At 38.9% G+C, this 144,179-nt stretch overlaps 4 protein-coding genes and 2 pseudogenes across 11 annotated transcripts in view; 2 read left to right on the top strand and 4 right to left on the bottom strand.

Annotated features, from left to right (window-relative positions):
- LOC144630322 (uncharacterized) overlaps positions 1–7,206 on the top strand; it is a 66,449-nt gene extending 59,243 nt beyond the window's left edge. For both annotated transcript variants that reach the window (XM_078488670.1, XM_078488669.1), the window contains 2 exons: positions 982–1,020; positions 6,464–7,206. In XM_078488670.1, coding sequence (XP_078344796.1) covers positions 982–1,020; positions 6,464–6,591 — 167 coding nt within the window. In that variant the 3' untranslated portion in view covers positions 6,592–7,206. The remainder of the gene's footprint in view (positions 1–981; positions 1,021–6,463) is intronic.
- A 7,038-nt stretch (positions 7,207–14,244) lies between these two features.
- Positions 14,245–18,430, bottom strand: LOC144629982 (uncharacterized). The gene is made up of 2 exons (XM_078488244.1): positions 17,224–18,430; positions 14,245–15,666 (listed from the first exon to the last, which is right to left on the bottom strand). Exons 1-2 carry the CDS (start codon positions 18,180–18,182, stop codon positions 15,252–15,254), a joined length of 1,374 nt encoding a protein of 457 aa, XP_078344370.1. The 5' UTR covers positions 18,183–18,430; the 3' UTR covers positions 14,245–15,251.
- A 24,305-nt stretch (positions 18,431–42,735) lies between these two features.
- LOC144630312 (uncharacterized) lies at positions 42,736–103,979 on the top strand. Of its 6 annotated transcripts, XR_013566502.1 has the most exons (23): positions 42,736–43,016; positions 49,257–49,327; positions 52,306–52,868; positions 62,318–62,415; positions 66,983–67,052; positions 67,761–67,807; positions 68,757–68,814; positions 69,097–69,189; positions 76,070–76,126; positions 76,623–76,703; positions 77,180–77,209; positions 77,821–77,859; positions 89,863–89,976; positions 90,419–90,514; positions 91,769–91,855; positions 92,129–92,180; positions 93,705–93,779; positions 94,850–95,206; positions 96,881–96,912; positions 98,391–98,465; positions 99,348–99,500; positions 99,911–101,743; positions 102,603–103,979. XR_013566502.1 is itself a non-coding variant. In XM_078488654.1 (22 exons), the coding sequence occupies exons 2-22, from the start codon at positions 49,282–49,284 to the stop codon at positions 101,654–101,656; spliced, it is 3,969 nt and encodes a 1,322-aa protein (XP_078344780.1). In that variant the 5' UTR covers positions 42,736–43,016; positions 49,257–49,281; the 3' UTR covers positions 101,657–101,835. The 6 variants fall into 6 exon arrangements, 5 of the variants coding, with proteins under 5 accessions (XP_078344780.1, XP_078344782.1, XP_078344781.1 ...); XM_078488654.1 differs by lacking the exon at positions 102,603–103,979 and having other exon boundaries at positions 99,911–101,835; XM_078488656.1 differs by lacking the exon at positions 102,603–103,979 and having other exon boundaries at positions 52,293–52,868; positions 99,911–101,835.
- A 3,221-nt stretch (positions 103,980–107,200) lies between these two features.
- LOC144630497 (pyroglutamylated RF-amide peptide receptor-like) lies at positions 107,201–114,410 on the bottom strand (annotated as a pseudogene). Its single transcript, XR_013566562.1, has 5 exons — positions 114,290–114,410; positions 113,416–113,543; positions 111,415–111,685; positions 109,744–109,995; positions 107,201–108,127 (listed from the first exon to the last, which is right to left on the bottom strand). The product of XR_013566562.1 is annotated as a pyroglutamylated RF-amide peptide receptor-like (transcript).
- Positions 108,155–109,668, bottom strand: LOC144630838 (uncharacterized; annotated as a pseudogene).
- A 12,292-nt stretch (positions 114,411–126,702) lies between the features above and the next one.
- On the bottom strand, positions 126,703–141,345 carry LOC144630386 (creatine kinase, testis isozyme-like). The gene is made up of 4 exons (XM_078488750.1): positions 141,098–141,345; positions 130,483–130,801; positions 129,474–129,735; positions 126,703–127,248 (listed from the first exon to the last, which is right to left on the bottom strand). The coding sequence occupies exons 1-4, from the start codon at positions 141,279–141,281 to the stop codon at positions 126,883–126,885; spliced, it is 1,131 nt and encodes a 376-aa protein (XP_078344876.1). The 5' UTR covers positions 141,282–141,345; the 3' UTR covers positions 126,703–126,882.
- Positions 141,346–144,179: the final 2,834 nt, after the last annotated feature.

The following is a 144,179-nucleotide window of genomic DNA, read 5'->3' as shown; positions in this document are numbered from 1 at the left end:
TCCTACCCGTAATAAACTGAGGTAAAGATGTAAGTAATTATCCATGATAAGACCAACAACAATTTCTTATCAGAGTCTGAGACAAAGTTCACAAGGTATAGGCAAAATCTCACGTGTAGCCATTTTGTAAATTCGTCTTAAGCGACTCAGTGGAATTCAGCGGAGCTTCGAAATTTGTTTTCGATGTTTGGTGTTGTTAGAAAAGATTTCTTTTGATAAGATATTTGAAGCAGTAACAAAAAAGTTTGCAATAAGGTGGAAATAATTCTGGTACAACAATTTCTTATCAGAGTCTGAGAAAATGATATTTAAAGTATGGGGAAAAGCTCACATCTTTTAAGCGTTTCATGGGAATTCAGTGGAACTTCGAAATTTGTTTTCGATGTTTGGTGTTGTTAGAAAAGATTTCTTTCGATAAGATATTTGAAGCAGTAACACAAAAGCTTGCAATCAGGTGTAAATAGTTTTGGTACATAATTTTTTCCAATAACTACTCGAAGTCCTGGCGGATTTCCTCTGTATACGCTAAAACGCACCAAGCAGCGGGCACCAGGCCACGAAAAGGTACAACGATCACCTCCGTCACTTATATTTTTATAGGTCACCCAGGGGGCTCAATTACTTTCTGTTTACCTCAATTTAGAATAAAACGCCATCCCATATCACGTTATATTTTTACACGTTTCATAATAGAACGAAGTATTTTATCTACAGACTAGACGAAAAGCTGCACCAAAGAGTCTAAACGCATGGTTGTACTTATTGAAATATGTTGTTCTTATCACTACAGAAGGAATAATCTTGAGTGCTTGCCAATTTCTAAGAACCGTTGACAGTTAAAGATAATTCCACATTTATGCCTAGACTTCCATTGGAGACGGAAAACACGCAATCACGAATTCCTCGCGAATGACTAAACATCGTGCCTTGTTCTTGTGTCGTTCACATGCACACGGTATTAACTTATGCTCTCTATTTCAGGCAAGCATTCTAACACGAAATGGCTCAATCTTGAACACGGTGAGTAGAATATTGCTAACTGTGGTTTCAGTGTTCGGTGAAAAATAAAGCCTTGCTCATAATGAGGACAAAAATATTTAGCCATTTGGAGCGAGGTCTGTCGAGGTCACCACAAACAGTGCATTAATCTCACACGTGTCTCACACGTGTAAAAGTGAGTTAATCTCACACGTGTCGCGCGTGTTTAGTGTTTATATTACGACTTGTTTTGTTGAGAGCAAAGCATTTGCATAAATACATTACTGATAAAGGAAATGAAATGTCGCTAATAGTATTACTGCAGATAAGCCGATGACTGCCGGTGCTAATCGGTTTAACTTTGTTTATCCAGGTTGCCGTTATAAGCTTTTAAACGGATGTGGTGTAGTTAACAGTTTGATAGGCATGAAACAAAGAAATCTTTAATCCTTTTATTTCAAGACTGATCATTATATAATTTCTCGTTACTTTTTTGCAACAACACGTTTGCAGTATTTAAAATACATTAATGACAATAACGTAACTTAAAATACACATCAGTCCTTACAATAGCTTACTTAAAACCCCCGGGGGGGGGGGGTACTCCCATAAATTTCGGATAGGGGTGTGCCGCCCAGGTTCTTAAACCCTGACCCTATTTAAGGATAAAGAAAGCGAAAATTGATACCCTTTTTAAGGCCCAAAACTGAAAAATGATACCCTATTCAAGGGAAGAAGAAACGTTCCATGACGACGCAAATAACGGCTAACCGCGCACAGCAAAACACAAATCTTTATATTTCCTTGTTAGCACTAGTAAAATTACTAATTTTAAAAACACGAAGCAACTTTTTAAAGACATGTTTCGGCATGACTTATGCCATCTTCAGTTTATTGAGAATTTAAAATCTAGGGCTATATATATACCCAAGCTACAAATACAAAAATAGAAATGTATACAAAGTAAAATTACAATAACAAAAGATAACGGTAAAGCCGTTACAAAGTGGCAGGTACTGTCTGGTACTGTCTAGAACAGTAATTACTCACAGTGTGAGCTTTAGACCGTTACTAATAGAACAAAAGATTAAAATAAAAAGGTGTTGACATGCTGCACTTGAGTGTTTAAATCTGGTTTTAAACTATTAATGTAAAAGGCCTCTTTTAATTTAAGAAAATAAACGGTTTGAGCAGAATCCAAAATTTTAAAGCAATCAGATGTGTATAAATTTTTGCAATTAGATGAACTGTTAAGGTGTTTAAAAACATGTGAATTTTTGTCAGTTAAAGTATGCTCTTTGATCCTTGTTGAAAAATGACGGGAAGTCTCGCCAATATAACGGGAGTTACATCCCGCACAAGTAAATTGATAAACAACAGAGGATCTAATAGCATCAGGAATGGGATCTTTAAAACTGAAAAAATTCTTTATTTTAAAAGAGGAAAAAACTAACTTGATGTTTAAGTCGCTGCAAAAACGCCTAGATAACTGTTTAATTTTTTTTAATTTTTACAAATCTTTATAAAATCAAAATCGCTTTACTAACACTTGAACGGATGCCTTTTTACGTTTAGCTGGGCGTGTTTTTAGCTGATAGAATTAAGGTACCCTATCTAAGGATCACACCGGGAACACATTGCCAAAAGGAGCAAAAAAGATACCCTATTTAAGGACTGAGAACCTCAAAAACCATACCCTATCGGGCGGCACATACCTATATAGCCCATATATGGGAGTACCCCCCCGGGCTTAAAACACACTCGTTACAATACTTACAGTAAATTACTTACTATTTACAATACGCTACTTCAATCAATCAATCAATCAATCAATCAATCAATCAATCAATCAATCAATCAATCAATCTTTATTTAACGTGGTCAGCACGCTTAGCTGAAAAGCTAGTTTGCAGGTGTGCCACGAAATAAAAATACAAAATAGAAAAATAAATTAAAAACTTCTTGGAAGTGTATAAAAATAAATTAAGCTATAGAAGACCATCTACAGTAGATATAACAATAGGCCTTATTCGTATTCCCCGACGGCCCTGGGACGAGAGCCTTCTAAACATGAATGCGAGGCTAATGCGGGGTACTTTGCTCGAAATTGCAAAGAAACATATGGAAAATTGCGACTGGGTTGCCGAAAAACCAAACTCACTAAATTACAAAGCAATTTACAAATTCGTTTTGGAGCGAACTACACACAATGTTTGAGTAAAAGGCAAGATTTTCATTTGGCTCAGGTGATGCTGTTAATCGTTTCACGCTCATTTAAGGTCATTGCCCTGTATTGCATTGCGCATCCTTACTGCGCATAATTTTACGCGTAATAAGCGCGCGCAAGCGCGCGCACATAAACAAAATGGCGGCTTTTTCTATGTGGCTTAGCCCGCGAGAGAAGTAAATTGTCGCTTTCTCGTAAACGAGTCTGGTGACCTATCAATTTTTTCTCAAATTTTGGGTGTAGTGATCAAATTCTTTCTGTAAAATGAAAACAGATCAATTCTTGTGTTTGAAAAATAAATTATCACTAAAAACGTGTACTTTGCTAGTTCTCGCAGAGGAATTTTAAAGGAATTATATGGAATATACAAGGTCTTCCTGCTACTAAACGAATCTGGTGACCCCCCTTTTTTATTTCAAAATTTAAGTTCCCTTAACGTAATAAACCAGTAGGCGAAGTTTGGTTAAAAAATTGTGTTCAGTTCTATTTCAGGGCAATGACCTTAATGGATTGCAGTGAAAAAAGTTATCACAGCGCTAGCTTTTGTTTACGTTTGTTACTGAGATATGTGTGCGTGATCAAATTTAATTTAGCAAGTTCCCTCTTCTGAACCCCTTACTTAAATAGCAATATAAATATCCTCAAGAAAGTTTAATCCCTCGCTTAAGTCGGATATACACTGAAAATAAACATAACAGATTAGCTGGAAACATAACCTGGTGTTGAAGTTTACTTCGCAAGTATTGCTGACTCGAAACCGTTCCTGACGATTTAGTGTAAATTTGTTAGCCTTCTGGGTCAGTTCTACCAGATCTTCTAATTATTTCTGATTGACACTGGTATCCCTCTAGTCCGCAGATCATCGTCTAGCTCTAGATCCTCAAAGCATTTATAATTTTTAAGGTTTTTCGGCAATCCATTCGCAATTTCCATGTTTCTTTGCAATTTTGAGTAAAGTACCCCGCATGAGCCTCGCATTCATGTTCAGAAGGCTCTCGTCCCAGGGCCGTCGGGGAATACGAATAAGCCCTATTTTGCAAGACACTTGAAGTACTCACACAGAGACATAGAAATTAAATACAAAACAACATGAATTGTTAAGTAAAAGCAAGAAGACCAACTAGATATAACAAGGTTATTCTCTAATGAATTAACAGCTACCAACTTTTCCCATTTTTTAAAAAAGATGGTAAAAATGATACCCAGGCGTGCGAAGAGAGAGTCCAGGATAACTTGCATGCGCATGCTCAGAACGAACCTATCAGAAGCGAGGAGTGTGGCGTCACTAGCTTGGGACGCGCGCGCTAGGCTAAAACTGGCTCGCTCAAATGACGAATTCAACTACACGACCGAGCGCGCGAATAAATGCAAGAAAAAACTGTGCTCAATTGCATCCAAAACCAATTAATAAACAGCTACAAAATACTAGGAATACAGTAAACACCCGCATATAAGAACAAAGGCATGGATTAAGAACACCAGGCTGAAATTTGGCCAATAAAGCCCATTTTTATAAGAACAAGATCAGCCTGAAAAATTCAGCATGTTCTTATAAAATGGAAAAGGTGTCATAATTACATAAAAAACAAATGATTTTATTCATCATTACCTATAATGAAGGACAGCCAGTCATCTCATCTATAGGCTCAATGATACAGTATTGACTGTGATAATTAAAATCAAAGAATATATATTAATTTATGCTAATTTTACATCTAGGGGAATTTTTGGGCAGTATTACTAATATAAAAATTTAAGAAAATTTTAAGAACACTTTGAGGCTGATTTGTCACTAAGCACCCATTAAATAAGAACCCGATCAGCCTGACCTCCGAAATCATGTGTTCTTATATGCGGGTGTTTACTGTAGTTGACGGATAGCGATTTTTGTTTTGGCCGTTAGCTTTTAGCAGACACTGACTGCAAAGCTAGGCTTTTTAAAGTTATTCCGGTGATCCTGCTATAGTACACGGTCGCGTAGTTGAACTCGTCATCTGTGCGCGCGCGTTTTCAAAAGGACTGCCAAATAAGGTTTTTCCCCAATTTTGGGGGAAAAACTGGCACATGCGCATGCAAGTTATCCTGGACTCTCTCTTCGCACGCCTGGGTTCAGCCCCAAAAGGCGCGCGGAAGAGGGAGTTCAGGGACTGGACTAATTTAGCGAGCGAACGCATTTTGATCGGGCGCGCGCCATCTTGGAGTTCGTACTCTGCAGAGGATTGGTGAGAGGAGAAAACGCGTCCCAGGGAGTAGGAGTGAGGCTCAATGTACACCTCCTTCCGCCCTTATCCAATATGGCGGCGAATCTTCTCGATCGCTAGCTCTCGCGCTCCCACGAAAAAAACCTGCACTGCTAGGCTATGTAATACCAAATTCTCCGAACCTACCCCAAACAACATGTATGGCCATTAGAAAGGAGAATCTCGTTTCTCATCATATCACGGATAAGCATAATGTGTCTACCGTAGCAATCACTTGTATGAGTTGTGGTCTGGAGTCCCGGGTCTGGAGTTTTCTTGCTGTTAGCCAGTTGTTTTTATTAATCTTTTTAAGACAATGGAAAGAGGAGGGCTTAGAGTTAAGCCGTCTCGATAACGAGAAATTCGCAGACAGACATATCAAATAACAGGCCATCTCTGTTGATGGATTTGTATCATGTTTAGCGGATTCCATAGATATATTCACCATCCGTTTGTATATTGATATGGCGGGATTTATAGTGCTCTGTCTATTCTTGGACCTTACGTCCTAGCTTAGATCATTCTGTACTGAGATAAAATCTTGTCGTTTAATCCGGCGTAGAACCTAGCAAGAACCGTGCGCCCAATACACCGATATAAGTTTGCATAGCTGGCAGTCTGCCAAACAGCAAAGAAGAAGCTGTTTTCTGATAGATAGAAAAAGATCAAGGGAAACGCACCGAAAATTCTGTCTGTACGCGGCAATCAAATCAATAACCTTCAAACAAACTTGCGAATCAGTCTCACAGAAAAACGCACCTTTCATCTCCTCAGTAGGCAATTTTTAGACTCTTTAGTTTCAGATGATCTGGAAGGTTCGTAATGAAAGTTTTCTTTCACTCAACCAACCGATCAGTGTTTCATTTATTTTAACAATCCCCAGTTATAAGATTTCTTTTTTGTCAAAAGTAGTCATTTGGTACAGTAGCTTATAATGCGCTGGTAAAGAAACAGTATGCGTTTCATGTGCACTAGGCCAGTTAAACCTATTTACTTTTGAAGCTTAATTTCTTTTTAGATGGAATGCCTGTGGGCCGTTTGCAAGTAATGCTGTCCTACTCAGACACTCCTGATGCCCCTGTAGCACCAACAACGCTCAAGAAACGCTCCATTCTGAAGAGATTCTCCTCAAATTCAAATCTCTAGTTCAACACCTAATGCTTACAATGGAGGAATTGTGTTTCCACACTGGGAGACGAAAGACCAGAGTAGAAAGAACTCGCGCCACTTGTCGTCTAATCAGAAGTAAAACCAAAACCAGTCGTGAATCACACATGTTTTCCCGCGCTTCGCGCCGGCTACACGTATCTGCTTCGAGTTTTGATTGGTTCTACGGATTGTCAGTCTCTTGTAGTTGGCAAGGGTGGTTTACTTTGGATTTGGTTTTGCGACACTTAATTGAAAACCGCTCAAATGACTTAAACGGGCGACACCTATCGATCTATAAAGTGGCGTGCTTGAAAGCTAATAACTGGCTGCACATTGAAGGAGCTCAATCCTGCTTTGGCTTTCATACTTAAAAAGGGAATCCTGTAGTATATGTTTTTTTTATAGATTATACGTTACTGAGGGTTTTATTCAATATATTAAGGGACCATTTCTGCATTTTGTGTTGTAGTTTTGAACATGATACCAGGCCGAGGACAGAACTTTTTCAAAAAGGTGTGAGCGCGAATTATTTAATAGAAAACTATTTTAAATGTATATAACGCTGCAATTTTTACTGTATGTAAAATAAAATAAATTGAATTCTGAACTAAGTATCTCAGTATGTTGCCGTAAAGTTCCGAAAGTAGCGACCTTATTTTTTGGAAAATATTGACGCTGCGACATCAACCGCAGCTCAACTCGTAAAATGAAAATAGCAGAGATGTACGTAAGAAACCGAGCTGATTTAAAATTAAGTTGAGATGATTCTTTTATAGGGGGATAATATACCCTGCTCTCAGGTAGTATTTAACCCCCAATGGGAATCCCCTATAAAAATGACGGGGGTGCCGTCGTACCTTTCAGGGGATAAAATTTGTGGATTAGTACCGCTTAGTGTACTAATTCACTATGGGAGGCGCGGTGGCCTAATGGTTAGCGCGCTGGACTTCGGATCGAGTTAACTCTCATAGTGCCTGTCTTTACCCAGGTGTATAAATGGCCCGGATAAATGGGTACCGGCGAAATTATGCTGGAGGGTAACCCTACGATGGACTAGCATCCCATCTAGGGGGGAGTAGAAATACTCCTTGTCGCTTCATGCTAAAGAAACCGGAATAAACCACAAGGCTCGGACGCAGACTTAACCTAAACGCTTAGGGTGCTAAAACCTAAAATGACCACCGCTAGAGTTATATCGATCTGAAAAATGACGGTAACGGTAACACATTTGTAGACTGTTCACAGTCCCCTATTTTTCCGTGAAGTCGTAGAAATGGATCGTTCAGTCCGACGGGCCGCCATCTTGGTTTACGAACGCGAGCAAAAAATGGGGAGAGTGCAAAAAACCCGTGGGTGGGGGGGGGGGGGAGTGTGGCGGGGCGGAAAAAATATGGTTTCCATATGATCGTAGACGATCGCAAAATCACAGAAATTTCCTGAACCGTGTGATCGCAAAGATCGAAGAGCGAACTGTTTCCATATGATCGCAAAAGATCGCAGACGATCGCAGAAGTGTTGAATGATGGGATCGATTATCGATATTATGGGAACCGATAAATTTCGATCGCAATTGATCGCAGTCGATCGCAATTGTGTTTCCATATGATCGCAACGATCGCAGACGATCGCACACGATCGCAGACGATCGCAGGGAATAGAACTTGGTTCTATTTTCTGCGATCGTCTGCGATCGATCGCAGACGATCGCAAACGATCGCAAAAGTGTGTTTCCATATGATCGCAGATCGCAGAACCTACAATTCTGCGATCGTCTGCGATCCTTTGCGATCGTCTGCGATCATATGGAAATAGTAAGGCCTTTGTGTTAAGCGAAACCCCTAAACGTTAATTGAATATCTTTTTAGTAAATAATTACAGTTTTTAGGGAAATAAACTGAAGAAGACACTCAATTTCCTCTTTTAATACAGTTTTATTTATCTAATAGCCGTTGACGTTACATGTCTTCAAACAAAGATTGCAAAAACAGACTGTATGTCCTTGTCATCCAACAGCAAATGTTTATGCAAAAACATTGCAGAGAAAGCCACCGTAGATGTGAAGGTGTTGTTATTTTAGACCGCTTGCTAGTCTTGTCTGTTTTTTGAATGCCTTTACTTCTGTTTTTCAATACATCCTTTGATTTTCCTGGCGTAGATAACTGGAAGTTGATGTCAATGCCTTGTTGTTGAATAGACGGAGGTATGGTACACGCTTTAAGTTCTTGGCTGTTCTCAGTGTTTTGATAGATGATTACTTTAACTTTAGGTTGTAGTTTTGCTTCTTGTAGCCAATTTCTTTTTTGATTGAGGTCTAGCTGATGAACATTAGTAAGATGGTTAGATAATTTCACGAGATATTTTGCTCCACATCCCGGAACCGGACGGTCACGGCAAACTCTTCTAACCATGTTAATGGTATGAAATATTGACGCAAATGACAGAGGTTTGTTAATATCATTGTCTAATATAGACGCTACTGAAGGACAAAAAGGTTAAAATAAGGACAAAAAGGACAAAATAAGGACAAAAGGAGACACGAGGGACATTCAATCTCTATGTTTTCGCTGCAAACGCGCGTGGAGGGAGCGCGCGCGTACAAATGATCCCATCCCTTCTCTTCGTAAAAATCACTGATTAAAACGCCACATGTTTAAATTTCCGTGGTTCGGATATTTATACTTTAAACTGTAGTCTAAGAACGAAGACATTTTTTAGAATAAATAACCTAATAAAAACATAAACGTTTTTCTTTCTCAAAGTTTTTTTTTTAAGTTAAAATTTCACCTTTAGACCAAAAACAGGGAATTAGGCCTTACTAACATGCTTTTCCCAAGGGTTTTTATCGGAGCGAAAAATTCACACTCAAAATTTACAACAACTCATTAACATTTCTTTAAAGTGAACTTTCTTACGTCAAAAGGTTCTAAAAGTTTTCCACCTCAAAATTTCGTATTAAGTTAAGATCATAATTTCGAAAAAATCATTTAATTAGTTAAGTGACCAACTGCAAACAATTAACGCCAACAAAATCGGCCTAACAATTATAACAAACAGCAAAAATAGATTTACAATTGCGCTTACAATGACAGGGTCATTTTGATTTCATTTTGATTTTAACAATATATGTTTAGTCAATACTGAGTAGACCTTATTTTCTCTTTATTTAGTTGGGTGCGAACACCTTTACTTTACAAGATGACAGTAGAAGTAAAAAGGATATTTATTTTGCAAAAATAAATGGTTTTATATAGCTTGTTTCGTAAGTATTTACCAGCTTCCGGTGAAATTCCCTTCCAACTATCACTTCCGGTAACATTTTCGCGGGCTTTTAGGTTATGAAGACGCAGTTACATCGCCTTTACGCTTATGGCGTCTACGAGTGAAGAAAAGTTTCTTGGTCGCTTAGCCTGTCGAAGTAACGACTAACAAGGATGCTCAATTTACAAGTTAAGTATCTGATTTTTGGTTGGATTGCTAGCAAGATGGCTTATGATTTTACAGTTTCAGAGGCGACCGTCAGCTTTCATGCTTTACTTTCTACTCATAGGCGTACGGGCAATTTTTTGCCAGGGGGGGCGGTGAGATATTTGCCCAAAAAATTCTCGCAAGTTGCCCAAATTTTTTTGAAACAGTCGAGAGGAAACGAGGGTCATACGATGCACTAACATAGGCTTACAAATGAAGTGAAAAATCCTTGCATAAGAATCTACGATATGAGCTTATAAAACACGTTAAAAGAAATAGCTGCCTCTAGCATTTCGACGGCCGTAGATATCAACAATGCGATCCATGTTATTGTTGACTACAGAGTTTGAATATACCAATAAATGCTAATAAGTGTGATTACACGTAATATTTTAGGCCAAGTAAAAAAAAACAAATGTTTCTCGTGCGGATTTTTTATAAAAAAAAAGAGAGCGGGCGGGCGCGTTTTTTTGTTATTTTTTAATTATTTATTATCTTGTCGCCAGCGATACGTGTCTTGTTCGAATATCGATTTTTTTTTCTCCCTCGTCAAATTTTCCAGACCAGAAGCGAAATTACAAAATACATCCTGCAAGGTAATTGCTATCCAATAGGGACCCTGCGTAACAAGGATCTATTTAAAGTTTTGGCCTTAGTTTGAATTAAAAGGCAGACAAATGCCATACCTTACTCCGTACAAAGTACAAGTAAATAGTGTTGGTTTTTGTTCGTTCTAACTTTTCCAAAAACAGATAATAATAAAAAAAGAGGCCGCCCAAAAAATAAAACGGGCGGAACGAGAAACATTTGTTTTTTTAACTTGGCCTTACTGACACTTTGTTGTCACATCAGGTGCTGCAGCGGTAAGTTTTCAATCTGTGCAATGCACTGAATGATCGTTCAGCAGAACACGATGTATCTCTGCATGGATATGAACCACGTAAAGAAACTCTGAAAACAACCCTGCTGAAAACTTAGCAAATATATCATTCTCTCATTTTGCATTTCTAAAACAGTCATATAGCCTATTCCGCGCACATTATGAAAACTCACGCACATTTTCTACTCGGCTTCCAGAATCTCGCTGTCGATTTTGTAAAATTTAGCAACGTGGAGAAACTATCTTTATCAGTTGTTTAACTGTGACAGAGATTTGCAGTACAGTGCCCAACAGTAAAAGAATTTAAAATCTGTGAATTGAACTGGCTTTTAACACGCCGACTTCAGGTTTAATCTTCGAAAAAAATTTTTTCTTAAAAACTGGCTTTGCCCAAATTTCTCTTGCTGCCCAAAAAATCTGTGTTGCCCAAAATTTGGGGGGGGGGGGGCTGCAGCCCCCCCTGCCCCCCCGGCCCGTACGCCTATGTTCCTACTAGTACTTTACAGGAGGACGGAACGGAGCTGTTCCGCGGAGGAGCTGTTCTTCGTGCGCTTCCCGGCTGGCCGAGAAAACGCACGATTTCTAACGAACCAGTCATTAGATTTTTATGAAATTTTACATGGTTATACTTTAGAAAGCAAGAAAACTGCTGATTACAAAACAACACGGCCCGTCAGATGGGTTGAATTGTTTTCTCGGCCGGCTGGGGGGTGCGTGGGGGGCGGCTTTTCTGTGGAGCGGCTTCGTTTTGTCCTCCTGTACATTATAGCGAACAAGCGAAATAGCTCTCTTTCACGTCTACAGTGAATTGCTTGGTGTTTTTGTCGCCTAGGACACGTGTGCCTGCCAAACGGCATTCTTTTGGTCTTTGTAATCCATCTTGCTTGCAGCATACGATATAATAATTTCTTTTTGGCTTCGTTTGTTTGTTGTCCTGCAGCTATAATTTTCACTATTTTATTGAGGTTAAGATTTTTATTGTCTTTTTGCTTTGCCTTGCTCGATTCAATTTTGCCCATTGTCTACATTTCTATATTTATAACTTTCATAATATTCCTACGGGGATTTATTTATCTACGGAGAGCAAATGCAAAACAAATCAGACAGAAAAGAGCTAATAGTGCTTAAATCTCGCAGAAACTCGAGTTAACAAACTCACAGCAGGTCATTTTCGCATTTTACTGATTTAAGAAAACTTTCTTACTGTCGAATGAGAATAACACATTTCCATCTTTATAAAAATTTAAGTTCTCAGATCTACTTTTCAATTTTAGTTGAAGAGTAAACAGCGACAAACAAATCGAATCAAACGCTATTACAAACTACAAAGAATTCGTAGATTTACAATTGCGCATACATCCCAGTTCTTTTTCTATGCTGATTAAACAACTCTTTTCACATGTTTTCATACTTTTAAAAGTGCGTTCCGTTTTCTTCAAGCATTCAGTAAACCATGCATCAACAAATTCCAATACCTCTTGCTCTTGCAAATACCTCTTGCTCTTGCAAATACCTCTTTACCGCTTTGGAACACTTTCCTGGACAAATGTCGGTATAATCCACGCATGGTGAAATGAGTTTTTCATTGACCAACAACCATTCATAGTAGCTACGCTTTTGTTTAAAGGCAAACACAGTTTCTCAAAAGATTCTTTTCAGGACAGCAAACAATTATACGATGAATATATTCATGCTTAAGCCAGATGCGCTTCAATGATTTGGCTTGTTGGCGCATAAGCTTTATAGTTTTTAACGTTATAATTTTACGCCAGCAAAAGCTGCAAACCCGCGTGTCTCCATACTACATATCAGGTATTTAATTTTATTGGTTTCGTTGATTCAAACCTATTAAACAACAGCTTAGTGAAACCGTTACAAGGATTCCAAGCGGACATAATTTTTTACATTATTTAGTTGAGCGTGAACACATTTTACTCTGACTAGAAAATTAAAGTAAAAGACCAAAATCGTGAAATGCAAACGATATCCCGAGTTAAAATTGTAGTCATTAAAGTTAAGCTGATGATCGTTTATTACAGAAACAATGGTGCTGATGGTCGCTAATAACTCGATTATTTTAGTTTGGAAAGAGCAATATTAACGCGCACGAGAAAGGATTACAAAAATCGTTCCTTCATTTTTTTCCGATTTGCTGATCGATAGCAAGAAAAGACTTTTCGCATTTTCACTACACAACTTTGGAAGGAAAATTTTTGCTTTGCTGAATAAAGTATAAAGTAATTTATCGTCTACAGACACATTCAATTGCGAATACACATTGATATTTCTCCCCATAAAATACAACTATACGTTTATTTTATCATGTTATGAAGTCCGCTTATTAAAATCATAATTTTTGCAAAATATTTATATCTACTAATTTTTGACAATAAACCAGAATGGAGGGGAGGCACCATTGCATGATGTTATGTTCTAAAAATATCTTATTACATCATCCTATCTATTTTTAAACTATGATGTCATCCTCCATAATTGGTCACCCATTACGTCATCAACGTCCCAACACCCTTGCGCATACGCCCCTTTACCCGATGACGTCATCCTCCGAAAAGGGAAATTACCTCATCCCCAGGGGGATTATGACGTTATGAGCACCCCATAAACACCCCTTGCACCCCAACGCATACGCCCTGTTTGTGAACCCCCGCCTTATACTACTATAAAATTTATCAACGGCAAAAACACAAGAAGATGATCAGTTCACATGTAATATTCAAACAGACTGAGGTGAAACAAGGTTCACGAGTTCAAAGTTGAGAATAGAAACATCGACACACAATTCCAACATGCTGCTGTCAGAATTAGAAGTCAGAAAGAGATTGAAGCCTTAACAGCAACTCTAACCAGTACAATCAAAGAAATGAAAAAAGAAAGTCAAAATGTTTTTTCCTGTATGTTTTGGTTTGTGGCAAATGAGGTTCGCAAATGTACACCGTACAATGACAGCGCAACCGTGTCAGAAATCCACTCTGTGCATGTTTATTCCTTACTAGGCTTTTGAAAGGTACACGCACTGAATAAGGGATGGTTTGAAGGCTGTTTTAACCTAAGAAAGGGTTTACAGGGAAGAATGGAAAGTCGGTAAGGTAACGGTTCAGAGCACCACCCGGAATACCCCCAAATCATCCCTAAAATACGTCATACATGATACAAGGTTAGCGAGGTAATGATTGAGTATCAATTCAGCAACATCTAACACTGATTTGAAGGCACATCTCATGTGATATCATAATGCATAGTTATTTCCAAGATTGACTGACAGTGTCTAGAAGCAAAATTATCTAGTCAAAATCGAAGTTTTCGGAAACTATGTGTCCTAAATATCGAATACGGGTAGTCAGGAGTTGAATTGAATTCGCTTTCATTACTGATGAAGGCTTAAGTATTAGCCGAAACCTCTAACAAAAAAACGACAAAGAGTCAGTGACAAACCGTTTAACCTATACTATGTGTCCTATTTGGCATCGAATACCCAAATGTTCAAAACGCGCGAAGAAAACCTCGGTAGATTCTGCTTCTAGGAGTACAGTGCTGATTGCTTATCGTTATTAATTATTGCTTCAATAAAATTCGAAGGAATCTGTTTTTGTCCTTTATACAGAGTTGAAAAGAAGCGAGTCAAAAATAAGGATAATAAAAAAACCATTCTGTGTTTTTGGTACTACACTTTCGAGTTGTATAGTGTTAACAGTTTCAACTGTTTCTTCAAACATACGTTTGAGGTTTCTTTCTTCGGAGCGTAGTTGTTTCAGTGGATGGCTTTTACAGGGTTTACTAGCAACCGTGAGTTTTAATCCCTACTTTCGGAGCGGAGAATCGCTACTTTCGAAGATTGTAACTTTTGGAACCTCGCAGGCTTTTAGAGCTCCAATTTGGATTCTAAAATTACTATGATAAATCATAGGTAGTAAATTGATGAAAATGATACTCTAAGCCGGAAAGCTGCGATTTAGGGGCAACGTTTTACAGTTCCGAAAACTGATCTTGTTTATGAAAAGATCTTGAAATTGATCTCCAGTAAATATTGTAAATAATACTGCTGTATTAAGACTATTTAATGTACAGGTTCTGTAAAATATGATCTTAACTACATTCTTGAGACTAATTGAAGTATAGGTATGTGGTAATGATCATAGATTTGTAAAGATCACGAAAATGCCACATTGATCGACAGTTATATTTTGCCGTTTTCAGTCTTTTCAGTCATTTCACGCGCCTCGCTCCTTTTGAAGTTTTGTCAAGATCGCGAGATATCTCGGTGTCAACGACTGTGAATCGTTGAAAGAGATAATCAAGCATATTTAATTGCTAAAACCGATGCAACAGCGATCATGGAGTGATTTTTATAGTTAACTGTTATAAAATTGTCGTCATTAGGTGTCCATATGCACTGAGCCGCCGCGTGAACACCATACCCACGTAATGCGCCAATGTAAACCACGCACGCAATCTTACTCTCGCAGTCCTTCATCCTGTGCACGCAGGTTTTGATGTTTTGGCTCAGCTCCAAGCACCATTGTTGACAAGACCGACTGCAGAATTGTTTATCATGTAGGAATGCTTGTAGTTCCTCCTTGACACACTCTTGGATCATGTAGTTTTCGTTTTTTGGCTCAATCAGGCGGGCGCGGCATAGTTTGTGGGATAATGCATCTAAGCTCTGCGAATTATCCTCCGGTAAAGGCACGTAAAATATGTCCGGGTTGCAGGCGGTGTTGGACACGACTCGCAAAGCATGCCGGAATAAATTTTCAATTGCACTCATTATCGTCTGATCGCCGATCTGTAAACATCTCCTCGCGGTGCAAAGATATTCCAATGCTGAAAGAAATATCGGAGGAAATCCATATCAAATCTTTCGCGAGCCTAGTAGCACCTATAGATGATCATAGATGCGTATTGTTGGATTCATAAAGGCGATATTTTACGGCGGAACAACTCATATTTTGGATTCGAAACATCGCGGTTCGTCGACTATTGGAAATATTATTCGATTCTAGCACGTTTGTGATCGAAGTAAACGGGCTAAAATTGAACTTATCTTTGGCGCTTTGCTTTTCAGAAATGTTGAGTAATGAATGAAGTACGTCGATGTACTGCTGGCCAACGCAGTTCGCTGAGTTGTTTTACTTGGAGGGCCCAACGGCCGTTTTGATATATATGCCGAGTATCGGCCAAACAAAATGATGATATAAACACTTAATATTCGTCTTCTTGAATAGATAGGTGGAATTTCTTGTTCTTCAAGCGAGTTGCGCGAAGGATAAGTGGAACACATGTATATTTATCGTTCTATTAAAGCGGGCTGCGCGAAGGATAAGTGGAGTACATGCATATTTTTCATTGTTTATGTTGCGCGAAGGATAAGTGGAATACGTGTATATTTTTCGTTCTTAATTAAAGCGAGTGCGCGAAGTATATATAAGTGGAATACATGCAAATTTCTCGTTCTTACTAAAGCGTGTTGCGCGAAGCCGATAAGTGTAATACATGTGTATTTCTCATTCATAAAGCATGTTGAGCGAAGGATATCGAGAAGGATAATTATTCGGGGACTGCGGGAGCATTATAGTTCAACTGCCTGTGGCTGGGCAATCGCTCCGACATGCCGAATATCGGCCAAACAAAAGGATGATATAAACACTACAATAACAAAAATGGCAAGTGAACATTAAAATATAAATACACATGAACGGGAGTACCAAATTAAGCCCTTGTCCTGTAAGAACATCGACAGAAATCACACCATCAACTCCCGCAGAATGCCGCGAAATGGAAGAGAACTGAGTGACATATCAAGGAAAAAACCCCAACTTCAAGTCCAAATTTGACCGTTAAAACGGCGGGGCCCGCCCGGGCCCACCGTACTTTTCTTAAAGTTCAACTATCGAACTTAAGTTCTATGCAAAAATAATCTACAGTACTGATCCTTGTTTGTCAAGAAATGAGCAAATGTTCATCGACGTCGAACGCTTGCGCCAAACAACCCTTTACCATATAGCATGATTTCAATCGACTAGTTTTGAGAGAAAAATCGCTTCCCTTAATTCAGAACTTGACAGATGACTGGCCTAGGTATTATTCTTTCAGCTCCAATAAAATAATCCGTAACAACCGTTAAAGTTTTGCCGGAATCGCACGAAAAAGATGAGACCTTCTTAAAATCCCGCGATAAAATTGTCCGCCATTGCTTCCACCAAGGTGACAAATGATTGGTCGAAAAATGTCACGTGAACCGTGTCCAACACCGCCTGTCCGGGTTGTGAAACTTGTGCAATTTAAGCGTCGGGCGCGCCAGTCTAGAAGGTGATGATCCGGAGCTCTCTTTCCGCGCATTCTTAACCTGCGCGGAAGCCTCGCGCGTTCCACGCGTGGGCGCCAACTTGCTTTCTTGGTCATCCGCGGTCACCGTAGGATCATTTTCCGTTGGATTTTCCTCGGTAGCTGCGCCTTGTTTTGGAATTGGTTTGCTTGTTAACGATGCATGTGTATCATTAATACGCAAAGACTGAAGAAAGTTTTCATCTAATTCATCGAAGATTTTCCTTCTAGGTGGATCAGGCGTGCGAGGCATTGGTGTCTCTACTGACCCCACTTCCAACACGTGCGCTGGCAGTGAAATCCTTCTTATTTTTCGCGATTCTTTGACCGGTTTTAAATCCGACTGGCTACCTTGTTGAACTCTCTCTTTCGAAGAATTCTTTTGGAAAATGTTGAATTTATCATCGTAACTGTAATGAGCAAAGTTATTTCCATTTCCAAGTGTTTTCGGTGCTGAGTTAATGCGCAGAATTCTATGTTTACCTGGACCGCTCACTCTTCGTATTCGGGATGAATTGTGCGAAGCTTTTCTGCTTGGTTTAAGAAGCCACTGAGGGAGTGAAATCCGCTTAAATCGTCTCGCTTTATGCTCTGCACTGCTAGCAACAACGGAGGCTTTTTTCTCTTCGTGATTATTTTCCTCGCTCGAGTTCTCCGCGCCATTAGATTGTAAGACAACAGCGGGGTCTCCGCAGCTTTTATAGCGAATATTCTCCACAGTTCCTCTGTCCTCTTTGAAGCCGCACGACGCCACAGTAACGATTTGCGATTTAAATACTTCAACCTCGTAGATTTCGTCCTGGTTGTCCTCGGCAGGAACGGCAGTGCTTTCTTCCCTACAAGCGGCTGACATCTCTGCGCCGAGGGGCGTGTAATGCGTAAGTAAGAAAACGCGACTCATGTCTTAGATTTCGTATTTGCTGAGCTGTTATCACACGCGGACCAAGATCCTCTTATCTGGACGCTTTTATCGCCAATGTTTCACTGTGGGCTGCATTCCTAAACGCGTCCGAAAAACTTGCGACTACATAAACCAATCAACTCAATCACCTACGAGATGAAAGACGTTTCAAGAGGTCGTTTTCAATTTTCATCTGGTGGAGTAAAAATGGCTTTTATAAACAACAAATGTGTGTGGTACCGGTTTTAAGTTTGCTATTTAAAGATCATCAGTAACATTCATAGCGAATATATTTCTCATTTGACACCACAATCACGCTTGACCCAGTGACCTGGGCATTTTTATGGCCTTCGTGATTGTCATATCGATTTTCTACACAAACAAAAGTCTCATAAGTCGATTAGGGAAATAATTGTCGTATTTGATGTTCGTGATTTTGTATTTTGGTTCCGTTTCACGCGCGCCATCTTCATTTTATCAAAAATTAATGTCAGGGCAAATTTTTCTGATTGGTTATAACAGAGCTCCCCCTCTCGATCTTTCACCCTTAATTTTTTTCTCAATCATAAGCTAACTTTAACTAAGACCTGGGAGGACTGCCTTGAATGGCTGGGCAACCAATATACCAGGGCGGGATCCTATTTTCAAGAAACTTATAAGATATTTTTCTTTCCGTCGTGCCTCTCAGCAGCTCTTCATCAGTCCCGGGATCAGTTCACAGCTTTTAGTATGTCTGTGACAAACTACACATTTTAAGAGAGATAGTAATGAGACTTATCAAATGATTTTTGCAACGTCACGGGCAAAAGAATGTCACGAGATGCTCTCCAATATATTGATTGATTGATAAATTGATTGATTGGTTCCTTCATTAGTAATTTTAAAAAGTCTACATAGTGCGACATTTCGAGCTGAGCATAGCCTGCAATGCAGGCGTATTTTAGTGAGCGAGCGCATTTTGATCGGGTGAGCGCCGTCTTGGATTCGAACTCAGGAAAGGCTTGGCGAGAGAGGAAAAACGCGTCCCAGGGAGTAGGAGTGAGGCTGAATGTGGAGTGAGGCTGCGAATCAACTCATACTGATAACTCGCGCGGCCACAGAAAACGCTGCACTGCAGGCTACGCTGAGCAATCTTCAAAGCAAAGAAAATGTTACAGCTGGTATTCAAATTGCAGGCACGGCCTGACGAAATATTGGAAAAAAATTAAAAAAAATGGTCATTTCATTCAAGTTTGTCGTTTGTAATAAGTCTTAATCTTGCTCAGTTCTAACCATGATAATTTCAGTTTTTTGTTCTTATTGTTACTTATTTTCACGGGACTTACTTTTCGCGATTGCAAAACAAAAAAAAAATCTTTTACCAGCCACGTGCGCTGGGCTTATTCTAATCGCCGATAGAACACGATCGCCTGCATGTTGCTCTTGAAAGGAACAATTATTTCCGATTTTTTGTCTAAAAAGTACATAAAATTTTGGGTTTTGGACTGAAATCCTTTAGGAGTTTTTACTAAAACAATCATATACTACTTGCTCTCGTCTTCTATGAGCTGCGCCTCGTTGCCCATTTATTTGAGCGGGCAAGCCCGTTTCGTAAATCTAGATTTTCTACACCGCGCCGATGAGTTCCAATAAGAACGAAACAGCTGTCCGCGGTTGCAATCCGGCCCGCTTTATGGGTTCTAGTCGTGGTGGTGTCTCGCAAAGTGTACTTTTCACGCAGTATGATCAGCCTTGCAGTCTTGCTTGTTATTTCATTTTTATTACTGATCAGATCTCTTAGCAAATCCTACGAATAGCAGCATTATCGTATGCGGTCCCTTGCAGTTTCAGTCTTACTTTTTCGTAAATTACCCTTTTAACGTCGTGGCAATCTCGAGCCCAGAGTTCATCCAGTCGGTCAGCGGTATGGAATTAACTCTGGGAAACTGGAATCAATCAGATCAATTTCAGTTCGATTTCAGGAAGAACCTTGGTCTTCCGTTTTTTATTGCGCATGCTCGTAGTTCCAAGCGGAAGTAAATTTCCCAGAACGGAAGTAAATCGAAAAAGTTGAATTACAGTATTACTGGTGTTTATTGATTCAACAAAAGTAACAATAACGTACTGCAGTTAACAAAAGAGAGAGTTAACAAAAATGCGTCTGGTGTTTTGATTTCCTTTAGTCTCTTTCTTGGACATTCTGCTATGTTTGTTTTAAAATCAATGGTGTTGTTATCCTTCCAGGATTCCGTCCGTCAAGACTGCGTGCGTGTGTCCGTTGTTGTTTTGCCGAGGACAGCTAAGAAATTTACATAATACACAGCGCACAAACAAGCTATTGTTCTGTTCATAAAAAAATTTTGTTTGGCGACTTTCGCATACTTTGTTTGGCGACTTTTGTACGTATATTGGTAAGGCTTCTCGCTGACAGCGCATCTTTTCAGGATAGGTTGCATGTTTTCAAGCAAACAAATTTTTCCTCGTTGAATGGCGGTGATAAAAATAAAGACGTTGAAGGCCACACGCACACAGGTCAACGCTATTCAAAAGGCGTAATTAGCATTTTGGCGACTTAGCACGTGCACACGTGTGTTTTAATTTTTGTACAATTCATTTTCTTCAGCAAAACAACAACGCGTTTGGTTCAAATTCTGCGTCATTAGTAATTATTTTGAATCGTGCACTGTCTGCCATATTCAGTTTTTCAAACGGAACGGAGATTTGAATGAAAACAGTAGTTCTAGCGAGATTTGTAAGTCAACTATAAATTGAGTTTTCAATCGACCTTGTCCTTGGTGACGCCGTCGTTTGTTGTTTAAAAACTCCGTTCAGAATCGACGTTTAAAGGAAGTCCTTCTTTATTCATGGTATCTTTTACGTTCAAAGAGAAGAGAAGAATTAGAAAATACTTCATTTATTTAGAGCCATATATGCATATCACGATTTCTTAGGTGTTTTTACAAAATTAAGCTGATACTTCTGAACATTTTACAATGGAAAACAAAAAAATGTTTTTACAGGGTTTCCGGTTTGGTTTACTTCCGGGAAGATTTTCAGACTTCCGTGTTGATTTCTATTGTTCTGTGAGGGCCAATAGAGAAAGAGAAATACATTTCAGTTTCCCAGAGTGTCTACCGGCGACTCTACCGCTGACCAACCGCTGACGGACCGCGGAGCCGGGAGACACTCTGGGCTCGAGATTGACGTCGTGGTCGATAGTCTCCTGTCGGCCAAAAACGACGGGGATAGCCTGGGCCTGCTGCCAAACCGCTACGGGTCATGACGGGTCACGAATGATCGAAATCGGTTTCATTTTAGTTTTTTCAGTAAACCGTTGCAGGTACTCGGTCGACTTTTTGGCTAACCTACAATCAGGCCCTTTTCTTTGTTGCGGCGGGAGGACAGAGAAAAAAAGACGAAGAGCAAGTACTAATATTCACCATTGTGAAACTGCACTTGTTTTGACAAGTTCAAGGCATTTTTGTAAATAATCAAAGATCTCTTCGAGATATCGACTTTTTTTGCTTGAAGTTAGTGTGAGTTAAAGGTTTATGCTGGGCATTGTTGTTCGAACATATCATGGAAGAATTCAAACGTCTTTCAGTTCAAGCATTTTTTTTATTTTCGCGGAGGAAATGCTGTATTTGTCAGTCGCGACAGCTGGGTGCTTTGCGATTCATATACTTTGGCTTGGTTAAAAAGGCGGAGGGAAGGCTCAGGGAAGGCTCATTTTTCCGTTGAGCGAGAAAAATAACGCCTGATCGCACGTTAGGTTACGCACGACAGAGTTACCTTTTGTCTCGTCACGCAATCTTAACCCCACATTGAGCATGAGAAGTACATTTTTGTTTGAATATTACCAAAAGCCGCTTCTCCTCACGTTATTCTTTACCTTACGGCTACACATGCCATTTCTAACGACTACATTTCCAGTAAAACCGTTGCTGTTTATTTTTCTAATGGCGATGCATTAACTTCAGAACAGAAGAAACGTTTAGCGTTTAGTGCCCGGGGGGGGGGGGGTACTCCCATATATGGGCTATATAGGTATGTGCCGCCCGATAGGGTATGATTTTTGAGGTTCTCGGTCCTTAAATAGGGTATCATTTTTGCTCCTTTTGGCATTTTGTTCCTGGTGTGATCCTTACATAGGGTTTTATCAGCTTTAGTAAATGCCCAGATAAACAAAAAAAGGTGTCTTAAAACTGAACTACCCGTTCAAGTATTAGTAAAGCGATTTTATAAAGATTTGTGTCTTGCCGTGCGCGGTTAGCCACTATTTGGGTCATCACGGAACGCGTCTCCTTCCCTTGAATAGGGTGTCATTTCTCGGTTTGGACCCTTAAATGTAAAATTAATTTTCGCTTTCTTTATCCTTGAATAGGGTAAGGGTTTAAGAACCTTGGGGGCACACCCCTATCCGAAATTTATGGGAGCACCCCCCCCCGGGGGTTTACTGCTTCCACTGGAAGTAATTTCACAACAGGCTACAGAAACACTTGTAAATATCTGACTCGTCCCCAGTCGTCTTTTGAGTCCGTCTTGAGTCGACTGCTGAACACGGAGGGAATCATATCATCCTTCGCGTCTTGCAATTTTCGCATAAGAGACGACTGGGGACGAGTCAGTGTAATGTTGCAATTAGCGAAGCGCACTAATGACGTCACAGAATTTGACCCCCGGTGTGAGTCAGATAAAATTCGGACAAACAAACCGCTCTCTGTAAGAACAATGGTCGGCGGGCACTTCGGAGGCATATTTGGTGATTGTTTCACAAAACCCAGGCACAAAACCATGGCCAGATTGGCTCAGAATTCGAGAGAAAGCCTTACCTGTGCAACGTAGAAAGCTTAAACCGTGGTTTGAAACAAAAGGTTTGTCAAACAGAGTGATTAAACAATAAATGTGTAAAATGTTTTACTTTCAGTTATTGAATGGATTATAAAGGCCCGATTTGCTGCCGGGATTTGCTGAAAGAAAACATTTATTTTTATGAGAAATGCAAAACGTTTATACTGTTCTTAGTGGCACATTTTGCAACACAACAGAGCTAACCTCAGATTTATGCCACCACAAAATTACACAAAGAAACGCTCGTCCGATCGGTCTCCTTGCCTGACCCGAATATTTATAGAGGTCAATTTCGTTACACAATTGTCGCGTATTTAATATAGGCTGATCGAGTTCGGCAGCTGTAGCTGCAGTCTGTAATAGTAATGGGGATAAATTTAAATTATTAAAATCGAACCCTGCCGTCAATTCCATTAGAAAGGCGTTTGAATAGCATAATATTTTCGCCCTCTATCTATCATGTGTCGAAATGAGATCGGATGGCCGGCGATCAGTGCCGTCAAATTCGGGAAGAATTCTGAATTTCTTGCAACCGACGATCTTTCCGGGGCCTAAATGAAGCGAACATACAAGTGCTATCCTTCGCAATTATATAATTCTATAGTAATTCGCTATCCGCCGCTTAAATTTCTCGGCAGCCTGAATAATTTTGCAGTGGGAATCAAGGTGTCATTGCCTGATCTTCGACTAATAAATTCAATTTTGGTCCATTTTTTGGATACCTTCAATCTGTTTTTCACTTACTAAAGCAAAAATGTTTGGAATCTATCATTTTTCGAGCCTTTCGAGAATCTCGTCCTCAAATTGTGCCTTTTTCACCCTTTTTTGTCAAGAATGCGTTCCCTCCATACAAAGCCTCTGCCGAAACTAAAATTGTTGTCCGACTCACGCGAGGGGTATCATGCAGCGAAATCTATTTTTAGTGATAGTGCGCTTCGCTAGATGATGTTGCAATTCTAAATTGTGCAACTCAGCAGAAATAATCAATTGTCACGAAATGAGTTCCCTTTGGTTAACTATTAGCAACGTTTTAGTGTGTGAAAGACTTGTACGAGTACAAATTTGCGTTGTTTATCGTTTTAGGTTAAATTAATATTAGCGCCTAAAGACTAGCCTGCGCCGCAGACGTAACTTAACCCCGGTCAGGATTTAGTTTCGTCGGCGGCGCAGGCTACTAAAGACTTGTACTAGTAAAAATTGCGTTCTTAATCGTTTTAAACTTCGCTGCCTGCCTTCGAGCGCTGAACCGCTTACATTCTTAATTGGTTATGTGACGTAAGATTTGGGCTACTCACGTTTTTGATCCTTATATAACGTTTGTAAATTTGACAAGTCACGTTTTTACTACAAGAACGGAAGTGCTGAAGCACAACTATAGAGTGACACTTTACAAGTCACGCGCTTTGATCACCCACAGCGGAAAGTATTCCCTTGAGAGTTAACAAAAATGCGATCCCTTCCGGTTCAGATTTGAGCCCATGTAAACGCTATTCTACTTTTTTGCTTGTAAACAAGCAAAAAAAGTCGAAAAAAAGATAACGTCATGTCACGCAAACTACACACTTTGCTGCTTTCTACAAATAGCCGTGTGATCTTCCGGTACATTTTTTGAGCCGGACTCCACTTTAAAATTTTTTATTAAGCAAGAACTGTGTCGATTTTCATTCCTGCACAGTTGGCCGTCAAAGTCGCCTGTCACAAAGAGTAGAATGTTTGCACAGCGCATGTTTTGGAAATATTTTAGATTTGGTTAGTAAGACACTTCTCAAAAGCAAAACATTGGCAATGTACAGTATTGATGCGAACTTGAATGGAATGTTTCACAAGATCGGGAAAGCTATCGATTTAAAAAATTGACTTTAACATGAAAACTTTGGATAATTAAATGTTATTTGAATTTTATTTTAACTAAATTTTATCGCGGCTTGCATGCACAATGTCACGGCTTTAAAAGTCTTCAAATAATTCAAATGAAAAGGTTCCTTCCTTCCTTCTGATCTGATTGTTATTTTTCATGTATTAACTATTTGAAAGTGGTTCTCACTGACAAAAACAAAACGGTTTTTCATTCAACTGCTTGAAGTGTTTATGGACGTGAAAATATTGGCTTAATAATTACATTGTGGAAAACACTGGGCCGGGGTTCCGGGGTCCCGGGGTCCGTGAAAAACCCGGTGGGCCGGGTTCTGTGGAAAACGCGAGATTCTGGGGTCTGTGGAAAACGTGGGGTCCCGGGGTGTGGAAAATCAAAAATTAAAAAAAAAATGTTTTTCTGGCTAAATTTTTTAAGAAAAGACATCACCAACTAACTCGGAATCTTCGTGAAACGTGTTTACTTGTATCGAAAAGCCCATTAAGCACGTCGCGAAGGAAAGCCTCAGCCTCTCAAGCGTTGTGAATCATACTTGTCTTTGTGAGCCTTTTGAATACTACAGTCTTACTTCAGGAAAACATCAGCTGCCGTTCGTTCAGTTCTCAAGCTTCAAACGACGGTCTCCCTTTATTTCTTTAAAAGCCACGCCAAAAGAACCCCTTTCAATTTCTTCCTTTTTGTTTATAATATTGTTATAATGTCACCCTACTCATACTCGCTTAACCCTCATCTGTACTCTTCTTGTTTGATCTTGTTTTAATAGTTGGTATTTGACTGCCAAAACCACGGCACGGCACACCCATTTGAAGTCAGCGCCAGCGCTAATCTTCCCGTGAGAAATATGGACGATGATGGCGGGAAGTTTGTCGAAATGTTTTCGGAGTCACGACTAACCTTTGTTGGCTAATTTTTGACAAAAAATTACCTCCCAACAACAAAAGGTTTATTATTGATTTCTGCACTTTTGTTCCTTCACAAAAAAATAATACTTATTCGAAGCACCAGTGTGTGTTGCTTTGGCTAAGCTCTGTTTGCTGGGACAAATCAAAATACCCATTTTGGGATCTTTTGACCACAGGTGTGGCCGTTTATTAACATAACAGTGACTGAAAGATCACATTACAAAAAACATTAAAAATATCAACCAAGCAAAAGTGAGGGGAAAAACCGCCACAGTTCGCACGAGGAACGAGTGAAAGGGCACCCCCACTTGAAGCCGAAGCAACACAAACAAGGAAGGAAAGCATCTGTATAGTAGAGTAGACAGGAAAAAAAATTAATAATTGATAAAGTGTTATAGCACTGCATTGTGTCAGGGACACCCAACGGAATATTTCGTTAAAATATCTGTTCGGAAGACAATTTGAGATCTAGAATTTTCGGAACATTCATTGTAAATTTTTTGCTTGCCTGCCTTTCCTAGGATTTTCGAGCATCTAAAAAGTGGTATAATTGTTCACTTTTAACGGATTTTTTACTCTAAAAAGGTCAACTAGAATTTTCGGGAGCCTTTCTCTGGCTTGAATTTTCGAAAAGGTAAGTTTTGATCCCTATAACTTTCGGATCACTAGACTTTCAGCTAGGAACTCCGAACAGATAAAAAAATTCGAGGGGATAAAAATATGCCTATATCTTCCGTTTAAATCAGTACTAAAATACGTTCAACGGTGCAATGTTTAAGTGGTTTTGAACTATATTCTCGATGGGTGCCCCTGTTGTGTGCTACACAGTCAACTCTAAATTACATACACAACATAATTCAAGAAAAATTATCACCTAAGAGTACCGAATAGACTTCTGTATGATGCACTGCCCCTGCTAGTGCGACATACCGAACATCTTTCAAGTAAAATTAAGATTTGCTACATAGTCAAATTAAATCACCTAAACTGATACCGAATAAACTTGTGTATGCTGCATCGCCCCTGCTTGCGCAACATATACTGAACATCATTCAAGTAATTTTAAGATTAAATAAATAGTTAAAGGAATAAAATAGCACTGCATTGGGTCCTACACAGTCAAAATACACACTTATTAAAAGAATACTGAATAAACTTCTGTATGCTGCACCGCCCCTGCTGAGTACAACATAACAAACATTATTCCAGTTTCCAGTAAGTTTACTGTTGCCTTGTGGCTGTCACATTTAAAAGCTATCCGAATCTCACACATTCAGTTCATTGACAGAGCAAAGGTCTACTCGATAACCTTTGTAGCATGTTAAACTAGATAGCGTGCCTGCTGCCCGTCAGGAAAAACTCTCTTTTGGGGAGAAACTTGATCCCTCCCGAATGCAGAGCCAGACACTTCACAGCCTCACAACTTCAGGACTAAGAAAAAATAATCAAAGATCTCTTCGAGATATCGACTTTTTTTGCATGAGGTTAGTATGAGTAGAAGGTTTATCCTGGGCATTGTTGTTCGAACATATCATGGAAGAATTCAAACGTCTTTCAGTTCAAGTATTTTTTATTTTCGCGGAGTAAATGCTGTATTTGTCAGTCGCGACGACTGGGTGCTTTGCGACTCATATACTTTGGCTTGGTTAAAAAAGGTAAACTTTGACGTTTGCCTTTAACATGTTTAATCGAAATAGTCGTTTCCTTTCGAGTTAGAAAGATTTCTACTCGGCCTAATGCAGAAAAATAACGCCTGATCGCAGGTTAGGTTACGCACGACAGAGTTACCTTTTGTCTCGTCACGCAATCTTAACCCCACACTGAGAAGTAAATTTTCGTTTGGATATTACCAAAAGCCGCTTCTCCTCGCGTTATTCTTTACCTTACAGCTACACATGCCATTTCTAACGACTACATTTCCAGCAAAACAGTTGCTGTTTATTTTTCTAATTGCGATCGATGCATTTACTTCTGAACAGAAGAAACGTTTAACGTTTACTTACTACTTCCACCGGAAGTAATTTCACAACAGGCTACAAAAACACTTATAAATTTCACTTAACACATTTAGTGATGTTGCAATTAGCGAAGCGCACTAATGACGTCACAGAATTTGACCCCCGGTGTGAGTCAAAATTCAAACAAACAAAGAGCAATGTATGGTTGGCGGGCACTTTGGAGGCATATTTAGCGATTGTTTCACAACACCATGGCCAGATTGGCTCGGATTTCGAGAGAAAGCCCTACCTGTGCAACGTAGAAAGCTCAAACCGTGGTTTGAAACAAAAGGTTTGTCAAACAGAGCGATTATTCAATAAATGTGTAAAATGTTTTACTCTCAGTTATTGAATGGATTATAAAGGCCCGATTTGCTGCCGGGATTTGCTGAAAGAAAACATTTATTTTTATGAGAAATGCAAAACGTTTACACTGTTCTTAGTGGCACATTTTCCAACACAACAGAGCTAACCTCAGATTTATGCCACCACAAAATTACACAAAGAAACGCTCGTCCGATCGGTCCCCTTGCCTGACCCGAATATTTTAAGAGGTCAATTTCGTTACACAATTGTCGCGGCAAATACTATTTAATATACACTGATCGAGCTCGGCAGCTGTAGCTGCAGTCTGTAATAGTAATGGGGATAAATAACAGCTTTATTTAAATCAAACCCGCCGTCAATTCCATTAGAAAGGCGTTTGAATAGCATAATATTTTCGCCCTCTATCTATCATGTGTCGAAACAGATCGGATGACCGGCGATCAGTGCCGTCAAATTCGGGAAGAATTCTGAATTTCTTGCAACCGACGATCTTTCCGGTGCCTTAATAAAGCAATCCTTCGCAATTATATAATTCGATAGTAATTCGCTATCCGCCGCTTAAATTTCTCGGCAGCCTGAATAATTTTGCACTGGGAATCAAGGTGTTATTGCCGGATCTTCGACTAATAAATTCAATTTTGGGCCATTTTTTGGATACCTTCAATCTGTTTTCACTTACTAAAGCAAAAATGTTTGGAATCTATCATTTTTCGAGCCTTTCGAGAATCTCTGCCTCACATTGTGTCGGTCCCCTCCATACAAAGCCTTTGCCCAAACTAAAATTGTTGTCCGACTCACGCAGAGGGGGGGGGGGGGGGGGTATCATGTGGCGAAATCTATTTTTAGTAATAGTGCGCTTCGCTAGATGATGTTGCAATTCTAAATTGTGCAACTCAGCAGAAATAATCAATTGTCACGAAATGAGATCCCTTTGGTTAACTATTAGCAACGTTTTAGTGTGTGAAAGACTTGTACGAGTACAAATTTGCGTTGTTAATCGTTTTAGGTTAAATTAATATTAGCGCCTAAAGACTTGTACTAGTAAAAATTGCGTTCTTAATCGTCTTAAACTTCACTGTCTTCGAGCGCTGAACCGCTTACATTCTTAATTGGTTATGTGACGTAAGATTTGGGCTACTCACGTTTTTGATTCTTATATAATGTTTGTAAATTTGACAAGTCACGTTTTTTCTACAAGAACGGAAGTGCTGAAGCACAATTGTGCAACTCAGCAGAAATAATCAATTGTCACGAAATGAGTTCCCTTTGGTTAACTATTGGCAACGTTTTAGTGTGTGAAAGACTTGTACGAGTACAAATTTGCGTTGTTAATCGTTTTAGGTTAAATTAATATTAGCGCCTAAAGACTTGTACTAGTAAAAATTGCGTTTTTAATCGTTCTAAACTTCACTGCCTTTGAGCGTTGAACCGCTTACATTCTTAATTGGTTATGTGACGTAAGATTTGGGCTACTCACGTTTTTGATTCTTATATATAATGTTTGTAAATTTGACAAGTCACGTTTTTTCTAAAAGAACGGAAGTGCTGAAGCACAACTATAGAGTGACACTTACAAGTCACGCGCTTTGACCACCCACAGCGGAAAGTATTCCCTTGAGAGTTAACAAGAATGCGATCCCTTCCGGTTCAGATTTGAGTCCACTAAACGCTATTCTCCTCTTTTTTGCTTGTAAACAAGCAAAAAAAGTCGAAAAAAGGGGGGTGGGGGGTGCACTGAAGACAATAATCGGAACACCCGAGGACTGGAGTGAAGCCAAGATAGGATCAGTATTCTCTAAGTCAAATCATACCAACACATGTTCCCAATTAGGACACTGTCGTGGCGACTGAAACAGTGAATAACATACAGTTTTGCTATTTTTTTTGAACCAATGCAAATAGTACATTCCTAAGGCCTGGCCCTTGAATATTTTATAATGATTGTATTGCATTTGCGGCAGTCTCAGACCTCTTGCACCGGATCATTATCTCTGCCATAGAAGTAATTCCATAACCTGAACACAATCGGCTGTATAAATTAGCCAGTTGGGAAATAGCTGACATTAGCCCAAAATAGACCATAATGGCAATAGAAAGTAAAACAAGTTTGTTAAAGTAAGCCAAAAAAGGTGCACTCAAGCGAAATTATTACAACAGTGTCAATTGATCGGCCATATTGCATTCTGTACTACCCTTTGGATCTCTAAGTTATCCATTCTCAGGCACACCTCTGTCCTCAAGACAACCACTGTACGCGTGACTACAGCAAGTCCTACCAAATTTTCTGTGGCTGTGAAGGCTGCTGGGATAGAAAAGTCTAAATTTTCATACTATAAAAGAAAAATATGTTTCAGCAGGCTAGAATTTATAATTGAACACAATTATGTTCGTGTCATGGAATGTGCTGATGTTGTAACTTTCACTTTCACAAGGCCTTGAGTAGTATCGAACCTACTTCTAGTTACGCAATGTTAAAAAGCTATTTATCTTTTACTAATGGAAACTTCACGAATTCTTTCTTCTTTACTTAGCATGACTAGTGTAAAATGGTTGATTTTTAAGCGAAATGTATTTTTCTTGTTGTGACATTGAAAGGATTTCAGAGATCTAAACAAGAATTATGTAGACAAACATGCCTAGACTTGTAAGATTTACGTCATTCAGGGAAATTCCCACTCTGCTAAAAACAACTCAAGTATTCTTCTCAAATCTGATTGAACAATTTACTTCAATATTCCATTCCGCCGGAACGAGTAATTCAGTGTTTTTAACAGAAATTAACTGCAAATGTGATGAAGGTAATGCTTTTGACTAAAATGGTTAGTTCTAAGGGCTAACTCAACCCCATTAAAGCTGATTTCCAGTCCGTACTGCGCAGACTCGGGGTTTGTTTTCGTTTTTGTTTTGAATTCGTTGAAACGTTACACTTCGGTGACAGCATACATGAAGTTTTTTAGTCCGCCATTACAGTTCGTTTACTTCAAGAATTTCCGATGAGCTGAAACGTCGGTTTGAAATAGCGTCAAGGTTCCTCTACTCGTTATTTGTTGTTCTGCAAGGATATCTGGCGTTAATAATGAAGAGAAAGGTAAGTTTGTCGCGGAATTTTTAGTTTTGCTTGTAAACATTCCTTCGTGTTGGGCTCCGATAAACATTGCAGCCGAGATTGCGCAGTACGGACTGGAATTCATCTTTAACCCCTGAATGTTTTTGTATAACTTTCAAGTGGGCAAAAACAATGTAAATTGGCTCTCCAGAAATACTTTATAATTACATGTAATTGTTGCTGAACTTGAGTGAATAAATAAAATATTTCCGAACAATGCCTTGAAATTAATTAAAGAACTAAGGTTTCCTTTAAGCAAACTGGCAAGGTTTGTACACAACTATTTCAATGCAAGTTTTGTCGTCTATTGTATATGCCTTTTTATCCGCTTTCAACACGTAATTTTTAGTGCAGAATGCACTATTGTGATGGTTTGTTGGAGCTGTCGTCTGCTAAACCCCTAAACCCCTAAAGCCCTAAACCCCTAAAGCGCTATAGTGTAAACTATAATAGTCAATTAATAAATTAATGTCAATTAATTACTTATTCCTGTGGAGGGGGTGGGGGTGGGGAGCAGCTAACCGTACGCCTCAGGTAAAACGCGGAGCATATCTACGTTACTTTCATGAAAGAGAATTCAAAGGTATATATTTGTTTTAGAAGACCCTTTGCTCTCCTTGTGGTACTATTCTTTCTAGAGCAAAGAACTTAGTGCCAAACGCATGCGCAGATTAGTCTACGTTATATTCTCAGGAACATTGAGTGTATCGCGTGTTCTGCGGTAGGTTTGATGCAGGCTCCGTGGAGCCAAGTTTAAACCGCAAACTAATTAAATTAGATTTTGAGACTTTCACAGCGCTTTCGTAATTAAGTAAGCAAAAACTTGCACCTTGATTTTCGGCGCGAAACTCCTAATAACAAGGGATCAAATATCCTAGCTGTACCGCGCTTCAAAAAAGCCTTTCGAAAGAGCTGTTTTTTATTTGATTTGTTCTTTACTTTTTGAAAAACGTCTTTCGAGCATTTAAAACCACAACTTAATTAAATTAAAGTGAAATAGTTGGCTTTATTATTAAAAGCAAAACAACTGCCATCGATGCGGACGTGAAAAACAAAAGTATCATGATACAGCATTTGCAAGGAAAACAGAAGTGTCTTGTTACAAGCAAATAACTATGGTGTCACTGTTGCAAAGATAAGCGTAAGGAACTCCTGGGAAGGAACACAAGTGGTGTTTGGTGGAGACACACTAAAAAGTGTCCGAACATTTGTATACGTAATTGGACTACATGCTGTCCAATTTGGAAATAATTTGATGAAAAAAATTCCGAGGGCAGCCAATTTGGCTGTCAGAGGAATTTTTTGAATCTAATTATTTCCAAATTGGACAAGCATGTAGTCCGGTTACATATTAATTATATAGCTTGTAGTCAGTCAATCCAGCGTAAACAATTAACTTAACTTATGTCCGGAACGGGAAAAGAATTCAACAATAGTAGGCATAACACAGCACATGCAACTCACTCAAAGCATTGTCTTCACAAATAAAACTTAAACAAAACAGTGCAATTTTATTCACCTGAGTTTGCGAAGCTTTGCTACAAAGTGAGTGAAAACACTGCATCAATCAATGAAAGTGGTACACAAAATGTCCGAAGAGACATACTCCTTTCCACCATCTCGTTCGTACTTCATCGCCGTCTTTTCTTTTCGAATTTCAGCAAAAACGACAAAGAATTGCATCTAGCTCATGGCGATGAAAATCTGACAGATTTCTTGCTTCGCTTCGCTGCACTTACGTTCACCCAAGTTTTGTACTATTGCAGGTGTTTTGCTCTTGGTTTTCACTTCTTAGTGTAGCTAGCTCCTCTTCTGACAACGTAGAAAATTTCTCTTTGTTGTTACTATTGTTGAAAAGCTCAAAAAGAATGGAAAACCGTAGCAAACTTGCCTTATAAATTCCGCCATTGTTGACTAACAATGCGACAAGTTTACAAGGGCTGACGCTATGCTTTGTGCTAATTGGCTAATATCCGTCACATGTTGTTTTTTCTTCGATTTGATTGGCTGAGACAAAACTGTCCAATTTTTCTTAAATTGGACAGTTTGTGCATTTTACCTGAAAGTCCTAATTGAAACTATCCAAATTTAATCCCAAATTGGACACTTCTCAGAAATTAAGGAAAAATAGCTGCGCTGACAATATAGGATTTACTGACAGCTATATAATTAAAGTTGAAATATCTGAGAATGCCACTAAATTCGCTTCTTGTTTGTTTATTCTCGTGGAAACAGTTCTAATTGAAACTACACTTCTACGTGAAAAACAGATATCAAGTTACCGTTCACAAATAAACAAAAAAATAGCTCATAACATTTGCTTGGAGCAGAAACAAAACAATTTTAATCGCATTTTCCTTGGTCAGAACTGTAACAACAAAGATTTTGTTTCGTTCACCACAACAGAAATCAGTTCATTCAGTTAAAAAACAAACTAATTTAATTATCAAATTGTCACGAAATGGAACGTTCTTATTCTTTTGCCTCTATCGATCGTCATTCATTCGATTTTAACTCCAAAACATACCGACTAGTCTTTAAAAGGTGACCTTGTATCTCCCAAACTGAAAACTATTTCTTGGATTTATCAATAATATCTGTGTTAGAATTGGTTTTATTACTTAAAGCAAAACAACTTCCATTGATGTCGCCCTGTTTGCAAAAGAAATGTATCAAGTTACATATCGTAACTCAGAGACTCAAAGGACAGTGCAGAATGCAATATGGCCAACAATTGACAGCATGATAATACTTTTCCAGAGTAATTTCGCTTGAGAATAAGTCAAATGAGATCACCTTTCAGTCTGAAACGCTGTTTCATGTGTACTTGTAAGATGTTGAAAGACCAAACGTGACAACTAAATCACGCGACACCTTCATCCGGGAGAAAAATTTCCCTTATTGAAAAGTCACACACGCGGCCGACCAGTTGACACAATTAACAGTCGATTTTTTTAGTAAAGGAAGTTTTCAATCATTTGAACCGTTGTGTTTTACGTAAACTTTCGTTGATTTGAGAGTTTTTAAGCAGCAAACGTGATACTTTTACTTTTCGTGCAAACTTATGTAACACGAGTCTAATTTAAGTCTAATTAAATGAACGCCACGGATTCTACAAGAATCATACCGTGTTGAACCACGTTGGACTTTGATACAAACTTTCTAAACACGTCTCTGTTATTTTAATTTTCGTTAGTTTGAATTCAGTTTGATATTGAAACAGCAAACGTGATATTTGTGCTTTGCGTGCAAAGGTTTGTAACATGATACCTTTGTTTTTCTCTTAGACTGCTGTGATGCCTTAAAGTCTAATTAAATTAACGCCAAGGATTCTACAAGAATTCTACCGCATTGAAAAGCACATCACGTTAGGCTTTGATACAAAATTTCTAAACGCGTCTCTGTTATTTTAATTTTCGTTAGTTTGAATTTCAGTTTGATATTGAAACAGCAAACGAGATAATTTTCCTTTTCCTTGAAAACGAATGTAACATGATACCGTTGTTTTTGTCGTAAACGGATGTAACGTGATGACATGCATGGTAACGTGATTTATTTTCTGCAAAGAGGGCGACGTCGATTATAACACAGATATTAACCAAACCCACCAAACCATCACAATAGTGCATTCTGCACTAAAAAGTGTTGTCGTTAATCATCGTGGTAGAGTACAATAATAATAAACTATTTTTCGTTTGTCTCACGACGTAGTGATGTAGATCGCGATGTTTCGACTGCACACTGCTAGTCTTCATCATCACTGCTAGTCATTTCTCATCGTCTTGCATAGGTCTTCCAGTCTCGCCGATGTAAACTTTGCCGCACTCACAGGGAATTCTGTAAACAACGCCATCTTGTTAAGTCGGATCAACGGCGTCTTTCGGACGTACTAGGTGTGATCTTAATGTAGTTTCCGACTTGAAAACAGCGCGTACGCCTTGTTGTTGTAGGCAGCGTCTAAGTTGTTCGGAAAGTCCTTTGACATAGAGTAGAACCGCAGTAGATTTAAACTCGGTCGTAGGCTCAGCACTGGTGCTCGGCTTTCTGGTCTTGGTGGTCTTCTGCAAGAAAGAAAAAGGATAACCATTAGAAACAAGAACAGATGACAGATGTTTTTTCTCCTTGGATATAATAGATGGTTTTGTAACGAGGCGTTTAGCACGATCGTAAAGACACTTAACAATACCGCGTTTTACTGATTGAGGGTGGTGTGAATCATACGCTAAGTATTGATCAGTGTGGGTTGGTTTACTATATACGCTGGTGGTGAGTCGGCCGTCTGGTTCTCTCGAAACTGTGGTGTCGAGGAAGGCGATTTTGCAGTCATTCTCTGTTTCCATGGTGAAGCGGATGGAAGGCCGCTGGTTGTTAAGATGTTGTAAGTAGCTGTCGACTCTTCCGCGATCCAAAATGGTGAAGGTGTCGTCCACGTAGCGTTTCCATATCGTAGGCTTATAGGATGATGAAGTTATTGCCTACTCCTCAAAGCTCTCTATGTAGAGATTAGCAACAACAGCGGAAAACCAACCAATCACAGCGCAGCAGCGTGCTTTATAAGGTTATACCCGACCAGTCGACCTTATTGCCTGATGAAGACTAGCAGTGTGCAGTCGAAACGTCGCGATCTACGTCGTGAGACAAACGAAAAATACTTTATTTTTAAGTTACATATCTTTTCGACAAAAAAGTGTTGCGCTACATAAGTTAGGAGAAAAACAAAAGTATCATGTTACATTTGTTTACACAGAAGGGGAAAGTATCACGTTTGCTGTTTCAACGTCTAAAAAAAATTTTCTGTTTTTAGCCGGCAAAGATGAAAACTTTTCCCAAGTGCGACCTACCTAACTGAAATGCGACTATACCTTTTAGTCTTGCCTTTGGGGGGCTCTGAAAATGTGATGAAAACATGAAGGGGGGTCTTGAGTTTTTTTCAGATAAATGACGCTACATCTTCATATCCCCCTCCCTTTCCATATTTTAAAAATGAACTTTCCCTTAGGACCGAGTTTGCTGTGCATCGGGAAGAAACGAAGAGAAGCATGTAAATGCCGCGAAGCAAACATAACATGTCACGACCTTTGTGTATAAAAAGCGTGGAGCAAAGCAAAGGGTTCGGATTTGAAGCCACGACTCTGCGAGAGATATAAAAGCGGAAATCACATACGAATAGTCAAGTCTTCAACTTTGCAGAAAGACTGGAAATACAAACATTCATACAGTCGCATACGATTGACAATTGAGGCCGCGTTGTTCCTTCCGTTGGTAAATGCAAGAGGAACTCCGCAAACACACTATTGGTGGCTCCTTGAAACTCAAGAATACTTTTTACTCCGATCCATTATTAAAAAACCGTTAATTTTAAGTCCGTAGTTAAATTTGCCGCACCGAACGCTGTAAACGCGGTCTTCCTCTTGGAAGAACCGCCGTGTCACTCGAAGACGTCTTCTATTTTCCCATTTTATGGGCACCCCGCTCCACACAATCGACAAATAAACATCTACAGGTATTTATCTGACAAATACAACGCTTGATCATTAAGTGTCCAGAAGCAATATTCAACTTTTAAAAAACGACTGATGCGAGTAGATTTTAAACAAGAAGTTAGCAACCTGAATTATCATCATCAAATAAATGGTCGCTGATGCTCGCGGTGCGCAGTGCATCATGGCCAAAACTGGGTCTTAAACTTGGGCAATGAAAATAATTCCAGATTCCAACATTTGTCATCTTTCTTCTATCTGCCCACTCTAGTGCAAATCCTTTAAAGTATAAAAGACCTATCAACGTCTTTGGTTGCGTGTCTGAGTCGCTCTGACCCCGATCTATATATAGAATTTTTGTATTTTTAGTGATCCGGATTATGGATAAATAGAGCTATGGTCCATAGCTTCCTTTCTTGAAAGTGGTAGTCAAATGCTCACGGGCCGGAGGAACTATTGTTCTACGAAAAAAATTTAATCGCAAGTTATGGATTTGTTACTGATGTATGTCACGATCACATAAAGTGAGTTGCGGATATCCGTCATGCGTGACTTGCTCGCTGACGTATTTTCAGTGATAGGAATGATGATCAATAATATAATAAATGCAAATTGCTCTATTGAACATCTGATAGAAATGACAATACTCTATAAAACACTTTTTTAAAGTGAATGTTTTTCTGGTCACTTTTGACTCTTTAGATAAAAATAATAAGTTGCTGTGGCTTTGTTGATGTACTATAAAATGTTTTTTTTTTTCTTAAAAAGTGCTGAAATGTTGTCTCGTTTTGTGAAACGTTTCGGGAATAACTCCTTCATCAGTCGCAAAGTTCAAATTGAAACCGTTGAGCAATTAAATTAATTTAATTTCTTTCGCGCGCGCAACATTTGTATGGCTTCTGTACGCCATATGTCGCGCGCGAAAAGTAACGTTCGATAATTGCTCAACGGTTTCTTTTAACTCTATGGCTATCGTTAGTGATATATGACCTAATGCGTCTAACGCATGGCAAGGGAAAGAGAAAGGGAATCACTTGCAGGAGTCTGATTTTTTTCTTTGAAAAAAAAAATGTCATTTTTAAGATCAAACAACGCAACTTACCTTTCAACTTCCCTTATCCCGAAAGAAATAAATTAAAGTAAGAATAAAAGTAGGTTTTCGCTTGACAGCTCATATAAATGTGAACTTAAGCCCGGGCCGAACGAGGATGAGAGTTAATGAGAGTTCAAACTCTCGCTCTCGTTTGGCATGGAACTCTCGTGCACTCTCATCGACTCTCATGCACTCTCAACAACTTTGAACGTATTCAAACTTTTCCTGAGAGTCGATGAGAGTTTGACGGACTTTCGTTCTCGTTTGGCCTGAGGTGATGATAGTCGACGAGAGTTGACGAAAACTCTCATGAGAGTCAACTCTCATTAACTCTCATCCTCGTTTGGCCCGGGCTTTACAATTCTGCGGCGAGATCTGAAACTTTAACATTGTTTGAACACCTCATTGCGGCAAAAAAGTTGCGAGATATATTTCTCAACAAAATTGCACGCAGTTTGCTTGTGTAATACAGTTTCGTCACAGCTTCCAGATCGTGATGTGCCAGATAACACGAAAAGTAAGACCCTTGAAAATCTGCTTGAACATTGTAAGCTCATTCATGATCTTTTTCCAGATAACGGTTTGCTCTTGAAGACGCTTAGAATATCATAACTTTTATTACCTTCTTTTAATACATATGGTTCCAGACTTAAATTTTAAGTCTCAAACTATTGAAATAAGTCCTTGTGATATTTGATCAACAACCAACGGCTCCGCCCGGTCCGTACATTCGCAAAGCCACTATCTGTTATCTCTAATTTGAATTGGAAAGAAAGGTCTGAAAAAGTCAAGAAATGGAATCAAAAATTTTCATAAGTTCGCAAACAATGATTTATCTTAATTTCATTCAAACTGTATATTTTATTTTTGACACGGTCTCTCAGTTTTGTGAAAACAACGGCAGGAAACACTTGGCCTATACAGCGGACTTAATAGACTCTTGATGCCATTAACGTCTTTCTTTAATTTGCCTTTTGTTAATCCCAGTTACGTCTTGCCAAAGCACTGCTGTCACTTTGCCTAACCGTTTTTCCAATAAGGAAGATTATCTTTAGATCATAGAAAGCTCAAGTTGTTCCGCGAAAAGTCAGTGACTTGGATGCTGCAATAAACTCTACATACTGTACTGTATAAGAGAACACTTTGGGTAACTGGGCGTTATGGCGATCGGTACCGACACTTTAAAACGAACTTCCACATAAAAAAACTAGAAACTCGATTTCGGTAGGATTTTTTTAAAACAAGTTTAAAACGCTTTTTTGTCCAAGATAACCTCGAATAGCTTAACTATTAGACTTCAATAACTAAGAGTTAACAATCGAAATGTCCTGTAAGACCTGTAAGGCATAAATTTTGTATTAAAGTATTTTAATGTCAAACGTTTTTAAGTGTACATTAAACTATAATTATCATAAATGTATAACATAGTCATCACGAAAAAAGTTTCTATTCAGAGAGGCCTATGGGCCCCTGCTTTTTATCTAATTTAGCTTCATTTCTAAAGCTAAGGACACAATAATAAGGATTTGATTTATTTGTAATCGAACAGTTCTCGACAATTGGTCGGAAGCCATTAAAACGCGAGGTTCCTGTATCAAGTTTTACGAGATCCCCACTTTTTTTCAGCACTTCCAATAATATAAACTCCTTTAAGACGGTTGCTTCATTTAGTCCTTAGCGGGTGGTCATAACAGATTTATTCCATACTTTAAACTAAAGGATATTTATTGTACAGTAAAAACCCGCGAGTAAGAACCTATTATTTTTCAGGTTAGCCTAAAGAGGTTCTTACATAAAGGGTTATTAACACAAATTTAGGCTTATTAGGTTCTTTATAGGTTCTTAATTTCTGAAGAAAAAATTTCAATATTGTTTTCATGTATGTTTTAGAGATTTTAGTAGTCTTTGGCCTATTCCTTGTATAAAATTTGCATGTGCTTATGTAAAAATGAAGCACTAATCATTCAGAATATGACATGATATACATACAAAAAGGAACATTTTTAATCAATTTTAGAAAATAAGAACCTGTTTTCAAATTTGGGACTAAATAGGTTCTAATAAAAAAGGTATCTAATTTGCAAATTTTAGCCTAACAGGTTCTTAAATAGTGAAGAAATTATTCAACATGACACGAGCGTGGGACAAAGGAACAAATCTGAGTCCCCGACGGGAATCGAACCCATGGCCTCCCAGTTACCGGTTGGGCACTATAACCAGCTGAGCCACGAGAGACTCGTTGTGAGCTTGGCCATTTACTAGGTTGATATGTGATACGCGTCCTACATACTGCTAGGATCAGCAATGTCGAAATCATCGAATGTGTAGTAAATAATAAAGATGGTAAATTTCAAGCTCGTAGCTCAGTTGGTTAGAGCGCCCAACCGGTAACTGGGAGGCCATGGGTTCGATTCCCGTCGGGGACTCAGATTTTTTCCTTTGTCCCACGCTCGTGTCATGTTGAATAATTTCTTCACTATTTATCACCGAGCTTGAAATCCTTCTTTATTATTTACTACACATTCGATGATTTCGACATTGCTGATCCTTTGCCTTCGTCCCGCCTCATTTTTTCCTCGCTCACCCGCGCGCGTTATTCGCTCTCCCATAACTACCGAGAGCCTGGAACAGGCTAACACTGAGTCCAACCGAAGATAAGTAAATACGAGGGTAAAAAGCCCACCTTATCAAATGATCCCGGAAATATTAACTAGAAAGTTTAATAACGCCCATGTTTCAATACACTGTAAGCCTATACGAGCAACGAAGGATCTGAAAAAATCGAATCTCGGAGATCACGTGCACGCAAGAAAAGATAGATAAAACCTGAAGACCTTGACATTAATTCCAATCATTAACCCTTCAAAAAAAGGTGCAACTCTTAAGTAGATTATAATGTTACTCAATTGTTACTGTGTATTCTTGTTATTAAGCAACAAGCGACTCAATCCAGTAGCGTGTTTCGATGTTGTTTTTGCTCTCGGACACGCTTTGACTTTCTTGACAGCCATTGTCAGCTAAACACTCAACAACAAAGGATGACCGTAGGCGTTGGTGTGTATAAAGATTTAAAACTACTCATCTGATAACGTCAAGATCTTCGTCAAGTGCTTCGAAAGTGCTCTAGAAAGATCATTGAATTATCGAGCAGAAACTATCGCTAAAGGCTGTTAAGTTTGTTGTAATGAAAACATGAACAACTGAAAGCTTTCCGTCCACGCTGTGTTTTTTGCCGTCTAGTTTGTGAAAACAACAACAGAGGAATTTTTCACCGCAATTCGTCGATGTGCTTACCATGCTTACGTCGTTCACTGATTGAAGCATCGAGACCTTTAACCTCATTACGTCATCAACGAGGCAGAATTTCGAAAACCCTCATCTACTGACACGTACGTATATTGATCAAAATACGATCACGAAAACTATTTATCATCTAAAGCAGTTTTATAATGAGCGAGTGTGATTGTGAATCATTGAAAATGATGGACAGCCGGCTAGAAAGACTAGACACGGAATGGAAACTCTCATAGAACCAGAACCATGAGCAGTTCGCTCGTGCCAGACTTCACAAATCTGATCAAAATGGTGTTTTAACGAAGGTTGCATCTTATTTACAAATCAAGGAAGCGTTTCGTAACGATTTGCTTCAGTGATAAGGGTCACCATTTCCTCTTTTCTACCCAGTCTATTAAACTAATATGGGTGTCTGAGGTAAAAACAATAGCCATCCTGCATTTTATAAAATTTGAGCTCCGGACGAAGAGATTTGAAAGAGATAGCTCAAGTCCTCTTAGCAATATATTTCGTGTTTCCACTTGATCCTGGCCAAAAAAGCACCAACACAACATTTTTTTTAAAATTCCTAAAATATCTGTCATATCCAAATATATACTCCGTTATATTTTACTAATATTTTAACCTCTTTTGTTTACAGGAAACTTATATTGAGTCGCCGCTCTTGTTCCTGGGGTCTTGACTGTACTCAGAAATATTGTCTTTAAAAGAAGAGAGGCATTCTTTTTGTCTATTTATTTAAAGATATTAGCAACTTTTTTATAGCGCAATAAATTTGTTTGATTTGATTTTGATTTGAGAAAGATATTAATGAATACGTAAAGCTCGCGGAATTAAAGATAACACTCGTTCAAAAAAAGCCCAGTAACACATATTAGTTCAAACAGTAAGCCGTAAGTTTCATATTGAAAATACTTCTAGTTTTTGCTCGCTGGCCACAAGTTGTGTTGTTTGTGACACTCGTCACGATATGAGCTGTTCATATTTTGCTTTGCCGGAAAAAAAACCGGGCGAGGAAACAAAATTAACTCAATGACAAGCTCGCGGAATTAATGTCAAACTTTGCTTTAACGCATTGTTATTCCGCTACGCTCAAATCACTACGTGAGTTTCTTTCCTGACCAAAATACAGAACGTAAAGATAGGCCATCTGAAAAAATCATAAAAGCTTTTAAAAAAGATAAAGAAATACAAAGAAAACGAGTTCTGATTAATATAAATTTCTACAACCCCGGCTTACGTTCATATGCGGGTCGGCATGACCGTTACCCTCAGATATAAAAAAATAAAGACTGACTAAGAGAAGAGTCTTTTAAGCCCCCCCCCCCCCCACTTGAAGTCACTAGTCAGCCCCCCCCCCCCCCCCCCACTTGGAAAAATGCTCCGCTGTCCCTGATATCTCAGTAGATCTGGCTCTAATCTAAGGAGGAAATGGTTGAAATCAAACGTCATTGACTTAGCGAAAGTTTTCTTGTTGTTTCCGCTAATTTTACAAGAGTTATTTTGGATTATTTTGTCTTACACTGATACAGAAAACGAGAAAAAGTCCTCAAAAATAACTGATTGAGTTTTGGCAAGCGGAGGCTGTCCTTCCCAGCAAGCTATTCGGTCAGTGCCCAACGAAAATTAATTCATTTCCCACTCAAGCAAGTTGACAGGAGCTGATTAACATTTCGGACAAGAATACAAGCTTATTTCTTTCAAACGTGACCGGTCTATTGGAGTGCAAATTCTGTACATCTACCAAGATCATCCGTTGGTTCCAGTTCGAAATAATTTGATTATCGTGGTATCTTCCCTTGAGTGGTCTGTGGAACTCGAACCGTTTGTTTGAATTAGAGCGCCGAGTGATTTCGAGGTTTCACGGACAATTGAAGGAATTTTGACCGAGCAAAACTCTCAATTTTTGCTCGCTCTATCGAGGAATACATGGTAAGTCTTAATTTTGTGTATGTGGTTTAATGACTTCATAAAAATCTAAGCTGAAGCGATGTTAACATTAGCTACGGGTGGTCAGAAGTATATTTTTGTTTTCTTCTATGGCCGACTAGCGACTTTGAACTTTATTCTTGTCTTCGAGATAAACAGAGCTTTGTGTTTAACATTTGTATACCCACTTCTGACAGGTCTCTTTTACAAAATTGAATTGCTCTGAAGTAACTATTTTGTGCAGTTTTAAAGACGGTTGAAAATTTCGGTACAAAATGCCGTGTTTTAATAGATCGAGTTTTGGAAAGCGAGCGTGCGTCCGGTTTTCTCGATGTACGAGAATGTTCACGACAAAGGTTCCATCTGACATGTAAACCACGACCTTGTTTGCGAAGAGTGTAATACTGATCTCCTCGGATTAATCTTAGCGTAAAGCAGTTTAAACAAACAAGATTTCTCCTAGGAATCCGTTCTTTCTCTGTGTTGGTAGCGAATTACCTTGAACAGACCGCCTCCAAAACAGTTCTGCTCGTTCGGATGAGATACATTATACATTGTAGTTAAACAACGATCTTTTAATATGTATATTTGCATTTGTTTGAACTGGCGATATTTGGCAAGCATGTATTCAAGTACCGAGGAGTACAACGTTTACACTGCAATACAGCTGTACGTGCAAGAGTTTTTGTACGTCGTATAATTTCGGTCAATTTTCCTTCTGTGATCGTCAACTTCGGAAACCTTTGTGTTCGATTGCTCTGTGTACATATTGCCATGTATTGTGTACCCTTCCTCTCATTCAGGAAATAACAAGAATAATAAACGACCGCCTAGTTTTTCCTGCATAGCCGTGGTGTCTAGATCTGTCAAAAGCATTGTTAGTGTAAATTTGTGGTTTTTTCCGGCTCTGCGTAAAAAGGCAGCGAACATTTTTTTAAGTGAAAAAAGTCGGAAAAATGTGCCCCCGCGTGCAAAAAGTAAAATAATTCATTAATCTGAAAATTATGTAGAGGTTGTTGTCTTGCATTGATACCACAAACCGTATAACTATTTTGCTAATGAGGAAAGTGTTAAATAGTTTAATTCGTATAGTTTCTTTGAATTTGCGCGATGTTCATTTCGTGATGTGAAATTGTCACGACCATAACAGAACATTTCGCGGGTAAATTAGTTTACAAATTCGTTTAAAATTATTTGTTAGGAATATGCACATACCAAATGTATTTGACAATTTTTTTTCTCTTTTAGGTAGCTGTCTAGCATTAGGTTAGTAACTAAAAAAGTGCTATAAAAAGCTTTTTAAAAACCTAAGCTGTTGCGAAATTCGATATTAAATCCTCGCTAACCTTTTTTTCAATCTGGTACGTGAGATTATTGAAGCGAGTTAAAGGCGAACTAAATCTATTAATTCTAAAAAGTATCTGTGGCGCATTTCGTCAACACGAGAAGGATTCATTGATACAGAAGCTAGAATTCAGTTGCAACCAAGCTATTAAGTACACAAAAGTCGCATAAAAATGAACAGTACACAAGAACTACTTTACTGCATCAATTTCTTATCTGTGTATGTCAGTGATATATGTTGTCAAAAAACTCTGACCCTTATCCCGTCTAGCTTTGTTTTGTTATGACCTCAGTTGAATTGTGAAAGGAAACAAATGGTTCTTTGATCTTGGTAATACTCACAGCAGGAGTTACCCGAACTTATTTTCCTTCATAATGTTGTATTTATACTGTGCAGTATAGTTGGCCTCATAGAAAGATAAAGTATTTAGGTGGTTGTTTATATAACAGATGTGGGGTGTCTTGCTTCTGGGAAAACTCAGTGATTATTGTTTTGGCCTTGCCAATGTCAACATTTGTTGCCTGAGATGTAGTGCTCATCATATTTAAACGAAACGTCCTTGCAGCGATTCAAGGCGAACATCAGGGGAAGGGAACTCAGTGGACTTGTCGGAGGAGACACATGCAAAGGGTGTCACCTTTGCAACTCTTGAGCCGAAACCACCCTATAAGTATTAAATATAGGTTCGATATTCCGTATTTTAAAGTAATATCTTAATTGTAGGAATTAGATGTAAATACAAAGAGTGTTGGAAAATGTAGCATAATTTAATGTAAATAGACTAGAATCGTTTTTGTACTTATATTATATTTTAGTTTAAACAGTGTCCCCGATTAGTAAGCTTAAGGCTAGCTAGAAGACTAGACACTTAAATAAAGTTCTTATTATTATTATTATTATTATTATTATTATTATTATTATTATTATTATTATTATTATTATTATTATTATTATTATTATATGTGAACTCATCTGAACTGCCGGTTTAAAGTTTTGATAATCATGCTAACATTTACTTACCATAGAGGAAATTGTAAACAGTGGGGATTCAAGTATAATATTTTTTTAAAGTCCCTTTAAAGATTGAGTTACACAAGAATATTTTACACAAAGTCACTGGTCAGGAATCTTTCCCCCCCTTCATTTTTGTGTCAAACATTTCATTTTCTCAAGACCTAGTTTTACTTAGTATATCTAGATCTCTGGATCCAGATTTCTTTTCTGTACTGAAACATTTGATTAAAATTTTACTCAGGAAATATGTATCCAATCAAAACAATGTGATTCCCACACAAAACCAGATGTATGTGGGTAGGAAGAGGTGTTTAATTTTAACAAACCACAGATTTTTATCAGTCTAGTTTCACTTTGCTTTTGTTTCCTATGGCTTGTACAGTATGATTGGTCACAAATTTGATGTTAGGGATACCCCTTTAAAATTTTGTTTGTAAAGGTTGGTTCAATAAAGACAGAACAAATTATTAATTAAAAGTACAAATTATGTAGTTGTTGAAGACTGAGGGATCAGAGAACTAAAGAGTAGAGATGCTACGACCACTTTAGATTCTTCGTTGATTATTTGTTTCTGTGTTAACTTTTTTTATGAAAGTCATCTGAAATTTATTACTTATCATAACATTTTATTTATCTCTGACAAAATAATTTTTACTTTGAATTTGGTTTTACAATACACCAGATGATCTCTTAGTTTATCTCTGTCAAACTGCCAATGGATCTACTCTGCTAAAGGTGCAGGGCTTATTCCAGAGTGGGGCTTATTTCAACTATTGGTAAACCAGTAAGGATATAGAGAGAATTAAGTGAGGTGTGTACTTAGGTATGCACAAAAAAATAATGGTCTATTTTTATTAACAATTGCTTTTTTAGAAAACTGTTTAAAAGTGCATTTGGCTGTGGATGGCTCTGATGGAAATGGATTGCAATTTGAAAACGTTAGCCAACGTTAAAAAATTGATATTTTATATACGGTATAGCCGAAGTTTGATTTCTATCCCCAAATAAAGGTTATATCTTCAGTTAAATGTTCAAAGAAAATGTTTTTCATGGACAAAGTTGCCTACCACTTATCATATCAGAACAGTTTAGACCAAAAATCTGCGAAATCCCAGTGACATGCATACATATACTAGTCCCCTTAATATATAATTATTTCAAATGAATTCACGAGAAAAACACATCTCTTTGTGAAAGTATGCTTCATCAAGAGGTAATATGAACACAGTTTCACAGTCTCTTTGTAAATACCCAAATTAGTGCCGCAACACTTATTTGAGATCTTTGTTCCAATAAAAATTTCTAAATGCAGTGGAATCCTAATTTTGCAAATCCTCAGTTTCTCAGAGCTCCTGATAAGTCAAACCAATAGTTAATGTTTCCTGCTTCCCTCAATCAAACACTGCAGTTTTACTTCCAACTTCTCAAACTCCTTGATTGTTCTCTAAGTGGAGGTTCAAGAAATCGGAACTCCACTGCAATCTATGAAATATTTTCAGACAGCTTTTTCCTTTCCACAGTATCTTGTGGTTATTATGTGGAAACAATGAAACATGAAAATTTTAGTGACAGACTAAGGTGTAAAGCCAATCATTGGTTTAACACCTTTGTCTCTACTATCTAATTCAATCTGTGGTTATAATTATTTCTTGTGTTACTAATGGAATCCCCATAATTATAAACAAGGAGCTAGTTTTGGGTTAAAAATGGTTAAATCGTGATTCTCATAACATTTCACTATGTGCAGTCTGTAGGTTCTGTTTAAAAAAAAAGAAGAAAGATTTAATCAACAGGTAGCCAGTCAGAATGTCACTGTAAGAGACAAACAAAACACTGCTAAGTACAGTTGTATCAATGACCAAGCAATTATCGCCATCAAAACCATTAGGTAATTGAAAGGTTAATTTAATCTCAAGACATTAATATTTTTGGCATGGAGCCACAGAAAAGGAAATCCCTTTCTTCAGCCACAAATTCCACTTCCTAAAATTTTATCCCCAGGTATAGATTGTATGTACATTGTTAAAAGGCCTTTTCTAATGGGTTATTCCAGAAAAAATACACACCCCCCCGACGGATGGCAAAAAATTTTGACCCCCCCTTCCCGCCCGGATTTCCAAGATCGCTAGACTCCCCCTTCCGCCCAGATTTCTAAGCTCAAGGACCCCCCTCCCGCCCGGATTTCCATTTTTTTTAAAGGCCCTAACTGGATACAACAGGCAATAGAAAAGACCCAACATTTCTTCCAAAAGATCCCTGTTTATTATAATTTTCAAAACTGGGCTAATATTGCGAAATTTGTGGGTCAAATATCAACATTTCAAATCAGATATGGTTATTTAAACCATCGCATGTGTGTTTGAGTGATCTCTGGTACACTCTCCTCGAAAAGGCCACTTGCTTTTTTCCGTCATACAACAAATGTACAAGATAAGAAATATGTATTAACCCTCGGACGTACAAGGGGGGGGGGGGTGGATGCCACTCCCCCCCCCCGTAAGGTTTTTTCCCAATTTTGAAAAAAGCATTTACCCTACAATGCTAAAACTTTCGGTAGCTGTTCATTCATCCTTTGCGGAAATTTTGATATGTCAACCATGTGCCCATGGTATATGATGGCAATGTCATAAATACAAGCAGGTCTTGCCAAAAATCGTCATTTTTAACATTTTTCTTGATATTTTTACAGTTTTTTAAAACAGAAATGTAAGATTTGTTTATTTTTACATTCCATAAGCATTCTAGCTTGATTTTGCATCAATTTCTGTTATTTTGTGACTTTCTAAGAATATGTTAAAATCCAAGATGGCGGATCCAAGATGGCGGCTCTTATGACGTCACAGCCAATAAAAATTATGTCATCTTGTAGAGTAAGCTAAGGGCTTTCTTCTCAGAGCAAAATAATTTCGCTACGCCTTAATATAACGAAAACTCCGGGGAGGGGTTCCATCCACCCCCCCTCCCCCCTTGCACGATGATGGGGGTATGAGTTTGCTTGTACGTCCGAGGGTTAAGTCTTTAAACGTATGTAAATGTAAGGAAAAACACAGTGAAAAAAGTCCTTAATGCGCTAAAAAAGAAAAAATATAATTTCAGTTGTCAGTGACAAGGCGTCCTAAATTGCAGTAAATTGGTGCGTGTTTACAAGATTGAGTTCCCGCTGTTAGGACTATTAGTGTGACATTTACATGAGCTTATCAATAAAGCCTTTCGAACTACAATAATTTTAAATTTTGTTACCTATATGGTCTGTAGGTCAACTGGAACTCTTGCCTTTCTTTCAAAGAATTCAAGTTTTCATGCCGGCGTAATGTCCACGTTCTGGCTTTCATAACTTGTTAACATATCGATCGTAAGGCATGGATAAATAAAGTGGAAGAAGCCAAAAATACACAAATTGTGTATACGCATGTTTGCCAGCAAAACAAGTTCTCGGCTAACATAAACAGAAAAGTACAACCTGCAGCCGAACTGATCGTCTTTAATTTCTTCACATTTTTTGAGGATGTTGCAAAGCACGGGTTCGGGTGGCCTGGGTACCGTAAAAATGTTCCAGGCGTTGCACCTGAAGGTAAACTTGAAGGATATCAGGTAAGAACACCATAAACTGGAAGACTACAAGATTTTCTGAGGCAAACGTCTTCTTTTAAGTGGTAAAACATATCGATCGGGTTTAAGTTAAAAGTGACCCCCAAGGAAGAATTTTTAGGTTCAGATCCCCCCTCCCGCCCAGATTTCCCAAGCCAGTAACCCCCCCTCCCAAGAGAATTTCCAGTTTGCCATCCGTCGGGGAGGTGTGTATTTTTTCTGGAATAACCCAATGCCCCATTGTTAAATTTATTATGAAGGTAATCTTTGATTATCTTTGCTTAATGATTTTATAGATCACAGAACAATGGATGACTCAATATGTCTGTCCAAGTTACAAGTTCTCTAAACCAGGCTTCTACAGTTGGTAAGAAATCTGTGTTTGCCATAATCACTGATACATATAACTTTGGAATTGTACTTTACTTTTACTTATTGAATTAAAGCCCTGGCTAGAGTGTGAAAGGTACCAGCAGAGTTTTTCATATTATGAAATATAATTTCCATTCAGACTTGCATTTATAGATTGCAAGTCACTCATATTATCCATGTGTGCACAGCCAACTACATGTAAAATGGCAACAAGAGTGACTTGCAATGACTTTGTTCGGGACCTATTACTTGATGGTCAAAGTTAACAAAGTCATTGCAACTGCATGCAACCAAACAAAGCAGTACAAGTGTACCATTATGTCTTCGATCAGCACGGACAAAGTGTGTTATTCACTAGGTATTCAGTAATCTGTATACACATGCACAATGGAGCTGTCTCAAAGAATTATCAAGGGACACTCTGAACTACCTGGTATCTATAAGCAACTAAATGTGGACCTTGCCAAGGAAACATTCAGTTTTGTCAAACCTGTTTTAACTCACATAAGTCGATATTGATTGTGCCGCTCTGTCTCATGTTTCATAAACGTTGCGAATGGTTTCGATAACTTCATAACTTCAACTTCATGTGTCCTGACGAAAGATTGGTATCTCTATACTTTCAAAATATGCTGTTTCGATTTCACTTCTTACATCTTATAGAAGCAGAGGTACGTATCACTCTTGCCGTGCAGCAAAAGAAATTACGCTCGTGACGGTGCTTGTTTATAAACAATTATTGGATGAGGTTTTTGTGATATCCGGAATAATCAAGGTCAAGGTACCGGTAAGTGTTATCAGCCAAAGCCGAAAGCTGAGGCTGATAACACTTACCGAGACCTTGATTATTCCGAATATCACAAAATCCGAATCTAATAACTGTTTTATTATGCATTGTTTTTCTGGTAAAGAAAATAATGACAACGATTTCAACCTGTTTCAAAACTTGTGCTAATTATTCTGGTTTGTTGTTCTGCTTAATTCTGAATGCTCTTTCCTCAAAGTATTTCGTGAAATAGTTCTTTCCCAATTTATGTCAGTCATGTTGTGTTTTCTGAGAATCTATCATCCAGCAATTTTTCACCTTTGGTCAAATTATTTCTAAGTTGAAGAAGCGAATAGACAAACTATGAATTTCCTTTGCCACCAGATGCCTGCCACATTGCATTGGTTTTGGAAATCATTCACTGCTTGCGCAACCTACAGATTAGTAATTAAAATAATCTGCTAGCAGATATAAATTATTCACTAATCTGTAGGTTGCGTGGATTCCCAGAATTAGCTGTAGGATCTTAGCCAATAAGAAGACAGCTAGTGACTACAATGTATAATAATTCAGTATAATTGCCTTCGGTTGTCAAACAAATTAAACATCCCATCACACATTGAAAATTTCCGAAAGTATTCGCCCGTCATAACTGCAGTGAGCACGAGAGTCTTTCACCACTTAAATTAACTTTGCATTGTGAAAGTAGAGATTTCTTTTTGTTGTGACGCTTTTGTGACAACGAAATATAAAATCACTTTCGGTGTGTTAATTGTCAACAGACAGTAATCACTTTAATTTTTGCTTGTGGTTATATTTCGCTCACAAAAAATGTTCGCAAGAATACTCGGCGCATCATTTAAATTTGTATCATGAATTGTTTTTTGGACTGGGGTATTTTTTGCTGTCAGTGTAAACACCTTCGAAAGCCTTGTAGAAGCAGAGATTTATTTCTTGTCACCACGCTGAAACATCGAAGATAAAATCATGCACGCTGTTGGCGCGTGTTTATTCAATAGACCAAACAATTCGCTCACAAAAATGTTGCAAGCATACTCGGCGCATTATTTAAAACTAAATCATTTTTTTCCCTTGTACTACAGGTTTTTTTCTGTTACAAACAGTTTTGTAAACCTTGTAGAAGCAGAGATTTAATTCTTGTTGTGACGCTCCTGAAACATCGAAAGGTAAAATCACGCTTGACAGCACATGTTTTAATTCACTAGATCAAAAAAAAAACTTTCGCTCGCAAAAATATCACAAGCATAATCGATTTATGATTTAATCTAAATCGTAAATTGTTTCTTTGACTACAGAGGTTTTTGCTGTTAAAAAAAACCTTAGTAAGCTTGTAGAAGGGAGAATTATAATTCTTGTGAATGTTGGACGCTCCTGAACAATAAAGAAACACTGTGAGATCACGGTAGCTCTGTCAGGACATGTTTCAAGAGATCAACAAACAAAAACCTTCGTTATATTCTTTTGCCGTTATTATCACCTTGATTTCAAACAATGTTATATCCTTATTCTTCCAAACTATCAGCTAACTCTTTTGAAACTAAACAGCTTGAGAACTTTCTAGACTAATTATTATCACTTTCGAGCGACCAAGTGAGTTTTGAGTTGGCTTCGAAAACCAGTTTTCACGGAGATGCCATTCGTTAGGCTCATAAATATGCACGAACCCCACTTGACATAATTATGTAATGAATTACCCATTATGTCTGTATCAAAGTTGTCATGATACATGTAGACATCAGTTTGATTTGTAGCTTTTTAAGGATTACCCACCTTGTAATTAAAAGTACACGTATGACTTACAATGTAGATTCATGTTCTTCACTCATTAACAACTGCTCTGTAGTCACACTTAATTACTATCGGTATGTCATAATGTAGGTTTTTATCCAAATGTAACTAGCCTGCGTAGCAAGCGTTCCCATATAAATTTTCTACATTTTGTGCGAAAATTGGGGTGAAGGCATGGGAGGGGCAGCAGCCTTTTTTCCTGCCACCACTCTCTCCTCTTGCTGTTTTGCCCTCCCTCAATTTTTACACACCCAAATTATAGAAAGGTTTTTGGTACAGTAATAGCTTCACTTCCCTTTAAAATTTTGGCTTTTGAGACCTCCAACTCCTTGGAATTCCAAAGACCTTTATTTCCTGTAACAGCTATTTTCTTCTTACCATTCAGTTTTTATCTTCAGCTATGTCCCCGATTACAAATTACCCTCAGTCGCCAAATGGTGGAACTTTGGAGCCATTTAGTTCTCGTTCTAAGAGAGCAGCTTCTCCTCAACGAATCAGCAATGGCTATACATCACCCAAATCAAACTCAATCTTATCTCCAAGAAAAACATCCATGAGGTTTTTCCGCCGACCCACCCTTGAAAAGAATTCATCTATCGACTTTCCGACACAAGGAAATGAGAAGAAAAAGCAATTGACACCTCAACCAAGGGTGGAAATTATCTACAAAGACCCACCATCAGAAAATGAATCTGATAAAGATAATATGGTGTCCTCACTGAAGAAGGCATTTGAAACAGATGGAACAGCACTTCTACGGCTATCATCCACGCATTCTGGAGACAGATCACCTTCTACCATCTCTGAGGAGTCTGTACCTTCCATGGGGCCGAGTCACTGTCTTGATGTGAATATGAATCGCGTGTCCACTGCCTCGAGCTCCAGCCATACAGAGAGGGTTGTGCAAGAAATTGTTTCTACCGAGCAGGCTTATGTAAAACATTTGCAGGAGATCATTAAGGTACTGGCATGATTGAGTTTTAATAATATTACAATTACTAAAAGTAAACATGAAGGTCTCAATCTCTATTCTGTGAGCTGCAGATTATTCACTCACTGACAGTAATTTCGTTATCTGTCACGTATGTTCACATACTTTTAGCTATACAATTTATTTTGTCTTTTTCATGTTTATCTCATTTCTGATTATGAGATACAGAAAAATATGATTGGATAATGTAGATACACTAAGTACCAAAAAACCCAGGAAAGTAGCCGATGTATAACAAGAAGCTTTAAGCAGCTTATAACAGGCGTTTATTGTTTAACGACTTCATTCATATCTTTGGCTAGAAAGGCGAGGCACTGCACAGGAAAAATCTTTTGAGAAACACACAAGTCTGATGTTTGCGTGAGTCACAGAGTTTGGTGTGTGTGAGTTGAATTTCCCTCATCACATCATCTTTATCTGGCTGGATAAATTCCTGCTTAGGGATGGACCATTCTTTTTCGAAGGGGAGGGGGAGGGGTTGGGAAATTTTCCTGGGCAAGATTTTTTTCCACCTTCCGGTTGTGCAAGAATTTTTTTGATATTTTTCTTATCTTTTTTGGCTAGTTCTGGAGGCCATGCGCACTGTGTTGGTGTACAACGGCGTAACAAAATATGTAACGCTAAATAACGAGCTAGAATGCAAAATTCACGGACAATCATAATAATCTAACAACATAAAAGTAAAGTAAATTTCATGTGCATTTATCTGGTGATAAGAAAGTGGCAGAAAATCCATTTATTTAGAATTTACAACAAAATCAAAACATCGTACTCGAAAATTATAGCGAAAACAGGAGTGAACGCAAAAGACATTTTCGCGATTATTTCTGCTTCAACTAAAATTAGACACAAAAATCTTGAAAACTGAAGTGCACATAAGTTGTAGAATCCAATCAAAGGCGTACTTCTTATCAAATTTCTTCAGGTTCGGAGAAAGAACTGATTTTCTAGCGTTACATTGAAAAAAAATTTACGTAAAGTTTTGGTTGCATGGGTGATCACATTTCAATCCAGCGTTTGCGTTCAGCATTTCAATGGTTTGTGTCGTTCGTTTCTATCGTTTCATTTCCATCGTTTTTGTCGTTTCAATGGTTTTTGCCAATGGTTTCAATGGTTTTTATCTTTCCTTGCAATCGTTTCTAGCGGTCGTGATGCTCAAAATAGCATCTTACGAGAACGCGCTAGAATAACAAGGTTTAATTTTCGGAACCCGTTCGCAAGAACGCGTACACTGCGAATAAATTTTTACTTTATGAAAGAAAATGAATTATTAAGTTATATTTTTGGGGGAAAATTTGAGTCAAATTACTCGAAAATTGCGAGAACAAGATGAGATAACTAGATAAGACATTTCGCTCCGACACGTATGGATCGAGGTTTTAAGTTCACATGCTGGTATGCATGAAAAATAGGAGTCGAATAAATAAAGATCGTAGCCATGTCATTATTTTAAACTGCATTATATGGTTAGATAAATATTTTCTGATAAAAAACCGATAGTTGCATAAGAAATTTTAGATGGAAAACAATCGATAATAAAATTTCCCAATATGAATGAAACAATATCAAATTTCCACCGAAATGCAAATTTGTCAATGTTTAAAAAAACACGGCTTCCAACTCAGAATAGAACGCAAAATAGAACGCAAAATGTTTTTGGATCCAAAAAAGTTATTCAAACAAATGTCAAATTTGCTTTTGGATGCAATAAAATTAATATTGATTCTTTGTGCGCTTAATTAAGAACACAAGACTTAATTATTCGTGTATATTTTGCAGACACCGCCAGACGCTTCGTCTCTGTTCAAAGCCGTCCTTTTAAAATCGCAACCTTTTCTGATAAAATCACCAAAGTTATTGAATTTTGCCTCAAACGATCAGTTAAACAATTGTTTTCAATCAAATCCACATTTGAAAACAACATTTACCAAACCGAAAGAAAGAAACGATTCAAACTACAAATAAACCAAACAGACCAAACGATTCAAACCATAAAATTTATAAAACGAACGATTCAAACCATAGAAACGAACGATTCAAACCATATAAGCGAACGATTTGAACGACAGAAACGAACGATACCAAAACGTTGCACAAACGCTAAATGCTGGTTTGGCAAACGCAAGTTGGAAGCGTTTCAAACGATAAAACGCTACAAACAATGACGAAAGTGTGTCGTTCGTAAACGAAAATGTTACGCGGCATGTAAAGAATTTTGGTGAGTGAACTAACTTTTTCTTGTTTTTGAGGATACCTAAACTTCGAGCCAGGATCTGAGCCAGGATTCGAGCCAGGATCCGAGCCAGGATCCGAGCCAGGATCCGAGCCAGGATCCGAGCCAGGGTTCGAGCCAGGATTCGAGCCAGAATTCGAGCCAGGATTCGAGCTAGGATCTGAGCAAGGATAATTACAGCAAGGCGCCCATAAGACCATAAGTATGACCACTTTTAATTAATTCACATTCTTTCGTGCAGACTACCCAGAGGCCGAGGAACGTCCCGCAATAGACCGTTTGCATTATGACGTAAAAGCGCAAAGACTTCTGGTAGTTGTAGTTAGGTTTGCGGGAAAACACCATTTCTGCCCTATGATTGGCTAAGGGCAGCCAAGCGTGAAGGTGGACATCCAAGACTTTTATTTTGATCTGAAGTTGAGCTGCAAAGTTTACGCTCCTGTTGCTTCGAAATTTGTTTATACATTTATTTTTTTAGTTACCTGTTAAAAATTTAGAAAACAGGATGATAGCTTTGGAATGAAAATTGACTGAGTTCTGTGTTTTAACCAAGACAAATGTTGTTCGTGTTCAAGTAAGTTTAATATGTACGTTGTGTGGCGGAGTTGACTTGCTATAGAGATTCATTTATCGCAGCCGACAACTTCTCTTCGTAAATAATTTTAGCCTAATATCACAGCTTCAAAAAAAAAGCGCACTGGAAACAGATTGCTTGAAAGGACGAGTCGAGGATATAACTAAATTTGTGTGAAATCAAGTGAAAGCAAGGCAAGCCATTGACTTTGTTCTTAATTGATTTTCAGACGTTCAACAAACGATCGCTTCCATCGATCACAGGTGAATTATTTCTTCACTAAAAAGCTTAGAAAATTTACCATATATCATGATTGCTCGACGGGACGGTCAGTTCAATTTATTTTTACAGTGAGACAAAGAAACGAGTCAAATAATTTTCCTCGTTCAATCGAGCTTCATCGATGAATCATGAAGGGTCAATCATAAAGGATTTTCAAGCTGATCAATCAAAACTTCCCTGTGCAGGTGAATACAGATCATTTGTTTTTATCTTAAAATTGTATTTTTTCGTCAAATAGAGAACTGTAATTGCAATGTTCTTTAACAAAGAAGTTTTCTTGGTTTTTGTACTGAAAATGTCAACTCGTCGAGTAGCAGTTGTGGTTTCAATCCGAGCGAGGGCCGTGCGAGCAAATATAATTTTATTTCCATAATCTTGTTGATGAACGATTACTTGTGCGACTCGAAAGGTGAGCCTCAAAGATTTTTACGAGTGTAGAAATCATGTACTGTGCTCCCCCATGTTAAGAAAGGGTAAAATATTGCGTCTTCGTATATTACTTGAAAATACCTGGTAAGCAAAAGTTTTAGGAATTTAACTAAATAACCGCGCGACTGAGACTTGGAGGAAACACTCGTTGAAACTTCACTACAAAATGCAACCCAGCAAATATACAATTTCTTGCATAGCTTTTTTTTCATTTTAACGGACTTTATTTTATACTGAGAGGTTGTTTTTTGCCCTTTAAATGAAGCCACAGGGACGTCTTCTTCGGTGAGAGTAATTTTCTTTACCTCCATCACGATTTTCTTGGGCAAGCGAGCTTGATGACGATTCAAAATTTCCCGCGAACCTAACTACAACTACCAGAAGTCTTTGCGCTTTTACGTCATAATGCAAATGGTCTATTCACAACAGAAAACCGCAAGCGGGCAAGATCGAAGCTGTGCTTTCTCATGGATACTTCAATTTTGGGTTTTTATATTTTTTCTGCTTACCTACACTCGCAGATATCATGAGATTATTGTGTACACTTTTCACTGTCAAGCTTTTATGTTTGTGTGTGCACGTGTGTTTGTTTGCGAAGATTTATCGCTGTTGACTTCTCAGCGCGTTGAAATTTAATTTCAACGAATGATGCACAACTTTTCGGAACGGCGCAGCGACTAGTACATGTATAGCTTGATTTTTCCCTTCTGAGAAAATAATTGGCCCCCGAGCATTTTTCTCGTAAAAACGCGGGATGGTCGAAATTGAACGGGACGTCGATTCAGTCTAGCTGCCGTCAAGTTCTCGAAAAGCAAGCGGGAAAAGCTAAAAGTCATTCAAGGAACCGTGGCTAGCGACTGACAAGTGTATTATTTACTTCAGATACCGTAAATATTTCGTATTTGGGACAAATTATTTTAGCGTGAAATACACCAAAGAAAAGGTGACTTGCAAGTATTATTTTTCATAAACATTGTAATTGTCGGTAAATATTGTTTGCACGTAGCGACAGAGTTGGCGTTTATCTTAACTTTACAACTTAGCTGTTGCTGTAAGTTAGATCTTTTGCATTTGCAGTTGCCACTTGTACATAATAAGTCTTGTATAACCACGACGAAAATATATCAATCTCAACGCCGGTTACTGCGATGTAAAAGTAAATCGCAATCGCAATAACAAGAAACACAACTTTATTTATAACTGCGATCATAAATACATGCGAAATGTTCCCTAAAATAGATCGTGCTCGCAATAATAGGAATCGGAACGCAACAACTTTACTTGTATAACTGTAGTCATACTGATGCAAAATGTTTCTGTGAAAGCTAAACCGATAACTCTGAATCAAAACTTTATACTCTTAACTTACAGATTGTTGCCCGCGGGCCGATCGAGAATACCGTCAATTGCGTCGAACTGCAGCAGTAGAGGGGATGTCTATAAATTTTAACGTCAATATTTCGCATTTTGGAGTTACCATATTTGTAGCGTAGGATTTCAAATACAAGCATCCATGATGACCATGAAACACGTGCACTGCTTCGATCTTCCCTGCTTGCGGTTTTCTGTTCTAATTACGGGAACGTTCCTCGCCTCTGATTGGATAGTCTGCACGAAAGAATGTGATATAATTAAAAGTGGTCATACTTTTGGGCGCCTTGCTGTAAGAATGGGACTAACTATTAAGTGCTCCGGTTAGCCTATTAAAATAGCGTTCGGTTAGCCTCACTAGCACTCTGGTTAGCCTAAATAGCACTACGGTTAGCCTACTTTAGCTTGGGTTGATGCGGTTAGCTTTTATAATAGGGTTAGGGTATCTATCTGAAAAAAGGATGGATCCTAGCTCTGATTCTAGCTCATTAGTTTATTTCCTTGTTTTTAGGTTTTAACCAAGCAAACGAGCATTTAAACAAACAGTAATGCAACTTGATTAGATAATGAAGAATACATCTGTATGATTATTACAGTCATATTTATTCTTATTTACAAAATATACAAGGGTAAAGTCAGACATCGTTAGAAATTGTGACTTGTACACCAACATCGTGCGCATGGCCTGGAAAAATGTGACCTTTCACGCGAAAACATACACTAGCGGCTTTCTAGTAAACGAGTGAAATAAACGACTATCGAACGGGTTTTAAACGAGTCTTGAAGTCGTTTGAAAGGAGTTCCACTGAAAGTTCAAACGGGTTACGACTCGAACGGCTCATGAATTATTCCGAACGAGTAGCCAACCCGTTTGCAAGGCTCACGAAAAAAATAATGTTCAAGCGGCCAGTCATGAACGGCTAATTCGGCATTCTTATAATTCTGAACGATTGACTGATTAATTTATATTGTGTCATAAAAGCTAAGCCGAACAAAAAAACTAAGAACATTTGATACCGAGTTTACTATTAAACAAAACTTACAGTTTTACGTTTTATTTAAAACTTAAGTAATATTCAACAAGTTTAATACTAGAACAATGTTTCGATGCTTGACAGTGTGCAAACGTCAAGTGCTTTTGATTTGAGGTCGAGAAAAAATTACCTGGAATCCACTGTCGACTCGTTCCTGCAAACAAGCTCTCTCGCTTGAAAAAAGCGAACAGCTTTGCTCTTTCAATTTGTAAACCGTCATCTTCATTGAACATTTTTCTTTTTCCAAACTTCACTTCAAATCAAAAGCTCCCTGTGTCTTGTTTGTTTGTGCGGCATATCAAAGTTTTGCGGTTTCGCAACTTTCGCAACGTCTCGGGTTTCAAATAATCCCGCACGTAAAGCGATAGTTTTGAGTCAATTTGAGTCAACTTTGTTGAAGGCAGAGTATTTTACTGTTTCAATAAACTTTATACGCGTTGTAAAACCCAAGATATTACTTGTTTTGAAACTTTGCCGAGACTCTTGATCAAAATGCAAATCAACCTTGTCGCACGTGGGCTGAATCTGCTGAATTTGCAGACGGTCACGTAACTATTTCTGTTAAACAGTCACGGTGCTTTTTCTGCTTTTTAGCCATCTTTGCTTTATAACTAGACTTGCCACAAGTCGACCTCACAAGTTTTCACAGTGAATAAGCGAGCGAAGCGAGCCTTTTAGGCCGCGAAGCGGCTGTGCGAGTGACGAAGTCGCGAGAGGTCGACTTGTCTCGCTTAAAGGGTTTTCGTTTGCGTTTCGCGCCAAAAATGGGGAGTATCAATTTTCAAGTGGTGCGTGACTTACATCTGGCATCTCGGATTTCGTTGCAAGTCCTTGACTCGAATGGCGGAACGTATTTTTAGACTCAACTCCGACGAAAACAATCGAGTTTGTGTGCGTTTCTCCTGCCTCCAGAGAGCAAATTTGGCAATGCAATGACTCTCATCGATGAATACACATTTTAAATTGTTTTTTAACCGACAAAAAATGTGCCAATAGTTATTAAGAATCGCCACCGGACTTCCAAACACCAGTTTAGATTTGAAATCTAAAATATCCGCCAGTTGCTGTAGAGCAGTCGTCGCCAGCATACGAAGCTGGGATTCCAGAGGCAATAAGGTTCGAGACTTGAACTAAAAGAAATCAGTGAAACGACAACTAAAACAATGGCATTGGTATCCGCACCAAAAAGGAGTCGAATGCGTACGGCGCGAGCTCAATGGTGAGGCTTTTTCCAGCTCCGGTTGGAGCAGAAACAATAACATCTCTCCCAGAAAGATAAGCTTCTATTGTTTTTCGCTGGTAGTCATGCAAACTTGAATAACTGGTGGCCTTGACAGCATCATCTATCGCTTTCGAAATTGACCCCATGTTGAATGTTTGACCGCAAGTCACGTTTCACTGCGCTTAATCCCTTGTGATTGACACTTCTGTCATAAGGGCTGCCCTGATTGGTCTACGCTCAGCGACCCGTTTTTGGGTCGCTAAAAGTGGCGTGATTCAAGTACAAAAAGTCCTTCGTCCCGGCGCGCCATAATAAACAAGACGAAGGACTTTATTGAAAGTCTACTTTATAACATTTGATTATCGATACTCGTTTTATTCAAGATTTAAGTTTCATTCAGCAACTGTCCGAAAAATGTTTTTTTGACTTGATAAAAGTCAAAGAATGCAAATAACAAGCACTTTTGATTAGAGGTTTAATTTTACATGTAAAGATATCTCCCGTGGGAATACACTGTCGGACGTGAAAAATCATTTTCTCAACCTTCCGGGAAAAACTTTCGATTCGCAGGCTTGAAATCAAAAAATTAAGGCCTGTGGGGACTCGTGGCGGATGGAGGCTTACAAAGTTTTTGACTTTTGCATTTTCACTTCCACCCTTGAAGAAAATGAAAACGCATACAAGCAAAGTTTAATACTCATGCCCGCTCGGCTTCTTTGTTTACTACGACGAAATTTTTATTTTATTTTTTTTATTTATTTATTGATAATCAACACTTAACAAAATTAGAGGATAAGACTTAACCTATACTTATGTGCAATAAATTTTAACTTTACAATTTAGTTTCTCAAGGCCCTTTTTTTTTTCTTTTTTTACACCGTATACTAAAACATACAAAATTATAGGTACAACAGGAGAAATTACTTTACCTTACCTAACTTATTACTTAACTTTACTTATTTTAGACGTTTTCCTCAAATGCTTTCCATTTTTTGCTGAACACGTTAATCTGATTTGTCTTAAAAGCGATATATTTTTCAGTTTCGTATTTGATTTCTAAAATTTGTTTGAAGTGATCAAATTTGGGTTTAATTCCTTTTCGTTTACAGGTCCAAAGATACGTTTTTCCTAAAATTATTATACAGTTTACCAAGTCCATTCCCTCCTTCAGAATTCCAATAATAACATCACGTAACAAAAGACACCTGCAACTACCAAGCCTATTCAAAATATTAACGGTCACCGTATTCCAAAAGGACTTTGAAAAAGTGCATTCAAACAAAAAGTGATTGATAGTTTCTCGACTCACTTGACAAAAAGTACAGTTAGGATTTGTTACGTAGCCTATTTTTTAAAAACAGGCAGTCATTTGAAAAGAGAATAGAATTTAACACCTTGTATTGAAAGGAGCGTACATAAGGTTCGCTTGCTACCCTCAAAGGTAGAAGGTATGCCCATGAAATTTGATCTTCTCTCAAATCAAATTCTAGACCGAGTTTATCCCATTTGCTAGGTTTTTCATATTTGAGTTTTATTAAGTGACAATAGTAATTTCGACATTTGTATTTTTCTATATTAATAACCTCCTTAGAGCCAGGCACATTGCCACGTAGGTTCAGTGGGACTGATTGTCTTAGACCAGTCCAAACTAAAAAATTTGTATTTGATAAACCTTGTATTTTCATGGTATTGAAAGACTCAGTATTTGTCTTATCAAAAAGCAGGTCCTTTGTAAAGACAACACCACCACACCGACGAAAATTTGCTTCCGCAAAAGACGCTAAAGTAGCTAGTAAATAAGAAATACCGTAAGGAACGTTTTCGAAAATTAATTATTTTTTACCGAATGGGCGACCAAGTCGTTCGAACCTAATTATTTTTTTACCGAACGGGCGACCAAGTCGTTCGAACGAGTGGATGTGTTTACTAAACGGTTGACCGAAGTCGTTCGAACAAGTGCAAATTTTTTTCAAACGACTAACAAACGGGTTGTAAACATGATCCCGTGTAAAAACGGAAAGTCGTTAGTGTACGTTTTCGCGTGAAAGGTCACAAATGTAAAAAATTACTACAAAATAAGTGAAAATAAAGCCTGATGGCGTTCATGGTTCGAGTGTCAGCACTGTAAATATCATAAAAATAATAATTAAAGTATAGTTAATAACTGAAGTACAACATACTGGCAAATTTTACAGAAGACTAGTTACTCAAAAGAACTTGTTCTATAACAGGGTGTAACTTTTACAACTGTTTTAGATATTTTACTATTTCCAGGGTTATCTGACTAAAATGAAGAGAGAAAGTTCCCCATTCTATGAACAGGATGTCAAAGATCTCTTTATGAACATAGAGGAAATCTATGAGTTTAACAAGTAAGTAATAAAACATTTAAAAATATGCAATAATTTCTCTGGAGATGGAGAGAATTCAGTGGCACTGATAGTACACCAACTGAAGTATTCAAGTTTCTAAAGCTGCATGTGTGACCATCTACATACGGTATTTACTCGAATAAGTGCCCGGCCCCTCCCCCGAATAAGCGCCGCATTTGGGACAAAATAGTTAATAAGCGCCGCCCCCGAATTAGTGCTGCAATCCCGATGTGGCGCTTATTCAAGGAATTCCGTATAATATTATCTAAAAAAACCACTCAGTACAACCCAACTCTAAAACAGCATTGGAAATTATTTTCTTTTCATCAAAAGTGATCAATGTTCTTCAGTTCAAAATGATTATTTTTCACCTCTTGCCCAAAAGTTTTATATCTAGAATTGTTGCAATACATAGTTTTGTTGTGAAGGCCTTGCCTACAATTTTAGTGACATTTTGGTAAAGTGAGGAAAGAGACAAAATGGTGACAAGCAAAAGACGTTTCTGTTTGCAACTGTAAAACTTTTGTACAGATAGAAAATATATCGTTAAATTAGAATAAAAGATTTCTTAGTTGTGTCCAAGTTTTAAATCAGCACCACCCTCAAATAAGCACTGTCCTTGAATGAGCGTCGCATCCAGTGAGGCGCAAAAAATTTAATAAGCGCTGCAGCACTTATTTGAGTAGATATGGTACAGTAGTTCATTTGGCGAAATGCTTACAACAGCTAGGGAATTTCTGGGACTTTCTTCATTCAGGTTCTTTCTTACCTGTCACCTTTTATTTTACTTTGTTTATTCAGTGACGTCTTGAGAAGTTTTTTTATGAATATTAATTAGGCCTTTGAGAATTCCAACCAGAGATGTTTCCGTAGATAAGCCGCACCCCCGATTTTTGACTTGAATTGGGTTATTCCAGAAAAAATACACACCTCCCCGACGGATGGCAAACTGGAAATTCTCGCAGGAGGGGGGGTTAATGGCTCGGGAAATCCGGGCGGGAGGGGGGATCCGAACCTAAAAATTCTTCCTCGGGGGTCACTTTTAACTTTCACTCGATCGATATGTTGTGCTACTTAAAAGAAGAAGTTTGCATTGGAAAATATTGTAGTCTTCCCGTTTATGGTGTTCTTACCTCATATGCTTCAAGTTTACCTTCATAGGTCCTTTTATTCATGAAGAACCAGCGTGTTATAACAACAAATTTCGTTACGATCGTTCGACCGATCACGGAACGCCTGGAACATTTTTACGGTACCCAGGCCACCCGAGCCCGTTCTTTGCAACATCCTCAGCAAACCTGCGAAGGAAAGGCGATCGGGCTGACTGCAGGTTGTACTTCTCTGTTTATTTTAGCCAACCCGAGAACTTGTTTTGCTGGCTAACATGCGTATACGCAATTTGTGTATTATTTGGCTACTTCCACTTTATTTTCCATGCCTTATAATCAATATGTGAACAAGTTCATGGAAGCAAGAACGTGGGCATTACAGTATGTGGCCCTTGGTCCGCGAGTAAAAGTTATAAATATATCTTACCTGAATCAAAGCCCGATGGGCTGAAATTTTTCTTGACGATAGATTTTATGTCTCTCTTTATAATTGCAAAGTGGCAACGTCCTTACTAAAGTATTTTTCGTGTAATTAAAAAAACAGTGGCCGTGCTCGCAGGTCCTTGGTCCGCAAATGTGGTCCTTTATCCGCGAGTCACGTAAACAGCCTGAAATTTACTGTGAATCGCGATAATTTTTTAAAAAGATGCAACATTTTAGCAATATTTAATCTATTCTTTACTATTTTTGACATTTTTAAGCTTCAGTCTTGTTGGAAGTCGTTGTGAGGTGCGAGTATAAAACAACCCGTGTATTTTTCAGATTTCTTACAGACAGAAGTCTCCGACACAAACCCGCATCTTTATTTCTTCTCTTTATAACTTTCCAAATTAATTTTGAATTATTTGACGCGAGAATAAATGCCGTAGCGCCCATGTGCGCACCCGGTGCTTATTGTTTTTACTGAATTATCGTTGTTTTAAAACAATATTTTGTTCACAGTAAAAGGTCACGGACCAAGGACCCATGTGCGAAAATTGTTTTTAACTTTTATTAGTCGCTAAATCGAAAATTTGCAACTCTGCAGCAAATCTCTTCACAGCTGCTGAAATCAGTTGATCTATTAACCTGTTCTCCAAAAAAACACGTTTTCCCGTTGCGTTTTATCTATGCACTAGCTTAGTAAACGCGACCATATATGCATGTAATTCATGGACCCGCGAAAAGTTGAAATTTCAAGAAAGGCAAATCATTTACCTGTCTGTTGACAAGCGTGAATTTAGCACCGTAACCGACAGTACGAAAGCTGAAAATTTGACATACCAAAGAAGAATAGTCAAAAAATCATTGGTAACATTCACTTTTTGCCGAAGTTTAGTTATTGAGGAAATATTAAATCATATTCGAAAAAGTCGCGGACCAAGGACCTCACGGACCAAGGACCACATACTGTACGCATGAAAGCTTGAATTCTTGAAAGAAAGGCAAAATATCCAGTTGACCTACAGATCCATATAGGTAACAAAATTTGAAATTATTGTAGTTCGAAAGGCTTTATTGATAAGCTCAAGTAAATGTCACACGAACAGTTCTAACAGCGAGAACTTGATCTTGTAAACACACGCCAATTTAGGCCGCCTTGTCGCCAACAACTGAGATGATAGTCTTTCTTTATTAGCACATTAACGACTTTTTTCACTGTGTTTTTCTTACATTATTTTAGATAATTTTTAAGACTTAAAAATTTTTATCTTGTACTTTTGTTGTGGTACGGAAAAAGCAAGTGGCATTTTCGAGGAGAGTGTACCGGAGATCACTCAAACGTAACACGCGCGATCAAAATAATCTGATTTGAAATGTTGAAATTTGGCCCGCAGAATTCGCGATATTACCCCAGTTTTGAAAATTATAATAAACAAGGATCTTTTGGACGAAATGTTGTGTCTTTTCTATTGTCTGTTGTTTTCAGTTAGGGCCTTTTAAAAAAATGGAAATCCGGGCGGGAGGGGGGGTCTAGCGATCTGGGAAATCCGGGCGGAATGGGGGGTCAAAAATGGAATAACCCATTTAGAGGAAAAAAGTGCGGCTTATACAGTATTGTGCAAAAGTAATGCAAACGAAATTCGTCGAAATTCGTTTTTTGTTCTCGCGAATTTTCGTCGAAATTTCTTCGAATTATCGAGACATGTTTCGTTGCGCTCCACGCGAAAAAATCGCGAACTTCGTCGAAAATTCGAGACTGCGAAATTCGAAATAGCGAATTTTCGAGGTAGACAAACAATGACTTATCGAAATTCGAATCGCTGCATGTAGCTTTCACTCGACCATAGTTAATAAACTAATGCGAAGCGCGTTCCATCAAGGTCGTAACAATTTAATAAATTATTTGAGCCGTGACAGAGTAAAATATAACTGAAACATTGCTTGGGGCAAATGAAAGTTCCTAAAACTTCAAAGAACACCACTGTAGAGGCTATATTTGCAACATAAACAAGCGCGATACTAATGTTTTCAGAAGCCGACTTCGAAGAAACAAGACAGGGGTTAAACAAATAAAAGGTTTACTACTGAAAACATTTCAGCCTCTTTTGGATGTGAGAAAACTTTATTTATACCTTCACATAACTCAAACGAATTGCCTTGAGTAAGATTCTTGTTTACAGCTGTACATATTATGGTATATCAGTGAAAGCACATGGCGCGGCGACCACAAAGTTTACAGGTCGATCGTACAAGAAACTTTTCGAACATCTTACCTTGTAAAAAAGGTCCTACTTCTTGCACGCAAAAGTATCGAGAAAGTAAAAAATTTTTCACCGCCTCCATATCTACTCTTTCCTTCGATCTAGTGGCTCAATAAAATGGTGAAACATACGCCAACACACGCTCGCCATGTGACTTGTCCGCCATGTTGAATGTTGACACACTTGCTTTCGGCACGTGGAAGTCTGGGTTCAAGTATCACGGATTCAATATCGCGGATGTGTTTACATGTGCGATCGAAAAGAAGAGTATAAACTTTGCCACTTAAACATAGAAAAGGAGGAATCAAGTTTTATCTTTGAATCACAGACTAAGGTAGGGGGCTAATTGCTTGGTCGAGTTTTAAAAGGCTTTCTCCGGTAATGCTTAAAGTGAAATAAAACGATCTGTCATAAAACAATGGTCATCGTCTTTTACTGTAGTTTGAATAGCAGCACCTCAAAGAGACATTCTTTATAGTCATGAAGCAGGGCAGAGCCATAGCTTTAGAAAAGGCCAATAGACATTCGAACACAGCGAATTTTCAAAGTCAATTTCGAGGCAAGCGAAATATGCTCGCGAAAATTCGCGACGTTTAAAACAATAGACGAAACGAAAAGTGCTACTTTTTCGCCGAAAATTCGCTTCGAACGAAATTTCGCAATTTTTTCGTCGAAAAGCCCCGAAAAGTTGCGAATTTCGTTTGCATCACTTTTGCACAGTACTGTACATGGATCTTTACGGTATGTACATGACTGTATGTGTTTCTTTTGAAGGACATTTCTAGCTGAACTGGAAACATGTGGTGACGATCCTGTGGAAGTAGCAAAACAGTTTGTCTCCAAGGTAAGCAAGAGTGCAAATTTATTAGAAAGAAAAAGAAATTAAAATCTGCGTTTTAGGAACGCCTTCTACATTTGTGAATGTGTTACACTGTTAGTCCTAAGCTACAAGACATGGATTTGCATTTCAATAGAGGTACAAAAATGTAGTTACAGTCAAAAATAATGATACATGCATACAATAGGATACATGCATTTGGCCATGCAAAAAAAGAATGTTCATGTAAATCTCTCATTGTGTATCTATGACAGCCTCTTAAGTGTGGGTTTTGTGTCACTGAAGCAAAAAAGTCTGTGTCCGAGGCAAGTGGCCCACATAGCCGGAGCTTATTCCGGTTTCCGTAGCATTAATAAGCGACTAGGAGTATTGCTACTCCCCCCTGGATGGGATGCTAGTTCATGGCAGGGTTACCCCCTAGCAATAAATTCGCCAGTACCCATTTATACACCTGGGTGGAGAGAGGCACTGTGAGATTAAAGTGTCTTGCCCAAAAACACAACGCAGCACTCCGGCCAGGCCTTGAACCCGGGCCGTTCGACTCAGAGTCGGACGCACTGACCATTAGGCCACCACGCCTCCCTAGGGTCACTGAAGCAAAACACAGTTCTTAATACAATGTTTAAATGTCCATTGATGTAAATGTCATTTTTATTAGAGTTCATTCTTTCAGGTTTAAACTTACTCTTTTCGTGATTTTCTGTTATTTTTTAGGAGAAGGGCTTTGTAACATACACAGACTACTGTACAAATTACCCAGTGTAAGATAAACTAAAAGAAATTATAAGCTCATAAATAACAAGGGACAGTCAGTGACATACAACCAGCCATACAGCCAGCCATACAACCAGCGGCCAGCCAGACAGACAGACAGACAGACAGACACACAGACAGACAGAAAGTCAGTCAGAAAGGCTAGACATTAAGGATAGACATTAAGATTGTCTGCATGAGCTTTCAAAATTAATATTGAAAGTCTTTATTCATCTTTATTCTTTATTCATCTTTATTTATTCATCTGGGTATACATGTAGTTGCATGCTCAAAGGTCAGGGTGGAACAAGATTACATTGTATATTAATAAGCTCTGAGTTCCATTTCCATTGCAGTCCCCCATTACCTAAATACACCAGTAGATGGTTACTGAGATAGAAACCTCCATTGATTTTTAATTAGTTCCATTGCTTCATTGCACATTTTACACGCCTATGTTTTATGTGATCAACGAGATGATTGCATTGCACAGAATGGAGAGCTAGGCAACGATTTAAGTGAGCAGTCAGAAGTTAGGTTTCTTCTTTCTTGGTTTTTCATTACTTTCAGTAAGAACTGACACCTGCTGGGGTGGGTGACTCCTATCAGGAATCATCAGCTCAAAGTCATGCAGCTTAACCTACATGTATTTCAGCTTCAAATCATTATTTCTGTCTGCAAGTGCTGGACAATCTTGTTAAAACCCCTTCAATAGAGAGACCAAAAGTAGCAGACCACCACTGAAAATGAACATGTACATGTACATGTACCACATGTAAAGCTGACGGAGTAACCCTATTTATAATAAATATTTAGGCTTCTCTCTCTCACATGTGGTACATGTGTACATGTACATTGTTATGATAGATCCGTAACTGGCATGTATTATTAAAACTCCTTTAACGTACCGGTCTTTGCTGATGTTATTTTAACACTAATGTTGTTGTTTCCTGATAGGTCTGTAGAAGTACTAACAAAGTCTACACAGAAAAAAGAGACAGCAGATTTTATAAAGGTAAAATATAATTATACAGTCATGTACTATAAGCTCAGTACATGCATAAGATACAATCATGTACTTTCAACTTGTTTGTTCAAAATTTCTTCTTTCATGCAAATTTGTTACATTCAGACATTCGTTCCTTTGCTTGTTTGTTCATTTCTTTGTTTTTTTACGTTCATTCATTCGTTCATCCATTCTCCTTCCATTCTTCCTTCATTCCTTGCATACATTGTATTTACATTACATGGTCTTGTTTTAATAATTTGTTTATCATGATTTCTTTCTTTTTTTCAGAAAATTCAAGTTGAATTAGGCCATTCCCTTCCTCTTGGGTCTTATTTGCTGAAACCTGTGCAAAGAATCCTTAAATATCACCTACTGCTGCAGGTAAATAAATACTTATCTTTATATGTACAGTATGAACATACGCCATCCATCTTCGTCCTTGGGAGAAAAATCTTACTTGATCTGAGCTAAGGACACTTCCACACTGATACATGTATACAGGCTTACAAAGATCAGATGAGAGAAAGAACCAATCAGACACAGACTTCTGTGTGTACAGGGAGTCAAGAGTCCCTATATTTCCCTATAATAGTTTAATGTCCTATAATCCCTACCAGCCCTATACTTTTAAAGGACCTCAGTCAGCTACACCTTGAAATCCGTGTAGCTGCTATTTTCAATGTCAGAGAAATAATGAAAGTTGTATGATAAAAGTGAAATCTTATTTGCATTAATTGTTCTCTGGTTTTTCCTCCACCACAAAAAACAAACACCCCAAATTCCAATTCAATCTTTGATGCATGTACACTTTCAGACAAACCTAGTCAGCCATGCCTTTTATTTCACACAACATGTGTCATGAAAGAGATAGCTGTGAAGTAGCTTCTGGCAGACATTTTCAAACTATGCCCATGTGTCATGGACAAATTAATCATTAAAAACTAAATACATTTTGTTCTCTTTTGAAATAGTCACATAATTAATATCTTCACCTTGGTGTTCTCTGCGCATCTTGTGAATGAGTGAAGCTATTGAGGCATAATTTTAGCTCTGTTATGACGAAAATGCATCAAAATCCGGTACCATGATACTGCCCCTTTAATTTGTGATATGCTGAGCTGCGTGAAATATAATGTCAAAAATCACAGACTAAGTTCATTTAATTAAGACTGATTTAGAATAAACCAAAAAAAGGTTTGCTTAGGTTATGATCGACCTTGTGATGGTGGTTGTAATGAGGAGGCCTAATCCAAGGGGCAAAAGTGACACAGGAGTTACTAAACACTAAAACATGCTAACACATGCTAATTAAACACTAAAAAATGGCAGTGACAATGAAAAGTTGTGTATTTCCCAATATGTAACAAGGTGGCTGGTGAATTAATGATAGATAAAAAATCACATGAAAGTGACCCAGAGTGCAGCAAATGGCATCTCTGAGTGCTCAGATTCTTGAAATTTCCTGGACCCTCCATTAGCAAGGCACAGGTTTGATGAAAATATAGCTCAATGACTAAATCACACACAAACTGCTAAGATTGATGCAGCAGAAATGGAAAAGAAAAGCAATCATAACGATCTATTCCAAAAACTGACAGCAACATTTACAGCTGTTGGTTAGGGGACAACACCACTTCCTCCCCTCCCCCAACCTCTCCCCTCCCCCCTTGGAAGGCTTCAATAAGGGCAAGGATTTCCTGTGTCAAGTAATTTACGAACTGGTTATAAGGCAATAAAGATCAATAAGTATTTTTTGTTTTAAACATGTTGAAAATACTTTTTAAAAATCCCTATATTGCCCTATATATTTTTTAAAAAAAATTCCCTATTAATTTTTAGCCCTAATTATTTTCACAAGAGGCCACTTGAAGCCCTGTATGCAATCAAGCCTATTGGCCCATTATGCCAGAGCTTATCCCGGTTTCAGTAGCATGAAGCAACTTGGAGTATTTCTACTCTCCCTGGAATCATGGGATGCTAGTCCATCGCAGAGTTACCCCCAGCAGTAAATTCACAGTGGCGTTTTCCATCAACAGCAATGGGCCAACGAAAATTGGAAGAAGAAAGCTTTAAAAGTAGTGTGATCGACTGTTTTTTAATAACGTGATGAAAAAAAATTGGATTAATAGCTGGATGCGTGATTTGTTTTGAAGGAATGTCAGACGTTGCGCTCGAGTGATCATAAGTTGAACTGGTGAAAAAATAATAAGTTTTATTCTGCGGTCACAACTCTTTAAACTGTTCTTTAACTGGCACAGATTAAACCCTAGTGAAGTCCGGCTATCAAAAAAAGACTCTGCTTTGCTGACCGTCGCAATAAAACACAAAAATAAAAAATACAAAGGGATTATGCTCAGTGAGCTGTAGTCTTTCTGAGTACACTGCTTCGTTTGAAATGTACATTTTTCCGTTAAAGATCGATAAACAGTTAAGTTTTATTTGGTAAAGACAAAGAAAAATCTTAAGATGTCTTTGCTGTTTAAACATTAGATTTGACAAAATTTATGACAGGATTAATTTAATTTACTTGGCGGATAAAACGCTTAGAAATGCGATAGTTGACGTTGTCTTTTCGTGCCAAAATCAAGTGTCATGTGTGTATCTTTGGTGTTGCACTCTACCTGTTTCCTTTGTATGTATGGCATGGCTTTTGTTTATTAATCCAATCAACATTCGTTTATTAAATCCAGGCTCATTTGATTTTCCATTTCACGAATAGATTATTCAAACTGCTAACGAAACCAATTTTAAAAATGCTTCGGTAAGTTTAACTGTTGTTCACTTAGCGGTATCATGTGCAGTAAAAAATTTTGACCTGTGACCTGTGACCTGTAAAAGAAACCTGCCGGTATTTATTCAATTTAGCGCCCAGGCACTTATTAAATTTTTGGACCTTGAGAGTGGGCGCTTATTCAAGGTGGGCACTTATTTGAGGCTGGGCGCTTAATAAATTTTCACCATTTCAGTAAGTAATAAGTTTATTTTTCGTACTGCTCCCCAACTTTCCATTTGCCAGTCTTAATGCTACACAAATCAAGTTTTTTGCGCTGCTCCCAAACAAACCAAACCCCTTAGTCCCCTTGCCAATTTTTTCCATTTGCCATTCGCTACACAAATCAAGTTTTTTGTGTTGCTCCTCAACTAACCGAACCCCTTAGTTTACTTGCCATTTTTGAGTTATTTTTTCAAAAATAGCTCTTAGTCGTTGTGATGTTCCGTGTAGTCAGTGGGTGGCTCTGTCAACGAAGTATGTTTGTTTGTCACACCAATCAGATTTCAAGTACTATCAGAGAACCAATCAAATTGAAGTTTATAAAGGGGAAGCAATCTGACAAAGTTATAGTGAGCGATTTCGTTCGAAGATTTTAGATTTGTAGGAGACGGAATTGGTGAGATGTGAATTAACCCTGGATTAAAAACGTGTTTTTTGTAACGCTCACCTCCTGGGGCTCTCCTGCTTACAACACACACGCTGTCAGCAAAAGGCCCAACACATAATTGTTATTCGTCTTATTCGAGCATTAGTTTTAATTTGAAGAGGCTAGCTTTTCTGACCGTGGTAAAAATTACATAAAGCATTTGCACACAGCAGATTATTATGATGTTTAATAATACTGTGGGTATATTTACAAAGAGTCGAAGAAATGAAAACTGGAAAGGAATCTTCTTTAGATTCTCTAATATTACTGACTCCGCCGGCGCCAACTCCCAACTTCAAACCGTCCGAGAAAGACGGCGAACGACGAGTTTTAAGAATAAAACTGGTAGAAACCGAACTAAAAACTTCTGCTCCGCCTAATCAAAGTATTCATGATCCCATTGCAAGTGAATGTTGTCAATGATTATTTCAGACGCAAGTATTAAATAAATCTTGAGTTTCACTAGCCTGAATTTCAGACGTCCCTTTCTGGTCGCTATTGAAATTCAGGCAAGAGTTTCCGTAAATAAAACCGGTTCTTAAATTTGTGTTGTAAAAATTCTGTAGTCGGCAAACGAAACATTCGATGTGAAAAACATTGGAGCCGTGAAGCCTTCCTTAAAGAAACAAATGGCAACTAGACGCGATGACGCGACACAAGGTTGCATTGGAAGTAAACGTCTTTTATTTAATTCTTGTGAATTTGCCATAAAGTTTTTAAAACCTAAATTCTTCTTGAATGAAACTTGTCTTCATTAACACAGGTAACGGCATCAATTGTTTTTACAGCTTTAGAAAAGTTATACAATTCTTTTTAAAACTGGCGCTGTTTATAAAACTGGCCAAAATTTGCATATGTCAAAAGTAATTTGAAACCTTTCGAATAACTCCAGCGTAAACCTTAATTTAACACATTGCTGCACACAAGTATCCGATTGAGATCCTTTCATACACATGTAACTGGGTTTTTCAAAAGAAAACTAAATGACGGAGTGAACTTTAAGATTTAACACTTGCATTCTAAATCATGGCACAAACGATCGTTATGTGTGACACTTCAGACGTCCTTCATGTTTGTCCAAAGAACGCCTGATTGCAAGTTATGTTTGTCCATTTTTTTTCGGCGGGACCGCGCTAATTCCAACTCGGTTATTTGTGCTTCTTGCTCATTTCACCAATTCAGAAGTGGCGTTTGTGTTTATACCTTTAAAACATCTCGTTCAAACATTAAATGAACCAGTATAGGTATTAACTTTGCTGTTAAAAGCAACTACCATTGGAGATAAACTAATAATAAAGCCAGGATCCGAGCCAGGATCCGAGCTAGGATCCGAGCTAGTATCCTAACCCTAACCCTATTCCCCTAACCCTATTATAAAAGCTAACCGCAAGCAACCCAAGCTAAAGTAGGCTATTTAGGATAACCGGAGTGCTATTCAGGCTAACCAGAGCGCTAGTTAGGCTAACCTGGCTCGGATCCTAGCTCGAATCCTGGCGCTGATCCTAGCTTGGATCCTGGCTCGGATCCTGGCTTGAATCCTAGCTCGAATCCTGGCTCGAAGTTTAAGTATCCTCCTACTATCGATAGCAAAAACAGAATAAGAGCGTGCCATTCCATGACAATTTGATAACTCAATTAGTTCTTGTTTGTTGAATAAAATTTACGTTGTGAATGAACCAAAATCTTTGTTGAACAGTTCTGACAAGAAACAAATACTGCAGGTGTACTGCGCTTTAAAGAACTTTCCTGGAGAGAGTGGTTTTTGATTTGATTCGTTTATTACTTTTCGTTCAATCAAACTATTGAGCGTGTTAAATGGGGACGTGGCTTTTTCGAGAAAAACAAAGGTATCATGTTACAAAAGTGAGAAAAACAATAGTATCATGTTACAGTGTTTGACAAAAAGCCAAAAGTATATAATTAAATTAGTTCTAACTTGTTTTTCAATTAAATGATGAAAATCTACGTATTGAATAAAACAGTTCTGATGTATCAAAGTGCACGTAAAAATATTTTGTTTTCAAGCAAATTTTGTGCAAAAAACTCCGTGGGCCGCTATACACAAATAGCTCAAGCCATGATATGAACCATCCCAACAGGACAATCACCCAGTCTCACCCCAAGCCATCCCATAAATTGAAAAAATAACTCCTGCACGCTTAGCGTGCCTATGTTTTCCATTTACCAGTCTTAATCATTATAAGACTGGCAAATGGAAAAAATGGCGAGTAAACCAAGGGGTTCGGTTAGTTGGGGAGCAAATGCTACGCAAATCAAGTTTTTTGTGCTGCTCCCCAACTAACTGAATGCCTGGAACAGGCTAGGCACTGTTAAGGTGCCTATAGGATACAGGCTAGGCACTGTGTTAAGGAGCCTATAGGATACAGGCTAGGCACTGTGTTAAGGAGCCTATAGGATACAGGCTAGGCACTGTGTTAAGGAGCCTATAGGATACAGGCTAGGCACTGTGTTAAGGAGCCTATAGGATACAGGCTAGGCACTGTGTTAAGGAGCCTATAGGATACAGGCTAGGAACTGTGTTAAGGAGCCTATAGGATACAGGCTAGGCACTGTGTTAAGGAGCCTATAGGATACAGGCTAGGCACTGTGTTAAGGAGCCTATAGGATACAGGCTAGGCACTGTGTTAAGGAGCCTATAGGATACAGGCTAGGCACTGTGTTAAGGAGCCTATAGGATACAGGCTAGGAACTGTGTTAAGGAGCCTATAGGATACAGGCTAGGCACTGTGTTAAAGGGACCGTGTCACGAATTTTAGCCAAACTTAGGCACAAGAAATGACCATCAAATTCGTTTTAATATATAATATAACCTCTTAAAACAGTGAAGGAATATTTAAATAACACACCAAATGCAAAAGAAGGCACGGATGGCCAAAAGTGTCAAAGATTGAAACGGATTGCGATATGGGTTTTTGAAATGTGGTCCGACGGAACCGTTTTCAAAGTTAATCTCGTTTTCTTGTAACATTAAATTGCAACGCCCGGGAGACACATTTTGCTGCTGTTAAGGTATGGTTTGTCATTTAGAAACATTGAATTAATTTCTTAGTTTCATAGGGGATAAAGGACAAAATTCAATAGCAAATCATTAACTTAGCCGTGACACAGTCCCTTTAAGAAGCCTATAGGATACAGCTGGCTAGGCACTGTGTTAAGGAGCCTATAGGATACAGGCTGGGCACTGTGTTAAGGAGCCTATAGGATACAGGCTGGGCACTGTGTTAAGGAGCCTATAGGATACAGGCTGGGCACTGTGTTAAGGAGCCTATAGGATACAGGCTAGGCACTGTGATAAGGAGCCTATAGGATACAGGCTGGGCACTGTGTTAAGGAGCCTATAGGATACAGGCTGGGCACTGTGTTAAGGAGCCTATAGGATACAGGCTGGGCACTGTGTTAAGGAGCCTATAGGATACAGGCTAGGCACCGTGTTAAGGAGCCTATAGGATACAGGCTAGGCACTGTGTTAAGGAGCCTATAGGATACAGGCTGGGCACTGTGTTAAGGAGCCTATAGGATACAGGCTGGGCACTGTGTTAAGGAGCCTATAGGATACAGGCTAGGCACTGTGTTAAGGAGCCTATAGGATACAGGCTGGGCACTGTGTTAAGGAGCCTATAGGATACAGGCTAGGCACTGTGTTAAGGAGCCTATAGGATACAGGCTAGGCACCGTGTTAAGGAGCCTATAGGATACAGGCTAGGCACTGTGTTAAGGAGCCTAGTGTAGGATACAGAAATTATGTCTATTTATTTAATATTTCAACTGTTAACTTGAACAGTGGAAGTGAAAGGATCTATCATTTTATTTTGTTTTGTTAGGATATACAAAAGCATTTTGACAAGGAAAGTGATCCTGAAGGTTATGATATAATTTCTGTAAGTATATCATGGTATTGAGGGTTTGCTTTGTGTTTATTAAATTGTTTTGTCCATTGCAAGTAAAAATGTTTATAAAATTGATTACTATGTTTCTTTTGTTTTTTTCATGACCACTTCACTTGATGAGCTCTGAAAACTGTATTGAAACAACAAAGAGAAAGAAAATGATAATTATCAATCCTGCCAAAATAATTATATAACTTATAATTATGCATCTCACAATGATCAACAGTCAGTTTGCTGAATGGGTAGATAAGCAGTGCACATAAAACTGTCAAAATCACAAGTTTCATCAAATTTATTAGCAGCCAAGCATTTTTTTTTTGCAGTAGGGTTTTGACACAAGAATGGTCCTAAAGGAAACTTATTGTAATGAACACTTTAAGTCACCCAGAGAACTGATGTAGTTTGTTTATGATTAGTGATACAGTAATAATTATTATGCTGCACTTTGCTGCCATGTAATTGGTATCCCTGTGTGTTTTGTTCACAGGACGCCCTATCTGCTATGACTGGAGTGGCTCATCACATCAATGAAATGAAACGGCAGCATGAAGTTGCAGTACACGTGCAGGTAGAATTAAGAATTTATCACTCTAAAGTAGCATATAATGTAAAATCATTAATGATTGACTCCTTTTAAGCAGGCTTTAATCAGGATAATCAGAGGACTGTCTGCTTAGGGGAGTTCCGGTTGTAAAAAAAATAATGGAACATGCATGCTGGTGTCAGTGGGTTTTACTTGAAGGTCTCAGCTCATTGCCATAATGAAGATAGCAATTGAATTCCAGCTTGCCATTCAGACAAGGAGCCCTCAAATTTAGCTTTCCCTGGCCTGGGCAAGTTGCAAGCTTGTCTTTAAGTTTACTTGTTTATGACTAAGCTGGCAGATGACTGGGGCAAGTGAGAATGAAAAGTTACTTGCCCATCGACACATTTTTGGAGTCCTCAGTGTGGCTGGAATATGCTCTCATTGTACAAGATCCTGTTAACATTCTCAGCTCTAGCTTAACTGTGGTATTAATATTATTATTTTTGTTTCAATCACAGGAAATTCAAAGTCAGATGTCTGATTTTGAGGTAATATATAATAATTATTAACTTATTGAAAGTGCGGTTAATAATGCCCCAAGTAAGACTGTATTCTCATGCAGTTGGCATTAGTGCCTTTGCACCTTTTTTCAAGTTGTCCCAATCTTTTACTTTACAACTTAAGTCTGCATGCCTGAGTATTCTATGAGCAAATAATAAACAAGATGAAGCCAAGTTGAATATCACTCATAGAAAATGAGGGCAGGTAGTCTAATTGTAGTAGTTACTTTAAAGGATTGCAGTCCAAAATAAATACAATTTTATGCATTAATTTTTATACCAGAAACCACAAAGCACAAAGCAATGCTTTAATTCACTAGCAAACAAAGACTTGGAGTAAGTCTGAAGGCTGGCAGGGCTTGTAATGAGCCAGCTTTAGGTTTCTTCTGCACTACACCCCTGTATTCTTGTTATGGCCATTTTATTTTGACTGGAGGAAAATAAGCACACTTAATAAGCATTTTCTCTCCCAAGAGACCTGTTTACATTGTCACGCTGTTATTATGACCAGATATTGGTGGTCCGGCCAGCTGGCCTTCCAATATATGCAATTTGTTTGCTGCGTTAGAATAACTTACACTGTTGATTGGCTATTTTAGGGTCCAGATCTCACAACTTATGGCAGCCTTGTCTTAGAGGTAATTTCAGAGACTTTACTTGGAACTGTTAAAAACATAACAGTATATCATCACTGATAAAAGTATACACAAACCACAGCACTCTCATTAGAGGAGGGATGGCACAGTGGTGAGAGCACTCCCCTCCCACCAATGTTACCCAGGTTCAATTCCTGGACCCCCCGTCATATGTGGGTTGAGTTTTTTGTTGGTTCTCGTCCTTGCTCCAAGGGTTTTTCTCGGGGTTCTCCGGTTTTCCTCCCTCCACAAAAAACAACACTACTAAATTCCAATTCGATCTGGAATCAGTGGGATCAAGAAGGGCCACTATGTGAAAGATGCCACTGTAAATTCCCATTTATTTATTTATTTATTTATTTATTTATTTATCTAGGGGCAACCGCACAAACAAGATAAGTGCAATACCGTTTTTGTGATTTTCGTGGTGGGTAATGACGTTCTTAAATATTGTTTCACCGTTAGTGCTCTCTCCAAAACCTTGCATCCAGTAAGAAAAAATAACATGCACGCCACATATTAAGTTAAATGGTAGACAAGAGCAATACTTCTTTTTCTGGAAGAGACAAACACGTTGAACCCTAGGCCTGCTTGCCACATGAATTGCATACAAAAGGCTAGTCTAATACCAAACTGGACACAAAACCCGTTTAGGAAGATAAATGAGATGTGCACCAGTGTGAACGTTAGATATGGAAGAGTGCACTTCTGTAAAAATGCACGGTGGTGGTCCTACACCACATACCATTTTTCTAACCACAGCAAATGCGTCCTTCTCGTCTCGCATTCAACTTTTATATAACTAAGTAAATGAGACTTTTTCTCGAGCACTAAAATTTTAGATAACTAAGTTAAGAAGACTTTTTGCTCGCGCATTCTACTTTAAGTCACGTTTAAATTAGCGAGACTTTTGCTCGCACACTTAACTTTTAGAGAAATAAATTAGCGAGACTTAAGCTCGCGCACTTAACTTTTAGACAAATAAATTAGCGAGACTTTTGCTCGCGCACTTAACTTTAATACAATTAAATTAGCGAGACTTTTGCTCGCGCACTTAACTTTAATACAAATAAATTAGCGAGACTTTTGCTCGCGTACTTAACTTTTAGAGAAATAAATAAACGAGACTTTTGCTCGCGCACTTAACTTTAATACAATTAAATTAGCGAGACTTTTGCTCGCGCACTTAACTTTAATACAAATAAATTAGCGAGACTTTTGCTCGCGTACTTAACTTTTAGAGAAATAAATAAACGAGACTTTTGCTCGCGCACTTAACTTTAATACAATTAAATTAGCGAGACTTTTGCTCGCGCACTTAACTTTAATACAATTAAATTAGCGAGACTTTTGCTCGCGCACTTAACTTTAATACAATTAAATTAGCGAGACTTTTGCTCGCACATTAATCTTTTAGACAAATAAATAAGCGAAACTTTTGCTCGCACATTAATCTTTTAGACAAATAAATAAGCGAATCTTTTGCTCGCACATTAATCTTTTAGACAAATAAATAAGTGAGACTTTTGCTCGCACACTTAACTTTTAGACAATTAAATTAGCGAGACTTTTACTCGCACGCACTGAATATAGTTACATGTGCGTCTTTATGGGTGAGACGAATGCAAAACACTCACGGTTAATAAAGTAGATTCTCGTCAATAGAATAGAGGAAATCAGGTTTAAGTAGAACGAAGGACGCTTAAAAATTAAAAAAAAACGAATGAAAGAAAAACAACACAATTTGAACAAGACGAAGAGATGGCAATGTCAAGTCGGGTGAATTACTTTCCCGACTTGCCTACGAATGCGATGGGTGAAGGAAAACACAAGGCGCTCGACACAACTAGAAATTTCGAAGCACGGAACAAAGAAAAGCCACCAAGTCTGGTATAGCTGCAATCGTACCACGACACGCTCAATGTAAGATGGTCATGGAGTACAAGGTGACGTCTTTTTCTTCATTCAAGAACTTGGGAATGTGTTAATCTTTCAATTTGGTGCCCCTGTAAAGGTGGTACATCTTCTCGTCCAGGGAGGGGAATCGCCAAGTCGAAATGAACTCTGTTTGTATTACAAAGGCACACGCAGAAATCTGTTTCATTTCCACGGAGTGGAGCATGTCTTTGCCAAACCCATCTGTTACCAAATTCTGAATAAACATAAATCGAGGCCTGCAAAATATTGGCAGCGGCGAAGATTTCTGTGGTTGTGGCCCAAACGCCCGGCCTTCTCATGTTACTAATGTGTGCGGCAAGAGGTCCATCAACATGTTGACAGAAGACGTCCGATTGCTGTTCTTCGACCACGCAAATCGCTTCTCTGAAGTAAGAATGATACGCTTCAGTTCCAGTAATTGCTTTCGAAATGCACCGAAAGAAGCAGTTCCCATCACCAGCAATGATATCAATTTGCTTGTCGTACGCCAACATCTCAACAGCCAATCGCCTGTAGGTGGAACTGTTAAGTGGTGGATAGTTGGTATTGCTCTTACTCTTTGGCGGTAGAATCTTTGAATGTGGAAGCAAATCTTTAAGTGTTCCAAGAACGTTAGATTTCCATGCTGTTTGTTCGAAGGCATGAGAAGAGTTCTCCGACCTCTGTCGTGTGGGACGCGGCTTTGATTCTTCTTTGATTCCCTTGTATTGTTTAGACTGATGTTTACGGCGCCTAGTTAAGGGTCTTTTTTGAGTTGTGCATACAGGATCACCATTCTTTATCTCAACGGGAGTATCTTTTACGTTCGCAGATCGTTGCGCAGAAGGAAGGTTTGATGTAGGTCGTTTTGGTGTGATGCCATCCTTTCGTTCTTTTTTCAGGCGTTTTGGTCGACGTTTGGTGCACTTTTGTGGCAACTTGGTTTCTGTGGTGGATGCACAGTCACGTTTCTTCGCCTGCAGGCAGGCATTACTTATATTGTCTGGTCTTTTAGGATAAGGAACTTGGAATGCTGGACGTTCTGGTCTAATGGCATCCTTGTAATCAATCCATTGCAGAAGATCTTTATAAAACTGATGGAGAATCACAGCTGAGGGCTCAAACTGCCATAAAGTTAAATCATTCAGGGACCGCACACGACTTAATGCCACGTACGCCTGACCTGACTCGAAGAAATTTTTATTCAGCATAACGATGGCCTTGCGGACTGTTAGACCTTGCACTCGGTGAACTGTAACAGCATAGGCAAGCTCTAAAGGAAATTGCATTCTAAGGATGCTATATGAGGCACCTGGGATGCTGATTCTCTGTCTAAAGCGGGTGAGTGGCATTCGTCTGTTGTTATTTGAAATCTGTCGAAGAATGACACATTGATCAGTCATTGATGTTACCACTGCGAGTGTGCCATTGATCCATCCTTCTTCGAAGTTAATGTTCCTTCGCAAGACGACCCTACATCCAACTTTAAGAATGACTTTGTCTGGCAGGCGCTCTCTGATCCTCGACAGGTGTTGCAAGTCGGGATCTCGGAGCGAATTCCCGTGGTGGTCTGTGTCATTTGCACTATAACATTTGGAATCCCCGGGAATGCGAGCAAGACATCTCTTGTTGACTTCATTGCACTCCTCACGTCGCGAACAAATTACTACACTCTCTTGAAGATCAAGTTGGTCGATGTCAACGGAAGACAACCTGCTACGAAGAACTTCCTCCACCTCTTGGTCACATATGCCGAGTCGTAGTTTGGCGAGAGTGCTCTGAAGGAGTGACTCGTCTGTTCGTACAACTTCACGGAGACACAGTATTCCTTCTGAAAACATCCTCCACAGTTCAGTGCCAAAAATGTCCTTCTGGCTTACTGGTGGGATTTGAGCTGGATCGCCCAGAAGTACGACATGCCTTCCTCCCCAAAGGTGCGTGGTTGGCCCATGCTTTCCAAACTTGCGGCACAATCCTTCTATGGAGCGGAACAAGTACAAATCCAACATCGAGAACTCGTCAATGATAAGGACGTCCGTAAGTCGGACGCGGTCAGCAAACACTGTACCAAATTCAAGGGACGTTTGTAGCTCTGTATCAAGCTTGAAAAAATAATGTACCGTTGTCCCACCAATGATATGAGCTGCCACTCCACTTGGGGCAAGCTTAGCTGCGACAAGGGATCGACCTTTCAAAAGTTCTTCAATAGCATTAAGAAGAAAAGTTTTGCCCGTTCCTCCTGGGCCAACAATGACGCAAAGCAATCGATCGCCACTATCCAGTGTCTTTTTTATCCATTCGTACGCTCGTGCTTGAGAACAAGTAAACTTGCTAGGGTCATATTGAAAGGCAGGTCGTTTTGAAGCTGCTAGATCACCCAGATCATCTTCATCATCCCCGATAAGATTATCAGCAACTTCGGCACTTGGCTCATCCTGCTCCACTTCGGTTTCCAACGGCAAATTGGACATGAAAGCATCGACATCGTCTGTCTTGAGGAACCCGTTGTCCACGAATAGTTTAGCTAAATCTCTTACCGCATTGATGTCAAACCCTCTTGCTATGGCACAGCGGAGGTTGTTAAGACAGTCCTCTGTTTCATTTACCAGTCCAGTTTCGGCACAAAGCTCCAACCAGGACTTTGGTGGTTTTTTCGTAATCTGGTCTTCAGCTGTAAAAGGTATACTTAAAAGATATTTCTGCTCATAGAATGACTCAAGATTGTCTCCAACAGGACTCAAGAACCTCCATCTTGAAACAGCCATCTTTCCACGTCGAATCCAATATTTTCCATCTCTGTCTTTAAGCATAGTTCCGGTACCAAACTCAGTCAATATGGAACAAATATGCTCTTGTGTTAATAAAGGAAGGAGCCAGTTGTCTGCCTGAAAATCTTTATGAAGATCTACGTCATCCAGGTGACACTGTTCAATAATAAGCTTTGCCTGTTTCGTTAGCAAACACTCTTCTGTTGGAGGAACGTATGCAGGATCGCCCTCTATACCTTTTCCATTAAGGTAAGAAACTGTGGACTTAACGAGATCATCTGGAAAGTCGTTCCTTAAGAGATACGTTACAAGCTCATTGAATAGGGCACCTGATATTTTTTTAGTGACGTCGGACAATTTTTGCTCCAATGTTGCTACTGCCTGCTCTTTGCGCTCGCGAACTTCTATTGCTTTGGCGAGATCATCAACGCCTCGATATCGTTGTACGGTTGTTACTCCTTTCCTTTCCATTTCCTCTGCTTTTAACTGCTCCATGTATGTGGCAGACCGCCACCAATTAAAGAACTGGGGGTAAGTAAGGTTTTTCAAAGGTAAAGGTCTTTGCTGATAATGTTCAAGTCTTGTCTTCATGTAGACATCTGTGGAATTTTCTTCCAGAAACTGAATGTCACTCAAGTTCTTCAGCATACGCTGCGCAGGCCGAAGTTCTGTTGGAAGATAAACAACAGGTCTACTCAGTTGGTGCTGGTGGAATCCCATCAAGACTTCCATTGCTTCTACTGCACCAATTACTCTGGTGCGAAGATATCGCATTGGGTCTGAGGCATTCTCGGGAAGGTCAATTCTGGTACTGGGTTCCGCCTTGGAGATATACTTCGCAAGGTACTTCTCGAAACCATGTCTACTTACTCTCTGCACATTATGCGACGCGCCCCATAGAACCATTATCTCTGGGTTATATGGCACTATCAACTTATCTTCTTCGTGGCGTCGCATGTAAAGGTAGCGGAGTAGATCACTATCCAACTGCTCTTTCTTTTGGATGGCAAATGGGAAGCCAAACTTGCACTTGCGCAGCACCTTTCCAAAACTTCCTTTCAAACAACGCTCCGGTAAACATTTGCTGTGCCTTTGGAACTTATGCACCATTGTGCGAAGGTATGATAATATAAAACTCTCTTCCTCTGAACTCCTTGGCATTTCAGCCATAACTGCGTGTGGTGGCGCTGTGCTGGGCTCAACCCAAATAACAATGTGCCAGTGAACAGCACCTCTCTTTTGGTATTCCTTCTTTATGGCGTAGTCTTCAATTATGCCAAGAGGCCCACCTTCGGGTCTGCTCAGGACACCCCAGAGAAAGGAAAATCTTTTTTCAGCCGATATAACAGAAACGTCAGGGTGCCATCCAACTCCTTGGTGTTTTTTCCCACTGTTGTGCAAGATTTTCTACTTCCAATGAAGAAGGGCAGGCTCCCCAGCCATCACGAATAGTAACCTGAGTGTGTGGCCAGTTGTCAGATACGGTCAATGTTAGAAAAAAATCGGGAATTCCTCGTTGTGCTACCAGACCCATTAGATCTAATCCAAAAGACCGCCAATACTGCGAAGACCCAGGCACACAACGGGGAACATCAGTGCCGTATTGCTGGTAAGGATCTTTTTCCTTGGCCTTTCTGACTTCTGTAGCAGTAAGAGGTTTTGGAAGAGATTTTACCTGAACAACTTTCTTGCTGTGATAAGATCTCAGCCGCATCTTGGTCATATGGTCATACTTAAAAAATGGGTACAATTTGTCTGAGGACCATATCCGTCTAACATCAAAGAGGCGCATCTTTATGTGTTCTGAATAGCTCATTCCACTGCCTGCACGGAAGCCACCGAATCCCCATGGATATAAATGAGGCATGGTTTTTGGCTCAAGAAAAGGCTCTGCGTACTTAACTGTTACGAATTCTCTCAACTGGCCTTCAGGAATAGCAGAATCTGGCTTTGGGTGTTGCATTCCAGCTACATTTTTATCTTCGAACATTAAAGGGTACTGGTCAAAGAATGAGGAGTCTAAGGGGAACGCCATGCCAACAGCTTCGTCTTGTAGGAGCCGAGAAAGGGGGATATGCTGGTCATCTAGAAGGCTTGGGTTAATAAAGGCAGGTTTTTTGAAACGGAACAGTGTCTCATAGTTGGAAAAAAACGAGTCGTACAGGTGGTTGTTGTTTCGAAACCAACGAAGGGCGCGATGTATCCGAGAAGCACTGTCTTTATTGGAATCCAAGGTCTTGATAGCTTCCTCGTTTATAGCATAAAAGCCGAACAATCCATAATAATGCCTATCCAGCTTATGGAGAGCATTGATTTCGCCTTGCATGTGATAAAAAGCTGATGGATCTGCATCTTTGACGGTGGTAGAGAAAAGCCCACAGAGTGCTACCTGACCAATTTCATACAGATTACGTAAGGCCAAGATCTCTTCTGGCAGCTTCATGTTCCACTCGGCAGGATCTTTTGGGGTCGGAGTATCTGACTGATCGTACAAAAATACATCTCCAACATGCATTTCAGTCGGTACATTTTTCGTGGTACAATGAGAACAAGAATACCATTTTCCGTTTTTATGTTTGAAGGACAACTGCTTACGTTCTTCCACTGGAAGGGCGTCTAGGTAAGCCTCGGCTGGTGGAAATGTTACAGGAGGCTCAATAAGAAATGTATGGGCGTTGTCAACCGTGTGCCACAAAATGCGACCACACTGCTGCCAACATAACGCCTTGGCAAGTGGCTTTCGATCGAATCGGCGCTGCATCACCAAGTACCTCGAGCACTTTTTTAAGAGATCGCCATTTACGTTTAACGTGTCAGGTGATACATCCCATTGGAATTGAAGGTCCACGTCGTTTGTAAAATGTAAGTCATGACTCTCATTTGGTACCCTTCCCACGCTGGTTCTGAAACCTTTCTGTCTTGTTGTGCCTTTAGTTCGCCCGGAACTTGTTTCAAATCCTCTTGTTTTGGTAGTCCCTTTAGGCCTTCCCGCGCTGACCCTGAAACCGGCTTGTTGTGTGGTCCCCTTTTCTCTCCCTGTACCTACGTCAAATCCGGCACCCTTGGTAGTTCCTCTAGGCCTTCCCATACAGGCGTTGTGACGGGCCTTTATTGGGATTCTCCTTGGCCTTCCCTTGCTAACTTTGTACCCAGCAGCCCTTGTTGTCCCCTTCGGACGTCCCCTAGCACGTTTCCCACAATTTGACACATCTCTTTGTACGGAACCCGTTTGGAATGCTGGCGTTTTGTTAGTCCCTTTTGGTCTTCCCTCGCAGGCCCTGAATCCGGCTTGTCGTGCGCTCCCCTTGTTTCTCCCTGTACTTATGTCAAAACCGGCATCCTTGGTAGCTCCTCTAGGCCCTCCCATACAACCGTTGTGACGAGCCTTTATTGGGGCTCTTCTTGGTCTTCCCTTACTAACTTTGAACCCAGCAGCCCTTGTTGTCCCCTTCGGACGTCCCCTGACACGTTTCCCACAATTTAACACATCTCTCGTATTTGTATTATGCTCCCCAAGTTTTGTAAACTTCTGGCACTTGGGACAAATTGTCTTCGCAATATTTACAAGATGTCCGCATGAAGCACATGGCTGCTGGATTTTGGATCTCGTCATCACGTTTATCACTTGAACCCAAGCTCACAAGCTAGTAGGCAACAAAACAGCGTGATAGTGACAGTGACGTGCAATTCATAATGTTCTAGGAAATACCGTATTTATTCGATTAAGCGCATAGGCATTTGTTTGTCCGTAGTGGGGACTTTTGACCGTTTTAATGGACTTTCTTCCAACATTTATTTTTATTGAAGTTTAGTAACACTCTTAAACATTAACGAATGCCCTGGGGTTAGACATTTAAACAGAAAGTCTCAGCTAAGTTCACATGCCCGGCCTATTCCGGGCTTTCCCCTCCCCCTACCGTACAGCAGAATGATTCTATTTAGTATTAAATAAGATTCTAGTTTTTTAAGTGAAAGCGATTGGCATGCTTAAGCCAAAATATAGAAGTGGATTACTACTCGAGTTTTATGATATATTAAAATCTTAATATTGGGGCGGCTGGTTTCCCAATGATCATTACGATCGATGCGATTATTGCGAAGTTGACGCTGTAACGAATATCAGTTTCAATACGATCGCTAAGATCGCCACAAAATAGAATCGGACCCGCCAACGACGCACTAAATCGTTTTGTATTTATCATCACAACGTTTTTGATCGCTGGTGAGTAACACGATCGCATCAACGACCTACGATTGACGAGATAGAACTAGAAAGATCCTTGCAACAACGATCGCTATTGTGATCACTAAATGATTGTTTTCATCTGACTGCTACGATCACTCAAGTCTTTCTTTAAGTGAACCTAGCAATCGCAGAGATCGAAGGTGTCACATGGAAACCAGCTTTTCGGAACCGATCTTTAACAATGAACTTCATAATATGAAAGTTCTGCCTTCGCACAGAACAAAATATTTGATAGCAGGTACTTACCAAGAAACATTAGTCCTTGACTGATCCGAAACTAAATCCAAACCGTTGCATTGCCCCAAAAGCATCTTGGCGTGATTTTTATTTTGCATTTAAGCGCTATATTTCATTGAATAAAGCCGTTAATTAGCGAAATTTGCTTTGTTGCAAACTATTTTTCGGAATAGTTGGCGAGATTTTTTTGTCTTGTTTCCTTTTGTTGTGTGTTAATTATTCAAAAGCCTTAATTTGTCAGCAACGAAAAATGTGACTAGTTAACACACTCTATTTTTTTTTCTTTTCATTTAAACAAACGTTGCGGGTTTTTCTTGTTGTGAAGAGGTTTGTGCAATGGCTTGCGACCCTGGGCAGTCAAGAGTCCGGTTTTCAACGACAAAAACATTTCAAAAAATTAGTTTCACTTGGGACACAACATAGTTGTTTAGCACTACGTATGGTCGATCCGATGCAGCCATTGATTTCCAATGGTGTTTTTTGTACACTTCAAGCGTTCTTATTCCATTGACTTCAGCGGATGAAGTCTTACTGAAATAGCCGGTGTTCGATCTCAACACACTAATATCCAAATCAACTGTTGCGTTTGTTCAACCTTTAAATTTTAAATGAAACGGCATACTGATTTTTTAAAAAAAACCTAGAAAAAAAGGAAAAAAAAAATTGTTTCCGTTCGGATTTGAACCAACGACCGGGGCTTACACAATTTATGTAGAAGTGCCAATCTCTACCAATTGAGCTATCGTAACTTTCTGCAGTATAGAGTATTTTCTTTTGATTATTTAAATATTATATTTGGACGCGCTGTAAAAAAAAAATGTTTTATAACTCGGGCATGGGTAAGCAAAACCCTCCAAATCACCCTGTTTTAGCCTGTCGTACAGAGATAATGTCCACCAAATTGCTGCCCTGTATATAGCGTAAATATTCAATCGTAACGAATGATTTATATATATGCAATAACAAAGCAATGTATGGGCACGTTGCACAGAACTGCTAATTTCTAGTTTCTCGACTCTTGAAAGATATCCATATCAAAAACAAAAATGTAGGGTTATTAAGAGTCATACAAAGATACTTCATGCCACATTTTAGAATGAAAGGTGTAATATTCGAGCGAGAGTTCTTTAATCACAGAGATGATTTACATAATTACAGAGCAATGTATAGGTACATCACATAATTGCAAATTTCTCAACTCTTGAAAGATTTTTCTCAAAAATCAAAACGTAGGGTTATTAAGAGTCAAACAGAGATACTTCATGCCAAATTTTAGACTGAAAGGTGTAATATTCAAGCCGTAGAATTATTTAATGGTACTTATTTAACTATAAATTACAGAGCAATGTATGGGCACGTTGAACAGAATTGCTAATTTCTCGGCTCTCGAAAGATTTTCATCAAAAACAAAAGTGTAGGGTTATAAAGAGTCACACAGAGATGCTTCATGCCAAATTTTAGACTGAAAGCTGTAATATTCGAGCCGTAGAATTATTTAATCGTACTTAATTATTTAATTATTTAATTTTATTTATTTTATATCTTGTTTGTGTAATTATTTATTTATTTATTTATTATTTTATAGTGTGAGATGGTGAGTCATGTGTGAGTGTGAGAGCAGAGTGTTGTAGTGGGGAATTACCCCCCTCCCTGATCCTTTTCTGTTTTGTAGCTAAATTAAAAAAGAAGAATTTGTTCAGTGAGTGCCCTAGTTGCAGTTCGTTCCAGGCCATTTTCTATAACTCTACATACAAGTTTACTTATGTACAAGTAATTGTTAACTTTGAAGGTCAAATGAACAGAAATTTCGAGTTTTTTTAGTTTTTGCCCATGTGTTGAGAGCCTATGGTTTTTCTGACAAAGTTTTTTTTCTTCAAAGTTGAGCACCATATCAGCGTGCATTCTATCTATTTGTCACATGATATGCAAAACGACAGCAAACAAAACTTTAACTATTTTTGAGCTTTATTTAGCTATTTTATTTAAAAAATGCGCGTCTCTGAACAACAACCAACAATCAATCAGCTGAAAAACGGCCGAACTGAATTAAGTCACGGCTTGAAATGTCACTAAACACATTTACCATATTTTCTCGATTAAACGCCGGCCTCATATAAACGCCGGGTCAAAATTGCAAGTTTTTAAATAAACGCCGGGGGCGTTTGTTCGAGGTCCCGGCGTTTATTTGAGGTCAAGCTAACAGGTAAATATATTCTGTTTGTCACAAATCTTGATTGCAACATAAACTATTCAATCCATACTAATGCACCTTTGGGAAATAATCACCTTTGGATACCCAGGTACAGTTTTTCGGGGCAGAACGAAAAGAAAAATCGTCCCGCCTTGACAAACTGCCCCTTGATCTCGAAGATCGGTAATAATAAATCTTTCTGAAAAATTGGCAGAAAATTGCAGTCCGTTAATAAATGCCTGGCCCCGATTAAACGCCGGCTTCAAATAAACGCCGGTTTCACCAAGCCAAGTTTGAAATAAACGCCGGGGGCGTTTAATTGAGAAAATACGGTATTTCGGGTTGCGAAATCGGTCTGCGGTCGTCTTCAAAAACACCAATTATGACGTCACAAGTTTTTATTTCCGACAATTTTTCCGAGCACTCTACGATTCTGAGGACCTGAAAAAAGCATTTTTCAACTTGCAATATCTCTGCGATGCAATGTCCGATTACTTTGAAACTTCGGGATATGTTTATTTGGTTCTTAATAAACACATATGCAAAATATTAAAAAAAAAAAATCGAAATTTCTGTTCATTTGACCTTTAAAGGAAATGCCAACGGTAAATTGAAACTGACTGTTCTTTGCCTTATTTTCTGCCCAGGACACCTTCCGGATGCATGGAACTAGAACAGATAGGTATCTGTTTCTCTTTGAGCAAATCCTTCTCATCACAAAACGAAAAGAAAGTGGCTACTCTTGCAAAGCTACCCTCATGGTGAGTTACCTTATGTTTTTCTTGTAATGTAGTGAATAGTTTAAATTTAAGTCACATCAGTTAAGGCAATAAGTAAATTCTTTCTAGAACCTACAAGCTAGCATTTAACTCTGGTTTCTGTAGAATAATTATAGTGATTAGCTGTGTTACTACTCCCTATGGATGGTGTTAATTAGGCCATTGTAGGTTATCCCAAGTTTTGTGCTCTGAGGATTTTTCTCCGTGTTCTCTGGTTTTTCTTCCTCCACCCTAGCAGTGCCTGGACCTCTTGATTTGTGCCCACCATTAGACCACCTTAGTTCCGCACTCACTTTATGAGATTCAGCCTGGAATAACAGCTTGTTTTCAGAATGAAATCAGTTCTTCCAAGTAATTAAGCTGGAATTGAGTCCTTTAATATTGAGCAGATTGATAATGAAGTTTTCTTCTTCGTGTCCACCAGTTATCAAACATGATGATGTTGGAATCAGTATCCAAAGAACCTCTTGCATTCCAGATAATACGATTTGATAACCAGAAGATCACCTATACTTTTTTGGTAAGTTAGAAACTAGTTTTAGTGCGCAGTTTATGAGGGAACATCTTGGTACTGTGGAAGCCATTGTTATTTTACTACTGTGCTTTGGTTTGGGTGTTGTTTACTGTCGTCTGTATCTTTTGTTTTATATCATTTTGGTGATTGCACTATCCTCAACATTAAGAAACTACTGTTTGTGGTCACATTGTGAAAAGTCATATTTCTCCTGATAAGTCCTTATTCCTCAAACATTCCATGGGCCTCATTCAGTTTCTGTTGTCTGAGATTTCAATCTGAGAGGGAGGGAGATTAGCCCCCTGTAGACTTGCCATAGCCCCTATTTTCCTCGAACGCGGTCAACTGATAAAAACACTTCTTCAAATATAATGTTCTAATTTCCACTGTTCAAAAATTAATACTTAACCAGTATTCTGACGGTTTCCTAAATTTTTTGGAGCTTTACTAAAAAAGTTCTGCGTTTTTGAAAACAGGTAAATACGGACTTGTCGGCGACATTTGTCAAAACATTTGGTTCGGTTGCGGAGCGTTCAAAAAGTAAAAATACTTGCTTATTTTTCACTGGCATCCTGTTCTCTCGCTTTTCTTTCCCGCGCCATTTTATCGAAAAATACAAAGAAAAAGAGGGCTGTGTAGACAGTCTAGGAGTAGAGAATCGAAGTTGAGTTGACAATCAAAGTTGAAATTGAGGTTTAAACTGAAAATAAAATAAACAAAATCTATGGAATACAAATTGACAAGCAGCGAAAACACAAACTCACATTGTTCTGGTGCTGTGGCCGCAAAAGAGTCACTCTGTAAAAACAGGAGAAATCTGCGAAAATCTGCGCTCGTAAACTAACGGTGAACAGTAAGTCGAAAACTAACAGTGAACGACGTTGAAGATTTGAATATAAAACTTACAAAAAATGCTAATGTAAACTAACACCTAAACTCCTAAGGGAGATTCCCTATGGAACTAAGTGACCAAATAAAGCGACCGTGTGATAAATCCAACACGCAGAGAACTATTTTCCAGCTTTTTCAGGGTTCCTGCCAGGCCTTCACAGCTACTGTAGCAGTCCGGGACCTAAGTCCCACTGTACTTAACCCTGACAGACAGCCCCCTACTCCATTGTTGCCCTTTTTCTCATGATAAAGGACGTTAGGGGTTGGTCTTTTGTCCTGGCAAGTGGCTACTCTGAAATTGAATAAGTATAAAGTTGTTAGGGTGCTGTTGGTTTTAGCCACTTGATTCAATTGTTCCAATCTTAACAGGCAAGAAATATCGATCAGAAGCGGAAGTGGATGCTAGAACTAAAAAGACTGATTGTCGACAGCCTAGCAGCTCCAGTCTCCACCAAGGTCAGTCAATTTATCTCACTAAGGATAAAATTTGAATTACCCCATTTTGGCTGTGTGATTGAATAATAGTTCTTATTGCTAATATTTAGGTATACTCACTAGGGAGAACCACAAGCTGGGAGATAGTGTTGGAAAACTAAAAAAATATATATCCTACTTGTTTGAGTCTGAAATCTTTGTTACAACTCCCCCCACTGCTCCCCCTCCGTCCAAGCTAAGGAATTTTCAGATTAGCGTATTGCAGGATTTACAGTCAAACTGTTTGCTTCTTAGGCTAGAAATATCATTCTTGGCAAAGAAAGTGGTGGGGAAATAGGAGACTCAGGTAAGCCGAAAAATGTGTAATGGTAATAGGAGTGAGTGGAGTCCGATTCGGTCTGTAATCATACGTTGTTCTGTCCTTTGTCTTTTTGGTTGGTATGCCTGAGCCAGATGTAAGGACTCCAAAATAGCCCCCACCCCCCGGCTTGATTTTTGCAGGGGCAAGTCTCGGCCGGGAAACTGGTAGCCACAGATGGCCTCGACTTCATGCAAAACAAGATGGCGTCGCAAACTGAGCTTAGAAACATTTTTTGCGTGAGGGAAAGGGCTAAAAACGTGTGGCCAGAATTGACATTTTGCCGAAAATGTCATGGAATGCGTGTAGTGGATTACTGTATGAATTGTGTATGTATTTTGAAGTACTTTGTGGAATTTTAAATCGAAGTGAAAGTATTTCCAGAAGTTTGTGGAAGTTTAAAACTAGCATTTAGAGCCAAACGATAACAAGTCAAGTGAAATAAATAATTATTTTTGTGTACATAACAATTCTTTTTATGGAGTGGATGAAATGATCACTAATCTCTAAATTGCTCTTGCATTTGTGGCTTTGTTTATGCTTTGTGAGTTTCAAATAAAAGTGCCCGGAGCGACTTCAATTTTCTTTACATTTATTCTGATATCAATGAGCTTTTGCCATTCTGGTCGTTATTTCAGGTTCTTTTTTTTCTTTGGCAAATAATCGCGATGGCGACTTGTGTGATGAATCATTTGAATGGCTTTGATAAGATGGCATTTATCCAAAGAATAATGCTGCTTTATAATATCAAGTACTGCTACAATCTACATGTTTTCGCAGTTTATTAACCCCTTCTAATAAGATGCATTCCAATTTATCCTGTCAAATTCACTATTGAGACAAATTATGTTCTTTTTGCTCGTCACGCAATCTTTCTTCCAAACCGTTGCGTGATGAGCTTCCTCTCGCACTTATCCTCTTCGCGTTTAGTGAGGTATAAGGCACACTACTATGAGTAGGCCGACCATCTCGATTTTTTGCCACTGCCTGTCTACCTTGGGTCTATTTTACCTATAGGTCGAACACACTCCCCTAATCTCTGATTACTACTAGTTAATCACTCTTATGATTACGAACCGAATTGGACTACACTCGGGTATGGAAGTTTTCAGGTCAACTCTGGAATCTTCAGCGGTTTTTGGGCAATCTTCAGGAACCTTCTTAGAACGTTATGCTTTCGATAGTGAATAAAAATCAACAAACAATTCCCTCAAACCTGATTCGAAGTCAGGAATTTTCCCTCCATGTTTGGGCCATGTGGCCTGCTAATAAATAATAATCTGACTCGAGAAGGTTTTATTGCCTAGATTTTTTTTTACCTAAAGTAATACGCATGTAATGACAAGTAATTACAATAGACGATTAACAACATTTTTTCTTTCTTTAACTGACATAATGTAATTCGAAGCCATAATGCGATTGGAATGTAGATAACTTAACAACAAGGTTTTTATTGTTAAAAAACCTCACCCAAAACTTGTTAACTTAACTGATTTATCTCATATATCACAGAAACGTCTGACGTCGAAGGAAAGAAAAGATCATCGTCTATTGACAGCAAACTCAGCAGAGGAACGCAACTCAAAGGTATCTTTGGTGCAGTAATTGTTTATATAAATTTTTATGGCCTAAGTTGCTCCTCTTCGCTAAATAACCTCCAGTAGTCCTGCTGAGTTTACATTCTCTATCCAACTAGACCAAAGATATCTGTTCGGCCAATCAATAGCACAACTCAAGTGACATTTCCGTTCCTGCTTCGAGTTCTTATTGGTTTTTTGGACTTTTCCGCGTTTCACACCAGTTACACGATTTGGCTTCAAGATTTGATTAGGTTAATTGACTTTTCCCGCGTTTCACACCAGTTACACGATTTGGCTTCAAGATTTGATTAGGTTAATTGACTTTTCCCGCGCTTCACACCAGTTACACGATTTGGCTTCAAGATTTGATTAGGTTAATTGACTTTTCCCGCGTTTCACGCCAGTTACACCTGCTTCGAGTTTGATTGGTTTATTTTAGTTTTCCCTCACTATACACTTTTTACGCGTTCCTGCTTCGAATTCTGATTGGTTTATTTCAGTTTTCCCGCGCTTCTCACGGGTTACATGTTTTCTCTTAGTGTTTTGATTGATTTTAATGGACTTGTCCTGCGCTTCACACCGGTTAGCGTTTTGGTTAAATTGAGTTCTGATTGGTTTATTTTGCATCTCACAGATGCAGTTGGTTAACGTTTCACGATAGTCAACTACTCTAAAGACTATAGGTTATTCCTGTTCTAATATGGAATGTGATATCATAGCTCTCAATCAACTAGTTTAAAAGAAATATGAAGTGATTTAAAATTCAGTTTCTGTTATGACAAAGCCTCACAAAAAACGTTAATTTTAAATCTCTTTAATTACATATTTTTAAATTTAAATATCTTGATTTCTGCGTAGAAGTGATCAATTCAATTTGTTTCTAGCTCGTAATATTTGTTTTTTAATACGTTACGAGTTAAATAAACTAAATATTTGTTTCCGTTTAATATTTAAAGTTTATTAACAAATAATATTTTAACGTTTTATTTCTGTTTTATGTTAATTTTTGTAACAAATAATATTTCTAAAATTTAAACTTTTGTTTTATTTTTTGTCTTTATTGTTTTACTTCCTCAGAAGCGAGCAATTCTCGTGTTCTTGTCACTGTAACAGCTGATTATATAGACGTTAAACGGCTGCGGACCTCTTTCAGCGACATCTATCAAATAATCACCCAAAGTGTAAACAATAACTCCGAGCTAGACCTTAAGAGACTGGATGGAATGTCGCATGAATTAGCCAATAGGAATGCTTGCCACTGGCTTTACAAGACTCTTGCTAAACAACATAACATAGAGGGTGTTAATAGCAGAAGAATAAGCGATCCCTTTCAAGAAACTCTAAAGAGTAAGATGAACTTAAATAATTATCGTGTAAACTTGGAGAGTTTGTCTGGCTTCAGCAGTTTACCACGCAACTATACCTATAATAAAGGTATTAACATTTTAAATTTAAACTTTATTGCTAATTTGTGAAATTTCTACTAGTGAATTGTTCCTTTATAACGTTTATTACTGCAAATTAACGTGTTTTTTTAAATAGACGTTCTCTAGTGATAGATAAGATTTCCTCTATGTGCTGTTTAAATTCATAACAGTTTTTAAACAGCTACAATTTGCATTAAACACCTAGGGAACCTATTTATAATAATTTATGTAAAAATGAAAAAATGTTATGGTTATATGTGCATAACTTTGTGTATTTTCTGTTGTTACCTGGTGTGTTTTCGTTCGACTGTGCTTTTTCATTCTTGTCACTTGTCACTTGTCACTCTGCTCAATGTTTTGCCATATTCGCATCCGATTTTTTGCGTTTTTTTTTTGCCGTTTTGTTTGTTTGTTTGTTTTTTTTGCCGTATTCACACCCGTTATTTGGTTTTTCACACAACACATCTGTTAGTGGGAGAAAATAGAAAAAAAAACGGCTGTAAAAGTGGCTCGCAGGACAGCTGGCTTGGTGAGCTTTCAGACGAACTCCCATCCTACAGGCATACTGACCAAACGCCGAATAACTACAAGTCCTTTCACAAGCCTCTTGCAGTTTGTTTTGTTGGTGGTGGATCTCTTGTGGCAATAGTCTGTGTGCTCAGTTTTGGCTGCTGTGTTTTCTCTTCTAGCCATCCTTGACACCTTCGAATCTTGAATAGAAATTTTAAAAGTTTACTTTTTTTTATTCCAAAGCCTTAGCAAGTAGAAACTTGTGAATTCTGTGGAATTGTTGTCGGGTCCAGGCCTTTCATTACTTTTCTAGTCTTGTAAATGAGAACCTTTGACCCGTTTTCTTAAGGAATCCCTTCTGAGGGCCTGTTTATATGGAGGAGAGTTGTCCCTGGTAGGAGGGTTACCCTCTCCCCCGAGCTATCTTTTGCCGAGCGTTTATATGAAAAAGTTGTCCCTGTTGACCGAGCCAAAACTTGGCCCTCTCGGTTCAAAAGACTGGCGAGAGTTGTTTTGAAACATCTATCATGTCTGCCTTTTTTAAATAAGGAACGCTAAAACATCGACCACGACCATTTTTTGGACAAATTTACCGCCGACTTCGATTTCAATGTATCTGCAATTTTGTTTTGGTCGACTGCAGCGTTTGCGCATGCTTTGTATGTGTCAACTTGTCCCTGGTAGGCGAGGCGAAAATAACCAAACTGTTTATATGGAAAAAAGTTGGCTCGCTCCCCAGGGTCACCCAACCTTCAAAGCGAGTGACCCTCCACCCAGGGTCACCCTGCCCCCCCGAGCCAACTTTGCAATTTCTCATATAAACAGTTCGCAGCTATTTATAAAGAAACGTATGAAAAGCTCTCTCGCCCGGGGTGGCTCGGTATGGAGGGTAACCCTCCTACCAGGGACAACTCTCCTCCATATAAACAGGCCCTGAGTCTGCAGTATTAATCAATGGTTGCTAGGCAACCCAGATAAGGAAGCATCACGTTGCTTGGAAACGGCTCCAAATGCTCCATGCTGACGTTAAAATTTCCTGAGTTACCGCTCGCGCAATTTTTTTGATTGGGCAGCAAAAATAAAAGACATTCAATACTTACGTACGCGAAGGCCCCTTGTATGCTTTTTACCCTTAACTAACAACCTTGATTCTATCTGTTTTATTATTAAGGGTCATCCGTTGGATTCACTGGAATGAAGGGGGTAAGTCCATTTGGTCAAGAGTGATCATCCGATTGAAGGTAGTCCTAATCAAAGATCTCTTCGAGATATCGACTTTTTTTTTGCATGAAGTTAGTATGAGTAGAAGGTTTACCCTGGGTATTGTTGTTCGAACATATCATGGAAGAATTCAAACGTCTTTCAGTTCAAGCATTTTTTTTATTTTCGCGGAGGAAATGCTGTATTTGTCAGTCGCGACGGCCTGGTGCTTTGCGACTCATATACTTTGGCTTGGTTAAAAATGGAAAACTTTGACGTTCGCCTTTAATCGAAATAGTTGTTTCCTTTCGAGTTAGAAAGATTTCTACTCGGCTTAATGCAGGGTTCCCGGTAAAGGTTACGCACGACAGAGTTACCTTTTGTCTCGTCACGCAATCTTAACCCCACAACGGAGAAGTAAATTTTCGTTTGGATATTACCAAAAGCCGCTTCTCCTCGCGTTATTCTTTACCTTACGGCTACACATGCCATTTCTAACGACTACATTTCCAGTAAAACAGTTGCTGTTTATTTTTCTAATGGCGATGCATTAACTTCTGAACAGAAGCAAAAACGTTTAGCACATTGTTTTAGCGTTTACTGCTTCCACCGGAAGTAATTTCACAACAGGCTACAAAAACACTTGTAAATATCACTTAACACATTTAATGATGTTGCAATTCTAAATTGTGCAACTCAGCAGAAATAATCAATTGTCACGAAATGAGTTCCCTTTGGTTAACTATTAGCAACGTTTTAGTGTGTGAAAGACTTGTTCCAGTACAAATTTGCGTTGTTAATCGTTTTAGGTTAAATTAATATTAGCGCCTAAAGACTTGTACCAGTACAAATTGCGTTCTTAATCGTTTTAAACTTCGCTGCCTTCGAGCGCTGAACCCCTTACATTCTTAATTGGTTATGTGACGTAAGATTTGGGCTACTCAAAGCCTGTTCCAGGCGTTCGGCTAACCGAACGCCTGAAACAGGCTAGGCTACTCCCGTTTTTGATTGTTATATAACGTTTGTAAATTTGACAAGTCACGTTTTTTCTACAAGAACGGAAGTGCTGAAGCACAACTATAGAGTGACCTTTACAAGTCACGCGCTTTGATCACCCACAGCGGAAAGTATTCCCTTGAGAGTTAACAAGAATGTGGTTCCTTCCGGTTCCATTTCCGGTTCTAGATTACCCCACATAACTGCTATTCTCCTTCTTTTTGCTTGAAAAAAACGAAAAAAGGACTGTCGTTTGTGACTGACGCCGTTCGACAACCCAAGCAGAAGTCAATTTTAGATTCAAGTGAAAAGTTTGTCTGTCGATGGTTCTCACTAAACAGTGCCATTGATAACATAACCGTTTGTCGTCACTCATTTGAGAAAGAATTAATGTTGGGTACATTCTCTTCACCCTTTTCGCCTTTAAGAGCGCAAGTAAGAACACATCCTCGTGGAACTGAAAATTTCCTATTTGTATTTTGCAGGAAACGAGTAGGAAATCGGATGACGAGGGTGGACCCAGGTCCCCATCAGATGTTTACTCCTCAGACGATGACAAGGTACATGTGGAATGTTCATCAGTTTTATATATCAATTGAGTATAATTTGTAGATTATTTTGCGATATACTCATTTACTCCAAGGGCTTTTACAGTCTTTACACGCTATGTTACTGTAGGTGACTCTGTTATGAAACTTTTAGAGTGTGGTTGAAATCATCAGGCAAAAGGCCTGTACCATATTCTTGCATTATAGAGACCCGTTTCCTCGAGTCGGCTCTATGCAAGACGAGTCGTCACGACTCGATCGAATTGACTCAAGTCGCCAAATTTTCTATCCAGAGTTATGTTGGAAAAAGTCGCGACGACTCGTGTCGAGTCGCAACGAGTCGAACATTTTGTAGCCTCCACCCTCCGCCAATTTTTCTTCCGGCAAAAGTTTTAAATTGGGTTTCCCACTTCCGGTATGATTTATGAATAGACTTCTGCTTAGTCGAGTCGTCAGTGCTTAGAGACGACTCGAGTCGATGTGGGTGTGTTGAACATGCATGGATGTCTTCTTTTGGCGCGAAAATTCGCGAAACTGGCAAAATTAATTTACCTGTGAGATTTCTAATGAAAAAAATCGAAACATTTGCACTATAGGTAGTATCCAAGTTGTTATTATTTTCTTCAGTTCTGTAATGGTGGGTAACTGTGCATGATTTCAACATTTTACTGATTATACGTTGTGATTTTCTTGCGTTTGCACCTCCCTTCTTTTTGGCTGCAACATCCCAGAAATACTTGATGCTCACGGTTTAATGGGCTTAACTGTATTGTTTGAGAAAACTTCACAAAAACATCACGAGTAAGTTTTGCATTCGTTCAAGAACTCACGTCATCAGCACGTGTGCAGCGGTTCTCACCTAGTCATTCTGTTATGTTTTTTTTTTTTATTTAGAAACCAGTCCGTTCGCATTTGACCATCAGTGACAGGGAAGAAAGTCTTGATGAAAGTGAAGAGTTAATTGAGGACAAAACCCAGGACTCTGAATCTCTCTCAGATCACAGGATATCAACTACAATAAACGAAAGTAGTGAAGATGAAACAGAGGTAAGCATGAGTTTCAATATGTTGTTGGAAGAGGTTAATAGGCAGGTCTGCTAATGGTTTTGTTGTGTAATGATATTTTTTAACTCCATTAAGGCCTATCGTGCGAACGTCAGCTTCTCCAAATTCTCCGTAGTGGTTTATTCACCTAATCAACTTCAGGTCTATAATCAACTAAGTGTTAGCGACAGCCATACTGTGGCCGCCTGCACAACGTACTTATGTGGGAGATTTTAGATTGAAATGAAAACCTACACGAAGTAGTTATGTCCAGCTTTGTTTTGGCTTTAAAACCGGTTTTTGCGTTGAACGAACAGGTTAATACCAGTTATAAACTATTGAGAGAAATAGTCGTGGCCAGATAAATTAAAAGTCGTTACACTCTTAACAAAATTGCTTGTCATCTTTTGCAGGAAAATTCTCAAAATTGCGAGGATACTCAAGAGCAAATTACAAAATATTCAGTACAAGGTGCTCAGGGGGAGGTGCTAGGAACGGCAACGACCGAAGGAGACCGCTTTGCAGTTAATCAAGATGACGCTACAAAGGAAAAAGAGCTTGCGTCTAATAAAACTGTGAAAAGCGTGACGAGGCAACGTTCTGGTAGCCTCTCCAGATGCGACAATTTCCAAACGTCACGCAACAAAAGCGTGACTGAAACAAACGAAGTGTTTAGTGATGAGGCGACGAGTGAGAGGGGAAGCTTTTCGTGTGTACGTTCTGACAGTCCCAGCCAAATAAGGCGATCATCAAACAGTTCGAGGCTATTGGAAGCGAGGCTCAGCGTTGAAAAGTCATCATCTGCGGTGGACTTGCGTGACATCGACGAGGATTCGCCTGCCGTGTTCAGTCATAACGACATAACAAGTTTCATGGAGTATTCAGCTATACAGACAACTGTGAGAAAAGTAAGCAGGGCGTTCAGCGGTACTTCACCTCCCATCGACAAAAACCCTCAGAGCGAGGCACAGATGCGTACTGCGCAGACGCACTACATCGTGGAATCTCGAAACTCCCCTGGTAAAGACACCTCCTTCTCGAGCTCAGACTCCTCTCATCAGAATTTGGAAGAGCTACTTGCTTCTATCGACCGGGACCTGGATGAAACACGTCGCACGATTTCTTGTGCGCAGCTGTTGGAATCTGCTCTGCTCGTAAAGAATGAGGGCAGACCGCAAGCCACAGAGAATGAGCCCACAGACAGTCTTAGACGCAGAAGACGTCAACGAATTATTGACTTTTCTTTGGAAAATAAAGAGGCGAGCTCAAATGAATTCAAAATTAATCCTGAAGCCGAGCGAAACGAAAACCATCTTCGAGATGAAACAGACTCAAACACAAAAGTTTATTCCAAACTGGAAAGAAAGGTTGCTGACTTTTCTGTAAAAACTAATCAGGCAATAAGCAGTGATGAGGAGAATGAACGATTACAGTCTCCTGTTCCCTTAGCTGATTCAGAACCACAGGGAAACCAAACCGTGGAAGCTGTACTTACGCTTGAAAATAGTCAGCCCAAGAAACGTGTCTTTGAACTCTTTGCTGATAGCAACAGCGACAGGAACAAACAGTTAACAAACATGGGCAAGGAAGCGTCTTCCGAGACATCTGCACATGTCATCACACCACGGAAATCAACCTTACCAAGTGTTACCAAAATGGCGCGGCAGTATTCTCGACTCGTCTCCGATCAACAGACAGTTGAGGACATACGTCTGCGTGCAAGAAGCAAAGTGGGCGACAAAATGGGGTCAGATACAATCGCGAAAGACAAACAAGACACCACCGACCACACCCCAAAGATAAAAATTGAAAAGGTTACTAAAGTTTCATTTACTAGTACTCCTATTGAAAGTTACAAGCTCGTAAGGCGTCGGCGAAGGCGTTCGGGATCTTCTCGGCATCGATCGGACGACTTCCGGCGTTTAAGCTGGTCCGTTGAGAAAGTGAAACCAGAATCGGACGAACCTCGCAAGACGAGACCTAAAAGTGTCTACGATATTGAAGCTTTAGAGGCCACACTCGCAGAGAATATGGAACAGATCGAGGAGGGTCTGGAACCCATGTTAATTGAAGGCTTAGAAAAGGACGATGTGGTTGTGAGGGGACTGGTACAGCATTTAGTACAAAAGTTTAGTTCTCAAAAATCACAAAGAACTTGATTTAACATTTTTGTAAGAGGGGTGATAGGTCAATGTTCGTTTTCTTTTCTCGAGTAAACGCCACACAGTCGATTGTTTGACATTTCCCTGGTTAATAAATGGGCGTGTTTAAAACACGAAATGGTGAAACGACGAAACGGCGAAATGACGAAATGGCAAAATGGCAAAATTTTAAGATAAATACAGTAAATAATATAGTTTGGTTTCCTTTTCTTCGTGTTCTGTTTACACGTCTGACTAACAGACATTTCAATGTCTGGCCCAGGAATATAATGATACTTGTCACTTATCACAACGCCAAATTGAACGTATTACTGAATGTCTCAGCAAACCAGATATCTTTTTTTCATTTAGTCTTCCAGTTGCCTTCGTTCCACTCACTACAGAGCTGCCTTGTATTTGAACTGATATGACAGAACGTCACTCCTTTCTGTGCATGTCGTGCCCCCCTGGGTTCAGAGGGTTTTTTTTGCGGTGACAGGCGGCGGCCGCGTCGTCGGGGTGGCGAAGCCACGATCGGAAGAGCGAAAACAGGTTATTTTTTCGCTCTTCCGATCGTGGCTTCGCCCTCTCTCGCGTCGCGGCTTCGCCGCTCTATTGTCCCGCACCCTCTGGACCCAGGGTAGTTTGCCACTTGTTTGTGATCTTCATCGCGAAGTAGGTTCGGTTTGAATCCATTTCATGTGAATGTGGAGCTCAACCTAACTTCCCGCTGCTCGAGGTGATCGAGATCAATCATTTTCTCCGACGTGAAACGAACGCCGACTTTTCGTCAGATGTCCTGGCGAACAGCCCCTGTTAACAAGAGAGACTGGAATCCAAATTACCCATAGGTTCGTGGGGTCTCCGTGCCTTCCGTGCGGATTGTGTGCAGTCGGCTGGATTCCAGTGAACGGTAATATCGTATCTTTGGCTTTTATCTTCAGTATATTCGCCATCGAAACACGCCCTTAATAAATGTGTACGGGTAAAATCTCCTTCAAGCGAAACATTCCTAACTACAACTTCCAAGTCAGGGTGCAAATCTAAAACTTTCCGCTGGCTTTTGTTCGGGAAAATACTTTAGTCACTTTTGTTGTGAAAAGTGCTGTTTGCCCTCGTTCGAGGGTCAAATTCAGTCAACGTCACTTTTCAATAATCTATATTATTTGTACTTATATGTATATTTAGAGGGTGTGTAAAGCTATTCATAATGTGTGGTAGTGTTTTTGATATGTGAAGTATTTTTCTAAGAAATAACGATGAAGAATGAGTCGTTTAAACTTCAGACTATGGGCAATCCGCTGCTTCTTTCCATCTTTATGGATTGTCGAGCAAGAAACGAAAAGGGTCATTCTCTTTGGGTTTTTTGCTTCACTTTCGACGTGCTAGGATAGATCAGAAGTGACTGCTCATAATCCATTTCAACTATTTTCTATACTCCTAAAGCTATATTTCTCTACTTGGAGGCCTGGTTAGTGTTTTTCACTCGTTTCTCTTATTACTAAAGAAATAATCGACAGTTGGCTATATCCAATAACGTACGTCTTTGGTGTAAATATTGTTTAAATCTAGATCCATTTGGAGGCTACACACGTTGTAGTATCCTCGTTATACAGTGCAATTTGCATGCAACGCCGGCGTTGCGAAATCGTTTCGTGAACTGGTTACACACAGTGGTGTTTCCACATTTCTGTTGAAGCCTTTGCAACCTCGTATCCAGGGCCTTCTCGTCCATTTTGGCAAGCAACGATAAGAACCCGGAACGAGGATGGGCCACTTCCTAAGAAGAGAGCAGTTAGAACTGCTTTTGCTACGAAGCGATGGATAAACGTTTTTTTTGTTGTTGTTGTTGTTGTTGTTGGGAAACCCACCCGTAACCCATCTTACAAATGTATTGCACCTTGTAACGGGACTGTAAATACAAAAAAAATTAAAAGTTCTCTCTTTATTTTTCTATTTTGTATTGAAAATATAAACATACTTGTTTATAGTTTGGTATAAATAACAAGGGATATAATCAGTACAATCTCTTTAGAGATTTGTTTTTGTTATTATTATATATAATGGCATGAAGTCTTTCTTCTGTTTTTTTTTAGCTTTGAAAGAAAACAACCCTAGCGCTACTTTCTGAAGATTGTGGCAGTTAATTGCAACTACTAGTTATTCCATTAAGTATGTATCAAAAAAAGGTTGGAACCACTGTTACACCAACTGATCAGAATGATTTTATTCTGATAACAATTTTGTACAGTAGATTTACAGATATCTTGGCTATCATTCATTTCTATGAAATATTTTTTGTAAGTGATATTCTTAAATAAAGTTGGTCATTTTGAAATGATTCCGTGTATACTTTTTAGGAATATAACGAAGCATTTTAAAAACGCGAACATAATTTACCCATAATTAAAATGAACTCGAATTTACGAAAACTTCATCCTCGGTCGTTGAACGAGATTTTAAGCCTGGTTTTCACTAGCAACGCAAGCACAAACGCAAGCATAACAGCTCTTATTTCATAGTGAAAACGGCCTTGACGCAAGCATAAGCACAAGCACAAGGATCAAAATTTTTCCTTTTCTTGTGCTTGCGTTCGTGTGAAAACGAAACACCGCATAAGCACAGGAAAATTGTTTACGTCTGGCCGTGTTTAGCCAATTAAAGCACTCGTTCCAGTATTTGAACAAAGTTGCAGGCCGCGGTTTATTTTGATAAACGTTTTCTCTGGTTGTTCGGAGGGGTGTAGAAAAAAAAAAAAGAAAGAAAGAAAGAAAGAAAAAGGCACAAGCGTGGGCTCGAGAATAAAAAGAAATAGAGATGAATTATTTCATTAAAAATATCTATAACCCTAAATGTTTCGTTTTCCTCCTTACTTTGTAGTCGCTTTCGCTTTCTTCGTCACAAAGGTAGAAGAGATAACAACACTCGACGCCTGAGAGTTTATGCCGCAATATCTGCTGAGAGAACGGAGTCGAGAACAGCTTTCTAAGTAGTAAACATCGTATTTTTATGCTAATGTGCTTATCCTTATGTCGACGTTCGTTTTCACTTAGCACAAACTACTTACGCTTGCGCTTGTGTTGCGCTTGTGCTTGCGTCGCTAGTGAAAACCAGGCTTTATAGCCATACGCGATGCACCACTTTCTACACTATAAGTTTTGTTTTTGTTATTGTGTTCGACGGTAGGAGAACGCATCCTAATCTTGCGGTGGCCTGTGGCCCCGTGGTTGTCCTGTGAACGCGCAGCGAAAGTCTTTGGCCATGCTCATTTCGAGCAACTACTTTCATTTATCAGCCCATCACTAAACGTGATTAATTCATCCGATAAGGACATTCTCCTGCAGATAGCAAAGGCTAAAAGTTTTTAACATCACTTATGATAAAATGAATTACAGAGTGAGTGATTGCCTTTGTTAAGGCTGTGACAGACCCCCTTTAAAAGTCTTTTTTGTTAAAACAGTTTCACCGAGTAATCTCTATTTTTTAATTCGTTGTTTTACACTGTTGTATTTCCTAATATTAATGCTTTTTTACACTGTATATAACACTGAAGCACAATATGACACAGTATGGCTTAAAAAACTTGCATTCTGTCAAAGCATGTTCATTAGTTCCTTTGTTACCTTCTATGGTTCTGATATTGAAACTAAATTAAATTCAAATAACAGTTGTATTTTTTAAACCTTGTTACAGAAAAACATTTTGTCGTTTATACTTTTACAGAAATAAATGTTAGTTTATTATCTTTCCTGCGTTATTTCCTCCCGCCTTCCATCTCTCCCGGGCCACTTTTGCTCTTTCTTGGGTACCTATCTTGGGTCGACGCACTCCCTAATCTCCGATTATTACTAGTTTTAATATCAAACAAAAAACCTGTTTCGTTGGAAACGAAATATTAATTTGTGACGATTACTTTACAATCACTAATTAATGAGAGAAGTACGTTACAATCGATAATCAATTGCAATTACCTGCGAACGGCAATTGAGAACACCTTCGGTTACCTCCCGAAGATAAAGACCTAAATAAGAGCCATCGGGTACATCATGATGTATATGTACAGTAAAATGTAATCCTTCGACTTTGGTGAATTGTTATATATAATTGTCATTGAAATATTGATACAGCTTTCGAAAGACTCATAGCTGTAAACCAGATACAACCCTAAATGAGACAGAAATAAACCGAGAGTCCTTTTGAGACGTTGGTGAACTTATTAACCGCTTCGGTCGAGCGAAACATTCGAAACCCGTCCCGCGAGATGGCAGAAGAAGCCAAGACCATTCGTCGAACCGCAAAGTCGCGATTCACGAGGAAAAGAAACGAGCTCCTGAAATCTATTTCAAACAAAATCAACCGTGAACTCGTGGAAAGCAATTACGCACAATTTGTCGATGCGTGGAATATCCTCGAGAGTAAGCATGACTTGTACGCGATGCATTTAAGAGACGATGAGCTTGAAGACGCCGACAAGTGGATCACTAAGAGTCAAGATCTCTTCTCTGAAGCAACGACAGCTAAGATCAACTTAATCACCGATTTATTGATAGTAGAACCAGGGCGCGCGGGAGAAGGCTGGGCGATGAAACGAGCGGTCCGCGCTTTGTGCAATGTGTGATGCGGAGTAGCCTGACTGGCACGAGCGCTCTTTCCGCTCTTCCGGTGCGAATTCTTGAAGCGAGAAGTTGTTTTCGGACAAACCGGAAATTGGCTTTTCTTTTCGAGTTTTGCGAGTCGCAATTTTACCTGACATGTTCACAACACTTGATATTCAATTAAAACCAAATAAAGTTTACGGCCGTAAATGTTGCATAGTTTTATTTTTGTTTAAATTCAATTCTGCAATTTAACAGGTGTTAAGTAAGACTGCACTTGATGCGTGTTGTGCAGTTTGAACACGACAAATTGGCTTTCGCCGTCGCAATTTTCCCTTTCGTAAACAAGCGATGCCATTTTTAACAGTCGATGCCTTTTCTGGTAACAGTCGATGCCATTTATAATTGTCGATGCCTTTCCTTGTAACAGTCGATGCCATTACTTTGGAACAAATCACATGGAAATCGCGTGGAATATTGGCCAGAAAAACTGTTTTTCTGGCCAATTAGAAGGAAGGAGTTCAAACGCTTCTGGAACTGGTTCGGTAAAAGAAAGTGCCCAGGGGCTCGCCCGAGCTTGTTGTAAACTTTCGCCCGAAATTCCAGTCGTCCCGATGAGCTACCCGTCGCCCCGACTGACTGTCCCTGGGTCTCCGAGGATGCGAAAAGTTCTGGTGAGATGCTTTTAATTAACGTGCTTAAATAAATAAAAAAATGAACGCGAATTTGTGAAATTCGCGTTTATACCATGTATCGTTAATTTCCAATAATAAGGTAAACTAGCTTGATTTAGAATCTTAAGAGGAATGGAGGTTTTAATAGAAATGCGGGTATTAAGGTGGGTCTGTTATTCCAGGTGCTCTCGTCTATGAAAAACTTTGGGTCATTACTTTGTCGGCTTTCTTAACGTGATGGCTATGGAACTTTGGTAAACCTTTCACCTACCAGTCAGTAAAAGATAGAATCACACTATACGAACTACTGTATTTTCAATGTTTCCTATAACAAGCAAAACTATGCTTGAGGTCGTTTCTTTTTGGGACTCATCGGTATAATAATGGAAATAATAAAGTTAAACATGATAATAAATTGTCCCTACTCAAAAGTAATGTTTGAAACGTAGAATTCCACATTTTTCACTAACCGTCTTTTACTTACTACTTAACACACCACGAAACTAAGTGATGGGAGAGAGATCTGCGGATTGTTGTGGAAAGAGGTAGACAGCGAGGATAGATCTCTGGATATGAAGAGTTGTCAACCAACACCAGGGAAGGAGGGCGGGGCGAACCTTGATCCGTCGTCTCGGCGTCGGCGCTGTGACACAGTAAATTAAAGCCACGCGGTATATTCTACTTATACAGGGAGCCCGCAATGCAGTAATGCATCCCTAATGACCAAGGAGTATTCAATTGGTTGTTTCACGATGCGTTAATTAATTATTCAGTGAGACTACTAATAAGTTAAAATTATCTATAGGAGGCGGTATTATTTGCATGGTTTTACGCATTAGAGGAAAACAAAATCCTTACTCCTAGTAAAAAGGTCCTACTGTGTGGGTCGGGTAGATGGTGTTATACATGTCGGCATGCTCTATGCTTTGGCTTTCAGTTCTCCTCTTAGCTGGAGCCCTAGGTGCCAAGGCATCAGTGCAGCATATCAATGCCTTGATTTTCTCTCTGAATCGTTGGTTCAATAGAGCATACACAAACGGGTTGACAGCCGAATTAAACAAAACCATGGTTTGAGTAACGGCTACTGCCACAGGACCAATGTTATAGGATGTAAGGGTCCTTAGGAGGTACACCACGGAATCTGCACCCCAACTGATTCCAAATATGGCGCTGATAGTTGCGACCATCAAGGTGACCCGTTTTCGCAGCCTCGTGACACCCTGTGTAGTGAAGAAGATGCAAAGTCCTTAAGATAACACTGTTTGAATCTGAAAAGGTATACATGAATATATGAAAATAAATTGTGCCATAATTTCTTATGTGATATATCAAACACAAGAGACAGTGTTTCATCGGGATTTCCAAACACCGAGAAAAGAGAAGATAAAAAGCGTTCTCTGGTAAAAATGTTTTAAAAATTATTAGCTTTCGACAGCCAGACTGCTGTCTTCGACGGATAAAAATGAAGTGATAAAATGGCCTAAAAATTTAAATATGACTAGCGAATCGAATAAATTAAAAAGTTAAAAGTATGTGTAAAGAGAATGTTAAACGGAATGTTAAAAGTGTATAAATTACTGTTTGTTTAAAAGAATGTTATATTGTCCTGGCAGAGGGCACGAATTGTTGTCGGCCTCGACCGTCTTTGCCGTGTGCCACGATTCAAGTGTCTTTCTAATGCGATTGTTTCCCTTGTCAATTATCTCCGCGTTTTCAAAGTCGATGGCGTGATCAAGAGTCCAGGCATGTTTTGCTACATTGGAGCCTTTAGCGCATTGTTTAGTATTCCTGATATGTTCTTTTCGCCGTGTGCTAAACGATCTTTTTGTCTCGCCGATGTAACTCCAGGGACAAGACGCACAAAGGATTTTGTAAACAACATGCACTGGTCGACGACCCGAGGTCGAAACTTGGGAACAGGGAACTCTTGTTGTAGTGTCTTGATTGGCTTGTTGGTTACTCGGATATCGTGACTTTTGAGAATTCTTGTAAGAGGTTCGGTAATGCCTTTGATGTAAGGGAGGACCGCGAAACTCTGATTATTCATTGATCAGCCCAACTGAAGAACATCCCAACCAGTTCTTCAGGTGAAGGTGTTGGGGGGTTCGAAGATTTCTTTCTTATGATATCAGCTGTGACTTTTGGTGGGTAGCCATTAGATTGTAACGCGATGCTAATGCGATCAATTTCACGGGCTTTTCCAGATTCCGAGTTGGGTAGTTTTAGAGCTCTATGCAAGAGTGTCGCTGCAGTGCTGATTTTGTGCTCTCTGTCATGATGCGAGCGAAAGTCAAGGTATCTATCCGTGTGTGTGGGCTTCCGGTAGATATCAATGTTGAGCTTTTTATTGTCGCGAGAAATAAGAGTGTCGAGGAATGACAACTGGCCATTAGATTCGTGCTCAATGGTGAAGGAAATATGCGGGTCGATAGAGTTCAGAGAATCATGGAAGGAAGCAACAGCATTCTTCTTGATGACACAAAAACTGTCGTCAACATAGCGTTTCCAGATTTTGGGTGGAACAGGGGTTGAATTGATTGCTGTTTCTTCAATTTCCTCCATACAATTTATGTATGGAGGATAGTGTTCACGACTGAAACGCCAATGTTTTTACCCATCAAGGTATGTTTTAGGGCTCCCTGGGATATAAAAACGCCTTCAAACTGTATTCATGGTTTAGATTGTTCTCAGACAAAGCGTTTAGAATTTCTTTATAGGAGGAAACATTCAATTACTATGTCTTTATCGTCGTTAAAGTCATTGCAGCTCTTATTTGCGCGTCTGTTTGAATATGGTACTATTCTAAAAGGTAAAGAACTTCTTCATGAACACTTACTCTTTGTCGAAAAGTGAGTTGATTTTCGTTATAACGTTTGAACCACAAAGTGTACACAACTCTGGAGTATAGTGCCACCATCAGCACTAAGGGAAGTAGCACAAAGGCAAACCAAACCACACTATAAGTCTTACGCATCCACTTCTCGGGCCATTTCCAACGGCAGAAGTTTACTTCTTTATCAAATTTTACCACCAGGAACAGCGGCATATAGAATATCATCGAGAAAATCCAAATAACAGGAATGATTACCTGAAATCGCAACGGAAAGTGAAAATCGCGTGATATTGAAATTTATAATAATTATAATACGATATGCGATACGATACGGTATCAAACTCGCGAGAGACAGTTTTTCATCACATTTGAAAAATAACGAGAAGATAATTGAAAATACGAAGCGTGGAGTATTTTTTTACGAACTGGTGAGGTGTTTGAAAAAACAATCTTCTCAATCGACATTAAAACTCAGAAGTAAACGGAGAAGACTATTTACGCGATAATGGATTCAAGATGACTTCGGAACGTCGTAGTTTAAGTAATGATTCTCACAAGAAGTAGGCATCAACAGGCCGGATCCAAAACAACCGGGCATACAGGTCCTTTAATAAAAAATCCCTAACAGTGATGGCTAAGGCGCGAAATGAAATTTGAAATTCACAAAATACAGATCGTTGATTGTCGATAAATGTAAAAACTACAAAATGTCAAAGAGGCCTCACAATATGGGGAAGAAACTTTTTTCGACATACATAGAGTGCCACTGCGCAGTCCGCTTCTTCGTCACTGATCTGTCCGCGCGTGTTGTGCGCGCCTCTCAGATATGTTCCAAATGTTGCTACCTCCTTTCTGGTAATTCTATAAGATTTCACGGATGAGTTCGCGTCCTACGCTCCTCCCTCTTCCCGCTTCCTGTGTGTCTTGGCTTTCGCTGCCGCCCTGTGCTTCTTCGTCACTTCAGGCGGGCACCCGCGATGGCGAGAATAGTGATTGCGTATTCCCGAGATCGCGATGTTCACAGTTCTCCTATTTTTCATTGGCCTTGAGGCGGTTCCAGCGCTGGGCAGTTGGAAATCCAGGTGCTGTGCCCGTCGCAGATTCCATCATTTGCTGGATCGACGATTTGTAAGCTGTGTGGAAGCCATATTGAGGTTGTGGCGCTTCCTCTTATCGGTAGTTCCCCACGTGTTATGTTGCGGAGCAAACGAAGCGTTTGGAGGCATTCTTCCTTAAACTTTTACTTCGTAATAAATCTTCTATTCACTCTTTAGTTTTATCATACTGAATTTAGCGATGCGATATCAGGTGGAACTTCCGTTCTCGATCCAATATGGCGGCCGATATGAAAAGAAATCTTCTCGTTAGGCCATTCCCCATATCCCATGGTAACGAAACTCGGTATATAAATGAAAATGATGCTGGGACCTAGTTTATCGCCAAAAATAGAAAAAATTTAATTTCAAAGCATTTTTACGCCAATTTTGACTTTTCAGCCAATCAAAGGAAAATTTAATTCAATTAATGGATTAGCTGTTGACAGCTTTGGATTTCGGATGCCTACGTCTTGTGCGAATCATTACTTAATTTCGCTCATTTTCAGTATCAAAATCGTAAAAAAAATGTGCTAATTGATGTCAGGTATTTAAACCACCGTTACGTTTAGTTACTTACCTTCATTTTACGTTTGGTAAGTTTGCCCTTGTTATCAAGAGGATGCATAACGGCATAGAACCGTTCAATGGCGATGGTAACAAGAGTGACAACAGAGGCAATACCTCAAACCCATGCCACGTTTCCACCCGTCAGAAATTTGCAAAGGATTGTGCCAGTCACTCCACCTGGGTGATTTATTTTGAGCCGCAAAACAACAGATGGTGAAATAAACGCCGCGAACAGAATGTCCGCCACCGCCAGGTTCACAAGGAGATAGTTCATAGGACCCCTGTGGAATTATTGAAAAGCGACGTATGATCATGAATACAGAGAAAATGGCATCCTCGTGCCAAGAGGCCGCGATCCTATTGTTTCGGTCTCTGGGACGGGAAATTTAGGGCTGTCCAAAGGTTGCTCAAAATTTCTCAAAAAGTTGCTCGAAAAGTGATCCAAACAATTCAAAAAGTTGCTTTTTATTGAAATAGCTGCTCGAAAGTTGCTCCATAAATTCCAAAACGTTGCTTTTTATCAAAACACAGCTTCATCTTCTCTAGCCTCCCGCGTCGTTCTTAGGGGCGATCGTGTTTCACTCCTCCCCACGTGGGGAGGAGTGAAACACGATCGCCTCTAAGAACGACTGCGTGGGAGGCTACATCCTCTCTTGATAAAAATAATTGTTCAAAATAAAATGCTAATTTTCCTTTAAATGTAAGATTTCTAAGCATTTTTATGTAGCAATTAGCAACTGCAACAGAAGTATTTAAATAACATGTTAAGACCAAAATTTGTTCTTTCACTGAGAAAAACGTGTAGATATCAATGACGTCATGTTTGCTGACGAGCTGAAACATCTTCGGATATTCCCGGAAATCTTCGGCAAACTTCGTTAATTTTCGGAAAAGTTCAAAAATGTTCGAAAACGTTCTTATGGCCTTCGGACAACTCTCGTACAATCTTCAGAAATCTTCGGTCTAGAAATTGCTTAGAACAGAAAAAAGTTGCTCGAAGTATGAAAAGATGCCGAGCAACTTGTGGACAGCCCTAACGGGAATGATACAATAAAAGCTGATAGGTAGTCGTATGCATGCGGTAACTTTAGTAATGTGCATACTTATTTCACGCCAGAGTACGTGTCCGGTACGTCCACCCTGGGTCCAAGGAAAGTGCGGGCACTAAAGGCCTGGGTAAACTAGGAAACATTGTTCCTTGTCATGTTTCCTAGGTGGCTAAATTAGTGTGAAGCAAGGAAAATGTTTTGCTGCCCAGGAAACGAGGGAACAATGTTTTTGGAACAACGTCTCACGCATGCGCAAAACCCGCGAGCGTACCTGTTGCTAGGAAATATTTTAAATGAGCAGCACTGGAAACTAATATTTACTTGTGCACATTTTGAACCAAATTTTTGAATGTATCATGATCTATTGCGCTACACAGTTTTATCGTGATTTAAGATTTCCACTGGAAACTATTAACATTGATTCCATGGTGGCTAAACTGTACAACATATGTTTCGGAGGCAAAATTGTGTGAGGGAAGCAAAAATGTTTTTGAACTGAGGCAGAACCATTTTTTGTTTGTTTCTGTGAAGCAAAATTTGTTTCCGCAACATATGTTTCCCGCGTGGCTGAACTGGGAAAACACTTGCCCCCACAGCAATGTTTCCGCAACAGTGTTTCCTAGTTTAACCAGGCCTTAAGAACGAGGTTGAGTGCATTTAAAAAATTGAAATTTCCGTCTTAACTGGGCCATACGTAATAGGTATACAGCTGAAAAGTTGTCAGAAAAAATCAAAAAAGTGCACGCGACAAGACCGAAAGATAGTATGGGTTGAAGAAGAGAGCTACTGCACGTACTGAATACTAACGAGATATTATGACATGACAAACGCGAATTTACCTTTCGGTCTTGTCGTGTGTACTTTTGTGCTTTTCTTTTCCGACAACCTTTCTCGAAACAGCTGTATATAGACTTGCAGCATGACACAAATTAATCAAATCCCCATTCTCGGCATAATAATACCTCAAGTCTCGATTTCTCTTTATGATCACACAAACAAGAGAGTTCCCCACAATATCCACTATGACGAGTATGGACAATGCTGTTGTTATAGCAACGCCAGCTGACTCGGACATGATGTCCAACGTTACCTGAAAAAATAAGGATACATGAAGCCTTGATAATCACTACTTGCTAGTCTGTAAAACACTGGCAATAGTTTTTAGATGATAAGAAAGTCAAGGAGATAAGCGTTGTAAATGGTATTAGATGGTAGGGAAAAAAGAAAAAAAAAAAAATAAATTAATGGAAAAAAAAAAAAAAAAATAATAAAAAATTCACAAAAAAAAAATATTTTTTTTTTAAAAAAATTTTTTTTTTTTTTTTTTCTTTTAAAAAAAAAAAAAGAAAAAAAAAAAAAAAAAAAAAATTAAAAACCTTTTCCCACGCCACTTCCCAAACCCAAAATTTAAAAATTCAAAAGAGAAAATAAAAAATAACATAAAATTTCGCGCCAAAAATAAGGAGTAATTTGTCACCTATGATATTAAATCGCTAATCTGTCATCAGTATTTGATAATTTTTCCTCGGCCATTGTCACGCATAAAGGGCAAGGAATATCTATCATTTTGTGTTTTAAAAAACTAGCCTCTTAGGTTATCAACCTGACTCTGATTAACTTGGGCAAGAGAAGATAACCAGTCTTAAGTCAGCGCATTGATCTAGTTAGAAAGCCCTTTGACGATGCACGGTTGCCTGTTAGCATTATGCTTTAACAACACAAACTTCAATATTAATAATTAATTACGGTTTGAGAAAAGCAAATAATAATATCGTTAAAAGCACACTTTAAAGCCAAAAGAGAAATAACAAAAATGCTCTTGAAACTTCATCTAACCTTTTGCATGGACTTTCTTTGGTCTCCAAGTATGTAATAAATAGAAATAATAAATTAATAAATAAATTTAACTGTAGTCTGTCTTATCCATTTATCTAATGGATAAGACAAAATGTTCTTAGTATGGCATCTTGTTAGTGATGTTTATTTTCTAATAGTATGTTGTTTTAGTTTCGCAGGGTAACTTTATTCTACAAATTTTTGCTTTCGTTGTTAACACTTGTTTTAGTCGTAATAATCATAATACTAACTTTATCAACACTATGTTTCCATCCCGTTAATAAAAATGAAATGAGGTAATATTAAAACTACTGAAGACGTTTCTAAAACATATTAAATATCTCAAAAAATATATATTTAAAGGTTTTTCCTTTTAAGCGATGAGAGCCGATAAGACTTGGAATAAAGAAGAACATCAAGAAAAACTTACTTCGAGAAACAGACCGGCTGAAAATCACTTCCGCTCAATTGTCGAAACGTCAGACACCAACAATAGTTCTTTTCAGAACTTCTCTTACCCGACGATCACACTTTACGAACTACTGAAAAAATTATGATAATTATTGTCACCTTTCTGAAAAGTCAATCATTAAGCTGATTTTAGGAAGGAACCTGCTGTTGATTGTTTATAATTTAATTAACGTGAGAAAAGAGTCAGCTGTCATGTTAATTCACTCACGTTATTTATAACCCCTGTTAAAACGGATGGCGAAATATACACTGCGAATCGAATGTCCGCTACTGCAGAATTATTGAAGGCATAACTTTATGGTAAATTTAGATAAAATGGTGAATGTGCAGGTGCAAGAAACGTTGGTATCACAAGTGTGGTTAGCAATTCAGATTCAGAATTGGAATATATATAATTATCAAGCGGAATTAGTAAGAATCTCAGTAGAACATAATTATCAAATAGTGTACCGTAGCTCAGCCAAACAGATAGCAGCATTTGCATTAGTATACTAGTAGAATTCTACTAATTTTGATAAATAAAGACAAATGACGTACGACGGAAACAGGTGCAAGATCACCCGGGCAAGGACATCGACTGATCAAGGGAAAAAGTAGTTTTTTAACATTTCCTTTTTTAAAAAATAAGCTACTTTCTTTTTTAAAAGGTCACGAAGCGCTGTGAATTTAATAATAAGTTTGAAACAAAGATGTATAACAAAGCAATTTATACTGGATCGGGGCATCAGGACGCAAACAAAGACGACTTTCAGACTGAAATCAATAACATCAGAACATCAGATATAAGAAATTTTCAGAGTCGTTTATACTAGATTCAAGTGTCTACTAACAACAGCAGAAGAGTAAGATAAGTTTGTAAGCGTTGGATATTGATTAACTGTATTAATGTTAATGGAAACAGAATACCGAAAGCTGCATCGTGACTCGGTACTTCTTTTGAAATGACTAAGCTGCTAAATACTGTCATACCCTGCTCACCAGTAATCACCCCCACCAGAATCTAATGTCATACCCTGCTCACCAGTAATCAAGTAAACTTTGAGCGGGAACTAAATTGTATATGTTAGTATAGTCATCCTTGTGCTACTTTATCTTAGACTTAAAGAGCTTGAGATTCTTAATTATTTGATGTACATGTGTGTTCAAAGCGGCGATATCTTCACGGGTGATATTTTTGGTCCTCAAGCACGTTTCTAGCAACCTAACATGTCGTTGCGTTTTTATTAAAAGCGATTCTTGTTTTCTTGACTCGCAATAAACTTTTCGGTAGACCACAAATTATAAACAAATCGTTCTAACGCCACCTCTGCAAAGCGTACGGTTTTCAGGGGCGTATCTAGCCTATAGGCCCGTAGGCCCGGGCCTACAAATTTTTCAGCTTACTCTTATTTACAGTGGACAAAAATTCAAGGTGATGCACTTTTAAAATGAAATAGAAAGCAATTTTTAACATATCTTAGCATAATACATCTTGCAACTCCCTTTCCTGATGAGATCAAGGCTCATCTAGCAAGTGCAAACTGTGGAGCCTCTCGGTAGTTAGTAAGCTGATAGGCAAACGCACAGCGGCATGTGCTGTTAAAGAAAAGTGTGTCTATCTACGAACGAGAGAAAATTGGTGCAATTCCTTGTTATTCATGTATCAATTAGGAGCTGTCGAAATACACACCGAATCACCAAAAGTCGGAAGGAGAAATTATAGTTTATCTCAGCCCTCCTTGGTGGACCTACCCCCCTTCCCCCCAAAAAATCCTTAGCGATCGACCAGGCCTACAACTCTTCAAAAAGCTGGCTACGCCCCTGGTTTTGGTAGAACGGTAACATGCGATCAGGTGTTCTCTTTTCTTTTTTGCGTTCGAAGGCCCGACGGACACGCGGAGTTTACTCACAAGCTTAAGTGCACGCAAGTTGCAAAAAAGTAAAGTCATTCCAATGCGTTCAAAATGTAAGCAAAATACAAACGAACGACGTGCGATCAACTCACGCTGACTTGGAATGCGTTGGTTAAACGGTAAAAAACGTTCCCCGAATTGAGTGCAAATTTCAATCTGACCAACTTGAACGCAAGTCAACCCAAGCGCACGCATATTTTGGCCAAACAGAGACGAAAGTAGTAGAAGGCCCATAGTGCAACCTACGATCATTGTGCGAACAATGTTTTTCACTAGTGAAATGTATCGTTCACTTTTCTGATTGAATAATCTTTGGATGTTGTCCTTCAGTAGCATGTTCAATAAAAGTGTTAAAGTTCAACTGGGCCTCACTACTGCGTTAAAGTTTTAAAAGTTTTAAGATCCAGCTTTCGCCGATCTACGGCATCATCAGCCCTGATGATGCCGTAGATCGGCGGCTGGATCTTAAAACTTTTTAAAACTTTTTAACGCAGTAGTGTAAGGCCTCAGTTGAACTTTTAACACTTTTCTGATTGAATTTAAGCTTTGAATCAGTACGACTTAATGTATTCACCCAGAAGTACTTCTGATTCACCACCCTTTTTGTGAGTAAACCCAGCTGCTCCTTCGAAATAAAACACAAACCTTGGCCTACTGTGGTCGTGTTGAATGTTTTAGGATCTGCTGCAGATATACATTGTAGCTGAAATACCTCCGACCACGACAATGTGCTCGTCCAACTGAACTTTTGAAAAACTGAGGCTACACTGAACGCCACTATTTTCAAAACCGCAAAGTTCGTAATTTTATGCTTCCGCTGTGGTGGTAATGTCATGTGGGCCGGAAGATGTTATCAAAAATGCACATTCTATTTGTTTCCGAAGTGCAGATGTTCTTTTTAAGACGGACCCCCATTGTTGCATCTAATTTGATGTTGCCGGTCGTCTGATAAACTGAGCGTTTGACTAAGAAAGAGGGGGTATCCTGCTCATTCGCGATTTTTGCTTCCTAAACAAATAATGCGAACATTTACGGCCGGCAAGAGCGATTTGCTTAGCTTTTCATCCATTACACATAAAGCACTGAAGATGAAAAAAAATTATAGTGGATTCCCTATTTCTCCAACCCTTAATTTCTCGAACCACCCTGATCGAACCAAAGTCGTTTCCCTTGGTTTCACTAAGTCGAGTACTGTAACTTTACCTATGATCGAACCAAAGTCGTTTTCCTTGGTTTCGCTAAGTCGAGCACTTAACTTTACCTATGATCGAACCAAAGTCGTTTCCCTTGGTTTCACTAAGTCGAGTACTGTAACTTTACCTATGATCGACCAAAGTCGTTTCCCTTGGTTTCACTAAGTCGAGTACTGTAACTTTACCTATGATCGAACCAAAGTCGTTTCCCTTGGTTTCACTAAGTCGAGTACTGTAACTTTACCTATGATCGAACCAAAGTCTTTCCCTTGTTTCACTAAGTCGAGTACTGTAACTTTACCTATGATCGAACCAAAGTCGTTTCCCTTGGTTTCACTAAGTCGAGTACTGTAACTTTACCTATGATCGAACCAAAGTCGTTTCCCTTGGTTTCACTAAGTCGAGTACTGTAACTTTACCTACGAGTTCACAAACTCCCGATCTCTCGCACCAATTTTCGCTTCCCTTGGAGGCTCGAGAATCGATCAAGGAATCGAGATTAAACTTTATTTGAATGGCAAAAACTAAACTGATGTGACACTATTTGAGTTTGCTAACAGACAGACTCAAGATTGACTCAACAGACAAAGAACACACAATGTAATTGCATGACGTTTTAGCCATAAATGAGATTTTTTTTCAGCGTCACGTGATGTGAACATTGTATAAATTGTACGATGTTGACATTGAAAAAGTACGTGACTTCCCTTTATCATACGTTCAAGGTGTTCCTTTAAAGCGAATACTGAGAATATTTACTTATCATCCAGGCACCTTTATACATCGCACTTATGACCAGAAATGCACACAGCAACGAAAATGGCAAATTTAATGAAACTTCGCATGAGTTCTGGCGAAAGCTTATGCAAGCTCGCCATGTTGATGGATTTTCCGTTTTTGACGAATTTGTCGAAATTTTGTCAAATTTATCAAACTTGAGACTTATATATGTAACTCAACTCATGCAAAGCCTGCCATGCTGACGGATTTGACGGTTTTAGCCAATTTGGCGGATGCGACAAATTTTGCGAAATTTCGTCAAACTGCCAAACTTATGTAAATAACCTCAACTCATGCAAGCATGCCATGGTAACGAAATAAACGGCTTTGGCGAATTTGGCGAATGTGACGAAATTGGCAAAAATTTCGTCAAGTTCGCCAAACTGTCAAACTTATTTGCAAGTTACCTCAACTCAAACAAGCCCGCCACGTTGAATTTCACCGGCGAAATTTCGTCGAATTCCTGAAAATGCCAAATACATAAAATCAGCTCAATTCCTGTTGACACATTTGATAGGAAAACAAATTGATGTCACACATGTATGCCTCGCTAAACAACTAGAAGAAGTACATACACATATGCCTCGCTATTAGACGTGGATATAGAGATGTAATATTCTTCATCCAATCAAGTATTTTTGGACAATGTCTATATAAAAAATGTAACAACATTACAAAAATATATACCTCAAAATATGATGTTCGAAATAATCATCTCTACGGTTACTCTTTTATTCTTCAATTTAAAAAGATTACTGACAATGTAAATAAAAAAAATGAATCGATGTTGATTCATGTGTCTTGTGATCTTTCCATATAAAAAAAATCCACTAAAATGTTTGCTCACAACTCAGTATCCACCTACAAAACGCGGAGCCTTTCTCTATCAGGTGTTCCACTGTGAGTGGACTGGGCATGCCTTCCAACGAGTGAAGACGTGCCGTTTCGTGCTCGGTCTAGAAATTTTGAAAATGGCTTTTATTCTTAATTATGGCTAAAGTTCGGCGCTCAGGGAAAAAGATTAATCAAACCAATTAATCGTCTGGTGAAAGCTCTTGCTCAAAATCTTGATCGTCTTGAAGCTGTTAGTCATACCCGCCATGATGAAATTTTCGCGAAAGTGGCAACGCTTGAGTCTACGACAAGCGGACTATCCACGGGGTTAGACAGCTTGAATAAGGATTTGGAAACGGTAAAACAAACAGTGGAGGAAAAGGCAGATAACGTTAAGCTGCAGGAACTCGAGCAGAAGTTGGACGAGATGAAAAATCGATCGAAGAGGAATAATATTGTTATCTGGAACGTTCCAGAAGGTGCGGAGAAAGACTCGTCCTGCCTTGAGCTAGTATAAAAATAAGATTCTTTACGAACATATGTCCTTACAGGAGGGGATCGAAGTCATGCGAGCTCACCGCACAAATATTAAACGACGGGAAAACGCCACACGGGGTGCACCTCAACCTGCAAGACCAATCCATGTGTATTTGCTTCGTTACACCGACAAGGAGTATGTTTTACGCAACGAAGGACAATCCATTTCTAGAGGCAAAGTTATTTATCTCTGACGACGTGTCCAAGTCGGTAAGAGAACAGCGTAGAAAAGAAACGCATTGAGGCGAAATCCGCAAGAGAGAAGATGTCTTTTTCGCTTACATCCCTTGGAGTGTTCCTACTCGAATAATCTACAAATTGACCGGAAAGGTGAAACTGAAGTCTCTATAACAAGCCGAGGACGCTTACACCATCTAAACGGGCTACTGAGCATGAACAGTGTTTATTACTGCCGAAAGATTTATCCCTCACTTCATATAATGGTTTGTACTTGTTATTTATTTAGTGCTAAATACTTAGCTTTCTATCAGAGATAGTTTTTGTATGAAGCCATATTAACCTTAATTTCAAACGGTATTTAAGTTAATTTTCCTCCTTGCGGAAAGAGAAACTTTTGAAAGTTAAAATAGATTTTTAGCTTAAATTATTTACTCTGTGTATGTGTTATTGTGCTTGTGTTCTCGTGTTTTTGTGTCAGTGCGATGCAATTAGCTATTCAATGGTACGTTATAACGCCAACGGTTTTCCATGTTTTTTCCGTTTCCTAAATTAAAAAAAATAACGGCAGCTATAAGTGATTTTAGAATGCTTTCGTTAAATGTAAGAGGCTGGAGCAATTTTAAAAAACGAAGAGCAATTTTTGCATGGTGCAGAAAACAAAATGCAAATTATTATTATTTTTCTGCAAGAAACGCATTCAACCGTCAATAGCGAGAAACAATGGAAAGCTGAATGGGGTGCCCCTTTGGAGCTTGCACATAGGAGTAGTAATTCGAGAGTTGTCGCAATACTCTTTCGGAAAGGGTTTGACAGCGTCTCTCATCTTCCCGCCCCCAGTAGCGAGAGAAGAGAGAGGGTCTCTCTTCTCTCGCTCCTGGGGGCGGGAAGATGAGAGACGCTGGGAACTAGGTTGAGGGTTTGACTGCAGGATAATAAAAAAATCATTGATCCCGCTGGAAGATTCATTAGTATTCAAACTCAAATCAATGATGAAAATTATTTTTTAAAGAACGTGTACGGTCCAAACAATGATAATCAAGCTGTGTAATTCTATGATCATTTAATTGACCTTTTGAGAAAAGAAGGCCTTGCTTACGAAGATAAGATAATTATCGGTGGCGATTTCAATTGTCCCATTAATCCACTTCTTGACAAACAAGGCGGGATACTAGTAGCACGAAAAAAAAAATTGTTGAACGGATCGAAGAAATACAAACAGTATTTATTTTACAAGATGTTTGGCTTGTAAAAAAACCCCAAACGAAAAGGTTTACTTGGTCACAAAAATCTTCTTTTGTTTTTTGTAGATTAGACTATTGGCTTATCTCAAATTCACTTCAGGACTTAATTAAAGACGTCGATATTATTGCTGCAATAAGAACTGATCACTCGGCAATTCTTCTACATCTGCAGGAACGTGAGGAATGTAAGCGTGGCCCGAGGTTTTGGAAAATGAATACTTCGCTATTGACTGATGAAAACTTTGTCCAAAAGATGAAAGCAATATTAGAGGAATGGAAAAGGGAGGGCGAGGAGTTCTCTGATAAAAGAGTTGCTTGGGACTGGATGAAATATAATGTGCGCCTGTTTTCGATTAACTACTCAAAAGAATTAGCTAAAACAAAAAGGGAAAGAGAAGAAAAACTACAAAGAAACCTACAAATTGCCAAAGCACATGAGTTTGAGCAGAACCCCTGTGAAGAGGTCGAAAAAATTCTTGATGAATGTAATGCGGAATTGGAAAAATTTTATAAGGAAAAAGCTAACGTATGTTTAGTCATTTCAATATAGATTGTTGAATTTCATTTTGTTTACGAATGATAAATTATTTAAAATAGGTTTAAGCGATTCGGACAAGTGTTCATTTTGTGGAACCAATACGGAAGATTTGTACCACCTCTTCTTTCACTGCTCCTTTGTGTGGGTCTTCTGGAATAGATTTGCAGTCTGGTGGTGTGATATTAGTAGTGAAAATCTATCTTTGTCTTTAAAAGATATTATAATTGGCTTTCTTAGAAGGAAAGATTTATTAAATTATTTGATAATTCTTGGTAAGCTAACTATTTGTAGAGTGTAGATTGTTTCTGCACAAGGTTTAAGTTAAGCAAGAGGTCGAAAAGATAATTGCAATAAGGAACCGAAAGCTTCGCGATTTTTGTACAAGATGGGAACTTCTGTTGTAGTCTTATATTAGTTTAATTCAAGGAAAGAAATGGAATGTCCGTTGGATTTATTAAGCTTAAATATTTGACTCACTAGAAGTCTATAGTGTAAACTGAAATGTGTAATTATTATAAGCATTAGGTGTAATTAGTTTAAATACTATATTGTAAGTAGAGTTTCGTAATTAGAATAATTTGACATGTTGTATTGTAAATAGCGCTTTTGTGTAAGTAGTGTAATGTAATGCAATGTAAGAGGGTGTCTGAGCAAACCGATACGAGAATGCCTGTCACGCTGTTGGACAGCTAAAAAGAACAACGGCCTTTTTACTACGGTTGATTGCAGTAACTGTAGCAATTAACCTCTCTTGAGAAAATGCGGCGAAGTATTGCTGATAACAATGGTCTTTTTGAGGTGTTATGGTTTGCAACCAAGATTTAACTCGTACAGTCAAACCTCTATTAGCGGTAACTCTCAAGGTATCTGATAGACAATTACGTTGCAAAGTAAACATGCATGTCTCGATTGTGTTTCGCACAGCAGTATATTAGCCAATACTTTTCTCTTTAAAACAGTGTAAAATAAAAACAATTAATAGATTAGGTTTTGTGTTAACAGCTTTATCTAAACCTTTATTATTCCAGATATCTCCAATTGGTATATACCTAGTCCAGTCCCTGAACTCTCTCTTCCGCGCGCCCTTTATAGGGGTTAAACCCAGGCGCGCAAAAAGAGAGTCCAGGATAACTTGCATGCGCATGCTCAGAACGAACCAATCAGAGCGAGGAGTGTGGCATCACTTGCTTGAGACGCGCGCGCTTGGTTAAAAATGCTCGCTCAAATGACGAATTCAACTACTCGACCAAGTGGGCGAATAAATGCAAGAAAAAAACTGTGCTCAATTGCATCCAAAACCAATTCAATAAACGGCTACAAAACTAGGAAAAGATGACGAACAGCTAACGATTTGTGTTTTGGCCGTTAGCTTTTAATAGACACTGACTGGAAAGCTAGGCTTTTCAAAGTTATTCCGGTGATCCAGCTTTAGTACACTTTCGCGTAGTTGAACTCGTCATCTGTGCGCGCTCGTTTTCAAAAGTGCTGCCAAATATGGTTTTTCCCCCAATTTTGGATAGAAAGTTCCTAATTTTTCCGATGTGGTGAAAAGAACGTGAGGCGGAGCGACAAATATTGGTGATGTGAGTTTTTAAAGTAAGATGACGGTCAAGTGTGACTCCAAGGTCTTTGACTTCATTACTCGGAGTAATTAAACAATCTCCAACCCTGATGGAAGGAATTGGATCGGCTGGTGAAAAACGCGAGGAGAAGTGAATGACTTCAGTCTTCTTTGGGTTACATTTAATCATGTTAGAGACATTCCAGGACATGATATCTTGGATACAGAGCGTAAGATCTTCTAATGCAGTCGCACGACAGCTTTGTCTCAAATGTATAGCTGAGAATCGTTGGCGTACATCATTGCATTTAAACCGTGGGCCGTAATAACATCTTCCAATGGAGAAATATGGAGAGAAAATAACATCGGTTCCAAAACAGAGCCTTGAGGGACTCCGCATGATAATCGACGAGGCTGGGAAGAACACGTGTCCAGCACTATGCGTTAATTGAGGACGGTCAGTAAGATAAGAAGCGAACCACTGAAGAACTAGGTTAGAGAAGCCATAACGGAATCGTAATCTCTCAAGAAGGATCTCATGATCGATCGTGTCGAAGGCGGCGGAAAGGTCGAGTAACACCAAAACGGACTCGCATTGATCATCAATAGCACGCTGTATGTCGTTGACTACTCGAATCAATGCAGTCTCCGTGCTATGATACTTCCTGTTGGCCGATTGCATTCTGGCATAAAGTCCGTTGTCGTGGAGATATTCGTCGATTTGAGAGGCAACAATTCTTTCAAGTGTCTTTGACAGGAAAGAAAGATTGGAAATAGGCCTCTGATTACTCAGTTCGTCGGGGTCGAGAGTATCTTTCTTGATGAGAGGACGGACAATCGACTTCTTGAATTCAGAAGGAAATGCGCCCTCCTCGAGGGACAAGTTCATAATATATAGGGCGCGCGGAAGAGAGAGTTCAGGGACTGGACTAGTATATACTCAAACAGTGGATAGCGCTTTAAGGTGATTCCACGGAATTGCATTGCGCATCCTTGCTGCGCATACGTTTTCGCGTCATTTAGCGCGCGCACGAGCGCGCGCGCACACAGAACACTACGAGATTCCCTTCAGCCTAAGCTAGGTAGGGAAAGAAATGGTCGTTTTCTCTTAAACGAGCACGGTGACCCCCATTTTTTAATGCATTAATTTAAATGTCATACGGTTGTCTACAATATAACGCGATTTAAAGAAAAGTTTAAAATTCTACATTGAGATATTTTAATTTTAATGCCGTAAAAACACGTTTTTAGGTAGTGCCGTTAACGTGCGCACAAAGCAAAATCTTTAATTTCTTTCGTTATCTTAATTCCTGTACAATAACAATAGTTTTTAATATAAGATCAAAGTCTATTTTGTTGAAATAGACTAATACTTTAATGCAAAAATGTTTTTTTTTTTTCTAGAAACAATAGTTCCCCATTCGAATTACTAGGGTTCCTAATATCTACCTCGCGGGTCGCGATCGTATATTTACTATAATGCCCATCCATTTTACACAAAAACTAGCGCGGTGACCCCCATTTTTTATTTCATTGTTTTAATGCTCATAACATAATTAGCTATAATTGTAACCTGGACCAAGTTTCAGAAAATTTTTAATACTCCTTCTATTTCAGTTGAATCACCTTAAGCGCGCGCTGATTGGCTACTCAAACTCCGAATATCCTTTGTTATTATTCAACACATGCGCGCGCTGCCCAAATATGGTCAAAATGTTAACGATATCTGTCATCCGTACGTAACAGATATCCTGCGATATACGTAGGTTGCGAAGATTCGTCCGAAATCTTGTAAAGCGGTCCATAATTACAGTTTTTCTTTCTGCAAAATGTGTTTCGTTGACAATTTGTTGAATAATAAAACAATTATCCTGCTCAATCTTGCGGAATATCGTCTGATTTTAGCCAACTCGGCCTACGGCCTCGTCGGCTAAGTATCAGGCGATATTCCGCGCGATTTCGCAGGATAATTGTTAACTATTCACCTCCGAGCAACTCGCGTGCGAAAACTGTACTCGTTAACGTAATAAACTAGTCAAAAGTCATCCTTTCGGGCTATATTATCTCACAGTTTGAGTATATACTAAAAAAAATATTCACCACTAGCCACCTCCACTTCGGTGAGTAGTTGTTAATTTGTATAATTTCCAGAAGTGAATTCAGCTCTGATTGGTCGACAATCTTTGATTATGAAGATATATTCATGGCGGAAGGCGGTGAATATAGCATCTGAAGGTTTGGCTATAAGCCATGCAACCTTTGCCATCTAGGCTAGTGAACATGGCGGCATTTGCTGAATGAAAATTTCTCTCTTTTAAAAGTAATCCCTCCAATTCCTGGATATTTAATACATTGGGAATTTTGCAAATTAACTACCAACGCTTTTGGACCGAAAATATGGTTTTCAAGGCGTTAGAATTGATCGTAAACATGGTGGTTTTGGAGATCGCATGCGGCCATTAGAAACTCAGTCAGATCGACTGACAAAACATTTAGTTCTCTTCTCACCGGAGCTAGTCATTTCGAGAGGATTCACACAATTGCTCACATCTTTCTTTTTCGTAGTGTTGGTTTTGTTCCGTTTTATTGTTTAAATTAAACTTGAGTGTAAATTACGATTTCAATCGATGAATTAAACTGGTTTACACGTGTGCAAACGAGCACTTGTGTTTGTTGTTTTCGTGTTTTCTTTTGTCATTTTGCAGTTCTTGTTATTCACCTCTGAAAATTATACTAAAACAATTATTCCCCTCAGACTCAGTGATTATTCAACAATAATCACTTCGCCTTCGGCGAATATTTGTTAAATATTCAATTTCCCAAATGCGACACAATTCGAATGCCTTTTGCTGCTGATGTAACGTTACTTTGTTGGTTATGCCTGCCTAGAAAAGAAATGCATATCGGACGGGTGTCACTCGATAAAGCTTTCTGGATCAATGTTGACATCTTTATCGGCTTTTCTATTGCATATAATTAAACCGGGTTAGGCTGGAGGCAGGGCGGTAAAAAAAGCGTTGGATCGATGGAGAAAATTAGGAAATTAGCATCAAAACAATCAGAGGTATAGCTTGAATGCAACATGTAATGTCCGTAGCGCCACAAAGGTAAACCAGATTCTCAACAAGCATCCATGCTGTACTTTTCATTATTTGGTTAATAAAGAAAAGCTTATGAGGCAAAAGATAAAGTGCTAGTGTTTTAATGGTTGCTTACAATGTAGGTCATCAGAAAAAGTACTGTTTAGATTCTGTCGTCAGTTCGCAAATTCCAATAGCGCTGAACTGTTAAGTTTCTCGAAAAAGTCAAAGTTGGATCAGTGTGAAAGTTCAGAAAGGAATGCTCAGTGTTTCCATGTCCAGCTGTTTATTTGGGAATCAGATCATCAATGGATTCCCCCTTCTCCAACCTCTTCTCCATCTCAATCAACAGTTGGACACCGTCAATCACTCCCTGGACTTGCTCCACCTCCGAATACCCCAGCCTATCAGCGTTGGAGATGTCATAAGTTCCTCCTACTGAGGCGGTATCCACGCCTCCTGTCCCACGCTTCTGAAGACGCAGTTTCGTCAGAATGCTGTCCAGTCTCGCTTCGTCCTTGCTTAACAGTGGGATTTTAAGGTGCACGCCTCCACGGAGCCCGGTGCCGAGATTTGACGGGCACGTGAGGACATAGCCAAGATGTTCATTCCACATGTATTCATAACCAGCGTCTTTGATCAGTTGTTCGACCTGGTGGAGTTTGATATCACAAGTTAAAGGTTACTTGCTTACGTCAATCACGACAAAACTGACACCTGTATGATGACGGTGGAGTTAATATTACGCGTGATTTAAAACTGTTGTTTAATTTTGTAATTAACAATTAGACTACGAGCCCGAGGGCGAGTAGTCTAATTGTTTTAGTAGAAACTCTAAAGGATTGCAGTCCAAAACCTACAATATTGTGCACTTTGAAGACAAAAATCAAGAAAATTTACCGCTTAATTAGCTACGCGCACGCGACTGTTTTCTATCGGCGATTATAGTTCACCACTAAATTTTCTCCGATTCTGATTGGTTTAAATTGATCACGTGACGCGATAGTGTTCGTCCGCCGGAGGGCACTATCAGCCCATAGTGCCCGCCGAAGAAAGATGCCCGGATCGATAGTCTGGATAGTGCCCGCCCGTGACTTTTTTTTGTAAAAAAGCGTGCCTGCAGACAAAAAAAACCAGCCAAATCCACTGCATTCAGTGGGTTTCTTGTCTGGTTTTATTTCGTTTGTTAAATTTTGGCTTTCAATTGAGTTTTTATCCTGAAAAAAAAAAAAAATATTCACGATGCTCGTTTTTGTATGTGCGCGCGGAAGAAAATTTAGTGGTGAACAATAAAGACAATAGAGTGTTTCTGTCTTGGAACTATCGGTCTGATAGTTGCCCCTTGGAAATTTGATGTTTTTAAAACTAGCATATAAGCCCTTCGAAGCTTCGCTTCTCGGGCTAATATTTGTTTTAAGAACATCAAATTTCCGCGGGGCAACTATCAGCCAATAGTTCCTCGACAGAAACACTCTATTGTTAAAATAGAAAACAGTGGGAGAACCAATCAGATTCACGGATTTCCAATAGAACACAGCTGAGTTTCTACTAATCACTGTTAGTGTTAATTAGCTTATTTAGTATGTAAATTAGTAAGATTTTTTGTGTATTCTTTTTATTTAAATTTAATTTATTGCAATGCGTAGGCGATCATATATCCATTAAGCCTGCGCAATATAAATGCATAAATTATTATTATTATTTACCTTTTAGAAACATTGCATTATAATTATTCAGTCAATTTTGGGATGTAAAGTAAAGAATTTCTTCCAAATTGTGGCTTAAATAAGAAAAGAAAACTAACTTCGAAATGGCAATAATTAATTAAACGGCACGTTCAGCCAGTTTGGGGAAGTTTAAGAGTGATTAGGAAAGAGGAACTTGTTAAATTTAGGAGATGCTACACAGTTAAGTGAGGTTACTCTTGGCCGGACGGGATACGAAGGGCCCTGAGAGACTCGCTTACAGCTATAATTCCAAACAGTTTTCAAAAAGAGAGCCCATAAAAAGTACTTGTAACATTGAATTATTTCTCAAAAATTATTATTGGGTATCCATTGTTATGGATACCCAGTAATCCCCACGATATACATCCTGGTTTTACATCAAGACAGACCTTTTGAGGGAAGCTTAACAGTGAAGGCGGTTCACTAGACGGTATGGTGGGGGGGGGGGGGGGGTTATTTCAAACCATAGAGCATCAGTTTAGATACATATGAAATAACTAAGTGGACAAAGGTAACTTTAAGCTTTTAAAGTTATTGATGCACCACTCAGTTAATTTTTATAGTTACTATTTTATCAAATGTGTTAGCAGTCAGAACTTTAACTCAAAAAATATTTAAGCGATGTTTAGAAACACATTTTCACAAAATAGTAACTATAAATAAAAGCTTAGACTTGCACCAAGTCGCCCTCTAGAAAGTCTAATAAAAGCTGAGTGGTGGATCAATATAACTTTTAAAGCTTAAAGTTCTTTGGTCAGTACAGTGGTCAAGGCTTATAATTAGTGGAGATGGAGTGAGCTAATTGAAAAATCGAACTTCAGAAGGGGGGCTCATTAATAAAAGTCCACCAAAACACACATAATTTTGAAAGTGAATAAATGAAATTTCATATATTTGAGTTGCGGTCTTTGATCTTCTACGGGTATATTACGCACTCACAAAGTGGCCAGCTGCCAGTTGGATTGATTGCTCAGTTGTTAAGAGCACTGCACCGGTATCACATTGGTCATGGGTTTAAATCCCCTTCAAGTCTGAATTTTTTCAGTAAATGCATGGTCATTAACCCGGTGATATATATATGAAGTACTTATTAAACAATACCAGCATAACCGTAATGTTGTAAGGACAAATTAGCTGCTGAACACTTTACCTTGTTGAGTCCAGTACAGAATCGTTCAAACACAGCAGCCATATCTCCACCAGTCTGCATGGAAATCACTCGAGTGTGGTCCTCTTCATTGATCCACACAAGAAAATTCTTTTTCTCATTGTGCCAGATCCCGCGGGCATCGGGCCAGTCACGTGCCATTCCCGCGCATGTCAGCAGTGGCGAGACCGGTTTGTCAAAAAGGAAGTGGTCTTCAATAAGCTGTTCTTGTTCGGCTTCCGTCATTCGGTTGAGTGGGTAGTACCTGAACAAGTGATGGTTTAAATAAAAGTCAGAGTATAAAGCTGGTAATGGGAGGCGCGCTGGCCTAATGGTTAGTGCGCTGGGCCCTGAATCGAGCGGTCCGGATTCGAGCCGTTAGCCGGGGCACTGCGTTGTGTTCTTAGGTAAGCCACTTTACTCTCATAGTGTCTCTCTTCACCCTGGTGTATAAATGAGTACCAGCAAATTTAATGCTGGTGGATAAACCTGCTATGTACTAGTATCCCATCCAGGAAGGAGTAGAAATACTCCTAGTCGCTTCATGCTACAGAAACCGGGATAAGCTCCGGCCTGATGGGCCACTAGGCTCGTATGCAGACCATAAAGCAGGTGTTGACACTATTCGGCATGCTATTTTTTTTTAAAAAAAAAAAATCCCTCTAAAAAAACTTAAAAAAATAACTCCCAACGATTGCGCGCGACTGCTACAAGAATTGTAAACTGTTTTTGTTTCTCTTACAACGTAATTGTAAGCGCAGGCACAAGAGTTCATAAAAACACCTTCTCGGGAACACAAGCGGGGACTTCCTTGTGCTTATGTTACTTCGCTTCCTGAAAAGGTGACGGACATTTCTCTAATTGGTTAGATCACATTGCACGAAATAGTATGACGCGAGCACCGAGTCTAGTTAAAGTAAAATCAAAGTAAACTTATGGACTAATAGATTTGAAAAACTCATGGAAAAGCGCTGTATTCTACATTAAAAACACGGTAAATACAAGCTCTTACTTCCCCTTGAAGTCGCCATCCAATTTGTCAAGTGCGTCAACCACAGCTTTCTCAACTCCTCTCCTCTCAGCACGAGAGCAGTGTGGCGGTAAACAGAATCCCCGGATGGAGCGCCCGGTGCGAACACGTGACGATAACACGTACTTCTCATCAAGTTTCCCGCCTTTGATTTTTTTGAAATCGAGGTCGGTCTTGTGCTTGTCCGTTTTCTTGTAGCCACCGTGACGCATCTCGATGACAGGATCAAGCAAATCGGCGAACACTTCATAGCTCTCTTCATCTCCTGCTACACAACCAACTGTCATGATGAATGGATGGCCTAGCAAAGATCCAAAAAAATATATCTTCCTCAATCACTAGGCTTAACTGTTTATTGACCATTTCCACATCTCCCATAATACACTTTGTTTGCCCCCTTCCCTCCCCCTCGTGGGATTACTTTATGTCCCAAGAGAAATTGAAAACAATGCTTATGCAAAATTTTTTGGGGCAGCAAAGTATATAATAGGAGATGTGAAAGTGGCGAGTGGCGAATCTGACTCAAAATGTAAACTAGCTTTATCAGCCTTTTTTGATCAATACAGAATAAACAATAAACAGGGACAGGAATGATTTAGAAATTTATTTTACTTTATTGGCACTTGTAGTGCATAGTTTTCTACTTTTTTATATTTAAACATACGCACCCTTGGCTTGTTGAGAAACCCTCTCTTAGGTTCGTTACAAACAAAAAACGTTTTTTGATAGACCCATTTCTACACACAAAACTGTCGGAAGTTACAATCTTCTGCTTAAGTTAATATATGCTTGCACCACAGAAATAAGCCTGTACTTTTAATATTGTCAGGTTTTGACAATCTACTATTTGACTTGCTAGCTAGGCTTCAGTGCGTATGTTAAAATCTGTACCGGCAAGTGCCAAGAAAGAAAAATAAATTTCTATACTAGGAGTTGCTGATAGCGAGTAAAGTGCTGCGAAGTGAGCTACAAGAATAATTATGATAGTAGGAACGGAACGGAAGGTCATAGGAATGTTTCGGATTTTCAGATGTGAAAGATATGATTTTTCTCAGCGAGTGAAATGCTGGTAATTCACTTAGTTTATGTCTATATGTATTCTCACCAAAATATTAGCCTACAAGCGTGCAGGTTCACGTGCAATTCGATCACAAAGCCATCAGAAGCACCAAGTTATGACGTCAAAAAGCTCAAAGCTCGTTCCATTCCAGCGCGCGGTCATTATGAAAACGTTTTCGTGGAGCCTGCGCAAATCTTCGTAGTTTTTGCTGTATATATTTCGCGCTTAAGGCTCAAAAAGTAAAATTTTTCTTAAATTAACTTAGTAATGAATAATTTAAGTGTTTGGTTGCAAAAACAGTTTCGAAATTTCGGCTCATTTGACCTTTAAGTTGAGTAAATTTCGGTATAAATCGAGTAAATTTCGCTTTCGTATTTGACAACATTTTGACAACAACTTGGCTTTCGTGTTTGACAACAACTTGGCTTTACTTGATCTTGCATATTTATAGCTTTTTCTGCACTTTGACTGCTTAACAAGAGTAAGCAACATGTTGGGATTAAACACGCTCGGAAGTCGTTTCTCGAAGGGTATTTCACGGATCAAATCGAGAAACATCTTCTTCGATTTATTCCAGAGGTTTTTTAAAGCGCAGTGTGGCCCAAGTATTTGCTTCCTATTTGTTATAAATTTAGCTCTGAAAATGTCAGGGAAAAGGTACTGAACAGAAGTGAAAGCGGCAGCGCTTCAAAATTTAACTTCTTGCTCTTATAAAGGACATCGCAAACGACAAACGCAGCTTCCACATTTTACATGCTGCTGGTCATACGTACTGCATGTACTCAAAATCATCGCCAGCGAAAAAGTCGAAAATCGAGTGTGTCGCATATATAAAGCGCCCAGGCCCCACGCGGACAGTCACAAATAGTGTGCTGCTACGCTTAGGCTTCGCAGCAATAATTTTTGTTCCCTTTTTTCGACGTTTTTGCTTGTTTACAAGCTAAAAACGTAGAATAGGGGTTAGTGGACAAAATTTGGAACCACATATTTGTAAACTCTCAAGGGACTTTTTTAATTTATCAAGGGACTGTTTTAATTAATCGGGCGTGGCCGATTTAAGGTTTACCCTTTGGTCGTCCTAGAGCGTAGTCTCCTGGCGCGGCCAAAAAGACGGGGATAGCTCGGGGTTGCTACAAAACCGCTACGGGTGACGCATACCGCAATGGTTTTCATTTTAGTTTTGACAGGAAATCGTTGCAGGCACACTTGGTCGACTTTTGGGTTAATGTGTAATCAGGTTGTGTTTTTTTGCTTCGGCGGAAGGACAGAGAAAAAAGCTTACGGGGAAAAGTACAGTATGGGGCCCAGTTCTCGGCCACTTTTGACGTAAACTTGTATTTCTTACCTCAGAAGAACCGCAGGAACTTGAAATTTCTCCCAGAGCTAGCTACATTATTCAGCTTTTTGGTGTAAAGCTATCGACCGGTCAAAAATTAATTTGCCCGAGCAATAATAAAAATAAAAGCTCCATTTGTGGGCCCAGTTCTCGGCCACCTTGGCCCAGTTCTCGGCCACTTTTGACGTAAACTTGTATTTCTTACCTCAGAAGAACCGCAGGAACTTGAAATTTCTCCCAGAGCTAGCTACATTATTCAGCTTTTTGGTGTAAAGCTATCGACCGGTCAAAAATTAATTTGCCCGAGCAATAATAAAAATAAAAGCTCCATTTGTGGGCCCAGTTCTCGGCCACCTTGGCCCCGTTCTCGGCCACTTTGGACGTAAACTTGTATTTCTTACCTCAGAAGAACCGCAGGAACTTGAAATTTCTCCCAGAGCTAGCTAGATTATTCAGCTTTTTAGTGTAAAGCTATCGACCGGTCAAAAATTAATTTGCCCGAGCAATAATAAAAATAAAAGCTCCATTTGTGGGCCCAGTTCTCGGCCACCTTGGCCCAGTTCTCGGCCACCTTGGCCCAGTTCTCGGCCACTAAAAAGCTTGTGCGTAATTATCTGTAAAAAAATGCTCAATTAATTTTCACAGTCATAAAATCACTCTGTAAACCTATTTATACTATATCGATCCCAAATTATTTTTATGATGCTTTGTTTTACTTTAGAAAAGAAGGATTTTAACGCGCCTAGTTGCCTATGTGCAGGTTCTGGCAAAACCGCATTGTGTGACCCGTGCATTTAGATGGTTTATTTTGCAGTGAAAAGGTCTTGAAAGATTTAGGTGTTGTAGAAATAATAGACAAGACAAGAGTCAGCTCAAAACTTAGAGATAAGATTGAACTTTATTTTTAAAACATTTATTTCTTTCATTCTGGCAGCAGCAGATGAAATTATATTAAAAACCAAGCGCTAAGCTGTGATAGCGAGCAGGGTGGCCGAGAACTGGCAAATACGCAAACGTCGCAAGAAAAGATTTCGAAGTAAATTAAGACCAAAAAATACAACGGTTCAACGAAAAGTTAACTAAAGCAGAAAGCTGAATTATTCTACGTTTCACATGCCAAAAATTAGCTCGTATGGTGGGGGCTTTTGGATAAAATACGAATTTAACTACATCCATGAATTTGGAGCCGTAAACAAACAACTTTTTCGGGAATGCAAATTCACCTACCTCCGCGTAAACTCGACGTGTGAGCTTTCTATATCGAATTGAACGATCAAACTCAAGATACTTAAAGCACATGAATCAGTCTATAGTTTGAAGGAAATACCTTTTTCTTTTGATTCAACTGGAGTGTGAAAAAACGCGTTAAACACAAAGTGGCCGAGAACTGGGCCCCATACTGTACTGATATTCACCATTGTGAAATTGCACTTACTTTGACAAGTTAAAGTTATTTTTGTAAATGAAAAAGGTAACGTCATTGATGTCACGCAGTGTTTTTTTTAGCAAACTAGATGGTTTGCTGGTTTCTGACTATGAATGGGGGTGTGATCTTGCGGTATATTTTTTGAGCCTGACTCCGCCGTAAAACTTTTTTTTTATTTAGCAAGAACTGTGTCGATTTTCATTTCTGAACAATTGGTCGTCAAGTCGTTTGTCACAAAGAGTAGAATGTTTGTACAGCATGTTTTGGAATTATTTTAGATTTGGTTAGTAAGACGCTTCTGAAGACCTGAGCAAAACATTGGGAATGTACAGTATTAATAGGAACTTGAATGGAATTTTTCACAAGTTGGATAAAGGTATCAACTGAAAAAAATGGAATTCAAAATGAGAACTTGGATTTTGTTGTAATTAAATTTTATCGCGGATTGGATGCATAATATCACGGCTTTGAAAGTCTTCAAATAATTAGAAAGGTTCCTTTCTTCCTTTTGATCTTATTGTTATTTTCATGTATTGATTATTCGAAAGTGGTTTTCGTTGATACGAAAAAAAAAACGGGTTTTCACTGAATTGCTTGAAGTATTTTTAGACGTGATAATATTGGCTTAATCAAATTACATTGTGCACGAAATATTTGTTATTCTTTTGTCTTGAAACTTTGAGGAAATTGAAATTTTTGTTTGACAGTAGTGTATGAAAGGCATTTTATAGAACTGAATAAAAAATAAGAAACATTGATAAAGGTTATTTCAAAGATTTATTTTGCCTGATTTTGAAGGGTTTCAGGAGTTTTAAAGAGTGCTGGTAAACGGTTGTATGTTGTTTGTGATTACGGATCTTATTTAGTTTCGAACGCTCTAATTTTTGAAAGGTTAAAACAGGTTAAAACCGGGCGGTTTCATGAGTTTTTTGGGTAGAAAGGTACGGTGGTGGTCAAAAAAAAAATGTTTAGAAAGGAATGACTGTAGTAGCACGTAAGTCGGAGGTTTGCGTGAGTCACGGGGTAAAGTATGCGTGAGCTGGATTTCCGGCGTCATAACGGCATGTTTTGTTTACTGAAAGATACACTCGACGTTTAGTTTAATAGCTTAGTCGGCTTGGGAAACTATTTTAAAAATAAATGTTGTAATAGTTAATTAATAGTAATCTAGAATTAACCCACTCTCGATTGGAGTCTGTTCTGGATTCGCGCTACCTTTTCGCCGCGAAGGAATTTTGTAAAATTTCGCTAGTGGAAAGAGGTACTGTAAGAACAGTATCAATAACTCAAAAGGAGGAACTTCTTTGTAGCTCTGAATTAAGACATATGATAAAATTTTAGAATAAGAAACTTTCGATATATGGTTTTCATATTGTTTTTGTCAATTTCCTTTTGTGGCAGATTTTTTGAGAATCAGCTTTTCTTTCGTGTGATGACAGACACAGGACAGAACGAGAGGTGGATGAGAAAGATGCCGAAGATGAATAGGCACCGAAAAACGACAAGAACCGTCAAGGACTTATCTTTAGAGGGCGGGGAGTTTTGGCATACTGTATTTCGAGGACTGGACTGGACTAGTAAAACGCGGACTAGTAAAACGCGGACTTGTAAAACGCGGACTAGTAAAACGCGGACTCAGGTAAAACGCGGACTTGTAAAAGGAGGACTAGTAAAACGCGGACTAGTAAAACGCGGACTTGTAAAACGAGGACTAGTAAAACGCGGACTTGTAAAACGCGGACTTGTAAACCGAGGGCTTGTTAAGCACGGACTTGTAGAACGCGGACTTGTAAAACAAGCGCTTGTAAATCGGATAAAACTAAACGGTTTAGCGAGCGAAACAATTTGTGTTTGAAGCTCTTGTGTGTTTCTTCAACGGCATATTTCTAGCTTTTTTGAGCACTCTATGGTCTGTTTTAGCGTGGAGATGTTTTTACAGTATAGCACATGTTCGTTCTGCAAACCCCTACTAAAACAACGGGATTGATGCTATGAGTTGTGTGCATATGTTTCTTTCTTTCCACTACTTGACGTCTGTTGAGTGCAGTCGTTTGTATTGCTCGCACGACGTAGAACGGGGCCCGTCCAGAAATCAACAGTCAATGGTAAATAAAGGTGACGGGCCTACACGACTCCTACGTTCGTGACATTAGAATATTTGCCGTTAAATGTTTAAATTCGGTCTTTCGGCCTTATTTGCTTCTGACTTCTTTCTGAGGGTACTGTTTTAATTTGGGGGCAGTATGTGGTAAATAAAGGTGACGGGCCTACACGACTCCTACGTTCGTGACATTAGAACATTTGCCGTTATATGTTCAAATTCGGTCTTTCGACCTTATTTGCTTCTGACTTCTTTCTGAGGTTACTGTTTTTTTGAGACATTATGTATTGAAGAGAGCCGTAAGATGATTGTGGCCAAGGAATTCGAAGTGTCTAGAGGCGTTTTACAAGTCCGCGTTTTACTAGTCCGCGTTTTACTAGTCCAGTCCAGTCCACAACTTAAAGACACATCAAGACCACCCCACTGTGAATTGCCATAGCACAGACAAAATTATAGTCAATATCTTATGTGTTTTTAAGAGAATTACATAAGAACCAAGGCATGTCTTGTCTTGCCTTACATTGACATGCAATAATTTGGAAATACTAAGCTCGTAACAGTTTAAGACAGAATCCATCAGGAATTTGAGTAACATTAATTTTAGTTACGCAAAAATTGAGCACCAGAATAATTTAAATCCTTGTGTTCTTTCATACCTTGTTAAAGGCTTGACATGTGATAACACCAACAACAGTTCTTTATCAGTGGGGATTGAAGAAAAAATGGAAACATCATCACACAGTTGACCCCCATGCAAAAACACTCCAGGATGTCACGGGACTGTTTGGTGTCCGTCTGCCAATTTCTAACTTCAAATTCCAATGTTAAATTCACATTAAATTTTCAATATTTCTTAGTTGTCTAAATTTTACTAATTCTTTTAAAAAAACTATCACCTGCCAAACATCCCCAAAAATCACTCAAAAAATTACAAAATACCGCAATACATAGATACATGGGATGAGTGAAGTTTCCTTGGATTCCTTGAAACACCAACAAGATATTTCCGTTTAAGGTGGCTGATAATGGGTTTCAGTATTTCCCAGTCCTTATACTTTGGTTCAGGACTAAAAGCCTTCATCAATTGCTATTACAGTAATGGTATGAAACAAATGTTCAATCATTCATCAACAAGTTGTGATCATTTTCTTGACAATAGTAGTTCCCCGGTAAACAGTTGTAGTACTGTCCCATCAAAGTGCAATGCCTGGAAAATACCGAAAAGCACACGACCTTCAGGTGAAACCACACCTTACAGTATTACCAATACACTGCACTTTGCTAAGTCTTAAAACTTTACATTGTCTAGTCGTCTACTTCAATCGTTTATTTGTATTGTGTGAGATACATTTATAAATTGAAACCATCATGTCATTAAGTAATAATGCAATCTCGACAACGTTCTAGATATTATATTATGCACACTAATACAGCTCATGCAAGCCCTGTGACTTACACAAACACAGTCGGACTGAGTGCTACTTAAGTAACTGCTTCGTGGTTTCTGCTGTACTGAACTCTGCCTTTCAAGGCAAAGCGCCCGATTTTAAGCTTCTCAAGCTTCTCAATGTTCTTGTTTCTCAAGGGATTACTTTCCGCTGTGGGTGATCACTTGCGATCTCGTGAAAAAAAACGTGACTTGTCACATTTACAAACGTTATATAACAATTTTAAAAGTGACATGTCAGCTTTCTTATCTCAAGGCACGTGTGTCTGAAAGGCGATCTATAAAAAGCGTCGCACAAACATGGATTGCGTAACTAAAACACGAATAAATAATCACTAGCACTTACATCGTTTAAAAATTACAAACGTCAAAAATAAACCATACCAAAAAACTCGCTCTTTTCAAAGATATTATTGAAGTTAAAACAAATGCAAGAGATGGGGGCTTCTTTTAGCTTAGGAGCGGTTAAAAATTAGGCCAAATTTGGTCGCTACATGTAAGCGCAACTCTATTTCGTCATCAGCCTAGGTCGTTAGGGACGTGACCTCGCGTTGACAGGGAATGACAGCAATGTTGCATGAATCGACTTTACATATGCGATCGTATCTACGCAGTTCGAGTGGAATTTCTGTCAAAGACAGCAAAATTCTTTCGTATTTCATCTTCAAATATAATTCGAAAGCATTCACTGTATATATGGCTTTTGTTTAATCCTGGGTCTTGATATCCGACCCTCGCAGAGCCTAGACAAAACGCAGCTTGAGTGTAACGATTTGTTTACGCCGCAATTATATGCGCAATGTTTTCTCCGACAGTAGTCGGAAATATCCGTATTTTTTTTCGTGCTTTTTCGTGGAGCAATCGTAACCGTATACGGCCTTGAACACATTGAACAGCGGTCTACCCGGCTATAACAATTCAAATATGGCGTCGCAAAAACAAAGCGTCGAACGCATATTTTGCTGTTTCATTTGCTAATTTCGCTGCCGTAATCGACTGCCTCGAAAGGTCCTTGCAATTTTAAAGTATAGAATTGTCAGATCTCGGTGAAATTTGCACTGTTTATTTGTGTAATGTTAAGAAATATGTGTATAAATACCCGGCGCGGACGAGCCATTTTTGACAAAATTATATGGCTGCATTTCCTCCGCGAAGATAGGAAATTGTTAAACTAAACTACAAAGAAACTGTAATGATAAGTTCGAAGAACAATGCACAGGATAAACCTTCGACTCATACTTCATGCAAAAACGTCGACATCTCGAAGAGACTTTGATTATTGTTTCATTCTGTATTGGTCAAAAAAGGCTGGTAAAGCTAGTTTGTATTTTAAGTCAGATTCTCCATAGTCAAGTGATAAAAATTTGTACAAATTTGCTCAGCATCTTTTTTCTGCGCTAAAGGCCGGAAAAATAAAACTGGATCGTCCGTTCGAAAACCACCACTTCCAGAATAACAGAATAACCGTATAACTTAAAACGTTGATCTGAGCGTTAATTATTTTTCTCTTGTTTCGTTGAATTTTAAGTCAGTTGAGATACGTCTTTCGGTAAAGAGAAATTAATTTTATATTAAGCTGTTTATCGCACTAAACTTGTGTGGGTAAAATAAGCAAAAACAGCCTTGTTAAACTGTTAACATGTGCGAGGAAAATGCAAGCGTTGTTGTCACGATATTTCAATAGAAACACAAGTAAGCGCGCGGTTATGAAAAACTTTTTGAAAATGGCGTAAGGTGGCTGAATACAATTTTTACGCGGCTCAAAGGCGCGCGTTACGATTTTACTTGACGGGCTAAAATGGCGCTAGCAACTCTAAACAGAAACGAAAAAGAGTTCCTTCTGTTTTACCGCGCTTTACCAAATTTGTATACAAAAGAAAACTTCAAAATACTTTCAGATAGGTCTTGAAACCTGGGACGGAAAACAATACGACAAAAAAAGGGGATAAACAACCGACAGAAAAGTTCTAATTCTGTCTTTCATTATCGCTCGCTACGCATGGCGTCATATTAGCGCTCGCTCGCACGCGCAATTTGATTCGCTTCGGAGGTCGTAAAAGCCAGATTTTGATTCAGATTTTCTCGAAAACCTTCCGTACAACCTATTATGAAACTTTCACAATTAAATTTAAGGAATGAACCACGTACACAGCCAAAATTAAAAAAAAAAAACTGTAAAACAGATTTTGAGCTATTTTAGAAATCGGCAAAATATCACATTTTCCTATTTTGCGAAAAATCTGTCTTACAGATTTTTATATTATTTTGCATGAATGATAAATCAAAGCCAATTTCTTATTTCTGAAATTTTGAGGTAAGGTTGTACTGGTAGATTTTGAGAAAAACGCCATTAAAAACTACTAGTGCCAGTACCCTCATAAGCACTCGGCCGTTCTATTAAGCTGTTTATTAGCATTTTTATTTTCCAAATATCGCATTAGATGGTTTAAGGATGTAACAAATAGTGATAAACCTTTAAAAAAATGCTCGCGCGTTATAACGGTACGGCCCATATACTTTTATACGCATGCATCGTTTTGAAAAATTGCCTGCGGTTTTTAGATCCCTTGTACACTTTTCTTCCCTAAACTGATCCATGAACGTCTTAGCTGTATGAGCACTGCTTTTTTTTTTTACCAAGAAAAGAGAGTGATTTTCTGTTTCTTTTACTTAATCGTAACTGAATGCAATGGTTTTGGTTTCTTTTTTCTTTTTTTTCGTTACACTTGTTGGTTAACCTTCGTTAAGCCAAGAAAAATATTTTAAAGGAGCTACGTCACGGACGAGGCATCTTGAAAAAAAATTGGCAAATTTATTCAAGTTTGTTTTTCGTTATAGTCCTCGTCAGTCAAAACCATACTTCCTTTTTTTGTTATTTTGCTTAGGTTCTTGTTATTTTTAGCTGGGGTGCTTATCTGCGGCAAGGACGCAACTTTTTTGCAAAATACTGCGTCTCACTGTCCAGTAAAAATCCAGTGTGCAGTCACTCTTGTACAGTTTACAAGCCTATTTTTGCAGCGTAAATTTAATCTCGTTAAACTTCTTAGTACTTTTTAGTGAGTCTTAACTGTTGCGGCATAGAATAACTGACACATGTGCATTTTTAGCGCGCGCAGGGCGAGGCGAATTGTTTTTTTTTTTATCAAAAAGCTGCATTGTCCTTATGAGCAAAAATCCGGAAAGCGATGAACCTTTTCAAAAAGAACAAAGATAATTCGTCAACTTACCCGGATTATCCACACCAGTCTGGATAACATCGTCCAAAGTGTATCCATTTTTGGTGACTTTGTCTCTTAACTTGGCATAAATCTCTTTAGTCAGAGCCTTTGCCATGTAGTTGTTGTGTTTAGAAAGATCAGGAAAATCTTCCTCTGCCGGAAACTTCTTGTAAGCTGCTTTGATTTCACCCATTTTGGAAAATAAATGCAAATTTGCAACAGCAGGGCAAGTTGTGTCAACTGTACTTGGTCGTAACTTGTTGAAATTAATTACTTAATTAACCATTCTTACGTAACAAGATGAATATTCGTTAGCAATTAATTAGTACGTATTACTAATTAATCGCCTAATTTTACCATCACCAGCTAACTGGTGCCAGAATTAATTCCAACAGATAAGAGGCAGTAAATTTATTTTCGACTTGATGTGGAGACTGCTTGTCTGTTTGTCTGGACGTGTGCCTATTTAAGAGCCGCCAGTAACATCCCGGTGAACAGTGGTAGTTGCAGATTACGCACTCGCTGTCATGATCACACATGTAGACTTCGGTAGCCCCGTCTATAAACTTCTATATATACTTTGCAGCGATCATGAATTTAATCTGAAATTAAGGATAGACTGACTTTCTGCTCAACAGAAAATATAAATGAAAATATTGAAGGACCGCAGCCAGGATACAACATGTTTCCAAGGAAGAAAGAAGCTTTTCCTTAAGAAGGATCAGTCAAGAGTCATAGGCGTACGAGGCGGGGGGCGAGGGGGGCTGCAGCCCCCCCAGTGCCGAAATTTTTCGGGCAAAATGCTTGGAATTCGGGCAACAAACCTAGAGAAAAAATAGAAAACAAGCCGACAAATCTCAACAGGACGTTCAAAACGAATTACATCGACAGAAAAAATGTATTGGAAATATAACTTTGTGGTTCAAAAGTCTAACTGATTTCTCATGTCAATTGCTATAATCTCGTTCGATTTTCCTCGCAAATTTTGTGTTACTCCACAGTTTTATTCAGTTACAATCATTTTGAAGTAAGAAGGAAATTTGCGAGGGTAACCAGAAGTGAGGATTCTCCGTAGCTCGACCGTTTGCGCACGGTGAATCCAGCCTAAGACCTTGAAACAAACTAGTGCTTTGACTCAAATGTTAAGTTGTAAGGCCTAGCTCAAAACTTTTAACCAAATGTTTTAATCCATTTACCTGACATGCACGCTTTTACATATCTTTCAAGTGAGGGAATGTAACATGGCTGCCCGAAAATACGTTAGATTTTGCTGAACTCAGGAGTGGATAAATAATAATTATATTTCCGAAGAAAAAAGATACAGTGCATTGACATCTTCGGGCAACACAACGAAATTAATAAAAAAACACGATCGTTTCCTTAAAGCAAGCAGGCAAGTCGAGGTTTGTACACAACTATTTCAATGCACGTTTCGTTATCCATGTAAAATGCCTTTTTATTCGGCTTTCAATGCATGTCATTTTATTTTTCGGGCAATTAGGTCTCCGCCCCCCCCAGGTCCGAAGGTGCCCGTACGCCTATGTCAAGAGTCATTATGAAAGCTGACAAAGGAAACTGCTTTGTCGTCATGGATAGATCAGACTACGACAACAAGATGAATCAACCTATCGTAAACTTCACTCAACCAATGGCACAGCACCAGCGATTCGCGGTTCCGTTAAACACCACAAAGAAGGGAACCCTCTGAGACCCATCGTCACCTGCATCGGCTCAGCTCTCTATAACACGTCCAAGTTTCTAACAGATATTCTATCTCCGCTTCAAAATCGTAATGGATATTCTGTTGCCAATTCCTTGCAGTTTTCCAAAGAAGTATCTGACATCAAGATTGATGAGAATGAAGTCCTGGTTTCTTTTGATGTCGTGTCTCTGTTCACCGCGATCCCTGTCGATAAAGCATGTATTTATATCAAGAACAAACTTGAACAAGACGCTTCCCTTTCATCGAGAACAAATTTGGACATCAATGACATAATATCACTCCTCCAATTTACCCTGTCCAACAATTATTTTATGTTCAACGACAAAATCTATAAACAAGTAAACGGGTGCGCAATGGGCAGTCCAGTTAGCCCTGTCGTGGCCAATCTCTGTATGGAAGAGATCGAGGAAAGTGCGATCAACAGCTCATCCGTTCTTCCTAAAATCTGGATACGGTATGTAGACGACAGCTTCTGTATCATCAAACAAGACCATGTGTCAGCTTTCCATGACACATTAAATTCAATCGACGCTAACATTTCTTTCACCATCGAAACTGAATGTGACGGAAAGATCTCTTTTCTCGACACCTTAGTCACCCGAAGAAATTGTGCCATCGCCGTCGATGTTTATAGAAAGCCCACGCACACAGACAGATATCTAGATTATAATTCTCACCATGATAATAAACACAAGGCCAGCACGGCGGCAACTCTTTTACACAGAGCCCTAAATTTACCCAACTCTTCCGAAGGAAAACAACGAGAACTTAACCGAGTTCATTCAGCACTTGAATCTAATGGTTACCCATCGAAGTTCATTTAAAACATCCAGTCTAACAAAACCCGACCCTCGACAGTGTTGTCCCCGGAGGAACTTGTTGGAACATTTTTCAAGATGGTCGAGGCGCCCGAATCACACAAGTCATTCGCCTCTCTACCATACATTAAAGGCGTGACAGAACCTCTGACCCGTGTCCTCAAAAAGCACGATATCACAGTAGTAAACAAACCACGGACCACCCTCTAACAACAGTTCCCGGCTCCAAAATTTCGACCTTCTTTGGAATAGCAGACAAACGTTGTCTATAAAATTCCCTGTGCTGAGTGTTCATGGTGTTACATTGATGAGACCGGTAGAGCCTTCAACACCAGGAAAAAAAACACCTGAGAAATGTTAAAACCGCGGCAAAAGGTTCAAGAATTGCCAATCACGTCTGCTCCAACAATCACGCGATTGACTTTGATAATGCATCTGTCATTGACAAAAGCGGCTATAGAACAAGAAAAACGTTGGAAGCGTGGTATTCGAAGCTAACTCCCAATGCGGATAACAATTCCTGTCCTCTACCTGGACAGTACAACATTCT

The sequence above is a fragment of the Oculina patagonica genome, chromosome 11 (genome assembly GCF_052425735.1).
Source record: "Oculina patagonica isolate OP01 chromosome 11, crgOcupat, whole genome shotgun sequence".
NCBI classification, from domain to species: domain Eukaryota; kingdom Metazoa; phylum Cnidaria; class Anthozoa; order Scleractinia; family Oculinidae; genus Oculina; species Oculina patagonica.
The sequence above is the reverse complement of the archived record's forward strand: the minus strand, read 5'-3'. Positions and strand labels throughout refer to the sequence as shown.

Coding starts and splice junctions, on each gene's coding strand:
- LOC144629982 (XM_078488244.1), bottom strand. CDS start 18,182: ATGAGTCGCGTTTTCTTACTTACGCATTACACGCCCCTCGGCGCAGAG. Junction 15,667..17,223: donor CTTAAATTGCACAAGTTTCA/CAACCCGGACAG, acceptor CAACACCGCCTG/CAACCCGGACATATTTTACG.
- LOC144630312 (XM_078488654.1), top strand. CDS start 49,282: ATGTCTGTCCAAGTTACAAGTTCTCTAAACCAGGCTTCTACAGTTG. Junction 90,515..91,768: donor AGATCACCTATACTTTTTTG/GTAAGTTAGAAA, acceptor CAATCTTAACAG/GCAAGAAATATCGATCAGAA. Junction 91,856..92,128: donor CAGCTCCAGTCTCCACCAAG/GTCAGTCAATTT, acceptor TTTGCTTCTTAG/GCTAGAAATATCATTCTTGG.
- LOC144630386 (XM_078488750.1), bottom strand. CDS start 141,281: ATGGGTGAAATCAAAGCAGCTTACAAGAAGTTTCCGGCAGAGGAAGAT. Junction 130,802..141,097: donor GACTGGTGTGGATAATCCGG/GTAAGTTGACGA, acceptor GATCTTTGCTAG/GCCATCCATTCATCATGACA. Junction 127,249..129,473: donor TCTGTACTGGACTCAACAAG/GTAAAGTGTTCA, acceptor AAACTCCACCAG/GTCGAACAACTGATCAAAGA.